Source organism: Podarcis vaucheri (assembly GCF_965113315.1).
Source record: "Podarcis vaucheri genome assembly, chromosome: 5".
In the NCBI taxonomy this organism is placed as follows: Eukaryota; Metazoa; Chordata; class Lepidosauria; order Squamata; family Lacertidae; genus Podarcis; species Podarcis vaucheri.
The window spans coordinates 19,061,368-19,202,774 of NC_138763.1; the positions used below are offsets into that span (position 1 = coordinate 19,061,368).

General features: G+C 44.7%; 1 protein-coding gene and 1 long non-coding RNA gene across 6 annotated transcripts; one reads left to right on the top strand and one right to left on the bottom strand.

Moving 5' to 3' along the window:
• Positions 1–12,625: 12,625 nt before the first annotated feature.
• On the bottom strand, positions 12,626–76,124 carry LOC309533351. 3 transcript variants are annotated; one of them, XR_014220156.1, is made up of 4 exons: positions 76,006–76,124; positions 58,475–58,614; positions 17,641–17,868; positions 12,626–12,727 (listed from the first exon to the last, which is right to left on the bottom strand). It is a non-coding gene; the product is annotated as an uncharacterized lncRNA (long non-coding RNA). The 3 variants fall into 3 exon arrangements; XR_014220157.1 differs by lacking the exons at positions 12,626–12,727; positions 17,641–17,868 and adding an exon at positions 52,068–52,430; XR_014220158.1 differs by lacking the exons at positions 12,626–12,727; positions 17,641–17,868 and adding an exon at positions 53,960–54,077.
• Positions 76,125–76,492: 368 nt separating this feature from the next.
• SLITRK3 (SLIT and NTRK like family member 3) lies at positions 76,493–117,092 on the top strand. 3 transcript variants are annotated; one of them, XM_082224011.1, is made up of 4 exons: positions 76,494–76,716; positions 81,437–84,256; positions 113,973–114,086; positions 115,398–117,092. In XM_082224011.1, exons 2-4 carry the CDS (start codon positions 81,457–81,459, stop codon positions 115,451–115,453), a joined length of 2,970 nt encoding a protein of 989 aa, XP_082080137.1. In that variant the 5' UTR covers positions 76,494–76,716; positions 81,437–81,456; the 3' UTR covers positions 115,454–117,092. The 3 variants fall into 3 exon arrangements, with proteins under 3 accessions (XP_082080139.1, XP_082080137.1, XP_082080138.1); XM_082224012.1 differs by lacking the exon at positions 76,494–76,716 and adding an exon at positions 77,969–79,510; XM_082224013.1 differs by lacking the exons at positions 113,973–114,086; positions 115,398–117,092 and having other exon boundaries at positions 76,493–76,716; positions 81,437–85,806.
• Positions 117,093–141,407: the final 24,315 nt, after the last annotated feature.

A 141,407-nucleotide genomic window follows, 5' to 3' on the forward strand; every position in this document is an offset into this window, starting at 1 on the left:
CACATACATAAACAATCTCCAGTTTCCCTCTCTTAGGTAATAACGTTTCTCCATCATCCCTTGAAGGGAGGTGAATGTTTTTTCTCTCTCCCCTGCTCTTTCTCACCTTAAAAAAGAGGTTGCCAAATACTATTTATTCTTACCTGTAATCTCCCCTTCTTAAAGAAAACATTATTTGTAGCCTCACACCAGCCTTTCCTCTCCAGGGTATTTTTGTGTCTTCTGAAGAGGCCTCCAGAAGGCCTTACATTGCGAAGTTGTCTAAAATGCTGCCTTCAGAGTTCTCAAGAGCTTTGTGGGCCTTTTGTTGTTGTTAAAAGAAAGCAATGCAGGATTTCGGAAAATAATAATACCAATTTAAAGCTTAAAAAAAAAATCTTCCACAGATATGTTTTAACAGCAACAACCCAGAGTTCTTCCAGTTTTTGAACAGCATCATTTCTTGCAAAACCTTTGACTTACAGAAAAATGGAGACGTAGGAGATGACAGAGTTGTATCTGAAGAGAAAAGCACAGCAACAACAGATGGACAGAGCAGCACAAGGCTTTCTGGTGTGCTAATCTGAGGTGAGGGGTATTGATATGACACTTTGAGTCTGTAGGGGCGAAAGTCCTCACACCAATTATTTGGCCCCCACACAGAGTCAGTATTTATTACATTCATGTAATTGAAAGGTTTCTCCAGAGGAGCTCATTGCAGTGCATAAGGCCCAGACCCCTATTTTATCTCCTCACAGCTTCACATTCCACATTATGTAATAATTACATGCCTCATTGGCTCATTGTTTGCACAACTTGTCAGGGGCTAGCTTGCCTGCTCACCAGCACACATACATCTTTCTTTTGCTCCCTTGTGGTACATCTCTTCCTGTTCTCTGGGCCTCATCCTTGAAGAGATTTCGCTCACCATGAGCTTCTGGGATACATTCACCTGATGGATGAGTGGTTGGGGAGCATCACGGGAATAAATAACGTATTCTTTTCCACCACGCATCAGCAGTTTGGAGGTTATGGGTTTCCTCTTCCTTTCCCATCTGCTAGCGATATGAGGATTCTCCTATCATGAGGGCAGCCAGATATGAATAGCCTAGGGATTACTTCTGTGGTTAAAGAGGGCAAGCTCAAAGCTTTTCTTGCTCTGCTAAATTCCTTGCAAACACAGCAACTTAATCGTTCTGACAATTTGCAAACAAAATGTGTCCCTAAACTGTTAACCTCCAGAAGTATCTGGCAACGTAATAACATCTCAGCTATCTGTCATCACAGGGAATAAAGGTGTTTGAAAACGGAATCCATTAACATCCTTGCTTTTTTCCTTCCTCACATGCCTAGAAACATTTTAGTGTTTTCCCTTAAGACTAGCTGGGGTGGAAAGGATGTAATAATCCTTTATGCATTGGTTAGGATTCTTTCAGTGTGTGTGAGAGAGAGAGGTGGGGGAGAGTTGGGGGCAATTTATTAAAACCAAATCATCATTTTTTAATGTAAAAATGTTGTTCCTCACACCAAGGACCCGCGAATCAGGTCACTGTATAACCCTGCTTTACTGAAATGAAACTGATCCTGAGAGATTGTGATTTGTCCAACAGTGAGTCTCTAGCTTAGAGTGGATCCATACTTTGTTCAGTAAACATGGCTTTATTCTGTGGGGCTTACTTTGCACTTGATCCAATAGCTGCAGCTATCACCGAATAATTGATGCTTTTGAATTATGGTGCTGGAGGAGACTCTTGAGAGTCCCATAGACTACAAGAAGATCAAACCTATCCATTCTTAAGGAAATCAGCCCTGAGTGCTCACTAGAAGGACAGATACTGAAGCTGAGGCTCCAATACTTTGGCCACCTTATGAGAAGAGAAGCCTCCCTGGAAAAGACCCTGATGTTGGGAAAGATTGAGGGCACAAGGAGAAGGGGATGACAGAGGATGAGATGGTTGGACAGTGTTCTCGAAGCTATGAACACCAGTTTGACCAAACAGCGGGAAGTAGTGGAAGACAGGAGTGCCTGGCATGCTCTGGTCCATGGGGACATGAAGAGTCGGAGACGACTAAATGACTAATCAACAATAATGAAGGCTTATCCATACTTCCTATTGGCACACTGTTTTCTGCAGGGGAATCTCACTCTTTAATGCAATTCAGGTTTCCGGAAGGTGGCCATTGGTTCTGATTTATTGCTAAAGATTGTGTTTTCCCTGGAAAAGGAACAGGGCAAAGGGAATACTGCTCTGAGCCATGCTTCTGAGGCAAGGAACAAGCAGAAGTGTGGATGAGCCTTTGTAGCATAATACTGCTGCAAGTTTGCTGACAGGAGTGAGACCCTGTCAGCATACAGCACCTCTACTCAGACACCTGTTTGCCAATTTGCTGTTGAGCCAAGTTCAAGGGGTCACAATTAGTATATAAAGCCCTTAACATCTTGGGACCAGTTTACTTGTGAAATCGCCTTGCCCCATATGCCTCTTTGACAACTTTGATCTGTGGAACGGGCACTGTTACAGGTACCCCATAATACCTATTCTGGTTTTTCAAGAAAATGGTTGTGTGGCTGCACCCACACATTGGAACTCCCTGCCTTTTGACATCAGGCAGGTGCATTTATTGTGCCCTCGCTAAAAACATTTCTGCTTAGGCATGCCTATCCAGACATGTAGGAATTGCTGGACTAGATAAACTAATCATCTGACCTGACAGGCACCCACGTTCCATTGGCATGCAAAGCACATGCATTTAGGGTGGAGTGATTGTCTATCCACACCTGAGGACTGGATTGTTCTGTGATGGAAAATGTGATGCCGTGATGCACATTCAGTTTAACAACAGGGTTCACACGTAGCACAACTTGCAGGAGAAAACTGTTACGATATAGAAGCAATGCAGCTGCGAGCTGCTGGTAGATTGAAAACATCACATGATGGAATGTTGGGACTGTTCCATGGGAAACAGAGGGACAGTCAATTCACAGTGCAGAGGGCACCAGAATTAGTTCAGAGTGTAATATGAGCTGTACAGGAAGTGTTTGTCTCTCTTGACTGCTGGAGTTTGAAGAGAGCAGTCATGTTTTTTTGTAACGCTGCAAAGACAGAAATAAAGGCATGTAAATACGTTTCTGTCTATCTCTTTCCCCTGCCCGGGGGGGCAGGAAAGGGGGGGTGTTCTTCTCACGCTGAGAAGGATCGCCTATTGTGACCTCTGCCTGGATCCTGCTGGGGAATGCAGATAGGGAGGTCAACAGGAGATCAAGCCGGGTGCCTGGGAGAGTTGCCAGTTTCTCCTGAAATGGGCTTGATTCCCGACAAAAAGCTCAGTGGTGCCTTTTAGTTTCACATGTGAAAACCTTCCCAGAGTGAAGTGGAGACATAAAGCAGTCACATCAAGGCACAAACCTGCCCTCAATGGGCTTCAGTGACAGTAAGCAAAGCAATAGTCATTAAATTAACGATACAACCTTCAGAAACAGGAAGCAAAATAAACAAACAAGTTTGCCATTATTTCTCTGTTCTGAGGGCGATATACCTGCGAAATGCATCACATTTAACTTCAGTATATAGTATAGTAATATAAATAATCATACAGATAGAGTACATGTTACCCCCTTGCTGACTGGTACTCTGTGCTCCCATCGCCTTTGAAGGACATTGGATTTCTCTAGAGAATGTCATGCTTATTTTGTGCATGTTGTGAGTATATATTGAGGCAGCCCAGGGAAAGCTTTGGGGATTCCTTCCAATTGTGTGCAAATCACTTTCCTGGTTAGTATTCTACAGCCGCATTCTGTTTAGCAGACATCTCCTCCTCTCCAAAGTTTCAATAGGCACCATTTATCGGCACAGAGCAGCAATCAGCAAGTATTTACCAGTGCATTTGTATCACTCAAGTTCTTTCTGTATCCAGATGCATGGATTCTGCATGATTCACTTTTCTTGCTTTCTTGACTCTCAGAGGGCCATTGCATAGCATGTGTGTACAGAAAGAGAGAGGCAGGTTGTGATTGTGCAGAACATTGTTTTGGGTTTTTGTGAGGTTCAGCTGCTGCTGTGAAAACTCATGCCTCAGGGATGAACGTATGAAAGCGGTCATCTAAAAATGCAAACAAACTTCAAATCCAATGCCTCTCCATATGGGTTGTGCCTGTCCACTGCCATGGGCTGGATTGGACGAAACCTCTCTCCTGATGTCATCCATGCCTGTGGAAGGAATACAGCGCACACCTGAGCTCCCACCCACCTGGCATGACCAGTCCACCTCAAACGTCTCAATCCATACATGTATGACTGCAATGTTCTTCTAATGTAACACACACACACACACACACACACACACACACACACTCCAATGTATAGGCCAATTTTGCACCATTAGTTTGGTAATTGGTCATAACATCTGAGCTATGTGCATTGGATTTTATGTGTTTAGGCTGCATTTTAATATTAATATCCAATGTATTTTCGTAGTTATCTGGGTATGTTGTATTTGGGAAGATTCACCAGGTGGACAATCACTGCCCCATGTGTATGGGCCAGATCAATGGATCCTCCTGTCCAATGTTTTCCATTCACTGTGGTTTGGGCACGTTGCTTTTTTCTCTCAAAAACATCCTCTAGTATGTGATCCCAGGCAATCATGACTTTGTGATATCCCTCCACTTCCTGTGAGCCATGTGAACTTGCATGTAGTTAAGTATCCTCCCCCATGTGGGCTAGGAGATCCCAAATTTGAAAAAGCACAACCAAGCCCCAGAAATGAATCTGCATGGGTATGTCCATTCTTAACATGTTGATATATCTTCAATGCATTGTGTCAAATATCTGTTGACTGTGTGCATCTCCACAAAGCAGTAGATTTTGTGCCAACGATGTTCTGAATCTGTGCCAAACCACAACAACCGACAAATCTATTTCTTTGGTTTAAAATAAACATGCAAATGAAAAGCACAGAATGACTTTTGCATGATTTATTCTGATTCTATGATTCAACTTTCTAGAGTTATGGCCATTTTCAGCACTTATGTGAATGGAAAGCAAGATAAATTGCTGCCCACGTGCTTCGCTTCTACAGTGTACTAGTTATACTATTTCTCCCAGAACTTTCCAAACGTTGCTATCTATACTGATAACAGGGGATTTAGTACTAAGCTATATGTAGCAACAGTGGATCTGTGTCTCTAAATGTTAGTCTCTCCCAATCACATGTAAAGTGGTGGGGTAGCATAGGAGCCAACTCCTAAGGGCCAAGGTCCCTTTGGCCCCCACAATAAAATACTTGAGCTCCCTCCCAAGTTGGAAATCGTCATTCAAATGGTCTACATGCCCCACATCTTGTGATCACATATGTGGGGTAGGGCTTACCTGTGCCCCTCCAATATTGTATTCAAGCTGGCACCCCTGTAGGGTAGAGAGGTTGTAGGTTGGGAGTGTTGAATCCTCCACTTTCTGCAGGGCAACCCAAGGCATTTTGTTGCCTGTCTGTAACAAAAAGATGAAACACCTTCCATTTGATGGATAGGATCTGACTGAAAGGCATCATTCACTGTGTCTGAGGGCAGCTGCCTAGCTTAGAACATAGGAAGACCCCTGGAGGATTGGACCAAAGTCCCATCTGGTCCAGACTCCATTTTTCCAGTGGACAATCAGATGTCCATGGGGAGCCCACAAGCAAAACGTGAGGATAGCATCACTCTACCCACCTGTGATTCCCAGCAACTGGTAGTATACCTTTGTCAGTGGAGGTAAAAAGAAGAAGAAAGTAAAGGATCCCTGGACGGTTAAGTCTAGTCAAAGGTGACTATGGGGTTGTGGTGCTCATCTCGCTTTCAGGCCAAGGGAGCTGGCATTTGTCCACAGACAGCTTTCTGGGTCATGTGGCCAGCATGACTAAACCGCTTCTGGTACAACGGAACACTGTGACGGAAATCAGAGTGCACAGAAATGCCGTTTACTTTCCTGCCACAGCAGCACCTATTTATTGACTTGCACTGGTGTGCTTTAGAGCTGCTATGTTGACAAGAGCTGGGCCAGAGCAACGGGAGCTCACCCCGTCATGGGGATTTGAACCGCTGACCTTCTGATCAGCAAGTCCAAGAGCCTCAGTGGTTTCGACCACAGCACCACCTGCATCCCATGTCAGTGGAAGTAGGATATAGCCATCATAAATAATATAATAAGCAAATAATCATGACTTGTAGCTATTGATAGTCTTACCCCACATCATTCTGTCTGTAAGTGTCCAGAGATTTGTCCTAAAACACCTCAGTGCCATTCTCTACCCCCCCCCCAGCATTTGCCACCTGAGACAGAGCCCTCCCTTTGCCTAATGGTAGGACCACTCTACACTATCACAAAAATCAATTCCCTGTTGACACACACACACACACACACACACACACACACACACACACACACCACAAGCTGAGTTCTGATACAAGAAGTGGGCCCAGCTGGGAGAAAAACATTGGGATGGGAAAGTGGCAGGCTTTGTTTAATTATATAAATGAGTAGCTGCTCTGAGAGCTTGATTACATTCTACAGGCAATTTCCCCCATCCCTAACTCTCCAGGGAAGGGATATTAGAGCAAGTAAATGGTAGGGATGTTGAATGGTGTTATGAGGTGAACTGAGGTCTCTTGTCATCTCATACGTAGGTTTTTTTGTGCCAAGGAAGCTCACAAATATGTTTTCCTTCCACTGTTTCAAGTACCTCATACACCAATTCTCAGAAGTCCAACATGAGACTTGGACTCCATAAAATCCTCCCGTGAGATTTAATTTCCCCAACTATAAGTCTTTCCCTAAAGGCAATCTAAAACATAACCTCATTCAAAGGAGATTTGTCAGATGGAAAATTCAAATGAGTTTTCCCTCAAATCTGCCCTCAATGAATCATCCCAATTCCCATGATGTCAAGTACATGATACTAGAGAAAACCCTTCTGCAAAAGTAAGTGCTGGAGGGTTGTTTTGAAACCATCTGAGACCCAATTCCCATGTAATAACAAACCTATTCCCATCCCTTGCATGCTCCCGTTCTATGAACTACTTCCTCTTTAGTGCAACTCTTTGCTAATTTTGCTGTTACAGCTGAGCCTATTTCACACTATGGTTTGCAATCTTAGTTTGGAGGGCAAGGGCAAACCTCAGTTTGCTGGTTTGGATGTAACAGCAAACCATGGTTGGCACTGAAGTGGAAATAATAGAATTAGAGTGGGAGAGGCGGAAAGGGAATAGGAGAAGGGAGTGCACAAACCAAAGGCTTGTATACACAGTGGCTTGGAGTTACATCAGAACAGAGGGATGTGGAACCTGTGGCTCTCTAGATGTTGTTGGACTTCAACTCTTATCAGCCCCATCCTGCATGCCCAATAGAGGAGGATGATGCAAGTTCTAGTCCAACAATATCTGGAGGGCCTCTATTTCCCCTAACCTGACCCCCATTAGTATCTACACTTTAAAATAAGCAAATAAGGTGTTGCCAGGAACAGCAGCCTCAGGTTAAATCCTTCTTTTATCCCGTATATATCCCATATGTCTTACTTTGCCTCCTAACATATAATATGGGCTTTTCCTCTCCCTGGTCCACATTTTTGGGTGTCACCGGTGATGGTGGCAAACAGCATGATAATGTGAAAATGTGGTAAATTGTTCTGCACATTGAAAAGTGGGGGGACTCAGCACAGGGTTACTATATTGGGTGGCAGGCCCCCCCCCACGCGCGCTTCTTATAATGCATAGTTGCTCACACAAAAAAATCTACAGTCGTGCCCCACAAGACAGAAAACTCGCTAGACGAAAGAGTTTTCCGTTTTGGAGGTGCTTCGCAAAACGAATTTCCTATGGGCTTGCTTCGCAAGACGACAATGTCTTGCGAGTTCCTGCTGGGTTTTTCCCCCCCCCCTTTTTCTAAGCCGCTAAGCCGCTTATCAGCTGATCCGATCAGCAGATAAGCTGCTAAAAGCCTCTAATAGCGCTAATAGCGCTAATAGTGCTAATCCGCTAATCCTTCAATGGGCTTGCTTCGCAAGACGAAAAAACCGCTAGACGAAGAGAATCACAGAACGGATTCTTTTCGTCTTGCGAGGCACCACTGTATATAGCTTTTTGTGAATTACACCATGTCTAATGTGCAGAAATATGTTTGTATACCAAATAACATGAAAGAAGGCGTGTTTACAGTTGCAAAAGGCCTAAGCCTTCCCATGACTTTTAAAAAAATATCATGGGTTATTTTGTGCAGAACCCTACAGTTTGCAAGATCATGCTTTTGGCTGGGTTCCTGTCCAATTAGGTACACCACCACAAATGCAGATTTATTGTGATTTTCTAGTGACCTGCACTTCACTTCAAGCACACAATATCCTAATTAAACCATAGCCCAAGCCAACAACATTTTGGAAGAAAGTGCATTTAGAGTAGACGGATGTCTTCTGTGTGACTCATCCATAAATCTAATGGCAAACCTCCCCTTGACTCCCAAGAGAGCAGGCTTACTTTTAGAAGGTTGCAGCAGCATTGGTGTAGAGACTCAAAGGCAGAGAGACTCCTTCCTGAGTCTTCCAGATATGAATTGATATTCTGAACTGTCACAATCATATGATTAATTCCTTGATCAGGAAAAGCCTGTTTGTATAGGGCAAAAGGTCTGTCTGATAGTTGGGGGTGGTGGAGGAATTTGGGGTTTCAGTTCTGCTTTTCAGTTGAGTATTTATGGAAAACCCAGCTGCGAGTTTGAAATTTGGCAGGCTTGGGTTGCACATCAGTCAGATTCATTCAATAGGAGCAAACAACAAAATGATCATCATTATGATGGGTTGTATGTCTAAAGCGTGGGAGGGGGGCTGTACACAACATCCTTATGCTGCCTTATACTGAGTCAGACCACTGATCCATCTCTCTCAGTATTTTCCACACTGGCTGGCAGTGGCTTTCCAGGGTTTCAGGCAGAAGTCCTTCCAAACCCTAGCTAGAGATGCTGGGGATGGAATTTAGGACCTTCTGAATGCAAGGCAGATGTGCTACCACTAATTTATGACCCTTCACCATGAAACTAAAGATAAGTCTCCTTGCATACCAGCGCTGGCTCCTTGCATTTCTTACTTCCTTCATTGTAATGTTGTCCTCAAGTCCACCACTTCAGCATTCCTTTCATGAGTTGATGCTGTGATGTACAGAAGCCCCACACGAAGCACTCAGGAGTCAAGCAGTATTTCATAGAATCATAGAATCATAGAATCATAGAGTTGGAAGAGACCACAAGGGCCATCGAGTCCAACCCCCTGCCAAGCAGGAAACACCATCAGAGCACTCCTGACATATGGTTGTCAAGCCTCTGCTTAAAGACCTCCAAAGTAGGAGACTCCACCACACTCCTTGGCAGCAAATTCCACTGTCGAACAGCTCTTACTGTCAGGAAGTTCTTCCGAATGTTTAGGTGGAATCTTCTTTCTTGTAGTTTGGATCCATTGCTCCGTGTCCGCTTCTCTGGAGCAGCAGAAAACAACCTTTCTCCCTCCTCTATGTGACATCCTTTTATATATTTGAACATGGCTATCATATCACCCCTTAACCTCCTCTTCTCCAGGCTAAACATGCCCAGCTCCCTTAGCCGTTCCTCATAAGGCATCGTTTCCAGGCCTTTGACCATTTTGGTTGCCCTCCTCTGGACACGTTCCAGTTTGTCAGTGTCCTTCTTGAATTGTGGTGCCCAGAACTGGACACAGTACTCCAGGTGTGGTCTGACCAGAGCAGAATACAGTGGCACTATTACTTCCCTTGATCTAGATGCTATACTCCTATTGATGCAGCCCAGAATTGCATTGGCTTTTTTAGCTGCCGCGTCACACTGTTGGCTCATGTCAAGTTTGTGGTCAACCAAGACTCCTAGATCCTTTTCACATGTACTGCTCTCAAGCCAGGTGTCACCCATCTTGTATTTGTGCCTCTCATTTTTTTTGCCCAAGTGCAATACTTTACATTTCTCCCTGTTAAAATTCATCTTGTTTGTTTTGGCCCAGTTCTCTAATCTGTCAAGGTCGTTTTGAAGTGTGATCCTGTCCTCTGGGGTGTTAGCCACCCCTCCCAGTTTGGTGTCATTTCAAGGAGGGCTTTGTTCCAACTGCAGTCTTGCATCATCATAAAACAGTCTTCTTACATCCAGGAATCAGCATACGCTGGTGGGATTACATACAGTGGAGATGCCAACATCCACCATGCCTCTTTATACTAGCTAGCTATATTAGGCAACGCCCCATGTCTCGTATGCTGAACTCCTTGATACTCACAACACTCCAACAGTTAAGGGCACCGATTCTTTTATGTGGCAGAAACTACTGGAGTGCTCTCAGAAAACACCTGTTAGAATTGGGCTGATATACAATAGCTTCAAGGGGCCGCGGGTGGCGCTGTGGGTTAAACCACAGTGCCTAGGACTTGCTGATTGAAAGGTCGGCGGTTCGAATCCCCGCGCGACGGGGTGAGCTCCCGTCGTTCAGTCCCAGCACCAGCTAACCTAGCAGTTTGAAAGCACCCCTAAGTGCAAGTAGATAAATAGGGACCGCTTTCTAGCGGGAAGGTAAACGGCGTTTCCGTGTGCTGCGCTGGTGCAGGCTCACCAGATGCAGCTTCGTCATGCTGGCCATGTGACCCGGAAGTGTCCCCGGACAGCGCTGGCTCCCGGCCTCTTGAGCGAGATGAGCGCGCAACCCTAGAGTTGGACACGACTGGCCCTGACCTTTACCATTATAATAGCTTCAGTCTGCTGAGTGGTATTCAGCCTATTTATCTGCAGAAATGAGTGCAATACTCCCAGATTTCCTAGAATTATATTTTCTGCCATAGCTCTTCATAAAGGGATTCTATCAGTCAAGAGCAGCTCATGAGAATGGGCAGCACAACACACCTGACCTCCCGTCAGCAGCCTCAATAATGCTTCCCAGGAAGGAGAAAGGGAATGGTGAGGTGGCAGGGTGTTTATGTAGGCATACCAATAGGGACGGTCTGGCACTCCAGACCTCCTTACCGCTTTGTCCCTTCCTGTCAAGTATTTGAGATGTTGCTGATGGGAGACCAGGTGTGTAGTGCCTCCGCTCCCGGCCAGCTGCTGCTGCTATCAATTTTAGGGTTGTTTTTCTCCTTCCTATTTTTATATAGGTAGCATATATCTTAACTCTCCTTTTTTTGTTAGAAATCATACATTTTTGTTGTTTCATTTTGTTTTCAATGGGTCTGTTGACTGCATAATAAAATTTTATTGATCGATCGATCTTTTCAAACACTTGCTTCTTCTCCCGGGCCTCTTAACATAATTTTGAGATTTTAAACTTTATTTAACATAATTTAAGTACAGATGTTGACAGCGACGTCTCTGATTTGCATGTGTGCGCCCTTATAGCGTTGATTTTAGTTCTGTGACTGTCATTTGTTTCCTCTTCGTACTGGTGCTGGGCTGTGTTTTATTGGATTCTGTTGTGCATTTAGATTGCGTTATGCTGATTGAACTTGTTTTAAATTGCTTAATAACCTAGGTTATTGAGCAGCTAACCAACACAGTGCACAAAATAAAATGTCCAGAAGTACGGCGTTCCAGTCATTTTCTGTTTAACAAACACATTTATTTATTCCCTTTATCCCAGCAAATCAATGCCACTAGACATATGCACAAGTAAGCACACAGGGATACTTAAGGAACAACTACCAGGGAGAAAAAGCAGGGCACTCATTCAAATCTGTATCTCCTTTGATGCAGAAGGGCAAATTACATTTCACATGGAGTACCCTACTTGGGAGTAGATCTGCTTGTAAGTATCCTGTGGGAAAACCTAGTTGATTTCTTGAAATATGGGTTTTTGTAGACAATCTCCTCTTTCCTCAAAGGCAGTGATGTTTTTCTAGGAGTGTGCAATGATTCTGTGCTGCAGCAGAATAACAAGGCAAATTGGGGTGATTTGGAGTCATTTTACCCTTCCTTGAATCAAATTGTGATGTTGGCAAAGTACCCCCAGACGAATCAGGGCTCTGTGGTGCAGAGAGCCATAACTCATAATCTGGTGAACCGGGTTTGCTTCCTCCTCCTCCTCCTCCTCCTTAGGGTAGTGATAAAGCAGGATATCAAATCCAAACTCACAAGGCCTGCTGCTCTGATTTTCTGTACTCTCTACTTTTCTGGGCACTATATCTATATGCTTTTACATCTCTGTTTCTATACTCTAGATCCACAGGATTTGCAAGAAGCGAGGTGGTTGGAATGCTGCCTGCAGAGCGCTGAAGAACTCTGAATTAAAACAACAACAGAGCACAGCTTTTCTTTTTCCTTAAAAAAAAAATCATTTGGAGCTCATCTGCACTCTGCAGGCAGTATTAAGGACAGCCTGACCTTGCAATTTCTGTTGGAGGATATCCCTTCCCAATACTTGCGAGTGCCAGGAAAGCTATGTTGGCTGACGTGAAGCTGTTAAAAAAAAAAAAAGGACAAGCAAGTATACAGATGATTAGTGACTTCTTAATTATTTTAAGGTAAAGAAAAGTAAGACAAATCCCTGCTCCTATCCAGAAAACATGAAAATCATACAGATCTTAGAGTTTTGGTTGGCCTAAAAATTGCCCTAATATGATTTGTGGAGAAAAGAGAACCACTTTCACTTCCCCCATGAAAGCCTTTGCATCTGCAATCTGGAAGGTTCAATCCTCCCTAGTGGGGTGGGTATGGGTGTGTCCCGTGTCTACAAAGTTCATCTGCTTCTGCCAAAAGGATATATATATATATATATATATTTGCTTTCGTAGATTTTCACGGGTACAGGAATGCAGGTTTTGGTGTCTTCGGGTGTCTTCCCGTGTAAGAGTCGGGGTGTCTGTGCGACGTTTCGACGAGGTCTCACTCGTCATCTTCAGGCTGGTGCTTTCGGCTTCTTGTTACTGGAACAGAGCAGAATCTGGTGTTTGAGTTCCTATAAATACTGTTGAGGGGTGTGGTGTATAGCCTCCAACGTTCTGGGCAGAGAGGAAGTTCCTAGATTAGTGTGCCTCTTCTTCTTTTGTTCCTTAATTACTTGAGGGATATCTTGAGTGATTTCATGAGTGATATTCTGAATACCACTGGGTGGGTCATTAAGTGTAGATTAGTTGCTAAAGCTTTTGTGTCTTGACCTCTTGAGCTTGTGAAGAGTTTTTCTGAGAAGATGGCTGTGCTGCATTTAGTTGTGCTCTGGCTTGGCTTCGTGTATAGGGGCGAGCTGTGGTTTTGTGCCTTGTGCCAGCCAGATCTGTGTAGGGATTGCAGGGGGGTGCAGCATCCGGAGGTGCCACTATAGTTTGGCTACTGGATGGAGTCTGTAATATGTCTGTGGAGAGGGTCTGGGTTTGGGTCTGGTGTGGTTGATTGGTGACGGCGTTCTGTGTGCCTCTGGTTCTGGTGTCGGTTTTTGTGGGGAGGGCTAATTTCCAGATGTCTGGCAGGCGGGACGTGTCGTCACGCTTGTTCATGTTGTGAGGGTGTTTCTCTATCTCGATGGCTTCCATGATTATTCTCTTGTGGTGATGTTCCATGTTAAAGAGCAATTTGGAATCAGCAAAATTAATTTCGTGTCCTGTTTCTTTCATGTGTTGGAAAAGAGAGGAAGTTTTTTCTTCTTTTTTGACGGCATTCTTGTGTTCTGCGATACGTGCATTTATTCGTCTGTTTGTTTGTCCAATGTACGTGGCTGGGCAGACTTTGCAGGGTATTTCAAATATATATATATATATATATATATTTGCTTTCGTAGATTTTCACGGGTACAGGAATGCAGGTTTTGGTGTCTTCGGGTGTCTTCCCGTGTAAGAGTCGGGGTGTCTGTGCGACGTTTCGACGAGGTCTCACTCGTCATCTTCAGGCTGGTGCTTTCGGCTTCTTGTTACTGGAAGCCGAAAGCACCAGCCTGAAGATGACGAGTGAGACCTCGTCGAAACGTCGCACAGACACCCCGACTCTTACACGGGAAGACACCCGAAGACACCAAAACCTGCATATATATATATATATATATATATAGTCATTGTTAGATTCCCCATGCAAGTGAATGGCAAACATATGGTTTCATTTTACACTCAGCAGCTCAGAAGGTGAATCACAAATCAAACTGGACAGAGCACAGAGTGATTCAGAAACAGAATGTTGTTTTTTTAACTGCAAGCACAAGGCAAATATTGGGGTCCATGTAGACCCTTAGAAAATACTCTTCCTGAAACAATTTCATATAGTAATGCATTTGGAAGCTAGCCCACTGGGCCATTTAACCCAAAGTTTGCTTTAGAGCATGATATGCTATACCTAAAATCCTCTTCCTACTCATATTCTTGGAAATAATCCCTAGTTATCACTTATGCACTTACATCCAATTCCATGTGCTTGTTTGCTTATTCATTGACCAATGACATCCTGCCCTCCCTGTGTGCACGGAGATAAACAAAGCTTAGGTTCATTGCCCTAGACATCCCTTGTGAATCACCAAAGATGGAGGTTCTTTCACAGGCAGCTCCGCAGCTGGGAAACTTCTGTTAGGTGCCACATTCCTTCTGTATCTGCCTAGATGCAGGAGAAGTCAACAGGACTTAAATGTGCATAAGCACAGAATGGGAGCCATAAGGTTGGTGTGTACAGGACTTCATGGACCAGCCTTACCCAGCAGCCTTCCTGGTGACTTCGGTAGTGATGGGTTCTGACAGCTACTACAGCCAAACATGGAGAACCACCTCCCAGCCTTTTCTGTGTCACTTTGACTTGCATCTTGCTCTTTCATGCTACAAGAAGATGGGAAATGCTGCCCAAGGCAGCTGACAGCACTGAAGGAGGGCTGGGAGAAGGCTCTTTGCACGAGAATGTGGCAGCTATTGGAACCACCAGCTCCTTCCTTCACCTCTTGACTTCATGGCAGCACATTCGCAGACTTCTGTTTAAACAGACCCATAGGTTAAACATTTAATCTATGTCTACCTTGCATAGTCTAAACCTACTATTTCTTGCAGTATTAACAGTGGATAGAGTGAATAATCCTGTTCAGTCTCCAATTTCAAATGCTTTTATTGAACAATGGAAACTGTTTCATTGTTGACCAAAGAAGAATGGCAAATCAAGTTGATGGACTATGTCGAAATGGCAAAGTTAACTGGGAAGCTCAGGAACCAAGAAGACTAGAAATTTAAAAAAGAATGGGAAATGTTTATAATGTATATACAAAATCATTGCAAACAGGTCAAAACATTAGCAGGATTCTAAATACACTTGCAGTGTAAAAGTACAGATAATTTAGGATGATGAAAAATTGGAGAAGTATTGATAGGCACTTGAAAATATAATTAAGAGAATGCATGGGTGGGATGGGGGGAAGTCAGGAGATTCAGAGAAATCTCGATATGTGGAATTTGCATGATATTTTGATGTAACTTTCTTCTTCTTCTCTTTTGTTCTTTTTCTTTCTTTTCTTTTGAGTGTGTGTGTGTGTGTGTGTGTGTGTGTGTGTGTGAGAGAGAGAGAGAGAGAGAGAGAGAGAGAGAGAGAGAGAGAGACTGTGTCACCCTGGAATATTGGTTAAGAATCTGTTCCCATCTCAATTTCTCCAACCCCAGCCAGAATATTAACAGCCATTCCTTGTATGAACACTCCACCCCATATATTGTTAGAGGTTTGTGGCTGCCAGACATCTCTAATCCATGAATCCACCAAGTCTTAGAATTTAATCAAGCCAGGCTAGCTTCCTGAATCCCTGGATCCAGCAAGTTTTAAAATATAAGCCAGGCTAATTTCTTGATGAGGTGATCACCTGGGTGATGGGCTATTAAGGGGCTATTAAGGGGCTCAGTGCAAGACGGCAAATGGGTGGTGCCTACTCCCTCAACAGAAAAAAAAACAGAGTTTAGAGTAGAGAGCTTAGGAAGGAGAGGTGTGACTTAGAAGAAAAGCAGCAAGGAGGGAGAGAACACCATGCCTGATCTCTGCTTGAATCCAAGGCTGTGGCTATGGGAGAAGTAAGACTCTTTTGGAATGTTAATGCTGTCAACCCCTCCATTGTAGGCTCAGGTTGTATATATGGGTAAATAAACCATATATCATAAAGACACCACAGTCTCCGCTGTGCCTCATTTCCCCAAGGAAACACAAACCCTGGTTAAGCGCCTGGAATCTCAAACCACTCAGAGACTGGGATGGCATGCAACAATATTTTATCTCATTTCTATCTCTCCTTTAGGCCACTGTCTTGTTTTCAATATAATTCTTTGGCAAAGGGTCATAGCTCGGTCATAGAACATCTGTCTTGCAAGCAGAAGGTCCCTGGCATCTTCAGGTAGGGCTGGGAACATACCCTAACTTAAACCCTGGAGAGCCACTGCCAGTTAGTATAGACCAGGGTTTCCCAAACTTGGGTCTCCAGCTGTTTTTTTGGACTACAACTCCCATCATCCCTAGCTAGCAGACCAGTGGTCAGGGATGATGGGAATTGTAGTCCAAAAACAGCTGGGTACCCAAGTTTGGGAAACCCTGGTTAACTGCGTTAAATAAACCAATCGGTCTCACTCAGTATAAGGCAGGTTCCTATGTTTATGTAGACCTGGAAATTGTCCCCTGGTGACCCTCTGACAATCTGTAGAGGCAATCCTGAGCTAGCTGAACCAATGGTCTGTTTGATTCTGTGTAAGACAGATTTCTATGTTCACATAGGCATGGGGATGCACCCTGCCTGAAACCCTGCAAAGTTGTCAGTGTAAACAATATTGACCAAGAGGTCCTACTCAGAATAAGGTAGCTTCCTATGTTACAGTTGTTGTTCTGCAGCACACAATGAATGCAGCTCCACACTACTGGCATTCATAAAGTCTGGATAAGATACTAGGCAAAAGGAGATTACCAATCTGCTGAGAAGATGCTGCGAAAGGCTATGTACAAAGGCAAGTAAACAAACATGGCTTCATTACACAGTTCACTACACCTTGCAAGCAATAGGCAGTCCTTTGTCCCTCGCCACATACAGTATTTCATCTGCACCGCAACCCAGGAAAGCCAATAAAACATGAATGAGCGTTGCCAAGGCAAAGTTTTAAGACTTACGATTTTGAATTTTCTATTAGGGATAAGGTTAAATTTATGGATGATATACTGATTTAGAAATGTGTTTAGACAGGAACGTGGCATTTCCTATCCCACCCCTACCCCCTTCCCCTTCAGGCTGGAATCAGAAAGCTTGGTGAAAAGAAGATTGTTAAAGGTTCGGCAGTACATAAAATAAATTCAGCTTATACTTTCAGAGAGCCCTCTGGCTGTATAAAAAGATGATGACAGTGACAGTGGGGGAAAAATTGCTTATATCTACAATTCTCCATTATTTTCTCATTAACCTGAGTTTTAAAGGGAATCATATTAGTGCCTCCAGAGGACGAACTATATAAACAAGAACTACAGATTTATCTGTGCATTAAAAGAAATGCTATGGTAACAGGTTTGATTGCCTCCACTGCAGTTTAGAATCCTAAAGGATGAATTATCCTGAGATAATCTCACCTCTGTACCCTTTTCTATATTATATTTCATACCTTTAATCCTCCAAGGCTATGGCTATCTAATAATACCCCTTTTGCTTTTCTTCCTGCTTTCCATGCAGCAACTAAAAGTATTTCCTTACCATTTAACTAAAACACATCAGTTAAGTTGATTTTCCTTTGATTGCCGGGAATGCAATGAGTTACTGTGTGAATTTTACATCTGGAAGATTTATGGAGATTAATTTGCAGTGTTAGATGGGGAAATGCTGTTCTGCTGATGCCCTTAGTTGAAAGTATTCTTTAAAGTAGGCTGTTGCACTGTGGGTCTTTGCTGTGAGGAATGATCATTCTATTCGTTATAAGTGTTTCTGAAACAAAAGAAGAAAGAATAGTGATATGATGTACAGAAGCTGATGGCTAATAGAGGAAGTTCTAAACAAATTCATGGGGTTTCAGATATTGAGGACCTCTTGTTTTAAGGGTCAATAAAATTGGAAGGTTTAAATTAGTTGTTAGCGTGAAGTGGGAAACAGAAGGAAATAATGTGTAATTTGAACGTCCACATGCCACTAGCTATTTAGGCAAAGCAGATAAGGCAACAATCACTTCATGACCTAACCCTTTAAGCGACTTACTTTGGATCAAGCTACTCATTCCTCGTAGGAGAAACCAAAATGCAGCAGAAAATGTGTTAAATTTAAAACAACAACAATCAGCTCACATTAATATGTTTGGCTCTGGCAAGGGAGAGGATGGGGACAAAAGTTACAAGTTTAGAGATAAGAATCCTTATAAAAACCAAAAAAAGCATCTGCAGTGGAACCTTGGTTATCAAACGGCTTAACTGACAAACAAATGGGCTCCTGAACGCTGAAAACATGTTCCGTTTTTTGGAAGCTGAGCATCTGATGTGGCTATCAGCTATTGTTTCCGGGGTACCTGTGCCAATCGGAAGCCGTGCCTTGGTTTTTGCATGTTTCAGGAGTCAAACAGACTTCCAGAATGGATTAAGTTCGAGAACCAATGTACCACTGTATTTTGTCTTCCTGTGTCAGGACCTAACCCTACATTTAAAGCACTCTTATGCTACTTTCTCAGTGATAGCTTCTCCCAAAGAATCCCGGGATCAGTTGTTTGTTAAGAGTGCTGATAACTGTTAGGGGACACTTCACAGCACTACAGTTCCTAACACCTTAAAGAAACCACGGTTCCCATAATTTTTTTTTTTTGGGGGGGGGGAGTAATGACTGTTGAATAGGAGTGCTTCAAATGTCTGATTTGAATGTGACCTTGGTTTCCTTTCTGGAACCACAAGGAGATAGACTGTTTCTTTCTTTTTTTATTTGCATCCCAACTGTTCTTCAAGAAATTTATCTTACCCCTCCATTGTATTGCCACAACAGCCCTGTAAGGCAGATTAAGAGATAGGAACTGACTGAAAGTTACTCAGCCAACTTCATGACTGAATGGGGATCTGAACCTATGTCTCTCCAGTCTTAGTTCAGCAGTTTAACCTTTATGCTACTGTGGCTTGCCACAAAAAAGAGCATAGGCACCTGGCCCCAGGAAATCTGCTTAAAAGGTATCATGTCTAGTAGAAGTGGAAGGAATTCTCTCCAAGATAGGGGGTATGTTTCAACCTTGTCCTTTTGATTCTTGGATCTTCCGGTTGCTAGCCAGTGTGACGTAATTGTTAAAGTTCTAGAAGAAGACCTAGGAGAGTAATGTTCTGTTTGCCACTCAACCAAGAATCTCAGTGGGTGACCTGGCCCTAGTCACAGTCTCTCAGCCTAACCTAACTCACAGGGTTGTTATGTGGATAAAATGGACTGGGGAGAACTACATGTATACCACCTGGAACTCCTTGGAGGAAAGGTGGGATAGGAGAAGAAGAGGAGGAGGAGGAGGAGGTGTAGTTTGGACCTGGTATCCCGCCTTTTACTCCCCTTAAGGGCGGCTAACAATCTCCTTTCCCTTCCTCCCCCACAACAAACACTCTGTGAGGGGAGTGAGGCTGAGAGACTTCAGAGAAGTGTGACTGGCCCAAGGTCACCCAGCAGTTGCATGTGGGGGAGCGGGGAAGTGAACCCAGTTCACCAGATTACGAGTCCACCGCTCTTAACCACTACACCACATACTTGTTCATATTTGCAAAAGCACTATCCTAAAAGGTGTGACCCAGATCACATGACTGTACATAAATCTTTCCTTTTTGATGCGGACTCAAAACCCATCACCACCTACTCAGAGCTCATGGATCAATTATTCCCCTTTGGGCTTCTTTTCTCCATATTCCCCCTTGGGCTTCTTTTCTCCATAGTGTTCGAGAGAGAGGTTGCCAGTTCTTTCATCTAGGCAATGCTTTGCCACTTCCTGAGCCTAAACAATTAATTGGAAGGATTTGGACTAATGACCTAGGCAAGTTTGCTTCCCATTAACCTTGCTTGCTTGTTCATGGTACATGGCTGCACAGTGGGAGAGAAGTTGAAGCAGTGTGAGTAGACTTTGACCAGCAGTGAATGACTGCAGCAATTGATTAACCCATCTGCAAATCCCTCTTCAATATAAGCCCTCCTGGATACAATGCCATTGATGCCATTAGCAATGGTGTGACCAGCACTTTAAAAATCAATTGCAGCTGGTAGAGGGCTGTAGCATAGTGGCTGTGTGCAAAAGGTCCCAGGTTCAATTCATAAGCATCTCCTGGAAAAGATTCCTGTCTGAATCCCTGGAGATTTGCTGCCAGTCAGTACAGGCAACACTAAGCTAAATAAGTCATTGGTAAGGGACCCAATGGGTGGCGCTGTGGGTTAAACCACAGAGCCTAGGACTTGCTGATCAGAAGGTCAGCAGTTCAAATCCCCGCGACGGGGTGAGCTCCCGTTGCTCGGTCCCTGCTCCTGCTAACCTAGCAGTTCGAAAGCAGTCAAAGTGCAAGTAGATAAATAGGTACTGGCAGGAAGGTAAACGGCATTTCCGTGCGCTGCTCTGGTTCGCCAGAAGTGGCTTAGTCAGGGTGGCCACATGACCCAGAAGCTGTACGCCGGCTCCCTCAGCCAGTAAAGCGAGATGGCAGGAAGGTAAACGGGGTTTCCGTGCGCTGCTCTGGTTTCACCAGAAGCTGCTTAGTCATGCTGGCCACATGACCAGCTCCCTTGGCCAAGCTTATGCCGGCTCCCTTGGCCAATAAAGCGAGATGAACGCCACAACCCCAGAGTCGGTCACGACTGGACCTAATGGTCAAGAGTCCTTTACCTTTATGGGACCCAACATGTTGGAGGGTATGCCACGATACACCATTCCATTCCTCCCCACATTCCTCAGTTTTACCTGCCAACTAGTCAGCCAGCATTCTGTGCCCACTGAACGTTATTTGGTTTTCAGGGTTCTCCCACCCTGGTTATTTAAAAATACAGTGGTACCTCAGGTTACAGACGCTTCAGGTTACAGATGCTTCAGGTTTACAGACTCTGTTAACCCAGAAATAGCATCTTGGGTTAAGAACTTTGCTTCAGGATGAGAACAGAAATCGCGAGGTGGCGGCACGGTGGCAATGGGAGGCCCCATTAGCTAAAGTGGTGTCTCAGTTTAAGAACAGTTTCAGGTTAAGAACGGACCTCCAGAATGAATTAAGTTCTTAACCCGAGGTGCCACTGTATGTATATTTTTTGGACTTCCTGAGGCTCCCCACAAACCTGCTGACATTCCCCTTTTGTGTGCCTTTTTGCTACATAAGTATAGGAACTTTGAAAAATTAGTTTTCTAACCTATAGGATATAGGTTACAATATACCATTCAATTCATGGGAGAAGTTGTGGAAAGGAGATTTAAAATTTACAGCTTGTGGTGCTTTAAAAGAAAATTACAGTATATGAAAATGACGTATCAATGGTATTTATCTCCAGTAAAGTTAGCTAAAATGTATAAGAATTTATCTAATGTGTGCTAGAAGTGTAAAGATAAAATAGGTACATTCTATCATACATGGTGGTCATGTAAAGAGGCAGTAGGCTTCTGGGAAATGATTTATAAAAAATTGGGGAAATGTTTAAGATAACTTTTGTTTAAAAACCAGATGCCTTTTTATTAGGAATAACAGGTGAAGACGTACCAAGACATGTTAAAAGACTATTTATGTATGCAACCACAGCAGCAAGGATGCTATTTGCCCAAAGATGGAAAAGAAAGTTCCAATGAAGGAAGAATGGATAACAAAGACTATGCTAAAATGGCAAAGATAACTGGGAAGATCCGTGACCAAGGTAGTTTGTACAAGACTGGAAAACTTTTTTATAGAATACCTTAAAGTTCATTGTAAAGAGTTAAAAACATTAGCAGGATTGATATAGCATCTATGAAGTCCCATGCCTTAAGGTTATTAACGGATTTGGGATTGAATGGAAAAGATAAGATGTGTAAGGAAACAAAGGGGAGATATGTGAAACCAGGGTGGGTGGGGGTAAGTTCAGAAGGGATAGATAATTAATTAGTTTTAATTTGTGTTATGTTGAAAATTTAGAAATAAAAAAAATTTTAAAAGAAAGAAAGAAAAATTAGTTTTCTATTAGTAAGTGTAGCAATATTCTTCAGCAATTGAAATGTTCGGCATTTCCCCCCGCCCCCAGAAATCCGAGTGTTTTTACTATAGAAATGACAAGATTCAGAAATAAAAGAGTAACGGAATGGATTATACACTGAGGCAGAGAAGCCATATTAAGGGGCAATAGCCTCTGTGTGGTTCAGACAAATCCTAGTGCAGTATAAGCCTCATCAAGGCCTGCCACATTCGGGAAAGGGTCTATTTTTGTCTGTTTCTCCGGGTCTAAATTGGCTCTGTGCACACCCCTACCTGTCAGTAATGAGCAGCTATTTCCAGGTGTCACAAACTCCCATCTCTGGAGGCCAGCCCTGAATGGATCGCTGTAATTATCTCCACAACCAACACAGAATATAACAATTGTAACTTATCAACGACAATGGGAAGCAATTGTAGGTAGGCGAAGGGATTTCCAGCTGGTGCATATGCACAAATGACCATTTTCATATTGAAAATGGCAGGTTCCAGACAGGCACAAACAGACACAGACACACACACATGATTATTACAGGGATGGGAACGAGAATCTTTTTGAAACTCCATTTCCAAGCGTCTCTGAAAATGCAGCACAGTGGAATTCTAGGCTTGTTTCATATAAATCGTCTGCAGTTGAACCTGGAATTTAAGGGCAGAGCCACAGCTCATGGATTGTAGCTACTCAGGAGTGTTAGTCCTACTCAGACTACACCCATTGAAATTAACAGGCATGGCTAACTAAGGCCTACTGATTTTGATGCATTGCTTTTAATGAAAACAGTATCCTTCATCAATCTGTAACTGCGCACTGCTGTACATCCTGACAGCATTACACTGCATCATCAACATTATCAACATCATCATCATACAGTTGTACCTTGATTCTCAAACTTAATCCATTCCGGAAGTCTGTTCCAAAACCAAAGCATTCCAAAACCAAGGCACGCTTTCCCATAGAAAGTAATGCAAAACTGAATAAACCATTCCAGACGTTTAAAAACAAACCCCAAAACTAGGGTTACCAGATGTCCCTGGTTCCCGGGTGATAGTCCCCGGATTTGCAAATCTTTCCCCAAACAAATTCCATCCCCAGAATGTCCCCAGATTTGCAAATCTGTCCCCGGGAAACATGGCGGCAGCAGCAGCCTCAGCAGCCCGGAGCCAGCCTGGTAGTGCAGATGGCTCTGGCTGACTTCAGGAGCTGCTCGCTGCCGTGGCGCCTGCCATTTTTCCTTGCCAGAACTTCCGGCAAGGAAAAATGGCAGGCGCTACAGCAGCGAGCGGCTCCTGAAGCCAGCAAGACCCAACTGTGCTACTAGGTTGGCTCCAGGCTGCTGACTGCCGCCGCCACTGCCAAAGGGGTACCGGGGACTGTTGTCTTTTTGCAGTATAGTAACGCTGCAGAGAGCTTGCTGGGGAGATCATGCATTAAAAAGAAAGGACTCAAAAATAACTTAAAGAAGGTTTTAATAAGAAAAACAAAAACTCCATTTACACTAAATCCATTAACAAACCAAACCAGACCCAACCACCAACCCATCCCCCAGGGTAATGGGAGAGCTAGGTGCTGCTCCTTATATACTCTACCCAAATGCTGACACGCCTTAATCAAATACAACTCAGCAGCACCTGCTATGTTTCACAGCTGTAAAGCTGGGTCTCGTTATCTTGCACTGGCCGTTGCTCTGGCCCCTTAAAGACATACACATGGAGTGGAACAATGATGAACCTTTACCTTTAAAGAAACCATTCAACATTTCCCCTGCGGTTCATCATTGTGGAACAAAAACATAAAGCATACTTTGTACATGTTTTTCATGTGTAACCTTTGGAAGTGCTTTTGTAAAAATGTCTGCAATTTGATTGTCACCTGGAACATATTTAAATACAACCATTTCATCAGCAATTAGTTTCTTTACAAATTCTAAACGTAACCTTAAGACTCTGGTGCGCTGCGTATTGGTCTCTGAACACAGGATAGCAAGTCCACTCTGGGAATCAAGGTAAACTTTTACTGGTAGTGTTACTTGCATGTGTAGGTCTGCAAATACTTGCAGATACCATTCTACATCACGAGTGGCCTGAACGCATGCACATAATTCACTCTCTGTTGTGGAGAGACAAATAATGGTTTGTGTCTGGGACTTCCATTCAAAAGGACAACCGTTATAACAAAACACCATACCAGACACACCCCTGCAATTATTTTGTTCCACTGCATGAGATGCATCGCAGAAAATTTCAAAACCTTTGTCAATACTGGATGTAAACTGCAACCTATAATGTTTGGTATGTTTAAGGTACATTACCACTCTCTTAAGAGCAGAGAAACATTGCGTAGTGGGCTTTTCCACAAATTGATGCATCTTTTAACAAAAGCTTAACTGTTTCATATTTTACACTTAGTGAATAACACAAAACATAATCTTCACCTGGAATTTGTTGAAAACCCCTAGCAACTATTTTTGCCTTGTACCTTACAACTTCATTTTTGTCATTCATTTTAACTCTATAAACCCATTTTGAATCAATAACTCTCATATCTGGGGTTTGTGGTACAAGAGACCAAGTGTTATGCTCTTTTAAAGAAGCTATCTCAGACTTCATAGCTTTATACCAATTTGCAGCTTGGTGCTTAGGTAAATTCTGAACATCATTGTAGCTTTTTGGCTCAAAAACCGCCTTATTGGCATACACAGTATTAAAATGTTCATCTGTGAAACGTTGTGGCTTCTGCCTCTTTCTATCTGAACGTCTCAGTCCGGAAGGAGAGTCAGACTCCTCAGACTTAATGGGACTAAGTGAACTACTAGTTTCAGGTTGTAAATCATCATTGTCAGACTGAAGAGGTGCCTGTAGGCTAAGCTCACGGTCAGAAAACTCAAGAGAATCTAACCTCCCCTCAGGTGCCTGTGACTTTAAATCATCAAACAAATTATCAGATTCAACAGGCTTTTTGTCTTCTTCTATTAATTCAGAAGCACCATTTCCTGCTGCTTCTGCTTCTTCCTCAGTATTATCTATACCATTAGTATCTTGGAAAACAGCAACTCCATTCCAATTTACAGTTTGTATCATGCTTCTGGTAATATGAAATTTGCCAGTTGCTGGTATGTAAATTCTGTAGGCCCCCTGCTGGTAGCCCATTAATTTTCCCTGAACACTACGTTCACCCAATTTCTGCTTAGCGGGATAATGCATAATTACATCTGAACCCCAAATACATAGGTATTTCAGATTAGGGCGTTTTTTAAACAGCTTCTCATAGGGGGTGACATCTAAACCAGAATGATAACTGCGATTTCTAACATAACAAAAGGCATTGAGTGCTTCAGCCCAAAATGCTTTGGGCAGATTAGCATCGTGCAGATAAGTTTTAACTCCTGCCTGCAAGTCACGCTGCACAACTTCAACAAGCCCATTTTGCCAGGGACTTCGGGGGCAAGATAACTCATGAGTAGTCCCCTGCGCTTCCAGGAATTTCTCAAAATCCTCAGAAACAAATTCCCCACCCCGGTCAGAAAACAGGTTCTTAATAGGTTTGTTAAAGTGCGTTTTTACCCAGTTGCAAAAAACCTTGTACTTCTCAAATGCTTGGGACTTCTCAGCTATTGAATAAGTCCAACAGTATCTACTATACTGGTCTATGAGGGTAAGCCAGTACTTAGAACCTCCTAATGATGGTGGGAGTGGCCCAACTAAATCACAATGTACACGCTCAAATGGCTCAGTTACTTTCCTATCTGAGCACCTACCCTTGCGTGCAACCTTAATCTTATTCTTGCAACAGGATAGACACTGCATAAAGAATTTGCATGGTTTTAAGTTGAGGCCATTGACAATATTCTGTGTCTTAATTACATCAGCAAAATTCAGGTGTCCCAGAATTCTGTGCGCCATGTGGACACACCCAGAATGTGGCCTTACATTCCTCAACCCCTGGCTTGACTGTGCTGCTCTGCAATTTATAGGCGATTGGGAGTAGGTGCGAAAATACAGTCTATATAAACCATCAGATTCCCGGGCATACAATAGACGTTTGTTCCCCTCAAAAAACTCACACATTGACTTTAAGAAACGCACAGTTATCCCTTGATGAGCAAAGCACCTTACTGATAATAAATTGTCCACTGACGGGCAGTAAATGCAGTTCGCTATTGTAATGTTTAAAGAGTCAAGTTTAACAGTACCCCTGCCAAGCGACTGCAGGACTTGTGAATTGGCTAAATGTACATTACCAATTTCCTCTTCGAAAGAAATAAACAAGCTTCGATCATTGCAGATGTGCTGCGATGCTCCTGAGTCGACAATAAAAGAATTCCACTTGGCACCTTTAATTCTTTTACGATCTTTAGTCCGAGCGTGAAAAGCTCGCGGCTCGTTTCTGTCTTTACTATACGATGCCGGCTGCTGGGCTGACGACCGTGACTGACGAACAGAAACAGGCTTGGGAGTACTTTGCTTTCTTTTGGATCTGCAGTCCCTTGCAAAATGTCCTTGCTTATTGCAGAACCAACAACGCTTTGCAGCTTTAAATGCAGTTGTATCACCACAGGTTTGCATATGGCGTTCCTCATTCTTTCTGGAAACAGGAGTGCTTATGGCACAAGCCTCCCTTCTATCCAACTCGCCCATTAATCTTGCCGTTACCCCTTCCACAGTTAATTGTGCTGGTGGAACAGCAGATATCTGGCTAGCTATACCATCAAAGTCCTCATTAAGGGAACATAGGATGATAAAAACATACTGAATATCAGGTACCTCCATGTCCCTTCGAATTAGTTCACCGCGTATTGCCTCCAGACGTCTCAAGTGTGCTGCCAAATCACCACCAGGCTGCAACTTCGTCCGGTACAACTGCTTGAAAAACGTCAATGCAGACGCTGACTCTTTTCTAACATGCACGGCTGCAAGACTGTCCCACATTTCTTTGGCAGTTTTCTTATTTCTTATGTAGACTACTTGCTGGTCGCTGACTGCCAAATTAATTATCGCCCTGGCTTTTGCATCTCCTTTTGACCAAGCATTAGTCACAGGGTTAGGAGGGTCATCAGTTACATAGGTCCATACTTCTCTAGAGGTCAAAAGCGCCTCCACCCGAAAAGACCATAAACTATAGTTCTCATCTGTCAGCTGTGGGAAGACCAGAGCCTTCTCAGCTTCAGGAACCCGGTCAACCATTCTGGAACTCTTCCAGACCCACAAAAATTACGCTAACAGGAGGAGGAGTTTTCAAACCTTTCTCAGAGTCCAAAAATATGCAGTCATCCACTCAGCAGCTGGGCCCATAACCAAAGATGTTGGCTTTTTGCAGTATAGTAACGCTGCAGAGAGCTTGCTGGGGAGATCATGCATTAAAAAGAAAGGACTCAAAAAGTACTTAAAGGTTTTAATAAGAAAAACAAAAACTCCATTTACACTAAATACATCAACAAACCAACATGACCCAACCACCAACCCATCCCCCAGGGTAATGGGAGAGCTAGGTGCTGCTCCTTATATACTCTACCCAAATGCTGACACGCCTTAATCAAATACAACTCAGCAGCACCTGCTATGTTTCACAGCTGTAAAGCTGGGTCTCGTTATCTTGCACTGGCCGTTGCTCTGGCCCCTTAAAGACATACACATGGAGTGGAACAATGATGAACCTTTACATTTAAAGAAACCATTCAACAGGGACGTCCGGCGGTACAGATCTCCTGCCCCCTTCCCCCTTTGTTTTGACTGATGGGGCTTTTGGATGGGGGGCTTTTATCCATTTCCACAGTCACACAACCAATCAATCAGTAGCTGACTGAGTTCCACACGGTCACAAAAACAAATTAACCGAAAAAACCTCAAAAACAAAAACACAAAATAGCAAAAACAAAAGTGCCAAACTTTGGTGCAGGCGCCCCGGAAACAATAGCTGACAGCCGCATTGGATGTTCGGCTTCCAAAAAATGTTCAAAAACTGGAACACTTGCTTCTGGGTTTTTGGCATTTGGGAACCAAGGCGTTTGAATACCAAGGTATAAGTATAATAATAATAATAATAATAATAATAATAATAATAATAATACCTCAGCAACTCTGGGTGGATTCCAACATATATAAAAACATAATTAAGCACTAAAAAACTTCCCTATACAGGGCTGACTTCAGATGGTTCGGGGGTTGGATAACTCCATACTGTCCAACAGTTCTCTGATGAAAACAGGAACATCCTAAGGAAAAGCGGGACATTCCAGGATCAAATCAGAAGCCAGGGTGGCTTCTGTAAATCCAGGACTGTCACTGGAAAATAGGGACACTTGGAGGGACTGAATTAGATACAGTATATGTATCTATGATTAAGAGTAAGAATCATGCTTGCTTGCTTGCTTGCTTTTTATTAAGGTAAAGGTAAAGGTACCCCTGCCCGTACGGAACAGTCTTGACAGACTCTAGGGTTGTGGCTCATCTCACTCTATAGGCGCTGTCCACAGACACTTCCGGGTCACGTGGCCAGCGTGACAAAGCTGCTCTGGCGAGCCAGAGCAGCACACGGAAACATCGTTTACCTTCCCGCTAGTAAGCGGTCCCTATTTATCTACTTGCACCCGAGGGTGCTTTCGAACTGCTAGGTTGGCAGGCGCTGGGACCGATTCGAACCGCCGACCATATGATCGGCAAGTCCTAGGCGCTGAGGGTTTACCCACAGCGCCACCCGCGTCCCTAACTTTTTATTAAAAAGTGCTTTTTATTAACAACTATTAAAGAGGGTGCTTACATAAAGTATTAATGCCATGCTATGGATAGAAGTATTCCTGCATAAAACTAACATGGTATCACAGTTCCTATAGCAACTAAATGTTTCAGAGTGGACACCACAGTAAATGCCAATCTAGAATATGTTGCAGTACATTTGTGGCCTCATTATTATTTTTTAAATCTTTTGTCATCAGTTCGACTTTAAAGTCCTGTTGTTGAATTATTCAAATTATTCAATTTGAATCATATTGGGAAAAAGGTGAAATTATGTCCATTTGAAATCTAAACAGGACTTAAATAATAATTTGCCTTTCTGTGGGAGTAAAATCTCTAGAATAGCTTGCCATCTGCTCCCACTATTTCTGTTTATCCAAGATTTTCCCAGCATCTATCTCTGGTGCATATCTGTCCCTGTTTTGCCTTTCAGAGATGCCTTCTTCAAATTACGTTAATGTGATCTGCTAGCATTTTCATTGCTATGGGTTCAGCTACCTTCCCTGGGCCTTAGGGGTGAGAGCCTTTACTCTGTTGTTGCTGTTGCTGTTGTTGCTTCTGCTGCTGCTACTTCTACCCATCCTTCACCGATAAGTCCCAGGGAGAGTTTCAAAAGTTACAAAATCCAGAATTAAAAACAGATAAAGCAGGCTATAGGGACGCAGGTGGCGCTGTGGGTAAAACCTCAGTGCCTAGGACTTGCCGATCGTATGGTCGGTGGTACGAATCCCTGCGGCGGGGTGAGCTCCCGTCTTTCGGTCCCAGCTCCTGCCCACCTAGCAGTTCGAAAGCAGCCCCGGGTGCAAGTAGATAAATAGGTACCGCTTTATAGCGGGAAGGTAAACGGCGTTTCCGTGTGCTGCGCTGGTGCTGGCTCGCCACTGCAGCTTCATTACGCTGGCCACGTGACCTGGAAGTGTCTCCGGACAGCGCTGGCTCCCAGCCTCTTAAGTGAGATGAGCGCACAACCCTAGAGTCAGACACGACTGGCCCGTACGGCCAGGGGTACCTTTACCTTTACCTTAAAGCAGGTTATAGTAAGAGGAACAGAGTAGGTCCTGAAAACACACATCTCAGGTGTCAAAGACTAAGATAAAGAGGTACATCTTCAGAATTTGTCTAAAGTTGCATAATGAAGGTGCCCAACACATTTCTGTAGGAAGGGAGTTGCACAATTCAGAGACTATCACAGATAATTTCCTCTCCAGGGCACCACCACTTGGACTTCTGAGGGAGATGGAACAACCAAGAGGGCTGCCTCTGTTGATCTTAATACCTGGGCCTAAGCCCTTTAGGGCTTTAAATTGTGGCATGAATGCCTTAGATTTGGCTCAGAAACTAATTGGAAACTAATGCAGCTGTTTCTGTGACTGAGTGTTGGTAATATACTTTGGGAAAGATCTGACATTACTTTACCCAGATGCAGTTTGTATGAGTTCATGGGTGTAAAAACATGACGTCCTTACCAAATGTGACATGCATGTACAAAATCCAATGTGTGTCTGCAAAAAGCACACAGTTAGAAATCAAACATGCTCCATTTTACACTTATTAGATTCCATATTTCTCTTCAAACCTAATACTTCCAAGTTGATGCCCAGGAATTTCTGAGGCAGGTCTGGTGCACTCCTTGGGCAGGGAGGGCGAGGGTATATATACAACCTTCCATGCACCTGGAACATATCAGATGTTGGACTGACACCTCTAGCCCAAAGATTTGCCAATGGGGTTTCTTACAGATTATCAAATTTCTTCCATTTTCAAAGACTAGTGAGAGTTACGTTGCAAGAGAGGAACTTATTCTAATATAGTTTGTACAAAACAGTTGGGGGGGGAATAAACATGATAGTGTTCTTAACTACCAGACTTACATTCCTTCTCTACCTCATTCATAGACTAAGGCTGTAATACTAACCCCGGTTACCTGGGAGTCAGCCCCACTGAATGCACTATGGCTTATTTCTGAACAGACGTGGTTAGGATTGCAGTGTAACTTCTATTCCTGACTTGAAGTGGTTCTTTTGCTGTTCACATAGCAGATCAGCATTAAATGCTACCATTAAAGCATTATGAATGTTACCTTAATTAGAGGCTTCACAACAAATCAATGACTCTTTAAGCACTCAAAACAAGCTACACTTACATCATTATCATATCATTGTTGTTTCCAGGAATTGTAATGTGCATCTACAAGGCAAGTAGATGCAGAGACAGAAAAGCATGCTGGAGACTATTTGCATATGATACTGATACGGAAAGTGATCTGCCCATTCACTCTCCCTTCATGTTACAGGGGGCAAAGAGGGCATAACCAGTGATACCAGAGGTACAATTTAGCTCACCCATAATGGTTGCTGATTAATATCTCTTGTTTTTTTCTGGTACAGAGAGCATCTGTTTAGGGGAACTTGTGTACACTGCCATTTAAGAAATGTGCCATGAGAGTTTATCTTGCTGTCAGTACCCAGATTACAAATGTCATCTACAAAACAGATGACTTTTGGGGGTGGGTATCCTTTCTTTCCTTTTTCCTTTTTGCTGTCTGCACATTACACCATACCTTTCCCTTCTTAACTCAGACTGCAACAGGAACTGCAAGGTTTTAATCTGGAACTTTATAGCTCTGTGCATAGTGCCCTGTTTGATGGGCCACCAGGACTTCATGCTGAAGCATCTCTCTAGCCAGGTCAGTAAAGCAGTAGTAGCCAGCAGGGATGCAGGTGGCACTGTGGTCTAAACCACTGAGCCTCTTGGGCTTTCCGATCAGAAGGTCGACATTTCGAATCCCTGCAAGGGCATGAGCTCCCATTGCTCTGTCCCAGCTCCTGCCAACCTAGCAGTTCAAAAGCACACCAGTGCAAGTAGATTAATAGGTGCCCCTGCGGTGGGAAGGTAAACGGTGTTTCCATGTGCTCTGGTTTCCATCACAATATTCCGTTGCACCAGAAGAGGTTTAGCCATGCTGGTCACATGACCTAGAAAGCTTTCTGTGGACAAATGCAGGCTCCCTCAGCCTGAAGCGAAATGAGTGATGCACCCCACAGTCACCTTTGACTGGACCTAACCATCCAGGAGTAGCCGTCCAGGCTATCTTTTTACCTTAGTAGTCAACAATGTGCTCTACAGATGATTTGGATTTCAACTCTAACCCCGCTCCTGCCAAACTCAAACCAATATATTTTTCATCCCCACTCCAGAGATTCTACGTATCTGAATAACTCTTGAGTTCTCATTCATTTGCATTTGCATTGCTCCTTCCTCTCTCTCACTTCTTTTCTCTTTGCAACGTTTCTTCATTTGCATGCTCTCCTCCACCTGCCCCAATTTCCCACATGACCAGAATGGCAGTTTTCCCCACACCGTGCCTCCACCTTATTACTTTCCCCATCTTCTTCTCTGTCTCTCATGCGCATGCACACAAACATAAAAATGACTTCATTTGTATTCTGGCGATTGGCAACCCAATTTATCCTGCCTTGCCAGTTCGTTTAAAGTCTCTACATATGAAGTCATATAAGACAGCTGACTCCCTTAAAAGAGCATATTTAAATGCAGCCTGGCAAACATTCCTGCAGACCGACAGCATCTACAAGTTCCTAAGTGACCTTTCCCTGTGTGTCCTATGCAGCCGTACCAGAAGCAAAAATCTTTGTTTTTCCCCACCAGATGTCTTAATTAAAAGGACACCGTAAGAGCTATCTCCCAGAAATGAATGGAAGGCATCATTTAAATGCTGCGCATTCATTTTTCAACTGCTTGGCCAACAAGAAAATATATAACAAGCAAGCAGCAATTGTGGAAGTTGCTACAACAGTTTCACTGTCTACCAGTTAATTTCCAGACACAATTCAAAGTGTTGGTTTGTTGCCTATAAATCCCTATTCAGCTTAGGTACAAGATATCTGAAATACCATATTCCCTCATATGGACTTGCCCAGGTTCTGAGATCTTTGAAGAAGGCCCTTCTCTCAGTCCAACAACCTGTCTCACAGCCACACTTGGTAGGGATGCAGCGAAGGGCCTTCTCGATGGTTACTCCTCCCAGGATGGATCTACACTAATGGTTTTTAACGTTAAGGAAGGGTTAAGGAATGGTTTTGATAACATAGATCAGGGTTCAGCAAACTTTTTCAGCAGGGGGCTGGTCCACTGTCCCTCAGACCTTGTGGGGGACTGGACTATATTTTGAAGGGGGGAAAATGAATGAATTCCTATGCCCCACAAATAACCCAGAGATGCATTTTAAATAAAAGGACACATTCTACTCATGTAAAAACACGCTGATTCCCAGACCGTCCGCGGACCAGATTGAGAAGGCGATTGGGCCAGATCAGGCCCCTGGCCTCAGTTTGCCTACCCATGATATAGATGGACACATGACGCCCTACTTTTTACATTCACAATGTGTTATTACCTTGTCTTTTTATCACTTTTAAAAATCGTTCTATGCTGCTATATCAGTGAAACACAGCTCATATGTCCCTATGTAGCATTCCCCTCCCCCCCTTTTTACCACATTCAAACTCTGCCCCCCCCTTCCAGTGGTATTGGAGGGACAATGTTCAGTTCAAATAACAAAGGACACAGAGGGAGGGAGGGAGAAAGGACAAATTAAAATGTGACATCAGAGGATGGAGCAGAGAGACCAGCAGCAGCAGGGGGGAAAACAGCGTTTTGGGAAATGGTGTGGCCAGATATTACTTACATTTGACCCCCCAAAAACTTTTTGATTAACAAGTATGCCCTGTGATGTTTTGGAATGACATATCTAATATCGTTCTAATAGGGGGGAAAAACATTAAACAGGCCAGTGTAGATCCAGCCTCTGACATCTTTGGATTTTCCTGCCAAGAGAAATTAGACTTGGCTTCCTCCTTGCTATCCTTCTGACAGCAGGTGAAAACTTTCTTATTCCAGCAGGCCTCTAGGAAAAGGATGGTGCTACAACGTTTTTTATTGTTGCTATTATTTGTATTTTAAATATATCTTTATTACACATTGTTTTAATTCTGTTAGTGTTTAGTTACTTTTTAATGTTTATCTAATGTTTATCTATGCAGCCCTCAAGCTGAAAAATGGCCCAGTTTCCCCTGATATAAAAGTTTCTAGGAATGTGAAATGGATAGATATTTAGGTTATTTCATCTGCTTCTCGATAAGTGCTTGGAAGACCATTGGCAACAAAGTGTAGCCTTGTAAAAAGAAGCTCTCAGGTGAGATCTGGGCAAATTCATTCTTCTGTGTGTGAAATAAATATATAGAGAGCTTGGCATTATGACAATGTGTTATGGAATTAAAATTTGGCCACAACTTTATTAAACTTTCAAATGTAGGAGAACCTTGGCTTAGGCATTGGGCATGTATCCCTCCTGGAGCCGGGGGAACTGGGGCTCCTCATGGTAAATGGGATATGGGGGTGCTCTGCAAGACGTATGTATACGCAGGCAGCCCATCCCATATTCCCACACGCAGGGTAGTTCACTGACAACCTTTCAGTGTATGGCCCTTTAAGAGGGGACCCTGAAATCATCGCTGTGGGGAGGGGGGTGAGTCACTGCCTGGCTACTGCTGGCTCCTCCCCCTATTTATGCGACTGGCCCCACCTCCCAGCAGTGTAAATTGACTAACTGAGACTCCAAAGAGTAAACTGAGAGGCATGCCAGCCCATACAAACTGGTAAGTTCCCTGAGGTCCAAAGCACCGTTCGCAATCCCGCAAAGGGCCCCCAGAGTGTAAAGTGTGAGTGCTCATTCTAAATCTGTTTTAAAGGAGAGCTTCTTCCGTAGAGACCAATATATTTGAGCTCCGTAGTTAGCTGGCTGTAGCCTCTTTTCTATCTTGTTTCCCATGGTGTCATCTTATCTAATCACAGCTTAGTAAATGCTAACGCCATAAGAAGCCTTCAGCAGAAATGAGAGTTCATGCATCTGTCTCTTGCTGAAAATGCTTATGAATAATGGCATATGGCTGTTCTAGTCAGTTAGGAAGAGGTGAGCATCTCTTCCAGTCTCATTGGAATGGAGGGGGGCTGCAATGGCTGTAGACTTTTATAATGGTGGTGGAAAGATTGACCTTAAAAATTACTGAGACGACACAAGAACTGGAGCTTCTATTTTCTGCCCTGGTAGATGAAGACCATTCCCAACACATGATGCAGCTACCTTGCTGAATCCAAGAATGGGCAAACCAGTCTATTTCTAGTAACATTTTCACATGCATTCAGCCATGTGTCCATCCTGTTTCATCTCTCAACCATGTTCAGCTTGTGACAGGAGCAACATCACAGTCCTAGATCATGGAGACTGAAATATACTCAGAGTCGCAAAGTGATTTCATGCTCTTTATTCAGCTCATAGTGGTGAGGAGGAATGAATGAAAGTCCCCTCAAAGTATCTGCTTTATATACATTATTTACACAATGGGCTGCACATGATTGGCTAATTCCGGATTTCTACTGTAAGCCAATCAGGTTGTGGATTCACTTCTATCTGGAGCATGATTGGGTGGTTCCTGCCAACCAATCACATGGAGGAGAAAGTATGTAGAAAATTGTGTGTGAAATTGTGGAAATACTTCACAATTAACCTTTGCAGGAACCTTATGGAGAGAAGAGATTTTGACCTTATCAAAGGAGGAAGGGACTCACTCAATGGCATTGCATGAGGGGGGGTCACAGGGTTGGTTACCCCGGGCGCAAAATTCTTAGGGGCACAAAATTTCAACACCCAGTACTACCTCAGTGCTGTGGGCTTCCATTGCTGGGCTCCATTAAAAACAGCTTTTACATGTGAACCAGGAAGTGACTTCCCCAGACAATGGTAACCCATGATATGCCACTGGACTCACCAAGCTGCCTCTACAAAGCGTGTTCTCCCTCATAGAGAACGCGTGTTGTGGTGGGGTCTGCCAGGCCACCCCTCTGTTGCCAGGCAGGGTCAGGGGCGCCGACTTATAAAAAATATTGGGGGGGCCCATACCGGGGTCCTGCCGCTGGTTCGCTCGGGTAGCCGGGAGAACACAGTTCGAGGTGGCGGTGTTGGGGAGAGACCCTCGCTCAGGGCGGCACAAGACTTGGTGGCCGGTGGCCTATCTGGGGGGTTTTGGAGCGTATTTCGGCGGAGCGATTGGGGAGGAGGGGGCTTGTTGCCGGATTCTTCAGCTGGGCCGGAGATCCGCTGCTGGGGGGTCCCTGGGCCGAGTTGTGAGCACGGCCTGCTGAAGGGAGATCCAGCCGATTGCGCGACGGGGACGGCCGGGGCTCTCCGGCTAGGGCGCGCGGCTGGCTGGCTGGCTGGCTGGCTGGCGAGGGAGCAGGTGGGGAGGAGGCGGGGGTTACAGCTCCCTCGGGAGTGCATTTCCACAAGGGTGCGATGATGTCACAAGGACAAGAAAGGCACGCGATATGGACTATTGCGAGCAGGGCAATGCAAAGCTCCAGAGTTGCCTGCGCTTCAGCCCTCGGATCACAAACTGCAGTTCTTTTCCAGGTTGCTGTCTCGATTTTACATCTGACCGAGCGTCTCTGAATCGTGGCTTGTTTGTGCAAGTATTTCTAAATTTTGCTTTCTTTGTGCAAAAAATAAAATAAAATAAAAAAGGACGACCTGACGTTATTTCCTCCATTTCACGAGGAAAGCACCAACTCTCCAAAAGCGCGCGCAACCCAGCCCTAGACAGTGGCGTAGCGTGGGTTGTCAGCACCCGGGGCAAGGCAAGTAATTTGCACCCCCTAATCCGTGGATTTTAGCACTCAAGTGCGAGCGCGCCCTCGGATTTTTCCGGTAACACTTGACTTTATAGAATCATAGAATCGTAGAGTCGGAAGGAACCCGATGGTCATCTAGTCCAACCCCCTGTGGTGGTGGTGGTGATGATGATGACACATTTTATTTATACCCCGCCCTCCCCAGCCAGAGCCGGGCTCAGGGCGGCTAACACCGGTAAAATTACAATAGAAACATAATGGGGGGAGGGACCAATTTAAAATACAGGTTAAAATGCAATTTGAAAAGCAGCCTCATTTTAAAAGTAGCCCACAAATCAAAACTGTAAGGGGAGGGAAGACATAAGGGTCCCACTGAGTCCAAACCAAAGGCCAGGTGGAACAGCTCTGTCTTGCAGGCCCTGAGGAAAGATGCAGGACCACGCAGCTGTCCCGTGCGGGGATCGAACCTGCAACCTTGACATCCCTATTTCCATAGGGTTCGGGTTTCCGAGTGGCTAGGGAAACCAAGCTGGATGGGGAGGGGAAGCCACAAACATGAGTCTGACCAAACTGCGGGAAGCAGTGGAAGACAGGAGTGCCTAGCGTGCTCTGGTCCAGGGGGTCAAGAAGAGTCAGACACGACTAAATGACTAAACAACAACAACAACAACAACAACAACAACGTATGAAGTTACCTTGAAAGACCTACATTGGCTCCCTGTACGTTTCTGAGCACAATTCAAAGTGTTGGTGTTGACCTTTAAAGCCCTAAACGGCCTCGGCCCAGTAGACCTGAAGGAGCGTCTCCACCCCCATCATTCTGCCCGGACACTGAGGTCCAGCGCCGAGGGCCTTCTGGCGGTTCCCTGCCTGCAAGAAGTGAGGTTACAGGGAAGCAGGCAGAGGGCCTTCTCAGTAGTGGCACCTGCCCTGTGGAACGCCCTCCCACCAGATGTCAAAGAGAAGAACAACTACCAGACTTTTAGAAGACATCCGAAGGCAGCCCTGTTTAGGGAAGCTTTTAATGTTTGACGTATTAATATTTTTTTGGAAGCCGCCCAGAGTGGCTGGGGAAGCCCAGCCAGATGGGCAGGGTATAAATAATTTATTTTTATTTTTATTTGACACCCCCCAAGCCAAGGAGATAAGTAACTCTACAACTTCACAAGTCATCTGAAGGGAAGTTTTTTTAAATGTTTCATGTTTTATTATATTTTTATCCAAGGTGACTGGGGCAGCCCAGTCAGATGGGAAGGGTATAAATAATAAAATTATTACTATTATTATTATTATTATTATTATTATTATTATTATGGAATAGGGAGTCTCAATTTTCTTTGATGAAATGTTGCAAGGTGTTCCGATTAATGCTTTTTATAGGATATTGGACACGGTGCGAGTTTATGGCTGCCAAGTATTGGCCTGAAAGGAAGCGCAGCCGGCGTCAGGGAACTGCTGGAGGATGGAGCTTGCAAGTGTTAGAATGCAAAACGCGGACAGGTTCAGGCACGCAAGAAGGTGGGGGAAAGGGGAGCCCGGATGGCTCAGTTTAAGAGCACGGCGCTGATAAGGCCAAGGTTGCAGGTTCGATCCCTTGTAGGGGGGCAGCGGCGTATTACTGCATTGCAGCGGGTGGGACTAGATGACCCTCAGCTCCCTTCCAGCTCGACAGATTCTATGAAAGCGCATGGAGCGCGGAAGTTGCATTGCAAGTAGTACGCGGGGGGGGCGCAAGGGTTGCAGAGAGAGAGAGAGGGAGGGAGGGTGGAACTGGCCCTCCGCTGGACAACTGACCCGGCCGGGCTCTGTTTCCCAGGGAAGCAAGAAGTTGCAATCCAAAGTTGCAGAAGCGCCCTGCTCCTTCTTCCGCGGAGGGAAACGCTCCTGCGGAGGCGAGAGGCAGCGAGGAGGCGACGAGGTGAGGCTTTTGTGAGGTAGGGAGAGGAAAGACGGGGGAGGGAACCCAAGGAGGATTTGCACGAGAGGGAATGAAGGGGAAACGCGCCTCCCACGCGGAGCACTTTTCCCCGGGTAATGCACGGGGTGGGGTCGTGGCTGATCCGTGCTGCGCGCTCGCGTCGTGCGGCCCAAAGTGCTGCAGGATCGCCAATGCAAGACCCCCTTTTAAAACCTCCCCCTCCCCCAGCTCTGGAAAAAAGGGGGAAGGGGATGGCATCAGGGTGCGGCGGCTGCCCGTGCCCGGCCAGGCGTCGGTGGCGGCGTCAGCGCTGCTGTAGCGGCTGCTCCTCCTGCGAGCAGTGAGTGGAGCGCAGCCGCAGCGGCGGCGGGGGGCGCGCGCGCGCCAAGGCGCAAGGCTGGCGGTGGCGGCGGGGAGCCCGGCGGAGGAAGGAACTTGTCCCTTCCCTCTGGACTCGCGCCCCCCACAGATGTTGCGCCCGGTGCGGCTGGCACCCCTGGCACCCCCCACGCTACGCCACTGGCCCTAGAAAGTTTGCATCAGCCTCGTCCGTCCCCAGGGCGCTGCAATCCTGTTGCCTGTATCCCCCGATGGGAGTCGCAGCTGGAACGATCCTCTTCCCTCTTCCCCCTCTCTCGGTGCGCAAAGCCAGCCACGCTCCGCCTTCCCGATTGTGCCTTGGCATGTGAGCAGAGGATCCCATTTCAGCGCTGTGCTCTTGCCCTCGGGCTGATGCTCAGGTGGCTCTCGGTGACCTCTTCCCCCCGCCACTCCCCATGCGATCTGATCTCTCCCCTCCCCCCCAGAAACTCCTCCCCTCCCCTCTCAGGCTTCCTTGGCGGCGGCACTCTGCTGAAGGGGCGCCCGAGATTATTGGGGGGTGGAGCCCCCCCAAACGAATTTTTGAGGGGGCTCGGGCCCCCTCAGGCCCCATGGAGTCGGCGCCTATGGGCAGGGTTACAAAGGAGGCCTGGGGCAACGATTGGATGGCTGTGTTGCTGGGGTAAATTTTATGTTGCAATTTTGTTGGGAGGGATCGGATGTTTTAAATCCTGGGCATGCAGCTTGGAGCTTTCTCTTTCGCTGCGTGCAACGGATTGCCTGCACACCCACCCTAACTTAGGGGTTTTCCGTTGACCTTGCTATGCTTGTCAATGGGGTCGTCTCCTTTTGGGGCAGGGGCCTGGTAGGAATTTTGTCCATCTGGCTGAGTGGCTGGGCCATTTGGTTTTTGCCTACTGCGTAGCAAATCGTCACAACTTGTAGGGTTGCGGCTAGACATTGGTTATCAATTGACTGGAGGAGGGGGTAGGATTGGCTGGGCCTGCCCCTCCAATGCTGCTGTGGAAAGAGAATTCCATTAAAGGAATCTGGTGGTTTGCCATCTTTTCGTCCGAATCCCTGGAATGGGACTAGGGCTGGCAAGCCCCAGAGAGCATGCGGGGAGAGGTGAGGGCCTGTGGCTCAGCTCCATTTCTCCCCAATATTGTTTTCCCTTACTGGCTTCCGCTGGTATCCGGAAGTCAGTTCTGTCCCCAGACGGGGAGACACATAGTCTTAACCAATGCCTAAGCAACCACTCACATTTATGTATTTCAATAAAGTTGTGGCCAAAATTATGCCAAAAACCTTAAACAAAAATTATGTGTGTGTTGTGAGTTATTTGAGGGGTGGCTTGGGGACCTCCACATGTAAATGTGATTAGATGTGGGAGTCTGAAGGAATATACTGCTGCATCTTTCAAGGGCCGTCTTATTCTTATATTCAGGGGTGCCAACTTGAATAAAATATGGTGGTGCAGGTAAGCTCCGTTCCACATAATCAATCACACAACACAGTGCACAAACACTTTTTGAATGGCAATGCCCATCAACTTTGGGGAAGGCAGGCTCCCTCAAATATTTTATGGGGGGGGGCAAAAGACCCCGTCAGCCCCTAGAAGTTGGCTCCTGTGACTTGATTTATATCCTGCCTTTCCTCCCGAAGAGGCCCAGACAAAGAAACTACCACTGTTGCTTGGGTGGACCCAAGCCTCGAGAGATGCATAGGTGATACAGTCCAGGTATCAGTACCAAGGGGCCCTGTAAGAGCATTGGTCCCCCAAGGATATCTCGTGGTGTCATTGGCCCTATCTCAGTAAGATGTTACACCTTTTTGTTGTACCGGGGGGGGGGGGATGAGACCTGAGCTTAAGCATGGAAATGAGACTTTTGTTTCTTTTTCTCATGCTCATTCATCTTTAATACTTTTGTCCCCAATCATGTTTCCACTGAAGACCATATCACAGATTGACTTTTGTCTAAAGCAGAATTTCTGTCGCAATTAGAAGACTCCTTCATGAGTGAAACATCTGAAGGACTATAATGGCAGACAAGGGGGAGGTGTTTATTTTTCTGGGACATTGCACGTATCCCAACTGGGGACCCACAGAAAAAAGGATAAAAGTTGTTAGCCACTCCATGCCATCAGCTTCTCTCCAGCTCTGGATTCTGCAACTGTGCAAGATGCATCTAAGGGATTTCAAGGGGTGAATAAAGGAGCTGTTAGAGGAGATTTTAGAAGAGTCCCAAACATTCCTAATTAATCTGACTGCTTTAGGCTTTGGCATGGTTCATTATTTTTAAAAAAACCGGGAGAATATCTGTAATTCATTGATAAGATTTCAAGTTATTAAAATATTGTGCTAGATATTTAATTCCCAGCCAACCAAGTAAAATAAAAAACCCAACCTTCTCTTTTTTCCCCCAAAGTGACAATTCCTAGGACAGAATCAATAATTGATCATCTTTCTAACTTTTTTTAAAGTGTCGTTTTACCTGAAATTAAAGCCAAGCAATTTCACAAGTTCCACTGAATGATTTCTATCAATATCATATAAGAGTTAAAAATCCAACCCAGTAATTTAATACTGCACCTTGTCTACTGCCTATTTAAGTTATTTTGCCTCCTTATGTATTTTCACCTGCTTCACAGTCCTCTTCACAACTCTGCTTTTTTTACAATATGGTTATACACAAACAATCTTATAAATGGAAATGTTTCTTGATGCGAAGAAGTGTTTTTTCCCTTGTTTTCATAATTCATGCCCTGCTTCATTCATCATGCTCCACGCTAGGGGTGGGTGAACTACAAGCTTGCAAAATCTACTTTGTGTTTCTTTTTAATAGAACCCCAAGGTCAACCAGCTGGCGCCAAGTGCAAAATAATGACTTCTAAAGAGGACTGGCATATTCTCAGAATTAAGGAACAGGGCACCACTGAGTGCATCTTAGCCCAGGAATTTGTTTTTCCGTCTCAGAAGTGAGCTCATGGGCCTTCCACACAAAAACCCACTCTTGTTTTCTTTCAGTAAAGCAATTGCAAGTCACATCCTTGTTGATCTACTGCAAATCACCCACAAACCAGCAGATCCTGATCAAGCTTCTCTTCAGTGCTACTGTACACTGTTGATTGTGGGCAGCCTTCCCACATGTGGAATCTACTTCATTTTTTAAAGGGAGTCTCAAGATCCACCACTTGGAGCCAGGTGTAAAAGACACACACTTAAAGCATTAAAGAACTCTGACCCCAGTACTTTGTTTTCAGTACAAACTAGTCCATTTACCACCAAAGCTGTTTTCATTCTGCTATATAATTGCAGGGGTGCGGGGGCCTCATTTTGTTGTTGCTATTATTATGATTATTTTTTAAGAGAGTAAAAAATCTTTGCTGATATGCTGTGGAACATCCTTGTTTCAATCCCTGGAATCTGCAAATAGGATTGGGATATTTTGTACAGTGATTAAAACTTTATAATTAACCCTAACAGGAACCTTATGTTGAGAAGAGACAGTCTGAAATACTGGAGACCCAATGGTGGTCATTGTAGCTACTAGGAACAAGGATCTGGTTCAGTGTGTGTGTGTGTGTGTGTGTGTGTGTGTGTATATATATATATATATACACATACACACACACACACACACACACACACACAATGTGATTCCACCTTTGGTCAATTTCAGTACTTGTGAAAGCATTTGTTTCCATCAGTTTTGGCTGGGCACACAGTTGATTGCTATTAGTTCCTTTCAGTAATGCCATCATCACAAAGCTAATCATCATAGCTTGAAAATGGGAGAGAGAAGCCTTATGTTTGCAAAGGTTTGTTAGAGATTTGTTTGCACATGCTGAAGTGATGGACAAGTTACAGGAGTCAGAGCACACCTGGAATACTGTGTCCAATTCTGGGCCCCACAATTTAAGAAGGATGTTGACAAGCTGGAATGTGTGCAGAGGCGGGCAACCAAGAAGATCAAGGGTCTTATGAGGAACAGTTGAAGGAGCTCGGTATGTTTAGCCTGGAAAAGAGGAGACTGAGAGGAGATATCTTAAAGGGTGTTACATGGAGGAGGGAGAATGCTTGTTTTCTCCTGTTCTGGAAGGTAGGACTCAAACCAATGGCTTCAAGTTGCAAGAAAGGAGATTCCAACTAAATATTCAGAAAAAAAATTCTGACAGTAAGAGCTGTTCAGCAGTGGAACAGACTCCCACTAGAGGTGGTGGACTCTCCTTCCTTGGATGTTTTTAAACAGAGGTTGGGTGGCCATCTGTCAGGGATGCTTTAGCTGAGATTCCTTCACTGCAGGGTGTTGGACTAGATGACGCTTGTGGTCCATTCCAGCTCTAAGATTCTGTGATCTGAACCACACAAAGCCGGTTGAGAGAGGGGCAGAAGGGGGGTGCGAAGTTGTTCCGGCACAGCAGCCGAGCACATGAAACACCATTGCATGAACCTCATGCCAACGGTGCAATCCTGCTTCATTGACATGTTTCCCACAGAGAATGCATTAGTGAAGCAGCACACAGCTGGATTGAACCCTCTTGCTGGCTGCAGTTTAATCAGAAAGAAAGGATAGGAAGATGCACTATCTCCTTCCTCTGCCCCTATTTTGACTGTATATGCTTAAAAAAACCCCTATAAATAAACATTAGCTCCACTCACTCTGGGCTGGCCCCTGATCAGCTCATCCCTAGGTCAAGATGGGGTCCTGGGTCAAGATGGTAGTGGCTGTGCACACTCCTAATACTAACAAATTACACTATCCATTTAAAAATCTTAGGATTCCTTGTTTTTTTTGGATTCTTAAAATTCCTGGGCACCTTTCAGTTAGTCATGTATAAACTGGGCATCATTTTTGCTTAGCTCACAAAGTAAAAGCAGAAATTGACTCGTGTGTTCATGTTGCATCTCCTGTTGGTCTTTAGCCCAGCTACTGGAATCACTTTAAAAGGCGGGTTGCCATGACCATAAATTTTGTCTGCGTGGCTTAGAAGGCATCTCACAGAGAAGCATGAACAATGAAATGGAAACCCTAGCGATACCTGTGTGTGTGTAAGAAAGGACACCTTATGTTCAGCACAAAATGAAAGCAGCAAGACCTTCTAAACACCCTGCCCGAGGCAATTCATTACTTTAACAGGTTTGCTCTTGGAACGCCACTTTGAGGCTCATTTTCTTATCAGTTTGCAAATGTCATAATTATTGAATAGGCATTTAGCGAGTTGGAAGTGTGATGGAACCGAACCTCAAGTGCCACCTCATAAATTAGTGCCTATTGTGTGAAGCGATTTCAGAGCCATTCTTCCTCCTTGATGAACTTTGGGAGCTACGGCAAATGGTACTTTGCAGACAATAATGCATTTGCTGTGACAACAAATGTTTTCCCTTCTCAGTGTTGAAGAACACAAGAAGAGCCTCACTGGATCCGACCAAAGGCCTATGTAGACCAGTGTCCTGCTGTCACAGTGGCCAGTCAGATACCCATGGGAAGCTGCAAGCAGGGTAAGGGTGAGGTGTTGTTGTGTTTTTTTTTCAAGTTTGCATCTATTTGTGAGTGGAGTCGGAATTTTGTTTTGTAGTGAAGCTGATAGGTGATGCAATTAATAACAATACTTTTAAAAACTAGGAGAGACAAGAAATATGATTTAGTCGTCAGTCAGTGGGAGAAAACTGCAATGGGATAAAATAATTCCAGTTCTGGAAAGAAAAAAAGCATATTCTGATTCAGCCCTTGTAATGGCTGCCTTTAGCCTGCCCATACAAGTCCATACAATGTAGATGCTTATAATGGGGAAGGGTCAAAGAAAAGCAGATATTGAGCATGAGATGTGTTCACTTTTTATTTCTCTGTTGTGGTGCCTGCGTTTTTAATAGCTGCATAGAAACAGATGTTAGACAGATATCGTCTTTCTTGGTATAAAGATGTTATGACAGAGACATTCTTCTAGGTAAGTCCTCATCGGTTGTGCAGTGTTTAATCCAACTCTGGAAAACATGGAGTTACGTGCCATAGCCAGGAATAATTTGTATTTGGGATCTTAAACCGAGTATGCCCACCTAGTCATCCATCTTGGTGGATTGGAAAGGATTTGTGGATGAGGACACAATTGTTGGGTGCTGAAAATTGCATACCTGTGCCTGCACAATTTTCAAATGTGTTTGGATAATTACTTGAGTTTGGCACAAGCTGTATTGCACACATGGCTTACAACAAGCCATGAAACTAGATGATTACTATTTCTAAAACTCCTTGAAAATAGATACTTAGATTACGTACTTAGATGGTTAATGAGTGGGTTTGCCAGCTTCGACCATTACAAACGCTGCATTTAACATGCGCCCGAGATGGTTTAGAAGTGGTAGGTAAATGATGTAGCATTAAGTGGGGGGAAACAGAAATAACATGAAATGGAGAATAAAAATAGGGGAAGTGGGGAAGTGGTTGAGAGAAACCATCCTGAGAGTCAAAGTTTTGTGAAATTAATGGTCTCTCTAGATCTCATTTTAATGCTGTTCTGTAGATATGATTTATGCAGATCAGCCATGGTACTTGCAAGACCAGGCCAAATACTTCCCCATCCTCTGCTCAGATAAAATACCAGTAAAGACACAACACAGTTGAATGGGATCTACTGTAATCAGGCCAAAACTTTATTGACTACTGATGAGGAGGTTTGGCATAGGCAATGGGTAACAGTGGCATAGCGTGGGTTGTCAGCACCCGGGGCAAGGCAAGTAATTTGCGCCCCCTAACCCGTGGATTTGCGCCCCCTAAGCTGTGGATTTGTGCCCCCTAACCCTAACCCCAGATGTTGCGCCCAGTGCGGCCGCCCCCCCGCACCCCCATGCTATGCCACTGATGGGTAACCATTTATTTCTGGCCCACCTGCCTGAAATGATGTCAGTGGCAACCAGACAGAGGGGAATCCTATGACTTACATCAAATAGGGGGATCCCTGCTGGGATTGCTGCCTCTAGTAGATGTGAGGCCTAAGCCCCCATCTGGAAATATGGCCAGAAGCAATTCCTTTGTGGGTCCCTTTAATGGGATAACTTGTTTCTGGAGGGGAAAGTGAGGGTACAACCCCCCTTCCAGACAAGACTAAGGTTACCCAATGCTTAAACCACCAAAGTTGTGGTGATTGCTATGAGGCAGGCAAAAACCCCAAGTCACAGCCAATTTGCAAATTCCTACCCGACCCCCAAAACATAGCGAACACCGCAGCCACGGCAAGGCCAATGCAAAATTAAAGGAGTGGGTGGGTTGATCTGATGAAGAAGAGCTGGGTGCCGGAGGCTGACACAGGCTGTTTAAATTCCCCAGGAGTGGAGAGTGGACCTGAGGGGAGCCTGATTGTTCCCTCAAGCACACCCCCAACGAGTCCTGCCCCCCATGCCACCCTGCCATTGGCCAATTCGACAGGCTGGCGTGGAGCTAGATTTCAAGCTGGGAGTGCATGTTGAAGCTCATGCTCCAGCAAAACAGGCCCCCGGCATCCCAGCTCTGCATTGTCGGGATGCACTAGCTGTCCCACAAAGACACCACACTCCAAAAAGGGGTAAGCAGACTCAATGCCGGATTTATGCATAAGCTAAACAAGCTATAGCTTAGGGATCCACTCTCTTGGGGAGCCCCCAAAAAATTAAAGGGAAAAAAACCTGGATGTACATTTCCAAAATGTAAGATAAAAAAAACAAAATAAAACCTACATACAGCAACAGTGTTTTGTGTTGTGTAGGCTCCTATGATGTAAATAATGGGCCCCACCTCCTAGCCTGCTCCCTAAAATATCACTGGTTTGCTCATATAGGGTGCCTACATTCTGCATGTCCAAATGGCTTTAGATACCTATTAGGTCCATAAATTACCATATAGCATATATTCAACACAAAAATACAGCGACAATTTGTTGTTGAAAGTGAGATGAGCACCGTAACCCCAGAGTCGGTCATGACTGGACCTAATGCTCAGGGGTCCCTTTACCGTTACTATGGACAGTTGGGCTCCATGATCCATGATCTTGGGCTCCATGATCACCTCAGATGGTGACAGCAGTAACAAAATTAAAAGACGCCTGCTTCTTGGGAGTAAACCTAGACAGCATCTTAAAAAGCAGAGACATCACCTTGCTGACAAAGGTCCATATAGTTAAAGCTATGGTTTTGCCAGTAGTGATGTATGGAAGTGAGAGCTGAATCATAAAGAAGGCTGATTGCCAAAGAATGGATGCTTTTGAATTATGGTGCTGGAGGAGACTCTTGAGAGTCCCATGGACTGCAAGAAGATCAAACCTATCCATTCTGAAGGAAATCAGCCGCGAGTGCTCACTGGAAGGACAGATCCTGAAGCTGAGGCCCCAATACTTTGGCCACCTCATGAGAAGAGAAGACTTCCTGGAAAATACCCTGATGTTGGGAAAGATTGAGGGCATAAGGAGAAGGGGATGACAGAGGACGAGATGGTTGGACAGTGTTCTCGAAGCTACCAGCATGAGTCTGACCAAACTGCGGAAGGCAGTGGAAAACAGGAGTGCCTGGTGAGCTCTGGTCCATGGGGTCACAAAGAGTCGGACACGACTAAATGACTAAACAACAACAACATGGACGGCTGGACATATAAAGGGCCCCACTACCTTCAGTAGCTTAGGGCCTCATCAAACCTAAATCCAGCCCTGAGAGGACTTTTCCCAGGTAATATAATCCAATAAATATAACATTTCTACCAATTCTTATTGTTAAGTTCATTCAAGGCATGGAGCACTGCTCTTTCTAGATGGGCTTTTGGTCTGATCAATCTGTTCTCCCCCCCCCCCCCTCTCTCTCTCTCACACACACACATGACTTGAAACCTGAATAAAGGTTTTATTCAGAAGCATTATCTGAGGAAGAAAAAGCATGTGAGGAAATCAAATGACTGATGGAGATGCCTATATTAAAATGTTGACATTTATTCTTGTCTGAAGACAGCAGATTTTAATAGGATAAACATGTCAAACAATTGACGCTAACTATACTGGCAAGCAGTTAGTATGGCTAACTGACCAGGGAAAGCAGACATAGGTTTTTTTTACATTTAATTGTAAAATGGCCAGGAGAGAGCAGAAGCCATTCCTCACCTCCACCTAATAAACGAAAACCTCTAAAAGGGTTACATAAAACAAAAGAAAATATCCATTAAAAAAATACTGATAAAAACCAGCCATTAAAAACAAGTTGGCATAACATATGTCAAAATGTAAATAAAATCAGCAGTTTTAAAGCAAATGTGCACAGTACAAATGCACGTAAAAAAAGAGCCAAAGTTGTTTTGTACATTGACAGGCCAACATAAAGAAAAGGTTGTTGACTCAGTGGTGCTCATCAAATCTCAGGTGCTGACTTTTCTTGGTGAATCATTGATCCCCTTTCCTCTTGTCTCTATCATCCTTCCCTCAGAGCCCTCTAGCCTTTTCCAGAATAATACACGCTACATGGAATTGAGTCTGAAGGCACGCAGTGCCTGGTATGTTCAGTTTACAAAACCACCAGGGCCTAGATGTTTATATTGGTGCAACCACCTCCCTAGCTGGTTTACTGCTTCTATTTTTTTATTTATTTTATTTTAATATTGCTCGTCTTAGTCTTTTTGCATGCTTGCTTGCTTTGCATGTGTGGTCTCCTCATCTGGAAATTATTTCTGAAGGAAGCCTTCTTGCCTCTAGTTTCCTTGAGTCTGCATGTTAACCATGTCAGCATCCTCTTGGCCTTGGTTTCCCTTCCCTGATCTGCTGCATACATTCTGGCTGAGCGTCTATTATCACAAGCATTCTGGAGAGTTTTGACCATGTTCTCTTTCCCCTCACTCCCCCCCCCACCACCAAAAAACAACCCCCTCAGTGAAGTCTTGTCACAAACAATCCAGGCATCAGATCAGGAGAAGGGCTATGGCTCAGTGGCAGAGCATCTCCTTTGAATGGAGAAGGTCCCAGGTTCGATCCCAGGTCAGGCTGGGTATTTGCTCTGCCTGAAACCATAGAGAGCTTGTCAATGTAGGCAACGGATCAATTATAGTGTTGGGAATAAGGCAGCTTCCTATGTTCCAGTTTGTGGGGCGAGAGACAGAGATGGGTGTAGAAAAATGGGAGAAAGATGGGACAGATGTAGGAAGACATTAATGCCAGCTCAGGTATTGTTCACTCCTTTGTGTATTAACAGGAGACGATAGAGTGGAGTCATGCCAAGTAGCCTTGCCTCCATTCTCCTGGGCAATTCTGAAATATCCTAAAAGGGCAATGCAACCAGGTGTGCAATGTCTCCTCCCTCCCTACAGATGTTTGCACTGTACACATGGTCATCAGAGGCTGAGCTGCACAATGTGACCCTGCTCCTTGCTCCTGTGTTGCTGTTTAAGGTACCCAAGAATGCCCAGAGCCCAAAGTTCAGGTAGATATATCTACAGCATGTGTCAGAGGCTTCAGGGGCAATGGAGAGAAAGAGAGATTCTTCCACAAGCCACTGATTAAATAGCTACGGCCTGAGAAGGAAAGGGCTGTGTGCATGAGAATTTGCCAGCCGAAACCTTGTCTGCAGGCTCAAGTCTGTGTTTTAGCACATTAGCAATGGCCAAATAATCCTGAGGTGCTGAATGAAGTGCCTCCACGAATCAATTATTTGCACCACTAAAGACGTGGAAGTAGTTTGAAAATGCTTTCCTATCAGGTGGTATTATGTTTATATTGCATATGCCACCCTGAATGTACAAGGTTGCATTGAATGTAGTGCCAAGGACTACATTTCTGCTTGCCTGATGGAACGATCGGGCCCTGCCACCCCCACTGGGTTTTTTGTGGGGAGGGTTTTCCCTGACCCTCAGGAACAGATTTAGGGAGGTCACAGGAGTGCAGAAGGGGAGGAGAGGGGGGAAGTCCCATTGTAGTAGTGGGCACCACTGCACTGGTTTCTGCTAGTGCAACAGGTTTAATCGAGTTACAGATAGGTAGCCGTGTTGGTCTGTCATAGTCAAAATAAAAAAATTCCTTCCAGTAGCACCTTAAAGACCAACTAAGTTAGTTCTTGGTATGAGCTTTCGTGTGCATGCACACTTCTTCAGATACACTGAAACAGAAGTTGCCAGACCCTTCTATATAGTGAGAAGGTGAGGTTTAATCGAATACACCTGATGATGATGATGATGATGATGATGATTTATACCCCACCCATCTGGCTGGGTTTCTGGGCGGTTCCAGCAAAATATTAAAATATTAAAATACAATAATTCATCAAATATTAAAAGCTTCCCTAAACAGGGCTGCCTTCAGGTGTCTTCTAAACATCAATTAGTTGTTAATTTCTTTGACATGTGGTGGGAGGACATTCCACACAGCGGGTGCCACTACCGAGAAGGCCCTCTGCCTGGTTCCCTGTAACTTGGCTTCTCACAGTGAGGGAACTGCCAGAAGGCCCTCGGGACTAGACCTTAGTGTCTGGGCAGAACGATGGGGGTGGAGTTTCTCCTTCAGGTATACTGGGCCGAGGCCGTTTAGGGCTTTAAAGGTCAGCACCAACACTTTGAGTTGTGCTCAGCAACATGCTGGGAGCCAATGTAGGTCTTTCAAGACAGTTGTTATGTGGTCTCAGTGGCCCCTTCCAGTCACCAGTCTAGCTGCCGCATTTTGGATTAGTTGTACTTTCTGGGTCACGTTCAAAGGTAGCCCCATGTAGAGCGCATTTACACAGCAGTAAATATAAATTGTGTGAGAGTTTCACATGTACTGGAAGCTTGAAAACAGGGGGCAAAGTATTGTCTGAGCTGATTTTAACAGCTCCCAGGAACCTGGTGAGATCTGAACGGTTGAAAGAGACTCCATAGGTCACCTTGTCCAAACTTTATTGAAAGTATGATCAAACTAGAAGATGAGGGAACCTTATCCCTGACTTTTCCTTGGAGATTTACACCAGGGGTATGGAAGTTCAAGAAGGTGTTGGACTGCTACTGCCATCAGGGCTCACCCACACTTTGCTTTTCCCGCACCTGCAGACCCTCCAAATGTCCCTATTTTCCAGGGACAGTCCTGGATTTACAGAAGCCAACCCAGTTTCTGATTTGATCCCGGAATGTCCAGAGTAGCTGGGGTAACCCAGTCAGATGGGTGGGGTATAAATAGATTAATAATAATAATAATAATAATAATAATAATAATAATAATAATAATTTATTTATTCATTTACTACTACTAGATAGGAGGCCCTAATCTTTATTAAAGAGCTGTAGGAGGGTATGCACCTAGGAAGAATGGGTCTGAACAATTTTCTAGGCATGGGTCTGAGTGGTTTTTTCCATTTTCCACACTACTTTCCCCAGGAAAACCTGCTCTTTACTGCTGAATCAGAGCAAACATCAAAATCCACAGGAAACCTGATTGACGTTTGCTCTGATTCAGCAGTAAAGAGTAGGTTTATTCAGGGGGAAGCGGTGGGAGAAGCAGAAGTGTGGACAAGGTACAACAGGAGCAGCACTTCAGCAGAATCTTGAGGGTCACAGGTCTCCCCTCCACTCCTGATTTATGCAACCCTTAATAATCTGTTCTATTGAAAAACTAACTAGGCAATGACAGTGCTATTTCTTAATGCAGTTCCTAAAGATGGAAGGGCATTTGGGGAGGCTTTGCTCCACTAGAAATGTTTCCTGAAACACAGTTTTTCTTCCCTTTCACCTGTTGTATAGCTATAAAACTGCTAGCACATTTGCATAGGGTTTCAAACTGGAAGGGGAGCCATATGTTGAGATTCCTGCATTGCAGGGGGTTGGACTAGATGGCTCACGAGATCCCTCCCAAGTCTACAGTTCTACGATTCTATGCTTCATACTGTATATCACATAACTCCTCTCCTGCCTGTACAGTGGTACCTCGGGTTAAGTACTTAATTAGTTCCGGAGGTCCGTTCTTAACCTGAAACTGTTCTTAACCTGAAGCACCACTTTAGCTAATGGGGCCTCCTGCTGCCGCCGCGCCGCCAGAGCACGATTTCTGTTCTCATCCTGAAGCAAAGTTCTTAACCTGAAGCACTATTTCTGCATTAGCGGAGTCTGTAACCTGAAGCGTATGAATGAATGAATTTATTAATACGGTCACAGACCAGCCGCAACACACACAATATCGCAGATCATAAAAAAATATATCAGAAATACAAAGGACAATATGACTATAACAAGGATTTAAATATAAAAATTAAAATTTATTATTAGCGTGCTCCCTGTAGTTAACATTTAGGGGTTTGGTCATTATGGGATACCACTTGCTTCCTGCGATTAATTGCAGACACACAGAAAGCGTATGTAACCCGAGGTACCACCGTACTAGCAAAATGTTCTTGCAGAGGTGGGGGGACAATATTATGTAAGGCTAGGGAAAGTTCCTGGAATCAGATGCAGATGAGCAGAAGAAAACAGCAATAACCTTCTCTCGTTGGGGTGCAGGCCAATCCTCTAGCTGTTTCATTGGCTGCAATCCTCTTTTCAAAAGTGAGAAAAAAATGTGAGGCATTCTGAGCGGCTGCTGTCACTGCCGCTTTGGTGGGAACAGCCTTCTTTGATCCTCAAAAGCATGAATTCCTCTGCTAGCTGTAACCTTTTCCTGGTTGCCGGCCAATCTATGCACTGAGAGAATAGGACATGAAAGCGCCATCTGGGGGAACCTGCAGGCCTCTGCAGAAAATGAAACCAAGGCCAGTTATTATGACAGAATATGAGATTCATCAGCTTCTTCAGTGGGTGGGAAGCTTGAGTTCTCAGTTTAGATTAAAAATCAACCCATGAAAAGCAGATTCTGTAGCGTGCATGGTGTAACTGAGTGCATTCAGAAGCTATGTACCTCATCACAGATCTCTGCTGGAGGCCCTCACAAAGATGTTTAATTGGTAAATATTTGGGAAACAAAGATTTTTGCATCAAGGAGCAAATTTCAGCTGAGCTAAATTAGTGTGTCTTGAATGTTATGAAATCACACTTCTTTCTTCCCTATGTTCTGATATTCTCTGTGGGGGTCTGCACACAAATGTAAGCGTTACCACTGTTACCACTGTTACCAGTCTCAGCATCTTAAAAAAAAAAAATATCATCGTGAAAATTGATTGATATTTTAGCATGGGTTTCCCAAATATTCATTTTTTTTTTGTTTGTTTAGAAAGGCAACCTTCCCTAATACTAGTATGCAGTTTTCCTATGCTGGTTTCACAAAAAAATATGCATTTCATGCATAATTACTTTGTATATGCATTTTTATAAACATTACTTGACTTGAGAAATGCTTTACATTTTGGAGAAGTGTGATTTTTTTAAAGGAAGTTTGTGTTTCAGTTTGTGCATTGTATTGAAAAGAGTGAATTTGGTAGTTTTGCCTTTAAATGTGACCTGAATAATAATAATAATAAAACTTCTCCCTTCCCCAATGGTGGCTGCCATTTTGTTTTTCCCGTTTTTGTTTTTTTGTTTTTTGCGTGTGAAGTACAGCATTACTCTGGGACTTTATTTTGATGGAAGAACTGGTGGCCACCTCAAATATCATGCTCACCTGTGGGGTGCAATATTTCATTCCTTTCCCCAAATGCCCTGGAATGACAGTACATTGGGGCATTCTGGGGGGAAATAAATGTTGGCGGCCAGGAGTGACTGCCAGTGTCTGCTCTACCAGTTTCCTTCTGTATCCAATGGTTCTTTCTTAATCATAAATTAGAGGGGAATGAACCAAATGGGCCCCACTTCATTCTGCTATTAATTGCAAATTAAATGTACATCCCTATATCTCTACTTACAGGAAGCTTTACCTTAAATGCATATAACAAACACACCCTGGGACATTGTTCATCCAACTGCATGTTCATAATTGCCTGCTGAAATCATGGAAGTATTTATACCACAAATGTTCTGGAGTGGTATGGTGCTTTACATTTCTTGTGCTATTGGGCAAAAGTGCCGCTCCAGAGAGAGTGACATTGCCGAACAACTAATGCAGCAGAATGATGGGTGCATGGTTCAGTATGAACCCACAACTAATGCGCGTTGGCGCTGTGGTCTAAACCACTGAGCCTCTTGAGCTTCCTGATCAGAAGGTTGGCAGTTTGAATCCACTCAATGGGGTGAGCTCCTGTTGCTCTGTCACAGCTCCTGCCAACCTAGCAGTTCAAAAGCACACCAGTGCAAGTAGATAAATAGGTACCACTGTGGCGAGAAGGTAAACAACGTTTCAATGTGCTCTGGTTTCCATCAAGGTGTTCCGTTGTGCTAGAAGCGGTTTAGTTATGCTGGCCACATGACCCAGAAAGCTGTCTGTAGACAAACGCCAGCTCCCTCTGCCTGAAAATGAGATGAGTGCAGCGATCCCATAGTCGCCTTTCACTGGCGTCAACCGTCTGGGGTTCTTTACCTTTTTTACCTTTTACCCGTGCCAATGACATGTTGCAGAATACACTTGCAAAAAAAACCAAACCCATCAGTTTGGAAGGATGCTCTCAAATATGAAGTAACAGTGCTGGCTGTGCTATATAAAGAAGCCTGAACAGTGTAAACTCTATCTATATGTTCTATCTATAAGCCCTATCAGTTTAATCAGAGTTAAATTCATGAGCTGTATCTGTCTACATGGGCACGTAACTGTAGGATGAGAGGATTTCCTTGTCAAACACAACCAATCAATTTTTAGAGAGAAGTACAGAACAGATATGTTCAAGGTTGCTGTGTTCTAAGGCAGCCTTCCCCCAACATGGTGCCCTTGAAAACTACATGTCCCACCAGCTTGCACAGGGTGTCAGGCAATATGGGAGTTGTAGTCCAAAATAATCGGGAGAGCACCACATTGAGGAAAGCTGTTCTAGGGCAATGGGATTCTGGTCAAGGTGATCAATCAAAGAGGATTTAAGATAAGAGCAGAAAGGTTGATAGGTCCTTTGGAGGTCATGCAGGCCTAAAAGAAGATCATTAATTTTTGCTTTCCTCCCAGTTGGCCCTTGGTATTATCTCAATCTAGAGTTTAACATGAGTTTTAAGATTGTATTAATCCATGATAAATGTTTATCTGAATGAACCCTTAGGAAAAGAAGGACTGCTGGCAATGAATCTATAGTTCTCTCCCCTCCCCAATTGTTTTAGAAACCCTCAGCTTTGAGACGACAGGGAGAAGGCAGATAATTTGCCAACAGTTCTGTTTCTGTGACGGCAAATCCATCATTCCAACTCAACTTAGTATGTTTGAGATACTTGAAGTTTGCGGTTGTATTGTTACAAATCTGCTTCGATTAGGTTTACCATGATATGACTTTGTGGTTTTTTTCTGTATTTCAATGAAAAGTCTCCTGGATTAATGTGCCCTCAAAGCTCTGTAAGCTGCTTTCCCTAAATGTGCTTTATAGGGATAATTCGTAAAACTGCATGAGATAAAACATTAATTATTGCTATGAAAACGGGACTGCATTGTTTTGCACCAATCTGTTTTGATGCGCTCCTCCACTTCTTTACATGCATCCAAACAATCTGGGTGAAACTGAAAAGAAACTCAAAACATCACAAGCCTGTTTTTAACTGCAAATGAAAACCAGGAAATAAAACATCCTTTGTTCGTTTTATCAAGCACACTCCAGCGTGCTTCATTCTGCACTGCCTTCCAACTTGCTTAAAACATGTACAAAATGGGTGCTCCAATTTCAATCGGATAATACTTTAAATCTCCTTTGTGTGAAACTCATGGAACAGGCTCAGAAAGAGTTTGTCAGTTCATCGCCTAATACACTTTGGGCAAGCCAGCATATACTGATGGTTCAATGGTAAAGGTTGAATATTCGGTTTTGTGCCACGGAAGGCCTCAGACCCTTTTTCGGAATGAGGGCCACACTTCCTCGCGGGCCACTTTCCAGGGGCCACGTTGCAAATGGTGGGTGGGGCCAGGCAAAAATGGGCAGAACAAGGGATGTGACTCTTACAGCAATCGATATTCCAGAAGTTGGAGGTTTCTACACGCACACTTCTCCACCCTAGCAAACACAAAACATTGCAGCCAGGTAAAAGCATTCAAGGAGGGCATGGGCAAAGGATACGGGATGGCCTGTGGAGAGGTTCGAGGGCTGGACAAAGACACTTGGAGGACCAAATTCAGTCCTTAGGTGCTACACAATGTGCACATCCACATATAAAAGGGGGGGGACAATTTCTCCACTCCAACTGTTTTCAAACAAACTGCACACTTTAAGTCAGGGATGGGGCAGCTGCAGGTCTCTAGAATTTGTTGAACTACAACTCCTATCATCCTTTTCTACTGGCCATGCTGGCTGGCTGTGATGGGAGATGGGGTCCAACTGCATCTGAAGGGTCACAGGTTCTTCCATCTGTCCTTTGGGTGCATATACAATTGATGCTGCATGTTCTGCCCTGGGGCAGACCATCAGCTTGTGCCAAGGGGCACATATTATTTTACTATTTCACTCATTATTTCATTTATGTCCCACACCCTAGCAACCATGAAGCACTAGCTAAGATAATACACTTTGAAAAAAGGAATGGGACACCTTATCTTAGCTCAGTCTTTTTTCCTGTTTCAGAACTGAGCTCACCGTCCTTTCACACGAAAATACATTCAGGGTTCCCACCCACCCAGCTTTCTTTCAGCAGCAGATAATAATAATAATAATAATTTATTATTTATACCCCGCCCATCTGGCTGGGCCTCCCCAGCCACTCTGGGCGGCTTCCATAGAAACCAAAAATACAATAAAATATCACACGTTAAAAACTTCCCTGAACAGGGCTGCCTTAAGATGTCTTCTGAATGTCAGGTAGTTGTTTATCGCTTTGACATCTGCTGGAAGGGCGTTCCACAGGGCAGGCGCCACTACCGAGAAGGCCCTCTGCCTGGTTCCCTGTAGCTTTGCATCTCACAATGAGGGAACCGCCAGAAGGCCCTCGGCGCTGGACCTCAGCGTCCGGGCAGAACGATGGGGGTGGAGACGCTCCTTCAGGTATACTGGACCGAGGCCGTTTAGGGCTTTAAAGGTCAGCACCAACACTTTGAATTGTGCTTGGAAACGTACTGGGAGCCAATGTAGGTCTTTCAAGACCGGTCACCAGTCTAGCTGCCGCATTCTGGATTAGTTGTAGTTTCCGAGTCACCTTCAAAGGTAGCCCCACGTAGAGCGCAATGCAGTAGTCCAAGCGGGAGATAACCAGAGCATGCACCACTCTGGCGAGACAGTCCGCAGGCAGATACCAATCTACTGCCTACCCACCAAGACCCAAAGCCGCCCATCTCCTTCATTACATGTTGCGGTGTAGGGGTGTTAAACTAGGACCTGGGAGACCAGGGTTCCAATCCCCACTCAGCCATGAAGCTCTTTGGGTGATCTCAGGCAGTCACTGTCTCTCAGCCAGACCTCCCTCACAGAGTTGTTGTAAGTATAAAAGTTGAGTTCTTGGGAGAAAGTGGGATATAAGTCACAAATGAATGAAAGTTGTGGTTTTCAGACTCAAAACCAGGAGGAGAGAGCAAGTCACTCACTCACGTCGCTTCTCCGTCTGCACACTGCCTTAGTTTCTGATCATAAAATCAACACGATTCTTTTAGAAGTTCTAATATTTAATACATCACAAGTGTTTGCGAAATGTGGAGATTATTAAAAATTTTATAATACAATATGCCGCTGTGTTTATATATTAATACATTGGAACTCGTTAGCAACGACCGTTGTTAAGTAAGCTGTTAAGATGTCTAATGTTGTGGTGTGAAGAGGTATGCTTGGACTGGTTCCAGTTTCTTTTATGGATCATTATTATTTGAATGACATGAGCGTGTTTACTGAAAGACTGATTAACGACTAGCTTTGACTGACCTCTGTGGAAATGCTCGCTTTGTAAAGAGAAATTAGAGGAGTGTGTTTATTTCAATCCCTAATGCAGAGAGAATAATTGTTGAGGGTGAATAAACACAGGGCCTAATTGATTACTTAGACAGCAAGAAACCCAATTAGGGGAAATGAAAAGAAGAAGGGATTCAGGACAGTTTGATTAATTTATTGGGTATCAATCTCTCTTAAAAGCTAAATATTGCTTTGCAATGATCAACACTCTTCGGCACATGGAAAGGTATACATAGGTGGTCCTGACACAAAGTGGGCTGCTTCGGGTGATAGTTTCTGGGGAACAATATATTTTTCATTTGTTTGTATCTTTAAAAAAAACCACAAGTTACTGAAAGAAAGTTGTGAGGAAGCTACATATATTTGATAGCATGGTGTGAGTATCTCTTCCTTATCCCCTGAGGAGTGGGGGCAGGGACTAGTCTAGTAGTGGACTGTGGGGTCTCAGATTTCACCACCGCCCTATGTGTTGCCAAAATTCAGCACCCCCTTGACTCTCGCACTTCTTCTTAAATCATAGTTGTGGCATCTCCACAGCATCCTCAGGCTCCACACCCAGTGTGAACAAAGCAGTTGGACTCCCCTAAATCTGCCTCTGACTAGTCCAAGATTCCTTGGGCATTGTTGGAGTTATAATGCTCTTTTTGTTTTCTGTCTAAAAATACATTTTGTACTTCTGCAGCTCTTTGCACCCCCCCCCCCAAAAAAAGACCTGATGATACTTCCCTCTTGTGTGTGAATGGGACCTGCTATGATTGTGTAGGATTAAGTACTGGAAGTGAGGGCTGCTGAATTTGACCTGAATCCTGAGCAAACATCCAGGTTGCTCTTTGGATGAAGTTTAGAACTTACCTTATCCAAATCCCCTATTCTTTGAATTGTTCACTTTTGCTAAGTTTCTGTTTGAGGTCCGCCAGGCAATTAACTTTCACGGTTGGGTATGGGAAGATTTCCAGCAGTAACTCAAGTGAAGGGACAGCCAAACTCTGTTCCTGGGAAAGGAAATATGAGTGTGTGTTTGTGTGTGTTTTCTAAACCAGCTCCAACAATACAGGTAGTTTTGTATGTGGTTGTATTTTTTTCATGATCTGTTTTGGGGTTTTTTGGTGACTTTTCCAGAGATCATTTTCTCACCCAGCAAATTGTGAAATTTGTGCCTTTAGTTCTTGCGGAAAAGGATGCCCACTTCACACAGAGGCCTGCACGACGGGTGTGTGGGAGGGTGTGTGTGGGAGGGTGTGTGTGTGTGCTAGTGGTGGGCGATTCACTGCCCTTCAGCTACCTTGATGGCTGGGAGTACAACAGTATTACATCAAAATGATATGTGTGCTTCCAATCAATCATAAAATCATTAAAGGGCATTAAAAGGAATAACTCATTTGGCTGCAGAGAGCTCATGTGTGTGCCCTTGAATTCAAGAAGAGGGCACAGCCATGAGCCCACTGAGGCCAAACTCGTTACCTCTTTTAACACCCTTTAATGAAAGCAGTTAGAGTATGGATTTTAGTCACACTGAAACAATAGAGACGGGGGGGGGGCAAAGGGGAAAGGGTTTAGCTAGAGGAAAAGCGCCTTTCAGTTCTTGAACTGGGCTCAGGAGCTTCCCATGCTATATGGGGGGAAAGACTCCTTAAAGGCATTAAAAAGAGATTGTGTCTTTGAGGCCGATGCTGAACACTGCAAGCCAGCTTCAGTAATGTCTGTGAAGGATAACAGCAACGGGAGACTAAATTTGTGCCCTGTAACAGAGGAAGTTGATAATTTCTGCAGCTCTGATGGGAAGATGCCTGATCATTCCCTGAGGGAATTATTTCTACATTTGATCCACACACAAAACTCATTTTCCCATCAAAAGGAGTTGCGCCTGTATAGCCATGGCAATGTATCACCCTAATAAAGGTCAATGAGATGTTCACACAAGGACCAAATGCAGGATATACCTGAACCGTATGAATAAGGAACTGTGATTGCCCAGGGTGGACAGAAGTGTTATAATCTGGTACTTAAGTTGTCCCAATAGAAAAGAATGAAAATGTAGGCTGGTTGCAAAGTAGTTATACATCAAACCACATTCAGTGCCCAAGGCTGGCTTGACTTTCTTTGCTTATGTCTTCATCTTCCTTATCCTCACTTCCTTTCATGATGGAAATCATGGGATTTCCAGGCAGGCTCCAATCCACACAATGACCAGACCTAGACCTGCTTAGCTTCAACATGGTTGTTCCAATAATTTTGGAGGTGGGAGCCTGGTGGCTTAAGGATGGTACTCGGCAGTTTCAGCTAGGAGCCTGCCAGGATAAGGGTAGAAGACTATCAGAAGGTTGGTGAGGACCAAGGATGGCAACAAGCAGGCCAGTGAAGAAGCTACTTTCCCTGCATTATAAACACTTATATGGGCCTATGAACTAAGCATGAATGCCAATGTCAGTTTCCTTTTCTTCCAAAAATCACAGGGGCAAGAAGAGATCCTGTGGTGATAACATTTCTTTTGAAATTGTGGCATTTTAAAATAGAGCAACCACAGTAAAAAAAAAAATCTAAAACACACTGTGTTTATCTTACAGTTTTGGAAATCTCCTATACCAGTACTTTGAGGTTGGCTGAGTCTTGTTCCCTCCACTCCACCCTCCAAAACTTGTATCCACACATTTGCTTTAGCTGTTGTTTTTTATGCCCAAGAAGCTTTGCTGCCTGAGGCAGAATAGCAAATGGAGGTCCCTCTCCCCCAAAACAAGGTGTTTTGTACACAAAGATACTTACTTCGCCAAAGCTTTATTAGGCATTACGAATATAAGCCATCATAAAACATCCATATATAAAACTTTAAAATATATACAAAAACAGCCATGTAAAATATGTAATAATGAGAATTTTCATTGGAGTTTCTTCCCGCTAAATAGTGCCATTCACTAAGAGATACTATTGAAAAAAACTCAGCCACCCTTGCAGTTACTTCCGGGTTAATGTCAGACAGATAGAATTTGATACTTTCCTTGTGCCATGATGCTAGATTACCCCAAAAATGGGATAGCACATGTTTGCATAGCTATCTTTGTACACAAAGATGTCTGAGTTGTTTTGGCACCTTAGAAAGAAAATCCCACAAGTGCTACCTTATCAGGACACCCAAAATCAGCTCTCTCCTTCTGCCTAATGATAGGGCCCTTCCTCCTGGTATCACCACAGGGGCCAGGTATCTGTTCCTTGCTTTGCTTGAAAGCTCCCCCCTTTTCTCCATAGGCCCAAATGTTGCCAACTTACTTTTGTGCGTATTGAACTGGTGGCAATGAAGCCATCTTTGCTGCTTTCTGAGCTGGGTCTGTTTCAGCTGGAACACAGTGAGTCAGATTCTGAGAGAATGTTACTCGTCGGAGCATTTTGGATAAATTTAAAACCTGGTCCATGTGATAAATGAGCTAATGGAAGAAAAAGAAGTGGGGGGGGGGGACGGGACACCCAACCAACAGATTTATGTTTGTAACAGATTTTTTTCCTCAGGACTGAGAGACAATATGTAGAACAATGGAAGTGGGTCTCCTTGAAGCAAACGGGCACAGATGTATCCAAGTAAGTAATGATAGGGCTAGTGTCGGAGGGGAAATTTCAATCCATAAACATAACATGACAGAAGAGACACTCAGGGTCAAATTAATCCTTATGGCAAGCATAACATAAGCCATAATACCAGACATAAGATACTGGTCACTGTGTTTGCCGTTGGCAAGTCAGAAATCGTTTTTTGAAGCAGGCAAATGTCAATACTGTTGCCATCTGAGAAGCCAGTTCAAACATTCCTTGAGTCAGCTGTTCAGAAATAACTGATTCATGTGAGTAGACTCATTGCGTGACAGAGAAGACATTATAAGAATGGAACAGCAGCTTCTTCCATGAAAATCAACACTGAGTTCCCAATACACCCTTCTCACAGAAGAATTAGCTCCTTGAGAGTTTCTCCTTCAGCATTCTTCATCTGCACTTACTGACTGACCCAAATAACACGCCCTATGTTTTGTGTGTGTGTGTGGTTCTTGCGTTGAGGAAAACTCAACTAGAGTTCCCATCTGGACAACTTCTGGCAGCCACATCTGGGCAAAGCCAGAGGCAAAAAGTGGGCAAAGCAATGAATGTCAATTTTGTATACAAAACTAGTTTCCACACGCACTCACACATGCCTCTCTATCCTCTGTCCAGGCAACCAAGAGGTATTACCAGAGTTCAAGAACGCATTTCAGTCTGGGGAAAAGCAGTGTGCAAAGCTGGGCTGGTGAAGGGTATGGCGTGAGGGGTGTGGCTAAGGAGCGCCTGGGGCCTGAGTACAGTCCAAGGAGCCAGATAGAGGGACCTGGGGGCTACATTTGGGGCCCATGCCTGAGACCCCCTCTCTTTGACTTTTTTCTTTATATATTTCAAAAATAGGCAAATCAGTATCTGTGTAAGCAATTGTTTAGAACAGTGGTTCCCAACTGGTGGTCAGCAGACCCCAGGGAGTCTGTGTAACCCACCCAGTGGGTCCATGGCACCATTCACATAACAAAACCAGCAAAACCAAACTTTTGTTTACCTTAGCATAGTATGGGAGTAAAAAAGATCAGGGAGAAGCAAAGCAGCTGTGAGCTTTTCTCTGAGAAGCCAGACTTTCATGCATTCCCAGTAAGATGTAGCGTGACTGGGGTAATTTAGTAATTTTAGAAGGTGAACATTACTTTTTGCAAATTTATTCAGTGAAGGGTCTTAAAAATATGTTTTGGGGTATAAGGAATTCAAATCTGCTATTATTATTTTAGTGACTGAACAGCAATTAGGTTGGTAGGTCTATGTTTGATTAAAAAGCACATAAACTGCTCTTGGAAAACCAAAGAATTTTAATTTACCTTCTGAATATGTCAGATGATTCTCAATAATAATAGTAAGTATTTGGCAATCATTTTAACATGATTTCTATGCAATTTTACACATGTTCTACTTACCGAGCAAAACTTAATTATATTAATTTAACCAATATATATTTTGAATTCCCAAGTCACATTACAACTTTTTTAGCACCCGTCATTTTTGGAATTTGGAAGTTTTAATATTCAACATGCCCCATATGCAGTACGGAGCGGGGGAAGCCTGGTTGTCTGAATGCATCCTGAGAACACAAGACAGAATGCAAAAGGCCTGGTGAAGGGGTAGTGACTCATCATGTGCTCAGTTCTGTGCTACATCATGCCATGTGGCATCACTGTTTCCTCTGAGCACTCTTGATTCTGACCAGGAGTGGAAGGAACTGGAGGAGGAGGAGGAGGAAGGAGGAGGAGGAGGAGGAGGAGGAGGAGGAAGAGGAGGAGGAGGAGGAGGAAGGAAGGAAGGATGGATGGATGGATATTACGGAACCAAGCCCTTTTGGTGAAGCCCCATCCCTTCAGTTTCCCAAGCAGGAAACCCTGAGGATGCTTCTTCTCCCAGAGGAGGATCCAGACAGCAAAGAGGATCCAGTGCCGTCTTCCAGGGAGAGGTGGCACATCAAGAGATTCAATCCGCTAGACATAGCATCCACCTGCAGGCCAGGAATTCCCACTGGGACAGGGGTTCTTGAAAATAACGGGAAATTCTCCACCTCTGCTTAAAGGTTGGGTGGGTAAGCATGGAAACTTGTTGGAACAACATCACAGCTCCTGAGCAGTCTTGGAACTCTACTAATCTCACACCCCTGAACCTTGTTCCTTACTCCTGGGCCAGACTTCTTTGTTTTGTAAGACCTCCAGGACTGAACTAGTACCATTAGATTGCCCCCCCCCCCGCTTTTTTTTAAACTTTGAGTAAAAATGGCACATATCAGTGGTTTGGATCAGGAGGCAAGATACCGGTACATTGCTTCTTGGCTGACCCACAGTGTCAAGGCAACCACCACAGACCGTGACATTGCACTGTGGCAAGCCAAAATGCTCTAGGCCTCACCGACATTGGGCTTTCTTTTGAGAATCAGATTGACATTTACAGAACCTCTGATCTTTGCATATGCGACAGCTCACAATGGACATCACTGATGGACATAATATTGGTTATCCTATACCTGCAGTCCAAGATGCTGCATTAACCTAGGATTCTACTAGGATGTGTGCTGTATCTTGCTTAAGGCTCCTTCTCTCAGACTGGAAGCAGGAGACCCAGCCGTGCAGATTCACCCTGATGTGCCAGCATTGCAGCTTGAAGGATCAGGCCATGAGAGAATGACCTGGACAAAAAAGAAATGCCTTCAGGATAATGTCTAGGTGAGCATTTGTGGAGCATTAAGAGATGATCACCTGTCAGGCAAAGGGATTGACCCAGATCGGGGGAAGAGTGTGGAAGAGAATTTTAATGAATTCCTGCGGCGGTAAGACTATGCGGAGCAGAAAAAGAGCTTTGAGTTATGCATGGTGGCACAATAAAGCACACTGCAGGGAAGTCCAGCGCAAGGCCTCAGTGAGGTGAAGCTTGATGAAAAGATAGAGGGAAATGAGGATAAAGCTGGCAGAAACAGCCCCTCTTCAGAACCGTGACGTTCAAGGCAATGGTTTCACATGTGATGCTAAGAGCACAATTTTCAAGCAATGTGTAAGTTGGCCAACTGCATTCCCTGTGGGCACATAAGGAACTAGGCCAGTTCACACCTTACTGCTGGACCAGAGCTGCTATTGAAAAGCTGCTTCCGTTTGGCCAGGAGGTACCCTGGATCAGTATTCTTCAACTTTGATGACCTTTCCAGATGATGTTGACCTACATCTTCCATCATCCCTGGGGAGGATGGGAGCTATAGCACAACAACGTTTGAGGCCCTAAGGTTTAAAAAAACCACTGGCCTGGATTGTTCGATTAGGTCCTACACCAGCATCCCCAATGGAGGTTCAGTACCAGTTTGAAAACTCAGTGTACCACCTGGGTACTCCACAATAGGATAGATGCTCTTGGGCAGACCCAACACCTCCTACCAAGTGGATGAAGATCCTGGCAATGGGGTAAGGTAAGGTTACCAGACGTCCCTGTTTCCCTGGAACAGTCTCCGGTTTTACAAATCAGTCCCCTGACAAAATCCATCCATTTAATAGGAAGTTGAAAAGTGTCCCCGGATTCATTGAAAAAAATCTGGTAACCTTGGGGTAAGGGGGAGGTTGGTCCATGGCAAGGAATAGGAGCAAGTCGGGAAAACATGGGAAGAGAGGGAGCATGATCTGGAATTTTATAGGCGTGCATTGTGCAATTTCTTATTAACTGATCAAGACACTTCTCTGCTGTTCTGGCTGGTTATCCTGTAGCTCCATCCTTTTACTAGAGTTGATGGCAGGTGGTAGGCTGGATCCCAGTCTGATATCTCTGGGGTGCTGGATTCATGATCTACTAAGAGTTAACATTCTGACCCTTGTATGCATTACTCCAGTGGAATGGAAGGTGTCATTCCTGCTCTCCCTTCAGAAACAACCAGTAGCGACATACGAATTAAACGCAAGTGACAAAAAGCTGTGTTGTATGAACCAATACCTTTTACCTTGGGAAGTCCCTGTAGGCAATCGATGGGAGACCTGCAGCTTGCCAGATCTTGTTGCACTCAGGAGTAGATGTTGTGGTGGAGCACAGGTGCTCACCTAACCTTCTAACAGCTGAGCTACTGCTGCTTATTGGGAAGGAGAGGGGGGCAGCAGGCAGGTCGGTGTGGTGCAAACACTCCAGCAGGGGCATCAGATTGGCTCTGCCAGTCTATTTGCACTGTGCCAGCCATTTGCACCACCTCACCCTTCCCCTTCCTCTTCCCAGTAAGCAACAGCGACTCGGTTGTTGGGAGGAGAGTGCCAACCCCACTACTGCACCGTCTGTTACTGGTTGGACTGCAGTTCCCATTGGCCATGTTGCCTGGGGCTGATGGGAGTCGGAGTCCAACTATAACTTGAAGGACAGAGGTTCACTGCCCCTCCTGCAAACAGTTTTTCACACAAAGACTTGAACCTGTCTTATGCTAGAATCGTTTGGGTGTTACTAGTGGATAAAGGATGGGCAAGCAGTATTGCACCCACTGGCTCTGCTGTGGTTTTGCACATCCAGCTCAACATGGGCACCAAGGCTCTGTCTGCATGATTTCATGTAATAATAATAATAATAATAATAATAATAATAATAATAATAATAATTTATTATTTATACCCCGCCCATCTGGCTGAGTTTCCCAAGCCACTCTGGACAGCTTCCAACTGAATATTAAAAACAATACAGCATTAGACATTAAGAACTTCCCTAAAGAGGGCTGCCTTCAGTTGTCTTTTAAAAGTAAAATAGTTGTTTATTGCCTTGACATCTGCTGGGAGGGCGTTCCACAGGGCAGGCGCCACTACCGAGAAGGCCCTCTGCCTGGTTCCCTGTAACTTTGCTTCTCGCAGTGAGGGAACCGCCAGAAGGCCCTCGGCGCTGGATCTCAGTGTCCAGGCTGAACGATAAGGGTGGAGACGCTCCTTCAAGTATAGAGGACCGAGGCCATTTAGGGCTTTAAAGGTCAGCACCAACACTTTGAATTGTGCTCGGAAACGTACTGGGAGCCAATGCAGATCTCTCAGAACCAGTGTTATGTGGTCCCGGCGGCCACTCCCAGTCACTAGTCTAGCTGCCGCATTCTGGATTAATTGCAGTTTCCAGCTCACCTTCAAAGGTAGCCCCACGTAGAGCGCATTGCAGTAGTCCAAGCGGGAGATAACCAGAGCATGCACCACTCTGGTGAGACAGTCCACGGGCAGGTAGGGTCTTAGCCTGCGTACCAGGTGGAGCTGGTAGACAGCTGCCCTGGACACAGAATTAACCTGTGCCTCCATGGACAACTGTGAGTCCAAAATGACTCCCAGGCTGCACACCTGGTCCTTCAGGGGCACAGTTACCCCATTCAGGACCAGGGAATCCCCCACACCCGCCCACCCCCTGTCCCCCAAAAGCAGTACTTCTGTCTTGTCGGGATTCAACCTCAATCTGTTAGCCGCCATCCATCCTCCAACCGCCTCCAGGCACTCACACAGGACCTTCACCGCCTTCACTGGTTCTGATTTAAAGGAGAGGTAGAGCTGGGTGTCATCTGCATACTGATGAACACCCAGCCCAAACCCCCTGATGATCTCTCCCAGCGGCTTCATATAGATATTAAAAAGCATGGGGGAGAGGACGGAACCCTGAGGCACCCCACAAGTGAGAGCCCAGGGGTCTGAACACTCATCCCCCAACACCACTTTCAGGAGAAAGGAGCGGAACCACAGTATAACAGTGCCCCCAGCTCCCAGCCCCTCAAGACAATCCAGAAGGATGTTATGGTCGATGGTGTCGAAGGCCGCTGAGAGATCCAGCAGAACTAGGAAACAGCTCTCACCTTTGTCCCTAGCCCGCCAGAGATCATCAACCAGCGCGATGTAGACACTGCAATGTGGAAAAGCATGGAGCCAGTGAGCATATTCCATTTTTCTCCTGATTCAGTGCTCAATCTGCACTGGAGCAACGTGATCTGCAGAGTCCATGTAAGCCAAATAGATCTGCAGTGGCTGTCCATAGGCAGGGTTCTTTCCTGTCTTTGTTGTCTACTGTCCTTTCCCTTGAGATTCATCCTGGGACCTTGGTTCTAACTGCAAAGGGTTGCCATACATCCGGGAATTCCCAGACAACGTCCTCTTTTGGTGTCCTACATGCCCATCTGGGGAGTATTTTAAAGCAAATGTCCTGGATTTTGGATATATATATATATATATATATAAAGTGCACAGGTAGCTCTGGCTTGGACTCTGGCTCTGGCATGGGCAACCTGGGCTCTGGTGATGGTGATGGCAGCCCAAACTCTAGCATGGGTGAACTGGGCTCTGGTTCAGGCTCTGGCTGTGGTGTTGGCATCCCAGGCTCTGGTTCAGGCATGGGCATGGGTGATCCAGACTCTGGGTGTGGTGTGGGCAGTGGGCTATTGGGCAATTGCCCTAAATTGTGTCCAGATTTTGACCTCTTGAAATATGGCAACCCCAGTAGCACCAGCTATGTTCTACAACTGAGCTATGGGGACAGAGGTTGACTGACTTCCATTGTTGGGACAGGGACAGAATTACCTTCCAGATCTGATTGGCTGTTTACCCATATTCTATTTATGCTGTGGTTCCTTTCTGGGCATTGTGAACCAAAGAGCTGGCAGTATGGGGGCAGATGGACTTTGGGGTCCCTTACCAATCCTTGTGATCCTCACAAACCATGGCTAATAGCATCTTTGAAACCATTGCTTCCCTAAAGTAAGAATGAGAAATAGATTGAAAGACACACTACCCTGGTTTTAAATATATTTATCAAATAAAGTAGCAATAATGAAGATGGTGATGATGAGTGGTATATTCTATAGAAAATATGAATGGCTCAGTGGACTGGTAATTAGATTTGAAGCCTTTCACCTCTTACTCAGTAGTCTGAAGCTAGCTCAGGTCACTACTGACTCCAAGGCATTGTCACATGATTAATGCCCTATGAAAACCGCTGGAGGTTTTCATCTAGTGACTGCTTCTGTCCCCATTTAACTCCCGGAGAGCTTTGCCATTATGTGGTACTACCTCTAAGTTATGCCTTTAACTGACAATCTGCTTCCCTCTGCACAGTGAACTTTCTTCTGCCGTGCTCTCTAAGCATATATTCAACTGCCTGTGAACCTTAGAAGTGGGCCTCACTCATTCATCCTTCTCTTATTCTTCTGATTATTCAAAATGCACATTTCTGAAATACAGTGGTACCTCGGGTTACATACGCTTCAGGTTACAGACTCTGCTAACCCACAAATAGCACCTCGGGTTAAGAACTTTGCTTCAGGATGAGAACAGAAATCGTGCGGCAGCAGCGTGGCAGCAGTGGGAGGCCCCATTAGCTAAAGTGGTGACTCAGGTTAATAACAGTTTCAGGTTAAGAACGGACCTCCGGAACGAATTAAGTATGTAACCAGAGGTACCACTGTACAAAGCCTGAGAACTCTGCTGTTCTGATAGTTTTGCTGCCGCATGCATTATTCGAAAGTTGGAATGTCAATGTTCCCTCAACGTTTGCATTGGTAATCCTGTATGCTGGATATTATTATTGTTATAATCATCGTCATTATCATTACTGTTAGATTAGAAGCTAAGAAGAGCCCTGTTGGGTGAGAACCTGAATAGCGGTTACACACTGATACAGGATGACTCAACACCCCAAAATTCCCCCCAAAGCCAACTTGTGACAAGATTTTCATTTGAACAATGGGTTGTATGGATTGCTTTCAGAGGAACAAAGCCTCAGGTTGAGGATGCAGTCACTTTTTTCAAACAGCTGAATGAAAATCTGGAATAAACCTGGAATCTGCAAACCACCTTGGAAATGACGCTTTCCACACCACATAAGGGAATTTGTGTGACCTCCATACCTGTTGGGTCAACAGAGCCCTCAAAGCCCCAGGGAGCAAGTTGCCTCTGGCAGCTCCCCCAAATTCCTTGTACTTCGCCAAATGAATCAGCTTCACGATTCTCTCATCTTTCATCCTCCCACTTGGAACTGCCACATGCTCCCCTGCTCGGATGAATCTCATCTCACCACTGAACGGAACCCACTCTGTTCTCTCCACACAGAACGTGCCTGCGAAGCTACATACTCATGCTTGTGCTGTGGATATTATTAGAAATGCAAATAGACCTTGAAATGCTGCATTGGGTGCATGAAGCTTGCCTCTTCCCAAACAGAGACTTTTCTGGCTCTTTCTGAGCTCACCTTTTGACACAATGAAATGATCTGACAACACAGTTGTACAGTGGTGCCTCGCAAGACGAAAAGAATCCATTCTGTGATTCTCTTTGTCTAGCGGTTTTTTCGTCTTGCGAAGCAAGCCCATTGACGGATTAGCGGCTTTTAGCGGCTTATCTGATGATCGGATCAGCTGATAAGTGGCTTAGCGGCTTAGAAAAAGGGGGGGAGGGGGAAAAACCAGCAGGAACTCGCAAGACATTGTCGTCTTGCAAAGCAAGCCCATAGGAAATTCATTTTGCGAAGCACCTCCAAAATGGAAAACTCTTTCGTCTAGCGAGTTTTCCGTCTTGCGAGGCATTCGTCTTGCGGGGCACCACTGTACCTCACTATGTTTTCTCTTTGCTTTTAATGAGAGATAGTGCTGGAATGGGTAAGAGGGTCTGCCGTGGAATCATTTTTGAATGCAAAGATCTCCTCTCTAACATCTGCATTAATACGACGATGACTAGAGAGTGTCTGGCCATGTGCAGAGTACCAGTTCCTCTCTAATAAAGAACTACAAGCTGCCTCTATATATCTGGTGTCAGAGGACAGGGCATCTAGGTCAGAGGCCTACTGTGTTCTTGCAAATTAGAGAGTCAGGACCAAATTAGCTGAGTTGGTGAATGGGTGATGGCCTCTGTGGCTGTATCAAGTTTTGCACTCCTATTTCTTAAACATCTAGAAGAACTTGCCTCATGTCATGCCATCACGATAGTCCACCATTTCCCAATGGTGTAGAGCAGCCTTTCTCAACCTGTGGCTCCCCAGCTGTTGTTGAACTACAACTCCCATCACCCCTAGCTAGCAAGGCCAGAGCTCAGGGATGATGGGAGTTGTAGTCCAACAACATCTGGGGACCCACAGGTTGAGAACCGCTGGTGCACAGCATTTTTCCTCAACCTGGGGTCCCCAGACATTGGTAGAATACAACTCCCATCATTCCTTGCTACTGGCTAAGCTGGCTGGTGATGAGGGGATTCTAATTCAACAATATCCAGGAGGCCCAGGGTTAAAGAAGTCTTAAAGAAGGAGAAAATCAAGATAAAGAAATATTGTGGAGGAGAACAGGGCTGTTAATTGCTACTAGACAAACTGGATGCATGAAAACTCAGCATGAGAGGTAGTATACCTTTGAATATCAATTGCTGGAAATCACAACAAGGAAAGTACTATTGTACTCATGGTCTGCTTGTAGTCTTCTCTGTCAGGCCACCATGGGAGACGAAATGCTGGACTAGACTGGCCTTTGACCTAGTTCAATAGAACTTTTCTTATATTCTTTAACTTTCCTGCTAGACATGCTATGGGAACCTGTGATAAATATTGTTGAGAAACATTGGTTTGTCTGAATTCACTGTCACCGTTGGCACCTGGTTGGCTGCTGTGATATATGGGATGCTAGAATACACTAGTGGCCAAAATTGTGGAAACCTTTTGGGGAAAGTGTATTTCTGAGGTTTGGTGGTTCATAGCACCTGATGCGCTCTCTAAACACTCATGCTCATTGGCTACGTTCAAATGAAGGAAAGCTACAGTATATCAACCTAAGCAAGTTGTGCTTCCCTTTTCTGGTTATTTTACTATAACTTTTTATAGAATTCAGATAATTGAACAAACTTTGTTGCATTACATTCTTCATTAAATTATCTTTCCATTGATATATAACTTTATGGTATTACTATAAAAAGTGGTGTTATGAGCCATCAAACCTCAGAAATACACTTTCCCCGAAAGGTTTCCACAGTTTTGGCCACCATTGCAGATGGCCTTGAACCCACAGGACTCTTCTTAAGTTTTCAGGATCCATGGTTGAATGACATAAACCAGCACTGATTCATCTAAACATTTGCCCTGTAAGAGCCATGAGAATGCTGGTTTGGGAGAGGCAGTTGGACCCAGGGGCTAGGCTGGTAGAGAAAGCCATTATAATTCAATACCTTTTAAAGGAGGATTAGACAACTTCATGAAGGAAGGATCTATCAATGACTACCAGTCATTAACCACCAAGTTCATTGGCAGTATCCCACTCAGCACCAGTTGTAGAGGATTAACAGTAGGAGAAGCCTATTGCTTTCATGCCCCGTGGGCTTCCTGGAGGCCTCAGGTTGACTGGTGGGAAGAAGGATGCTAAACTCAATAAACCTTTGATCTGATCCAGCAGCATGGTGCAGTGGCTAGAGTGCTGGACAAGGACCTAAAGATCACAATTACAATCTTTACCCAGCCATGAAGCTCACCGGGTGACCTTGGTCAGCTACTGCCTCTCAGCCTCATGTACCTCACAAGAAGGGGGTTAAATGAGAACCATGGACACCACACCTTGAGAACCTTGGAGAAAGAGGTGGGGCATAAATGCAAATAAATAGGAACATTAAGAAGTGGGACATGCACCTTGTGAACTATATTGCGTTGCCACTGGGCTTCTTGTGGAGCCTGCCTGCATTAATAGCAACAGCACCGGTGAGGCAGTCTTCTGCCAGCAGATCTTTGGGTGCTTGCAAATGCCCCGACCTTGTCACTCCCTAGATTCATCCCTGGCATAGTTCCTTCCTCCCTTCAGCTGCTTTATCTTCTCCACTGCTTGGTGGTGAGCTTCCCACTCCTCTCTCCCTCTCTCCTGGCGATCTTCCCCAAAGAAGTGTCAGGGGAGGACCTGTTAGGAAAGGCAACGAGTTGCTTTTACAGAGCAGATTGAATGGAGCATTAAACGACTGCATTAAGGAGGACTGCAGTGAGGCTAATGGTGGCCTCCGGTGGAAATGCAATGCTCTAATAATGCTCTCAGAAAAGGGGCACTTCCCAGGCAAGATCCCTTATCTGGTTCGTGCAAAAGGGTGCCCAAAGGTGATCCTTTTAGAAGGCTGGGCAGGGTCACCTGAACACCATAATTAAGAGGGGAGCTTGCCAAAAGAGGGTTACTATTTCCAGCTGCAACTCAGGGAGATCTGCTGATAATTATGGTTCCCTGCTAATCTAATTTTTACCATGTCAGTATTCTTTTATTTCCTGGAAAGACAAGGCATTTATTCAGATTCATAACCTGCCCTCTCTCTGCTGAGGCTCATGGCAACTGATAGCAATATAAAAATAGTGGCCATAAAGCAATCGATAGTTTTTAAACATCAGCAACAGATAGATGGATGAATGGGCTGGAAAGGCAGCACAGCATAGATTAGTTTTAAAAAGAAGCAGAGGCAGTCATGATTCTATGTTAGCAGCACCATCATCAATAATAATAAATATACTGTATATTTCAAGGTCAGTAGGACCCTAAAGGGCATACATGCTAGAGTTGTGGGTTTTGTTTCCTAATATCACAAAGAACCCCACACCATTTTATTTCATATAGTCAATGATCAATTGTTTTATCATGAATATTTTTGATGAGATTATATAAGGAACAAAATACTCTCAGAGGGATGGGGTGACGATTAGTAATGCAGTACACCAGGGGAAGATTCAGTTCTATGTTTACCTCTGTCAGGGATTTCCTTCTTGCGAGTGTAGCATGTAGGTTCAAGGAATAGACAGCAGCTCTATATGTTTGGGACAGTCAAGTGATGGTCTCAGGATCTACCTGGCTCCCAAACTTCTTGCTGGGCTCTGAGCATAGTCCCTCAATGCAAAGACCTCCATCCTTGCTATGCATCTGAGCTGGTTTCTTCCAATCCACACAGGTCCTTCTCTTCACCATCCCTCAGGATGAGCCACAAGAGATTCACTCAGAGATCTCCCCTCACGACCTCAGGTGATAATGAAGGCAAATGGCAATCAGTGTGCCACAGTGGTCAGAGTGTCATATCGGGACCTGGCAGACCAGGGGTCCAGTTCTCACTTGACCATGAAGCTCACTAAGTGACCTTGGGCCAATCGCTCTCTCAGCCTCACAGGTATGTTGTGAGGATAAAACAGGGAGGGCAGTGTTTACTACCTGGAGCTCCTCACAGGTAAGGTAGGTTATAAATGTCATAATAAATTGATATATATAGAGAGAGAGATTTAAAATGCAATGTATATAGAAACTCTTCTCTTACACAAGAGAGTTTGCTTGCTTATTTATTTCCACATTCCTCCAAGGAGCTCAGTATAGCATACATGATTCTTTCTTCATCACCCACCTTGTCCTTGACAGCTCAGTTGGTTAGAGCATAGTGCTGATAATGCCAAAGTTGCAGGTTCAATCCCTGTATGTGACAACTGCATATTCCTGCATTGCAGGGGGTTCAATTAGATGATCCTCAGGGTCCCTTCCAACTCTACAATTCTATCTACCTATCATCTATCTGTCATCTATCATCTCTCAATAAAATTCAAGGTAGGCCAAGCTAAGCAACAGCAACTTGTCCAAGGTCAATCCATTGAGCTTCAGGGCTGAGTAGGGATTTGAACCCAAGTCTCCACAATCCTAGCCCACAACAATGACCATGGCACTACAAACAGCCCATGCTGTTCTAAGCTAGTGAGTATGACCAATATCTTCAGACCTAGCTCAATTCAAAAGATGGCTCCTGTTAAAACAAAACAACAACAACAACAATCATGTTACTAATCAGGACCAAATATCTATCCCGCACTAAACATTCTGGAATAACAACCTCTGTGTTAGCTTCAGACTGTGCCATTTTGTGATTGCATAACAAATGGGAATTCCATTGCCTCCAAAGGAATATGATTCAAAGGGTGGGGAAAAACACACTGTTCTGGTGCTTCCAGAGATAAACCTGTTTCTTTCTTTCAGGTATTACGTATCAGGTGTGCTGGAACAGCAGAACAGGGATCAGAACTGGTGGCATAGTTGCAAAAGAGGACCACACACACACAATCATTTCCAGCTTCACCTCAGTACTATCTCAGCAAGCTGATATCTGGACACTGCCCAAGGTAGAGTACAGCCCAAAAATGTGAATACTGTTCAGCCAAGAACTGAATGCACATGAACTTGAACTTGGATCAAGGTGAAAGATTCTGCTGAATGTTATGTTATTGTTACTATTATCACCACCCCACCCCCACCACTGATTTAGATTCACCACCCATGAATTCACCACCATGAATTCTCAAGATAGGTTGCAACATTTCTAAAGTAAAAAATAGTTAAATTATGGGGTGGGTTCTAAAATGATGGGGGAAGCCAAGAATTCATTCTATGCTTTTGAAGGGAGGAATCAGGGCCAGTTCATTCTGCCAACAAGGATGGGTTGCACCTGAGATGGAGAGCACATGCCTTGCATGCCAAGGATGGACAGCAGATGCCTAGCATGCAGAATGTCCCAGGCTCAATCCCTGGCATCTCCAAGTCTGGCTGGGAAAGGGCCCTGTCTCAAACCCTGAGGAGCTGCACACTGTAATTTAGATGGACTGATGAGAACATCTCCTGATGTTCACTAAGGATGTCCTACAGCATCAGGAGAAAAAGAAGAAATGTTTCAAGTAGAGGTGTTCCAGGAGCTATGAAAGCCTGTTCAGTAGGGGATCACAGATGAGGAACCTAGGACTTTCTAAATTTTATTGCACTCCCAACTCTCACTAGCCCTGGGCCACCCTCAGAGATGATTGGCGCTGGAGTCCATCAACATGCAGAGGACCTCCAGTTTCCCTGAAGTTGAGGTGGGTGGCAAGGAAATCCAAGTTGCTAAACCTTGTTTAGGGAAGCTTTTAATGTTTAATAGACTATTGTATTTAATGTATTTAAATTATGTATTGTATTTAATGTTTAATAGACTATTGTAGTTTAACATTCTGTAGGAAGCCGCCTAGAGTGGCTGGGGAAACCCAGCCAGATGGGTGGGATATAAATAATAAATCATCATCATCATCATCATCATCATCATCATCATCCTGCAGGAGGAAGTCACATCTCTCTGCCTTAAGCTACCTCACTGGGTCCCCCCCCCAAAAAAAATTGGGCCCTGCAGAAGATGCCAGGTTCAATCTCTGGTTTATCTCAGCAGGGGGGAGGAGGGAAAAGCTTTGCTTGAAAAGTGGAGAGCTGCTGGTGGTCAGCATAGACAACAGAGAGCAAGAACAGAGTGAGTTGGTGCAAGGCACACCCTATGCAACACAGATAAATGAAGGTTCCCATTTTCTCATCGTCACCAGGGTGTGCATTTTTCATTCCTGATCATCATCAAGTGGCACTTGTGGTGTGCTGCAGGTGACTCCTTTTGGACGCCTCTGAGCTTCACCCTCCCATTCCTGGAAGCCCTCTCCGTCCTCCCATTCCCAGACCAACATAGCCCTGAACCTGCAAAACAGTCCACCTCCCCAACTCTGGTTCCTGAGGAACTCTGACTTCTCCATAGAACTGAACTGCAGCAGATCTCCAAAAACTGCGGGCTTCCTTTGGTTTCCCCACCCCGCCCCGGTCCCCTCTCCAAATCCAGCTGTTTAAAAGAGATGCGCTCTCTCCCTCTCCCCCTTCCTCCTTAAAGCCATGTTGTTTTCTGCCTGAGGCTGGGACGAGGAGCTGACCTGCTCTGTCCTGTGCGCCTCGCACAAGAGATCCACCCACTAGTACCGTCTCTCTCTCTCTCTCTCTCTCTCTCTCTCTCTCTCTCCCCCCATCAGACAAGAAGAGAAGGATACAAGCGAGCAAAGCAAGGAGCTGAAGGCTGATGTCCCACCTCCAGAGGACTCCAGGAGGCTCCGGGCAGAGTTTCCCCTCCTCGCCGACAGATGAGAGAGGTGGAGGAAGCCAGGCGCCCAGATGCGTGATCCAGAGATCCGGTACCCGGGATCCGGCTCGCCCAACCCTCCTTTCCCGCGTCTCGGAGGGAACCGCGCGATTGCTCTGGGAAGCTTAAGGCAGCGGCGGCGGCAGCAGCAGCGCCCTACTGGAGCAAGGCGGTGCGCTTTCGCCTCGGAGGCGCCATGCCCAGCTTGGGCGCCGCACACCCGGCGCTCCTTCCTCTGATGCGCCTTCGCTTTTCCTGGCTCTCTCCTCGCCGTCGATCCCCGACGCTTCTCTCCTCCTGGGCAAAACTTGAGTGGGGGAGAGAAAACCGCCTCGACGGAAAAGGATTACGCCGGCGAAGCAGACAGCCGCGTTGGGCTGGGGAGGGGCGCGTGAGGGTGTCTCCGTGCGCGCTCGAGGGCGCGCGCGCGCCTGGGTGCGCGCCTCGCCGCTGAAATGCAGGCGGCGGGTCGGCGAGGCTGACATGGACCCGGGGCACGCTCCGCGGCCCGCCATGGGGGTCAGCGAGCCGCAGCCGCTCCGGAAAGGAGAGGAAGAAGCCCGGCAAGAGTTCCTCCTCCGTCGGCCCGCAAAGCCACGCCGCCCGTGGAGACCCGGGGTGCTCCGCCTCGCAGCCAGCCCGGCGCTCGGATCTCCTTAGGTATTCGCTGCCCTTCCTGGGTTTTTGCGCCTTCGCCTCTTGATCTGGCGGAGGGATGAGGCGCGATTGCGGGGTTTGGCCACTGTGTGTGTGTGTGTGTGTGTGTGTGTGAGAGAGAGAGAGAGAGAGAGAGAGATATGCGATGTTTTTGTTGCCATTGTTGCTCGCTTGTATTTGCAAGACGCACCCCCCCCCCGAAGGATCTGGAAGGAAGACCCTTAAAATAATAACCAAGCCAATGTTCTTCCAATGTATACATTGTCACCGGCCTCTTTTCTGTTATTATTTTAGTGTCTTCCTTTCATCTCCTCCCCCGCCCGCCAACAACTCCATAAACATTTCACGGATCCTTATCCCCCCACCACCACCACCCCACCACCCCGCAACACACACGCGTTTTGAAACGCAGGATTCTCGCGCTTTGTAATGATAATAGCAGCTATGCAGCTTTGTAATCGACAGCGATCGCTACTTCTACGTTGCAACAGGACTTGGTTCTGAAAAGGAGCAGCGCTGGCGAGGAGAGCGATTTGAAGGTGGCGGTGGGGAGCAGAGATTTGGCTGCTCCCTTGTTGGATCCTAAGAGAACCCGCGTCGGGGCAAAGAGGCATGGAAAGGGGTGGGTGGGTGTGCTTGCTGTCCCATCGGATTCCTAGCTTGCCAGCTCTCCACTCTTTGTAGCAGAGTCCCCGAAGAGATGGTGGTCTGCAAGGGCGGTGGGGACAGAGGCATCCTCCCAGGCGCAAGCGGAGCCTCTTCTGTCTCCGAGGGACGTCTCTAGCTGCCACCTGCCAGCCCCACCTCCCCTCCTTTCCTCAAGGGGGAGATCAGGAGGCGGCCACCCAAACCCAGCTCTTCCGGGCGGGGAGGAATCCTGCCCTGCCTCTCCCTGCCCTAAGCGAAATAGATTTGCAAGAGGCATTATTAAAAATAAATCTGGGGGTATTCCGTTCCAAAGTACCTGGCTTCTGACAAGCGAGGGGCGTGTGGGAGAGAGTGGGTCTATGAAAGCAATAGGATGATGGGCCCAAACAACGCACCACTTTCAAGGGAACTTGAGCAAATGGTTGCCAACTTAATCTAGGTGAAGCTGACTAAGCATGGGAGCTTATTGTGTTAGGGAATCTTTCCTGCACTCTAGTAACCAGGCATCTTTGTTCTCTATGTTTCCTCCGGCTCCAGATATGCTCCTTTTGGTTGCCTTCTTGCTTTCTACGGAAAGAGAGAGCTGTTCAATTTACCTTTGGAGATTGGCGGCGGCGGGGGGGGGCTCCCCTACCTTGGATCTAGGCAGAAATCGAGGCATATGTTTTCCTTCTCTGGGGTCAGATAGCAAGTCCAAGCCAACACAATTAGGGGAGAGGGAGAGAGAGAAATGAAAAGGATGGAAAGGAGGCGAGGCAGGTAAAATAAGGAGAGGGAGGCAGCAACGGAGCGGTTAAATCCTCCGCCGCCGCCCCCCTCTTCCCTCTGGAAGGAAAAGATGCAAAATGGTCCATTGTCACCCAAGTGGCTTCAACACTTGGCTAGGAGCTTTGGAAAAGGAGGAAGGAGGGGAGGGGAAATATCTGGGAAGAAATAAGAGCCTGTTGGATGTTGTGGGGTGGACTTTTCAGCTGCAGGGGGGTGGGGAGTAGGAAGAGGAGCGGGGAGGACGAGGAAAGCAAGAAGGAAGAGAGGGGAAGGTCTCTCCTCCAAGTTCCCCCGGCGCTGCCCTTTCCTTTACCTCTGCTGGGACAGGTTTAGGTTTGATGGAGAACTGCAGGCGAGGGCGGGAGAGAGAGAGCGAGAGAACGCGCGAGCGAGCTCAACTGAGCCTACTACTTTGGAAGCAAGCGGAGAGAGTTCTTGGCTATGTGGAGAGGGGCGGGTATCTCCTCTCCCCTTAATGGCTGCAGCTCTCAAGGATTTGCTGGAATATGCACACTTGGTGGCCCAGGGGACATTCCCCTATTATGATCCTTTTTTTCCATCCCAGGCTTTTCCCCCCTTCCAGAGGGGGGCGGACGTAGGAGACCATCACCCAGCCACCACCGGGATTGTTCCTCTGCTCCTGGCTGCTTCTTCTTTCTCCATCATCTCGGGTTCCCCCGCTCCTGATCCCCCAAATAACTCTTCCTCCTCCTCCTCCTCCTCCTGGCGGGGAATGGCGGGTGGGGGTAGAAAGCAAGCCCAGTACAGTCAGGGCTTCCCAGACGTGCCCCCCCACCTGGTGCCAAGTGCGTCCTCCTACATTTGTTCCCCTTTTCTTCAAGCTCAAATTCATGACGTGGTGGTGGGGGAAGCCTGATTCAGGGGCAACAATGCGCTCTCTCTCACACACACACACAAAAGGGAAGGAGTGGAAGAAGGAGCGAAAGGATGAGAAGCCCCAGCCTGAACCTCCTGCCATAGACCTTCCCTCCCTCGTTTCACAAAGATGAGCTGGTGGTACCCAGAGAAGGCAACGGCGGCGGCAGCGGCAGATCTAGGAGGCTGCAGCAGCCCCCTTTGCCTCCCTCCTCCATTGACTGTGCCAAGCAGCATCTCTGCATCCTAAGGAACCTCATTGCATTCCTAGCACGTCTCATCTTTGCTTGCTTCCCCCCCCCCTTCCTTTTGCTTCAGCCCTCAGCAGGAGTATAGAACCAGAACAGAGAGAAAGAGAGAAACCAGCAATCCTTATTTTATTTTATTTTTAAAAGCCGTACGTAGATATCTATTTTTCCAAGTGGGTTTGGCTATTTTTTCCCTACCCTCTCTCCTTTCCTGGCTCTCTCCAAATGTGCTAAAAAAATTTATCTCCTTCGGACCGGTAAGTACAAGCTCTTTCTGGATCTCTCGATCTCTCTTTCTCCCTCCCTTCCCCCTCCCCGCTTTTCTGCTGGGATAGAGCATCTCTTTCTACCCCCTTTTTTAATGCAGAAGAGGAAAAGAACTTAAGTAGCTTATCTCTCTGTCCGTCCATCTCTCTCTCTATTTATCTATCCATCTTCTACTGAGACAAAGAGCAAAAAATCAGACCTCTCCCCTTCTTCTTTCCTCATTCAGATCGTGCCTGGTAATTTTCCTTCCACCGGGTCCCCCAGTTCCCTTCATTTGCAAATAGATTCTCTGCTTCGATTTATTTCATTTTTCTGTAATGAAATGCTCTTATTCCACCCTGCCCCCACCTGCGCCTCCCCTTTCTTTCCCTAACTAGGTCCTTTTGCTATTAAGGGCTTTCTTTTTTCATAACGGGGAGGGAGGAATTCCCTTCGCCTGCCTGGGTGTGTTGGGGTGTGGGGGTGGAGTGGAGAGTGCACGATAATCCATATCTGTAAAGCTCCTTTGCTATGAAGAGAACAGAAATAAATAGCAGGACTCTGGCAAACCCGTTTGAAATGGGCAGCAGCAGCAGCAGCAAGTAGGGGCTGTGAAGCCATCCTTGTCAGGAGTCATAGTCTTTAACAGTGATTTATTCTTCTGTGTTGGAATGATCTGGGCAAAAGGAGTCAAGGAGAAAAAGAGATGCCCTCCCTCTGCCGCCCCAAGCAGAGGAGGCTGTAGGTCACGGGGTCCAGTTGTCCCCTCCAAGAGGAATCTTTTGTGAGCTTTTGCTGTAAAGCAAGGGTTATTTCTCCTGGGCTTTGTGTAAAGGTATTTTTTCCCCTCTTACTTTTCCTCCCCCTTCTCCTCTTTTGTCTTGCTGGATCATCCCTGGATGGTTCTACAGGCACAAAAGACCCACGTCCAGAGTCTCCCCCCACCCATCCCTATTGCCCCCTTTCATTCCACCATCTCTTTCCGTCCGTAGCCCTGCAACTGCCGCTTTCCCCCTTGGGTATGTGGATGGCAGAGGCATGTGCCTCCCGAAGATTAATCATCTCTAAATGATTTAATCAGCTGAAATGACTAATATGGAGTGTGCATTTATCTGATACTATACCAGTTGCGTTAATCCATTTTGTGTGCTTGGGAGAGAAGGGTCTCTCTCTCTCTCTCTCTCTCTCTCTCTCTCTCTCTCTCTCTCTCTCTCTCTCCTTCTCCCTCTCCCCCAACCCCCGGTATTGAAGCAAGCGTTGCTACTAAACCTTGTATACTGATAAAATCCCAGTTACGGATATTCCTACAGGGATGGGGGCTCTGGGAACTTGTCTGTCCCCATTTCCTTAAATAATGGCTGTATCATAGCATTAGATGGGCATTCCCTGAATAATAAATAACACAACAACTTCCAAGTTAAGTGTTTGGGTGTTCATGAGAATGCAATATATAGACTGCATGGGTGTGTGTGTGTGTGTGTGTACCAGATAAAAATCTCTTCCTGCACCTCATCTCTCCTTACTCTTGTGATTGATGCAGGTGTCGAGGTAAGACTGAGATGATCTCCCATATGCTTCCTCCTAAACACTCCTTGTCTTTGTGTTGGCGGGGGAAATGTTTCACAACATAGGCCCTATAGGTTCATTTGCTGTTTTTCATGAGGGTGTCATTCACCAAGTAGCCTGGGAGAGGGGTGAGCAGGATGGGGAAACAAGAAGGCTGTTGCATGATGAGATGTTTCAGTATCACTTAAGTCAAAACCAGGGGAGGTTCTAAGAGCAATGCTAGAGTTTTCTTTTCTTTTCTTTTTTGTAATGAACTTCCAAGTAACCTCACAAAACCCCGTTAGATGCTCTAGATGCATGGTTCAATATAAAAATAGCCCGATAAAACGCTGATCGACCGTAATCCATTTGTGTTTTCATTTCTGTTTCAGTTTTGTAATCCGTCGCAACCATGAAGTCTCCGACAGCCGACCCTCCCCGTAAGAGAAGGATGTTGTGGATTATTCTTCTAAGCACAATTGCTGTAGCGTGGACTACCCCCATCCCCTTGATAGAGGACTCGGAGGAGATTGAGGAGTCTTGCTTCGATCCTTGTTACTGTGAAGTCAAAGAAAGCCTTTTTCACATACACTGCGACAACAAGGGATTTATAAATATTAGCCAGATAACGGAGTCCTGGTCGAGACCTTTCAAACTTTACCTGCAGAGGAACTCCATGAGGAGATTATATACGAACAGTTTTCTCCACCTGAACAACGCCGTTTCGATCAACCTGGGGAACAACGCACTACAAGACATTCAGACGGGAGCCTTTAACGGCCTCAGAATCCTGAAGAGGTTGTACCTGCATGAGAACAAATTGGACATCTTCAGAAACGACACTTTCCTGGGCTTGGAGAGTCTGGAATATCTGCAGGCAGATTACAATGTCATTAAGCGGATCGAGAGCGGGGCATTTCGAAACCTGAGCAAGCTCCGGGTCCTGATCTTGAACGACAACCTTATCCCCATCCTCCCCACCAATTTGTTTAAGTCGGTGTCCTTAACTCACTTGGACTTGCGTGGAAACAGGTTGAAAGTGCTCTCCTACCGAGGGATGCTGGATCACATTGGCAGGAGCCTGATGGAGATCCAGCTGGAGGAGAACCCGTGGAACTGTACCTGTGATATTGTCCAGCTGAAGAGCTGGCTGGAGCGCATCCCTTACACTGCCCTTGTGGGAGACATAACCTGTGAGACCCCTTTCCACTTCCACGGGAAGGACCTGAGGGAAATTAAGAGGAATAAACTCTGCCCAATGCTGTCTGACTCAGAGCTGGTCAGCATCGGGGCCCCTCAGTTGCCCTCGAGCAAGGAGAACGCGTGGCCTACTAAGCCTTCTTCCATGCTGTCCTCTTTCCATTTCACTGCTTCCTCTGTCGAATACAAAACTTCCATTAAGCAGCCCAGGCCCACCAAACAGCCCAGGGCACACAAGCCACCACCGACACCTCGAGGCCTATACCCTGCACCCAACCAGCCCCCAATAGCTGGTTACCAGACAAGGCCACCCATCCCCATCATCTGCCCTACTGGCTGCTCATGCAGTTTGCACATCAATGACTTGGGCCTGACAGTCAACTGCAAGGAAAGAGGGTTCCACAATATTTCCGAGCTCCTGCCCAGGCCCGTCAACGCCAAGAAGCTGGTCCTGAGTGGTAATTTGATACAGAAAATTTACCGTTCCGATTTCTGGAATTTTTCTTCCCTGGATCTCCTGCATTTAGGGAACAACCGGATCTCCTATGTCCAGGACGGGGCCTTTGTCAACCTGCCCAACCTGAAGAGCCTGTACCTGAACGGCAATGACATTGAGAAGCTGACCCCAGGCATGTTCAGGGGTCTGCAGAGCCTGCACTATCTGTATTTTGAGTACAACCAGATCAGGGAGATCCAGCCCGCTGCCTTCAGTCTCATGCCCAACCTGAAGCTTCTCTTCCTCAACGACAACCTCCTGAGGAACCTGCCTACAGATGCCTTTGCAGGCACCTCTCTGACCAGGCTCAACCTGAGGAACAACAAATTCCTGTACTTGCCCGTGGCTGGTGTGCTGGAGCACCTCAACGCCATTGTGCAGATTGACCTGAAGCTCAACCCGTGGGATTGCACGTGTGACCTGGTGCCTCTCAAGCAGTGGATCGAGGCCATCAGCTCCGTCATCATGGTGGGGGATGTCCTTTGCGCCAGCCCAGACAACCTTACCCACAGAGACATCCGCTCTGTGGAGCTGGAGGTACTCTGCCCAGAGATGTTGCATGCTGCTGCTGCCTCGCCAGCCCCTCCAGCGTGGGGCCACCCTAGCCCCACCAGCCCGTCACCCTATGAGCTCCCCCCGGCTGGGGGAGGCCCGGTGCCCCTCTCCGTGCTCATCCTCAGCCTCCTTGTACTGTTCTTCTCGGCGGTCTTCATTGCTGCGGGCCTTTTCGCCTTCGTCCTGCGCAGGCGTCACAAGAAGCTACCCTTCCGGAACAAGCAGCGGCAGGAGACCCTCGACTTGACGGGCATCCAGATGCAGTGCCACCACCTCTTCGAGGAGGGAGGCGGCGGAGGCGGCGGGGGACTCAGCGCCTCCCCGGAAAAGGCACCCCCAGTGGGGCACGTCTACGACTACATCCCGCATCCAGTGACCCAGATGTGCAACAACCCCATCTACAAGCCCCGCGAGGAGGACGAAGTGGTGGCGGGGGAGCCGGGGCAACCTGGGGACATGCTTTTGGGAGGTGGTGGTGGTGCTGGTAGTGGTGGTGGTGGAGGAGGAGGAGTTGGCTGTGCAGGGGAACAGTTTGCCGACCCCACAAAGGACGGTGGGAGCAGCAGCTGCTACAGGACCTTGCTGGAGAAGGAGAAGGAGTGGAGCTTGGCCGTGTCCAGCTCGCAGCTCAACACCATAGTGACCACCAACCATCACCCACACCCGCACCCGCCCGGCGGGGGGATTGGAGGGGGGCTGCCTCTCCTGGGGGAGCTAGCGCTGGTGCCGCCTGTCTTCCACCACGAAAAGAACGGTGGGGTGGTGCTCTTCCCCCCTAGTGGTGCCATTCTAGACAGCAGGGACAGGCCGCCTTTGGCGCCACCGTGCACGGTGGGCTTTGTGGACTGCCTCTACGGCACGGTGCCCAAATTAAAGGAACTTCACGTGCACCCCCCTGGCATGCAATATCCAGACCTGCAGCAGGACGCCAGGCTGAAAGAGACCCTCCTCTTCTCGGCTGGTAAGGGCTTCCCAGACCACCACCAACCCCCCCAAAGCGAATACCTCGAGTTAAGGGCCAAACTCCAAACCAAGCCGGATTACCTCGAAGTCCTGGAGAAGACCACTTATAGGTTTTGAAACAAAACAAAAGTCTAGCTTTTACAGCCAAATCCCAGACCCGCCCCACAGCCCCCCGAGTCCCCACTCCTCGGCTCCCCGCCCTTCCTGCCCCCAAACCACCGCATGCTGATACTAGAGGATACTGCTCTGTGCTTTCCCCCTGCCAGATGATGGTTTGGAGGAAAGGCCCTTCTCAGATGATCATGAATCGATAAAGTGCCTTTTGCAGACTTTTGCCAGCAGATGTTAATCAATCATTATTTTTTTATACTGGAAAAAAAATGGAGACTTTGACTGTGCCATGTTGTCTAAGGTATACAAATATTATTATAATTAGTATCATGGGGGGGGGGGTTATTTGCCTCGGTCCTGATGACAGTAAATTCTATGTGTGTTACACTACTCTCTCTATCTCCTCTCTCTCTCTTGCAGGCTTTTGTTTTTTTCTGTTGTAGTTTTTTTTAAACAAACAAACAAAACAAAACAGAAACCTTTCCGTTCTATCTTTTTTTTTTTAATGCTCTGGGGAGGGAGGTGGATTTTTTCCCCCAAAAAAAGACAACATCGGTTGTGGCTTTGGTTATTCTTTCCCTCATCATGGCACAGAACCTGTACTTTACTTTGAAGGGGTGGTGGGTGTCTGGGGTGAGGAAGAGAACCACAAGAACAGCAACAAAAAAACTGCAGTTTTCTGCATGTCTGGGAACTGCAGGCAGTGGCGGGGAGGGGGGTCATTTTCTTCCCCAAATGTTCTCACTCTCTTGGCTTCTCCTCCTCCTCCTCCTCCTCTCTCTCTCTCTCTCTCTCTTTTTCTCTCTCTCACACATACAAACACAGGTCCAAACGCTTATTCTGTTCCACTCTGTATCCTAAACCCCTCCAATCAGCCTCCTAGCCATCCCAATTTGCTTGCACCCTGTTCTATTTCTGCATCTCTCCCCCCACTGCAAGGATGGGGTACCACAATGTATTCCAGAGGGGAGGTCACTGGCTTGCTTCTCCAGCAAAGGAGCTGTCTATTTATTCCCTTCTGTGGCTGCCCTACAGGGAAGGAAAGGTCATTGCCATTTGATTGAGTTCCTTTCTGGAGGACAGCTGCACCTCTAATTAAAAAGAGAACCGGACGTCACAAATGCATTGGAAAGGGGATGTTTGCTTGGTAAGCTGCCACCGGTGTCTCTGTAAAAGAAGCCCTTTTAGGTTGCAGTCCTGTACCCCCTCACCTGGGAGTAAGTCCCATGGAAATCAGTGGGGCTTCCTTCTGAGTAGAGGTGCTAAAGTTCTCCCCCCCCCTCACTCACAAATGCAGACAACACACAAACACACACAAATACAATTGTGCATATATTTATTCTGTACTTTCAAGTGAATATAAATTGTAAAGGTAATGTTTAATCATTGTACAGTGATGCGTCTGGTATAGCTTTCCTAATAAAACGTTTTGAAAAATATATATAGATATAGGTATATAGATATATATTAGAAGTTAAAAGAAAAAGCTTGAATCTTAAAACTTCAACTATACCCTTTTCACACCAATGCTTCCCTCCCCCCCCCCTTTTAAGGCCACATGTTATTTTATTAACAACAATCCACTGTGATGTTAGCAAGGTATAGGACAACAAACTACTCTCGGTGCAATTTTTCTATATATAAAAAAGATGGTTCTGGACTTTAGAATTCAGATTTCCAGTCTCTTCCTCTCTCTCTCTCTCTCTCTCTCTCTCTGTTTCTCTCTTTCCCCTCCCTCCATTTCAATTTCTTATGCATCTCTCTTGGTGAGTTTCCCCCCACACCTCCTAGATGAAAATATGCAATAGATTTATTTTAATTCCTTTTAATTGCTAGGATTATTATGTTCCGCTGCAAGGATATGAGGAAAAGAAATGATAATATGAGATACAATTTGCAGTTGAGATTGGATAAAATATTTAAAAGTACATGGAAGGAAATGCATTTATAGAGGAGTGTGTGTGTGTGTGTGTGTGTGTGTGTGTGCAGGATGGCAAGCATACATTGCTGCATTTTGGGCAACAGCAGTTGTTGGGCATGTTTGCATTTCTCCCCCCTTTTTTGATAAAAACTAAAACAATCGAGAAAATTAGGCCTAATAGCATGAGTTCAAGTCTCTGCCTCTCTGATCTCACACTCGTTTTCACTGAAACTGTAGCTGGAGATGTGAGACAATGTAGTGCTGTGTGTGGAATTTTCTTATTTAAGATATTTCTTCTTTTAACTTTTCAGTCGCTATGACATTGCCAAATTGATTTGTGTGGAGCATGTTATTCTTTAAGCCCTTTAGGTTAGAATAAAACCAAAGAGGGGAAGAGAGAGGGGGGGGGAGGGGGAGAAAGTGGAAAAGATGCTTTGTTTATTTCGTTTCTTTCCAAGGTATCTAGCTGGTATCTTGTTTCTTGTAGAACTGGGTTGACACATGAATAAAACCGAAGGAAAAAGCTTTGCTTGGTGGAGGAAAAACAAAACAAAAAACCTCACACCTTCCAGTATGGCCAGTAGATGGCGACAGAGCTCCAGCAATTGCCTCACAGAGAACCAAGGTTACTTTTGAATTGTGCACAGCCCATCAACGGTGCTTTCCACTTGGACTCTTGAATCTGCCCTTAATAGAAAAATCATCGCATTGAATGTAATTCAGCAGACGTCACTAATGCCTTACATCGAGATAGAGATATAATTAAAGGGAAAGTGTGGATATTAGCTCCTTTGGTGTGTACGGATGTGAAACGGGGAAATCCTCTATTTTGAAGATTTTTATACACGCACACACAGACACACACCCTGGTGCGCACGCACACACACACATGCACACACACACATTGCACACCGATGCAGAAAAAGAGGGAAATGTATTTAGAAATGAAATATTACAAAATATATATTTTATTTGTCTTAATGAAAAAAAATGTTATCCAGGGAAAATGAAATGTTTCTGCTGCAAATGAGAAAAACACTTAAAAGCTGCTTCCAATGCTCATTGCTGTTTCTAACAAATCTTGTTAAGGAATCGTAGCATAAATCATAGCAATTTAGGCCAGGGTCAGACTTTTTTTACCCATGCTACAATGTCATATACGTGCTCATTTTATTTTAAAGAAAAGTCTGCTCTTTTGAAAATACTGTTTTAAAAAAGAAAACTGGTATATATAATATTATGTACATGTGGTAGAGCCGCCCAATGAACAACCATGTACAAATCAGTTTTTAAAAACGAGAGCTTTAGAATGTAAAATGGTTTAAACCTGCTGGGCCTTTTATTTTTTAGTCTATAGCCAAAGAACCCAGCATCACTCATTGGGGGATTGTGGCAGAATTTAGGCTTCAGTATGCCAGACTATGGATTGAGACAGGCCCATGTGTACAGTTTAGGCTCTCTTGCCTTTGGGCTTTTTTATATTATGTATTGATTAAAAGGCCTACAGGTAGCAAATGTGCAGTTGGAGGTTTTGTGCCTGCTGCATATAATCTTGCTGCCCCAAAATAAGCTTGTGCAAAAGGCTGACACCTTCTCTGCAAAAACAACAACAACAACAACAGTGTGCTTGGTGGGTTATGGCTGTGACCAGGGCTGGATTAACCCTTACATTAAGTCTGCTACGAGATAGGGAGGCTGTCACGTTGGATGCTTAGCTTCTGGGAATTCCTCAGCGCAGGGGATGGGCCTAGATGGGGGAAGAGGAAGCTGTCGGGTCACATCTCGCTGCATATTTTATCTTCTGACCCACAGCGATTCTGCAGGCTGCCTGAAAGCCATGCATGGAAGACATGCAAGGGGGTTGAGCCTTGGAGCTTTCTGTGTGCAAAGGATGGGCTCCGATACTTATGACCCCTTCCCTAAAAGGATTTAAAAAACACCTGGATTTGAATTTAGGGACCTTTCAGCTGTGGGGTGATTGTGAAAACCTTTACACTACAGAAAGCATCCTTACGCTGCCAATGGGGTTAGATTGATCACGTTAACTTTCTGCGTACTGTATCTGAAAACATGGCTGTGATCCTTTTCCCCCATAGCAGGGAATCGGCATCCCAAAGCCCCACATGGAGGAAGAGAGCTGAATCCAGGGAGGCTGGCTAGCAGGAAACTCAGAATATGTTTCTATTGGGGCACAGATGGAATGAGCATTATGGCCACCTAGAAGCAGAGGTTCTCGGTGTGTCTTGAAGTCATAGGTCAAGGAGATGCAAAAGGCCCACCTATAGGTTCATTGGAAGCTCTTCAAAAAAGTCTATGATATCAAATTGTTGTGTCTCTTTTGCTCAATTTACTTCCCGTGTCTCTCCCTCTGGAGCCCTCATGCACCCCCAAAATCTACTGTGGAAGTTTGGGGAGTCCCCTGAGACAGCCAGGGGGGCTGCAGAAGAAAGGGGAGAATGGGAATCCCATTTGTTGAGGGATGTTGGATCCGACCCATCTTTCAGTCTTTCCCACCTTATTGAGTTATTACATACAGCTGTCTTTACAATATAGATTTTCTTGCTATTGCATTAAGCACTTTTTTCTCTGTCTCTCTCAAAAAAAGTTGTTGGTACAGATAAGCTTGCATGCGTTAAACAAAATTATAAAACAGGAAAAGCAGATCCAGATACTCTGAAAGGCAGTCATTATGCAGCTATTGATAACAACACACGCATGAACACCATTCAGTATTGTACAGAGCAGGTTAAACTGCAGATCTTACCATGACAAGGTGCTGAACACATTTTAAATACAGTATTGCACACATCAAAGTATAGCGGGAATAAATGGTTATAAATAATGTTTATATTTTATTTATACTCGCATCTCAACTCCAATATAGGGTGCAATTTTCACCTGAAAATGGTGAAGCGATCTTATTTATTCAGTGGAAATAAATTTATGAGAATGAAATTTTGTATTAAAAGAGATACTTTTTTGGCTAAAATCGAGTTATATTTTTTGTTCCCTTGTGCAGGCAATTTCTCTCGTGTGTTAAAAATTACACTAATACCCACTGTGCATAAGGGGTACGAATATATAGCTATAACATTTCTCCATATAATAGTTGGATTTTATTGGTTCATAATGCTTTTGGGATTGAGTTGCTAATGAACAAATCTGTTGTTTCGGGTTTCTCAGAAGTGGGTCATTGTATCAGTGGCTATTTTCATTCATTAATCTGAGTGATGGGTAATTAGCGTAGATGATTTATCACTTTCAGCATCATTATTAGAATATTGGAAGGAATGGGATAAAATGAGATTATCTGCATCTACAGGAGAGAAGCTTTCTTCCTTTCCCCCCTGAGAAAATGCTTCAATACATCTAATTAGTATAATTTTTTTAGAGTGCTTCTGAAACAAATGGATGCGATGTTTGGTCAGGGCTTGTGCTAAACCACATTGTAGAGCTCAGTTTCTCCAAACAATATTTTGAATATTTTGAATCCTGACCCTCTCTGGGATGTGTGATGTGTAAGCAAGTGAGGAGGATGAGGTGTAGTCTGGTGAACAGATGGGGGCGGTGGAGAAATGTCGGTTGCCTAGCAACCCTGGAACTCCTGCATCACTTCAGCATAGGCGCAGAAGAGATGAGCACAGACATCACAGGGATAGAAAGCAGAGGACCTCAGTAAATCTCATCCTTCTTAGGACTATTAGCCTAGAAAAGATGAGACTGGGAGGAGATATGATAACCATCTTCAAATCTCTAAAGGGCTGTCACGTAGAAGGCAGAGGAAGCTTGTTTTCTCCTCAACCAATGGATTCAAGTTACAAGAAAGGAGATGTTGATTAGACAACAGGAATAACTCGGATGGTCAGAGCTGTTGAGATACTTGAAGATGGCAATCATTTCTCCTCTTAGTCTCCTGTTTTCATGGTTAAACAGTCATAGCAAAGCAGTTGAATGATTGGTATCATTTACTAATTAACCTTCTACTAAAGGAATGGAACAAAAGGTTTTAAAGTTTCCAAGGTGTCAAAGACATATAAGAATAATATTACTTCCCCTGCACCTATGTTATAAAAGTATTATTAATGAAAACTGCAATGCTGTGAGCAGGATGAAGGGTTTTCACAACCGGTGATAGAATGGTGTCTTTTGTGGAGATTCAGATTGCAGCTGATGTAATATGGAAAGTGAAATGCTAAATGGTTACCTACTGAGTATTGACGGAAGTTCAGTTTTATGTATTATGCTGAATACAAGAACTCTTTGCATTGAATGGGAAAAGCTAGTCGTTGGGCAGGAGAGAGGGTGAGAGTATGGCAGATTCTCCAGCATTGGGGGGGGGGGGGGTTGTGCAAAGCAGTTGATAAGAGGCTACCAAGTTTGCGTGTGTGTTTATTGAGCTATTTTTTTTAGATTTATATATCACAGTTCTGTGCTTGAAGCAGTTCAGTTTAAAGCAGTAGCTTAAGATGCAATGGGCACAAAACAAAAGGAAAAGAGGGCGGGGAGGGGGGAGAGCAAAAGAAAGAAAGAAAGGCAAACACAGGTATCGTGACAACAGCACGAGAAAATTACGGGAGAGAAAAGAGGCAAATGGCAATTGGTCAGAGCCCAGCTGAATGAGGGGGCCTTGCTGTGCTTCCTCTCTCTTAGTTTATTTACAGTGCTTAGTTGCTTAGTTTATTTACAGTGGTACCTTGGGTTAAGAACTTAATTCGATCCAGAGGTCCGTTCTTCACCTGAAACTGTTCTCAACCTGAGACACCACTTTAGCTAATGTGGCTTCCCACTACCACCACACAATTTCTGTTCTCATCCTGAAGCAAAGTTCTTAACCCGAGGTACTATTTCTGGGTTAGCAGTGTCTGTAACCTGAAGCATCTGTAACCTGAAGCGTCTGTAACCCGAGGTACCGCTGTACAGTGGTGCCCCGCAAGACGAATGCCTCGCAAGACGGAAAACTCGCTAGACGAAAGAGTTTTCCGTTTTGGAGGTGCTTCGCAAAACGAATTTCCTATGGGCTTGCTTTGCAAGACGACAGTGTCTTGCGAGTTCCTGCTGGGTTTTTTTTCCTTCCCCCCTTTTTCTAAGCCGCTAAGCCGCTTATCAGCTGATCCGATCAGCAGATAAGCCGCTAAAAGCCTCTAAAAGCCGCTAATAGCGCTAATCTGCTAATCCTTCAATGGGCTTGCTTCGCAAGACGAAAAAACCGCTAGACGAAGAGAATCACAGAACGGATTCTTTTCGTCTTGCGAGGCACCACTGTATTTGTTTTGAAATGTCTGCTCAGTTGCAGATGGTGTGCTGGGGCTGTGCCACTCACCTGACCTGGCTGAGTCACTCCTGCATGCCAGGATGGAGAGGGTGAGGGATGGGGCATAAGTGAGGTTAGCCTGGTGCAAATGCACATGCAGAGCCAATATGGTGTGCCTGTTGGCACGTTTACACCACGCTGCCCCTGCTGCCGCCACCCCACCCCTCATCCTCTTCATGCCACCACATGGTCCACTGCTGTTTATGCCTCATACCTGCAACATGTTTGTGTTACTCAGAGCCCACAACAGTTGAAATACCACCATCCGTAATGATCAAAAAACCTAAGCAATGTAAAACTGAGCTCAGTAGATTAAAAAAGAAGTGCAAAGCATGGGGAAAGCCGGCTGGAACAGGAGCACTTCCCCTAACTGACACAAACAGCAAGGCAGGGCATTGAACAAGGCAGGGCATAATACCAGAGTGTCTAGAATAAGCAGCTGGGCAATTGGGCTGTCTAAGTCTCTGTCCAACCAATTAAAATAATCCTATATTAGCCAGAATCTTCAAAGCATACTAAAGCACGCTAAAAAAAGGACAGGTACAAAAATATTTCCGATAGCATTGAAAGTGAGATCTCAAAGCCGAGCGAATGTTGTCACAAATTGCCTGAAATCCCCCAAGAGCTAAGGCAGGAGTTAGCTCTGTGCTATCTATTTAAGGCAGTATTATATATTGTTTTGACTTCCTCCAAAGAATGCTGAGAGCCGTAGTTTGTTAAGGGTGTCTAGTGTAGCAGGCCTTTCAAACTTTACAATTCTATGATTCTGTTAGTTCTTAGGAGACCTCCCTCCCCATTCCCCTTACAGAACTGGTTTAATAATCTCTCTTCCCAGGGAATTCTGGGAATTGTAGTTCTGTGAGGGGAAGAGGGGCCTGTTATCAATTCTTAGCATCCTTAACAAAGGACTGTTCTCAGGAGTCTTTCTTTTCTTTTTTTGGAAGGGGCGGGGAGCCATGACTGCTTAAAGTGATATGATATGATTCACAGTACAAAGAGGACCTAAGATCATTCAAATCCCCCATTGCCACCCCGCAAAATAAAATCTCCTGAAATAACCCTGCATGTTGCCTGAAAATGTATGACTTTCTGAGGATATAGGTTATGGCTGTATTTTATGACTCAGGGATTTTATAAATCAATATGTTTGATGTAAAACCAACTGATCACCGTAGGCGAGATGGCCAGCAAAAATCTCAGGTGTACAAAGTGTGCTGAGAATCTGAAGTAGTTACTGTGATTATCAGTTTCAAGGTCAAAGTTCAACCACTTGGCAAGCTTGTGAAACCTTGGATGATCCTAATTACTGTTTGCACCAGCAGAGTTCTGTTAATTGTCAACTTTCTCTCATTATGTAGAGAAAGCAAGGTTTTTGTTGGGGGTAGTTACGTTAAAATATGATTTTGCCCATTTCTTCTGTATTCAAGTTTTTATGGGAAGGATCTGGGCTTAGTTAGTCATAAACAAATGTGACTAATTTTTATTTATTTTAATGGATCCACCACTATCCTTTTAGAAGAAAATGGCATTTCCCCCCATTCCTATAAGTATGGATTTACTTGATCTAACATTCATTTTATTCACTCTTTTATTTATGCTGGAAAACAATTCTTTATATTAAGATAGCACTAGGCCCATCAGCTCTTTTCCTGAAAATCTGAAGCTGAAAGGAAAATATTTCTAGTTTCAAAATAATAATAATAAATAAATAAAAATATTGCAACCCTATTCACAATCACCTGGAATTAAGTCTACAGTTTAGCTGTAGACATGCACAGCATTGCACTGATAATGATCCACATGATTTCTCTTTTTCTTGAAATTATTCACTAATTGCTCACCTAGAAAGCCTTGCAGAGATCTGGCATTGTCAGTTGGCATAAAAAATGGCAAAGAAACAGAGGGGGGGGGGAATCACTGTGGAAATCTGTGAATTGGCTGTAGCCTAGGTGATTATATGAATTTTTGCCTAACAGGTCATTACAGTATATATATAGATTTAGTACTCAGCTGAATCACAACAGAACATATTGAAAGGAGAGACCATTGCTTGGTGTGGTAGATCATATGTTCTGTCTCCAAATATAGGTTTAATTCCAACTTTGTCAAAGGTGCTCAGTCTGGAACATATTTTGTCAGAGATCTTAGAAAGCCAATGACAGCCCTAGCATATTTGCTAAAGCTAATCAGGGTCCAGTATGGTTCAAAATTGGATGGGAGACCATGTGATGAGATTCCTGCATTGTAGGGAGTTGAAATAGATGACCCTGCGTGGTTCCATGATTCTATGACTATGATAATATTAAGCAAAATAATGGAGAAGCAACCATGCAGAGGCCATACCACTTCAAAACACAGGTCTTGCTTACCCCCTTCTCAAAAACTCCCTGATAACTTGACTGGGGTAAAGATGTGTCTTCTTTTTTATTAAGTTGCTAATTTTTTGTGTATAGGGATTAATTTTCTCTCTTTCATTTCATTTTTATTGGGGCGTGTTTGGAAGTCTGAACATAAGCTCCACCTGCAGTCTGAAGTGGTAGAGTCCCCAAAAGGGTGTGAACAGAATGATATTTCTGAATGCGTGTGGTTCGGCTCTCAGCAATATACAGCTATGATGCAGAAACTCAGTATAAGCTCACAGTTCAAATGTTCCTATGCGCCTGAATGAAACCAATGGGATTTTTGTGTTTGTGTGTGTGTTTACAGCCTGCGAAGAAATGAGCAGAAACTTACTCTCTTTGGAGATGAGTAGAAGAATCTCTCTTTAGAGGCTTCTACCATGGAATCAAAATGTATTAATGGATTATGAATACATCATACAATTCCCCCCACACAATGGGGGGGAAACTTGGTTTGGTAGGCCTTTTAATGTGGGCCTATGTAATGGGAACTTGCTGAAACGATGCTGAACCAAAACACAGATATCCTCCAAAATTCACACTTCTCCAAATGTTGTGATGGAATTCTTCAGTTGGGGGAGATGTATACAAACACGTAGGGGTATTTTTTTGTTGTTGCATAAAATGCCTATTTTCATAGAAATTAGAAACCAAGTGAATTATATTAGGGGAATCTGCTTGTAAAATGTATCTATAAAGCAATGCTGAAAATTGTGTACTGAGAGAAATGCACACAAAAAGACCCATGAATTTTCACGAGGACTTCTTTTAAAAATTGCAAACTGATGAGGAAATGTGGTGAAATGAACTGAAAGCTAAAAAAAGTGAGAAAGTGAAAGTGGTTTGCCCGTCCCTAGGCCAAGGCAAATGTGTTTGCACCATGAAGTTCAAATATGCTGTTTGAATCCATACAAGGTTCTATGGTATTCATTTGTTTCTTATTTTCAAAACTATTTTTCTGGACAGATGCAAAGTGTGATTGGCATTGTAGATGCCGAATGTATATGTTATTTTAAATGAGCTAAATTGTATTTCTGTGGCATGCTCTTCAAGGCAAAACATTCACTTGGAATTTAATTTTATGTGGTCCATATGCTTCCTCAGACAAGTTCAGGAGGCAACCAATATCCAGCCGGCATAGTAGCTCCCAGTTCATCTTTCGTTGTTCATTAGCTGTCCAATGTGAGAAAAGATGGTTGTATGTGATCATAGAACTTGGCTGTAGCAACCTCTCACTATCAGGCTATAGAGAGAAAACAGGACCTGTGTGTGCAGGAGGAAGGAAGAAGGGGATGCCTGGACGCATGGTGGGGACTGGGCAGTACAGTAGAAACTCAAGGCCCCCTCAGCAGATTGGGCAGGTGGAGTCCAAACACAGCAGGGCTGGCTTAGATTTTATTATTATGCCTTAACTGCACCACTGAAGCTGGGGACATGTGGAGAAGACATCACAATACAAGGTTTAAGGATTTCCTAACCACACCCAGAAGGGACGCGGGTGGCGCTGTGGGTTAAACCACAGAGCCTAGGACTTGCCGATCAGAAGGTTGGCGGTTCGAATCCCCATGACGGGCTGAGCTCCCATTGCTCAGTCCCTGCTCCTGCCAACCTAGCAGTTCAAAAGCACGTCAAAGTGCAAGTAGATAAATAGGTACCACTCTGGCAGGAAGGTAAACAGCGTTTCCTTGCGCTGCTCTGGTTCGCCAGAAGCGGCTTAGTCATGCTGGCCACATGACCTGGAAGCTGTACGCCCGCTCCCTTGGCCAATAAAGCAAGATGAGCGCCGCAACCCCAGAGTCGGTCACGACTGGACCTAATGGTCAGGGGTCCCTTTACCTTTACCTTTAACCACACCCAGTGCACTAGTATAATCTAGTATAATCTTCCATGGGAAGCAGAAAGGTGCCTTATATGCAGCCTTTTTGGTCAATCTGGCTCAGTATTGGCTAGATTCATTCATTTATTTTACTGCATTTATGTACCACCTTTATCTTACAAGGATCTCAAGGTGGTGTCCATGGTTCTCCTCCTCCCCATTTCATCCCCCAAACAACCCTGTGAAGGTCTATTAGGCTGAGAGTGACCAAGATTGGCCCAGGGACACACAGCAAGCTTCATGGCTGAGTGGGGATTCAAACCCTGCTCTCCCAGCTCCCAGTCCAGCACTCTAACCATTATGCCACAATGGCAGGGTTTCAGGCAAGGGTCTTTCCCAGCCCTACCAGGAGATGGCAGGGATGGAATCTGGGACCTTCTGCATGCAAAGCAGATGTTCTTCTGCTCAGCTACAATCTTTCTCCGATGTATCCAGTCTGTGTCTTTCCTTTGTCCCAGTTGTGGGGAACCTTTGACCTCCCAGATGCTGCTGACTACAACTCTCATCTTGCCTGGCCACTGGCAATGCTTGCTGGGGCTGATGGGGACTATAGTCCAGTGACATCTGAAGGGCCAAAGCTTCCCCACACCTGCTCTATCCAGTGGTGCTCTCTGGAAGCCACATATCTCCTCAATGCATCACATTAGCCTCCTCCACTTTTCCTGTTGAAATAATATAATGCCAGATGGTAGTTTCCATAGCAATTGCAGCTTCAATACCGATGCCAAGAAAATCTTCATTGTCTAAGTGAAGCTCCCTATGACTAAGAAACCACAAATAAAAGGCTAGGAATACTCATCTACACCTCGAAGGCTTGGTGTTGCCTGCAGATCTTATGCCTGTGTACTGTGTTGCCAGTGGCCCAAATCTCTTCGTAGCAGGGCTTTCCTTTTTTTGAGCAGGAACTCGCTGGAACTCAGTTCTGGCATCTCTCAGGTGGGTGCCATTGCCATTCTAAGAGAACAAGGGAGGTGTTCATGGTCAGTTCCGGCACCTCTTTTTTTCTAGAAGAATAGCACTTTTCAGTTTGGCTGATCATGCCATTGTGCTGTGTTGCCTAGATCAGGGATGGCTAACTTCTTGCCCTGTAGCCAAGTCTGCCAGAGCAATCCCCACACATGGGCAGCAGCAACCACGGCAGAATTAAGTAGATACAGCACCACCAAGCTCAGTGCCCTGATGGGGATGGATACAGGAATAGGGGAAATAAATTTGGTTCACCTTTCCATGTGAGCCTACATAATGCAAACTTTACCATACAATATGCATCCCTCAAAAGTCATGCTTCCCTTAATGTTTACAAAAGTGCATATATTGTGCACATGCTGGGGAAATAACAAAAAGAAATGCACTATATTAGGGAAAATTGCTTTGCAAAAGATGTGTCCATTAGGCAAAATATACTGGGGAAACATGATAAACAAAGAAAAACCAAAGCTTTGCCTTGGGTGCAAATTGCCCCCTCCCCAGTTATCAGATAATTTGATGGGTAGCATGCTAATCTGCATGGATATCTCGTGTGTGTGTGTGTGCATTTGTATGCATGAGAGAGAATGTGTGCAAGGGTGTGGGATGACCATGCCCACTTTTGACCACATTTACTCCTGCCATGTGTCTCGCTGTGCAAACTGTAGCCAGATCTCATGTCTTAGCCTCACCTACCTCCAGTGGCGTAGCGTGGGGGGTGCCAGGGGTGCCGGCCGCACCGGGCGCAACATTGGGGGGGGCGTGTTTGGCCGGCCCTTTGCAAGACAAAAGTCCATAGGGAAATCTCCGGGACAGCGGGGAAGCGCAGCGCGTCTTCCCCACTGTCCTCGGACCTCCTCCGAAGCCTGGCGGTGGGGCAGAGAGACCTCCTCCCGCCGCCAGGCTTCGGAAGGATGCTCCAGGCTTCGGAAGGATGCTCCGAAGGCTGGCGGCGAGAGGAGGGCTCTCGGCCCCACCGCCAGCCTTCAGAAGGCTGCTCCAAAGCCTGGCGGCGGGAGGAGGGCTCTCCGCCCCACCGCCAGCCTTCGGAAGGCTGCTCCGAAGCCTGGCGGCGGGAGGAGGTCTCTCCGCCCCACCACCAGCCTTCGGAAGGCTCCTCCGAAGCCTGGCGGTGGGGCGGAGAAACCTCCTCCCGCCGCCAGGCTTCGGAAGGCTCGAGTGCTAAAATCCACAGGTTAGGGGGCGCAAATTACTTGCCTTGCCCCGGGTGCTGAGAACCCACGCTACGCCACTGCCTACCTCACAGTTTAGAATGCACACGGCTAACCATATGGGTCACCTTGAGATCACTGAGTGAAGGGCCTGATAAAAACACTGGATAAATCAATAAACTGCCTCCCCTCCCCCAGTTTATAATTTGACCTAAATAATCTCAAATGTTTCAAGGCCAAAACCTTTGGTGCGCTGACTGTACAAAGATGGAGAATGCAGTTAAAAAGCAACCAAATGTTCATTCATTTTCACAATTCTTGGATTCCTCCAACGTTTTGTGCTTAAAAGGCAGCTGCAGTGTTCTGATAATCTACTCGTAGTTGTGGATTTTATACATTTATCTCCCATCTGATAAAGGGGTGTAGAGCTGATGCCAGTTCCGGGGAATTGCAAGTGAGAAGAGTGATGTTGTCCTTCCTATAGGCATCTGATTTGGCAGTGTGAGAAAAAGGGTGCAGGATGAGATCCTTTGGTCTGTGTATAAGGAGCTTTTAGGGCGTGTTGTGATAAGGAAGGGTATATAAGCATTATAGTTTGAAGTGAGGACATGATTATGTAGCTGTGGAGACTATTAGTGAAAAGTCTGAAAGTCTGGAGAGCTACTGCCCATCAGCGCAAACAATATCAAACTAGGTGGAACAATAGTCTGACTTGGTAAATGAATTGTTCCTATGATTCTAGGATGTGATGACAATGATGATGATTGTGCTATTAGTGTACATGGTGCTGTACAAGAAAATGGGACCAAACTATGTAGGAGAGCATTTCCCAGGTTGGAAAGTAACACTAGGCATGTTCACATGTTACGCTGAACGCAGGTGCAAGCTGTCTTGATGACCATACAAGTGCTTGCATGATTTGTTTTGCTCAACTATTACATACATAATGTTGTGTACACACATAGGTGGAGTCCATACTTGCTGTGTGCTATTAGGCACACAGATTGTACAGTTGTTGAGCGTAATGTGTAAACGGACAAGGAACATGTATAAGGAAAGATGAAGAGTCTTGAGCATACCGAGTCTGATGACCAAAATGCAAATAGTTCTTTGGAGGGAGGGTGACAGTTCTTTGGGAACTACATTCCTTGGTATTGGAGGAAGGAGACAGTTCAAGGGTAGAGAGGAAGAGGTGTGTGTCATCTGTGTATAAGTGGTACTGAAGCCATGGTGTATGATAAGGTCACTGAAAGACAGTGTATATACAGAGAAGAGGGCCAATAACAGATCCAGGAGGAACTACCACAGAGAGGGAGAAACATGAGAGGATGAGCTCTCTCACAGACATAAAGAGGGCTAAGCAAGAGATAACAGCATATATGATTGAAAGTAGAGACTTCTTGGGATATGGGTGGCACTGTGGGTTAAACCACAGAGCCTAGGGCTTGCCAATCAGAAGGTTGGCGGTTCGAATCCCTGCAATGGGGTGAGCTCCTGTTGCTTGGTCCCTGCTCCTGCCAACCTAGCAGTTCGAAAGCACGTCAAAGTGCAAGTAGATAAATAGGTACCGCTCCGGCATTTCTGTGCACTGCTCTCCAGAAGTGGCTTAGTCATGCTGGCCACATGACCCGGAAGCTGTACGTCAGCTCCTCGATCAATAAAGATAGGTGAGCGCCACAACCCCAGAGTCGTCTGCGACTGGACCTAATGGTCAGGGGTCCCTTTACCCTTTACCTAGAGACATCTTATAAACAATGACAGCGTCTTCAACAGAATTGACTTTTTATGTTGACTTGTTAATGTCATCCATGTTTTGGTTATAGAATACAAAGGATACTAGGTTCTAAGTACTTCCACTTTGTTGATCAGTTCCTTCCTGTTGCTGAAGACCAGGGCCATGATAGATGATCCCATTTTTGCTTATTCCACCTTCTGGGAAATGAAATTGTCAGTGAGGCAAGTGAGGAATTGGTTGGACCTTATATTCTTGGCAGAGTTTGAGTTCCAACAGATGTTGGGGTATTTGAAGTCTCCCATGACTGCTATATCTCTCCTTTTTGAATGTTTGGTAATCTAAATTCTCTTTGACCATGCAGTAAACAGTATAATGTCACAATGCTATGTAGCCAATAAGTCTTGGATATGTGATAATGTCACTAAGGGCTAATGAGGACACTATGTAAATCAGGGATGGCTACCTGTGGACCTCCAGATGTTTTTTGACACCAGTTCCTACCAGGTCCAGGCAGCAAGTCTAACACTTAGGCATTATCAGGGGGATCACTCAGTAACAGCTGGAGGACCAAAGGTCAGTGTAAATGAATAAGTCAACTAGAGTTGAAATGTCCACCAGAAATCATGAATCCATTTCGCTTAGCTCAGTTTGTCATGTTTATAAAGGTACAACACAAGTAATATAACTGGCTGGTGTTGATTTTCATGCCTATGTATTGGAAGTGGATTGCATAGCAAAACTCCATAGCTTACCAATTCTTCTCATCAAAAAGAAATGCCTATGTAGGTCAAGTCATATATTTCATCCTCACCACCTCCAATTCTGATCACTGGTAGCAGCCTGGAAGGACCTCTGCCCAAGACATAGGTGGGGAATTTTTTTCATCCTGGGGGCCATCTTCCCTGCTGGTCAGATTTCCAGGGTCCATATACCAGTAGTGGACAGAACCAGAGGCAAAAGTGAACCTAATCATAGGCAAAGGTGGGCAGGGCAATGAATGCAAATGTTACCTTTGCACTTTAGGCTAGTTTCTACACACACTTGCACACCCTACTCCAGGCAAGCAGGAAGCATGATCATACTTCAAGGCACATTCCAGCCAAGGAAGAAGCGGAGGGATGAGGCAAAGCAAGGATAGAAAGGGGTGTGGCCTTAGGATGGGTGTGTGATGGGGAGGTGACGTGCCCTAAAGGCCAGACAGAGAGGTCTGGAGGGCCACAATTATGATTAGGGTCTGAGGTTCCCCATCTCTGGCTTCAGACCTTGGAGAAGTACTGCCAGCCAAAATTAACAGCTGTGCAACGACATGGTATACTGCAAACTCATACTGGACATAGGCAAGCCCTCCGGGAGTGTTCTCAGAGTGGCTCAATTGTTTTCTGGAGGAAAATTCCAGATCCAGTCCTAGTGCTCAGGAAGGAATGGAGAAGTCAGTGAGGACAGACAGAGGCTGGTAGATCAAGAATTCTTTCCCTGTTCACATTCTGATCCAAGTGGAGCAAGTAGTTTGTAATTTTGAAAGCCCACATTTCCAATAGTCAGATTCCAATTCTGGACTTTGATGACTTTACCAATAGAGTATCTCTAATTCCTATGTAAGGGAGCAGCTCTCATTTAAGCCGACCTGCCTCATTCAACATAGCAAGCATGCTAGCATATTTAAGGACTTCTTATGATTTGTAGCAAACAGCAAAAAAGTGTGTGGGGGGGAATCATCACCACAGGAAGCTACATTGCCCCACACTTGTGTTAACAGCAATCAGGATGGAGGTATTGAGGGACATGCATACATCCTGGCCAACCCCCAAATTCTATTTGCAACCAGCGAAAACTAGGGCAAGTTCACCTTAGTTCAGGAGAGAGAGGCGGGGAGGGTATTTTGTCAGAAAACCAGCGTTCTGTAATGCTTTCCAAATGTCAAATGCAGGGAGCCTTGATGTAATCTGGATGTTGCTCACACCAGAGCTGTGCGTAAACAGCCTCTCAAAATTCTCCACCCTGTTTGTGGGCAGAGAAATTGGAGGGACCGGTTCACTTCATTTCTCCAGGGAGAGAGGATGAGTGGAAATGATGAGACGTTACATCTTGCATCATAGAAAGATACATGGCCCCGTGGAGGGGTATGATCCAACTTCAAATGTCTAGTTCAGATGGAGCTTGGATGGTAAATGGTCCCAGGTTGCATTTCTGGAATTATCACACTGGGCTGCAAAAGATTCTTGGCCAAAACCAGTCAGAGTAGAGCAGCTATCTCCAACCCAGACTGTAACTCCCACCGTCCTTTACCATTGTCCATGCTGGCTGTCTTTGATGGGCATTGGATTCCAAACACCTGGTAGGCACCAGGTCGGAGGAGACTACAATAAATAATACTGGGATAGATGGACGAATAGTTTCAACACCTTTAAGGCAGCTTCCTTTAATCCATGACCAGGTAATGTAGAAATTCCAGTGAGAAATTTAGATGGGTATTTTGCTTTTGACTTAAATGGCAGGCAATAGTTGAACGTAAATGCCTACTACGTATGGGTTGTGGTGAAACAGCTCCTAAACACTGTCATATCTTAATCATGCAATGAATCTGGGGCAGCTGTGCCTCTCCAGATGTTTTTGGACTACAACACCCATCATATCTGATGGCTAATGGTCAGGGCGGATAGAAGTTGTAGTCCAACAACATCTGGGATAGAGCTAGCCAACATGGTGCCTCCCCTTTGTTGCTGTACTACAACTCCATGATGTCAGGAGTTGTGGTCCAAAAACATCTGGCAGGCATAAAATTGGCTCTGGTCTGGAGGGTCACAATTCAGCCACCCCTGGAATGACTGAAAAGAAAGCATTGAAGGTGTTTAAAGCAAAGGTATGTCACTGGTATTTTTTTTTAAAAAAAAAAACCCCACAAAATACTATGGATCCAATGAGCCCTATGGGACAGCTCAGAGGAAGGAACGGGGATTTTAGAATAAGCAACGGTTCAAAGGAAACGGCTGCAGACTTGTATCTTCTGTAAGCGGCTCCCTAAGCTGCATACTTGAAATTATTCCTGCTCGCTAAATTTCCACATGCTTTGTGTCAGATTAAAAGTAGGTCATTGCAATGTGGATCAGGTACCTAAGCTCGTCTCTCCCTGAACTGAGAATCAGTGTCATAATCTGACCACATGCTGTAGCATGAAAACGTTTTCTCTAGGCAGGTGCCACAAGGACAAAATAAGCTCTTCCACGATTCTTTCAAAAATAAAGTAAAGCAGGCCTTCATTTCATGGTTGCCAGAGCATCATGAAACTGTCATGCTGGAGCCAATCTATCATCATTTGCAAACTCTAATGTTATTAAGGAGAGACAGGGAGGGAAATCACAGAGGGGGAAGAGGATTATATTCTCCCCCAAACTTTTTCAGGCTTCCAGATGAAACACAAATAATCAATTGGAATGAATCAGTGAGATGAGAAATATTTACACAGGATTAAAAATAAAAGGTTATTAAACCATCACTTTCTTTCTTGATTTTGCACTGCTACCTTGCCTTATAAGAAAAAGCACATCACAATTTATTTCTGAGCCTAACGAGGCTGAACCCTTCGTTTTTGCATTGCGCTTGCCGAAATATCATTTGTATTAAGAGTTTAAGGACATGACACTTCTTTCCGGGATTTGGACCATTCGATCAATTGGCAGTTGAACTCCCCGCCCCCTGAAAAAGAAGCAATACAGCACCAAGAGGAAAAGGGGCATTGTTTGCATAAAATTGACATTTCTATATAGATGCGCAAATTTAAAATAGTGACTACATTTATTTCAAAAAATGTACATACCACTTGATTGTTTAAAAAGGCACTCTCAAAGCGGTTTACAAAACTGCTCACTACTGGTGGTTGTATCAAACTAAGTCCTACTCAGAGTAGACCCATTGTATTGATGGGCCTAAGTTACCGGTAATCACATCACTTCACTGATTAGGACTAATATTGGATACCTTATATATTTTGGAAAGTTGCTTGATCAGTATGCATTTCTACATCTCTTAAGATATTGTCACCACATTTTCCTTGATGGCTCCTGAGACCAAGGAGTATGTTTGGATACTAATGGATGCTATTTTGAATCAAGAACCTTTCAAAACTGTGAGGCTTTCAACCACTAGTATCTCAAAACTGCACTGGTGTGGTGGTTTTGTTTTTTGGCATTTCTGAGCAATGCTGGGTACAAAGCTGGCCGTGATTTAAATAGAATATGTATTTAAATAGAATACATATCACCATAGTGGGAAATAGAGTTACTAGCTCATTCTGTTTACCTGCTCAGTCTGCTGTCCAGGTACAAATTGCTGATGGGCAACTTCACAGATCCTGCTTCATTTTGTGAGATATATCATCTTTCTCATGGTTTTATTTTGAAACTAGACTTGGACGAGACACCCCTTAGCCTTCAAATAGAGGGCTGTCTTTCCTAAAGTAGGACTCATGGCCACTCTAAACCATTCCCATCTCTACATCCCTGGGGCCTTCAAGCATGTACAGGACCTGCATGGCTCATACAGGTAACAAATGTTGACTTGGCTCAAGCATCTTGGTCCATCAGCTCCAGTTAATTAGGTCTACACATCAGATTCTGCTGCATCGGGATAAGAAAGCATATCCACACCAAAGCTCTATGATTCCACACACAGCATTCACTCTTTTTAACAGACTTTTTAATAGATGGGAGCCTGCCATCTATTGCTGTGGTTAGGACAGGGGCAATTTGCTAGAGTGAGGCAGCCACCTCAAGGCATCAGATGCTGAGTGGCAAATAGTGGGCAGAGCTCTCTGTGCCCTGCTTCCTCTAAGCTAGCCTGCTGCCCTTAAGTATAGCCAAGGATGCTGTTCCATCACAAACTATGAAGTTGGAGTGACATGTTTGGCTTGTGTACATGGAATGGGCAAGTCGATCTCTTGCCCTTCACCCAAGGCAGCAAAATGTACTGGGCCATCCCTTTTAAGGGAGCCCACCCTGACCAGCTTTTTTCACCCTTCCTGAAGAAGAAGAAGAAGAAGAAGAAGAAGAAGAAGAGTAATTTTATTATTTATATGCCACCCATCTTGACTGGGTTGCCCCAGCCACCCTGGGTAGCTTCCAGAAAAATGTTACCAGCTGTATATAGGGACCATCACTCATTCATATAATCAGAAATATCCTGACCATCTTTATCCGTGCCCTGGCGAGCTCCAGATTGGCTTACTGCACTATCCTGCATGTGGACCGCTTTTGAAAATTGTTCTAACATTGCTACCATCTTTGCCCCCATTCAAAATTCTTGTGAAAGATGATACCTCATCATGTATCCTTCCTCACGAGGACATTCTCAGTCCCATTTCAGAGCTCCCCTAAGTAGTGAAATCTTGTTTTAAAAGTGTAAGTTCTCATGAAGCCCTTTGGACCATCTCAGAGAAGAATCCACCAAGAAGGTATATTTCGGGCAGCACACATTATTTCAGGTGCTGCAGAACAAGCACATTCGCTCCAGAATGTGGGCTCCACCCCTATCCCAGATCTTCCTTTGGGTGCCCTCAGCAGATGTAGTGAAGAAGGTGGAGACAGCAGAAAAGGTCTTCTCAGTTTTGACACTCTGCCTACAGAATGCTCTTCCTAGGGAGACTTGTCTATGCCTACTTCAATATCTTTCTGCAAACAGGCCTTTTTTATTCTCCCAGCATATTAATGTTTAGTGCATTATTTCATGCTGCTTTGGAGTTTTATTATTGATGTGTGTTGTGTTTTTATTTTCAAGCCAATACTGTACAGAAAGATGCATGCTGAAAAAAGGTGGACTTTTCTGTTTCAGTCATAAGTCTGCTCCATCTCATTTTGGATGGGATTTTTTTCTCCAAAGAACAGATGGGAAATCTGCCTTTAAACCATATGCATTTTGCATGCTCTTCTTTATAAAAAATAGGCACTTTCTGACGTTTTTCAGTTCATTACATCCATAAAACATGCATTTTGTATGCATCTCTTACATCAAACGAGTATTTTGCATGTACCAAAAACAGCATTTAAAAATCTTCAGAAGTGCTCAGTCCAACTGGGAGCTGTGTTCTGACCTGCAAGCAAGTTCAGGAGTGTTGGATCAGCTTGGTCTGCTGTGAAAAGTGGACAAAATAAAGAAATAAATCCTCCCATATCCCTAGCTGAAGCAGCAGCATATAATTCTTAAATCAAATATCCTGAGTGGGGAAAGACAGGAGAGTTCTGCAGCTGAAGGTGTAGTGGTTAGGAGCAGTGGACTCGTAATCTGATGAACCGGGTTCACATCCCCGCTCCTCCACATGCAGCTGCTGGGTGACCTTGGGCTAGTCACACTTCTCTGAAGTCTCTCAGCCTCACTCACCTCACAGAGTGCTTGTTGTGGGGGAGGAAGGGAAAAGAGATTGTTAGCCACTTTGAGACTCCTTAGGGTAGTGATAAAGCAGGATATCAAATCCAAACTCTTCATGTTCTGCTGAGGACTCGGACTACAAACCTCCTCTCTGTGTACCAGTGGCCCTTATGATGGTCTCCATCCTTCTCCTAGGCTCCAACATGGCTCCTATGACAGTGGCAGACATTGGGCTCCTAAATTTCAGTGGCGCCCTGTGTGATGCTTAAATTGGATGCCCAACCACACATTCTACAGCATTGCTTTGGTGCCCCCTGCAGAACGGCACCCAGTGCAGCTGCACTAAAACCGCCCTAAAACTGACTCTGGTTCCTTCTAATCTATCCTGGCTAAAAATGGTCACAGTTAAGAGATCAAGTGGAGCATTATCAGGCTTCTCCAAACTATTCATTCATGGGATTTAGCTCTCCAGCTTCCTAGCTGAAGCTGCAAATGTCTTTCTTCAAAATTCCTTAAAAAATTTTTTTTCCCCTATTGCCAGAGCACTCATATCAGCCTTCCCAAACTGGGTACTGTTTTGGACTACAACTCCCATCATCCTTGACAATTGGCTATGCTGCCTGGAGTTGATCAGCATAGATTCTCTTGAGCTGTCTTGATACAGACCAGCATCCTTGGTTTTACAGGAGCGGCTACAGTGGTCCATTTCCATTTTTAACCAAATGTACTCTTTGCATGGGTCTTTTTTGCGGCATCCAAAAATGACCTTTTAGGGATATATGAAGCTACCTTATCCTGAATTGATCCAGTTAACTCAGTCTTGTCTACACTGACTAGCAGTGACTCTCCAAGATTTCAAACTGGAAACATTCCCAGTCTTACCTGGAGATGCCCAGAGTTGAAACAGAGACCTTCTGTATGCAAAGCATGTGCTGTACTACCAGGCTGCAGTCCATTGGATGGCCATTTGCCATGGATGCTTTAGTTGAGATTCCTGCATTGCAGGGGTTGGACTAGATGACCCCTGGGCCCCTTCCAACTTTACATTTCTGTGATTCTATGATTTGTTGAACAAGAGACGAGCAACAAATCCCATTCTGTGACATTTTCTCGGGGCAGTATCTTAAGCTTCAGATTCACTTAGATAAACTGAATCCCCCCTCCCCTTCTCTCCTTGTAAATTATAAATGGCAAGTGTAAAGCAAGTATCAAACTGTGAAAGGGGTTGAGGGTTGAATGAGCAAAAAAGACTTCGGTGTTAACAGAAGCACCTAAGGTCTCTTCCGATTTCTCTGTTCGCAAACAGCTGCCTTTTGCTTTGTGCTTAAATGTGATATTTAGCACATGTGGTATTTTCAAGAAAAATATAGGCCATTTTCCTATAAATGTCAGACTTCTTATGTGGAGAATATGCTGAAAGCAGATAGCGTACACAGTGCCAAGCAAACCTTTCACTGAGTTTTGGGTTTATTTTTTATAACACGCCCACGCATACACACATGCTCACAAACACAATTAATCGGGGAAATGTTGTATTTATCCAGTATCTCATATTTTCAGTACATTATTAAGGTATTTTATTATCAGATGCATCATGATTATGTAAGGTGAGTAGATAAAGCTCAGCGAGGGACGGAAAACATTTTCAGCGTGTGTGTTTTTTATTTAAAAAATGAAATGAAAATGAAAACAGCCAAATTAAAATGCCACCATAACTTCCTTTTTAAAATAGGTTAAAGCAGAGGTGTACCTTCCAGGGTGATCTCTCTGAGCACAAATTTTTTGAGGGGCACACCTCTGCAGCTGCCACTCCAACCAGGGGTGCTCTCCATCCCGCACCTGAGCAACATGCCAAACAGGAGCAGGGAGAGGATGGGCTCCTGTATCTCTCAGCAGCACAGCATCCCTTGATGGCAGAGGAGGTGGGCAGATGGCGAGATTCACGGCAGTGGTGGTAGTGGCGCCCTAACCTGAGGAGGCACACATATATGTCCTGCCGGTGCTCTGCAGCTCCGTCTGGCGGCAGCAGCAACGCCACATGGAGGTGCTGGTTAGGGTGCGCAACACGTGCCTTAATAGGTGCAACACTTATGTTGCCCTGGGCACTGGCAACCCACGCTATGCCACTTACCTCTTCAGACTGAATCCATGTTCCAGTAGGAACACATGAAGCTGCTTTTTACAGAGTAAAACCATTGGTCCCTCTAGCTGAATATTGTCGATACCAGAGGTGGATATTTCAGGCCTCCAATCTCCACCAGCCCTAGCTAGCATAGCATAGTCAATTATCAGTGGTGATGGGAACTGTAGTCTAGTACCCTGCCTACATTCAATAACAGTGCCTTTCTGGAATTTGAGTGAAGGCCTCCCCCTCAACCTGGAGATACCATGGACTGAACCTGGGATCTCTTGGGTACATAGCTACTGAGCCATAGCCCTTCCCCAAAAGGTGGTGGGGTGGGGAGGAGGTTATGAAGCTAACTGTCATCCAGTTTTGTTTTCTCCAGAATATGCTATTCAAAAATATACTGCTCAGTTCATTTATCGTGGCCAGAAATAGACCTGTCTGCAATTAATTTGTCCATTCCTTTTTAAAGAAGCCATTTAGGCTAATGGCCATCACTAGAGAATTCTGAGCATTAATATTCCCTTGTGAAAAGAAGGATTTTATATTGTCAGAAAAGGAAAGAAATTAACTGCCAGCTTGACAACCGTTACAATTAGAGGCCAGAGTCTAGCAGGTTATTCACCCAACCAACTCTGTTTTTCATACTGTGTGTGAACACATTTCTATGCCCAATTTTTATAGATAATAAATTTAAAATTGAATGGAACTTATGATTTTGAAATGCAATGCTTTTGTGGACATCTTTTTAGGCTGCAATTCTATGTATGCATACCTGGGAATAAGGCTAAATACAAACCATGCCTTTAAATCACATTTAAAGCACACACACACACACACACACAGGCTCCTGGGAAATGGAGTTTCTTAAGGGTTCTGTAGCTATGAAGGAGGTAAACTGCAGTTCCCACAATTCTTTGGGGGTGATTTAAAGTTACGATGTCCTATTGAATTCAATAGGACTTACTTCTGAGAGGACGTCCATAGGAATGACTGTTAATCTTGAATATATCCATTAAGAGGTATTGGGACCTGCTACCTTCTCAGCTATTAAGAAACCAACTACTAAAGAGGGCTTAAGAACTGAATACACACAACCGAATGGCTTGATTTACTTACATGCTCATTGGATGAAGGAAATTGTAGCCATTGTGTAAGCAATAAATTTGTCCATCCACAGCTGGGCAATGTCTTGAACAGGATCAAACAATATGTTGCAAAAGTTTTGGATGTCCACATCCAGCACAACCACATGATCTATCATGCCAGCTTCCATTATGTTTCCATTGTGTTGCAGATAAATTGCCTCTACCTCACTGGGTCCCTGTGACCAGATGAACAATTGCCCCATCTCTCCCTTTGGAGAATTTACTCCTGTGTGCAGATCAATAACCCTCCAGCCTCACTGACTCATTAAACCATTAAAAAAACAAAGGAAAACAAAACCCTACAAAAATATTGCATGCCTTTGCAAAACTATAGCATTACAAAATGGACACTTCCCTTGTTTTGCATGTAGGACTGTCTGCCTACACAAAATGCATAGCAGAACATTTATGAAAAAAGAATGGATGTTTGTAGTAGATAGAAATGGGCAATTTGCTGGGCTAATGTCACGTGGCCCTTGGCCCAATTTGAAAAGCCAGTTCTGAGCTCTGGCGAAAGTGATTTGTTCCTCTCCTAGCAGCCCAGTGGGAGAGGAGAAAGAGCAGAAAGAGAGGTCTTAGAAAGAAGGAGTTAAATGTGGTAGCCCCACCCACTTTTGTATCTGGCCCCACCTATTACTAGCATGTGGCCCCTGACAGATTACTTCCAAGGGAATGAAGGCCTTAACAGGGGGAGGGGAGGGATTGCCTGCACCTGGTCTAAGAAAAAAGGAGCACATCTTTTGCTTAAATTATTAAGACCACTCCACAAACATTCCCAGTGCCAATAGACCTATTGCTTTATATGCATGCTGGTAACATTTAAACATAACATTTAATATTTAAGAGCTTCTTAGAAGCCATTTCTACAAATCCTTTTCCACTGCTGGCCACGTTTCTTTTAATTTGTTCTCTCCTCGATGCATCACTCGACTTGGAGGGGGATTGAAATTCATGTACCTAATGAGCTCAAGTTGTAGTTTATCTTGAGAATAATCCAATAGAGGAGCAAATTCAATAGTGGTGTTGACATTATTCCAGTTGGATTATTCACTCAGAAACCATCTGCTGATTATTCTTAAACCTGTTGGCAACAAGGGAGCAAATCGTATTCTTCACCTTCCTCACTTTTGGGTGGGGAATCTTGCCAAAGAAGAAAGGAAGGAAGAAAAGCAGTTTTTTTAAGGGCGCTGTCACACAGCCAGAAACAATCCATATCGACATGGCCTATGTTATTCTATGATACGAGGACACCATAACTGCATGTTGATGCACAGGTCTCTATTTTATGATGTCACAGCACTAACTCTGAGCTGGCTGACCTGCATTTTGAAAAGTGAATCATGGGGGATGAGCAGACTGAAGGACAACCGGTATGAACCCAATAGATACATAGATAGATGTAATGTGGAAACCACCTCCACAGTGTAAGACTGCTGGTTGTTTAGAAGCACTGCCATCAATCCCATTATCAACACATTTCTGTGCTGTGGGCTGCAATTTCTCAGAAGATAACTTTCTGAAGACATTTCTTTAAAAGCTCTTTCTTGTCCCCCCACACTTACAAAACCAAATATTAAAAGCAAGTGTAAAAACAAGAGTAAATAACATCTGAAACCACTCACTGAAAATATGGATAAAAGACAGGTCCACAGCACTGGCGGAGGAAGAGGAGTGCGGGAGGAGCACACCGCCCCCAGCAGTGTGATCCCAGTGGGGTGCCATCGTGGCTGCCTCCCCGCCCACGCTCCTGCAGGCAGTGTGCCCGGCCCCCAGGCCACAGACCACGCCCCTGTGGGCAGCATATCATGCCCCCAGGATGGGTCCCCACCTGCTCTCCGCCCCCTGGTGCCTGAGCATGAAGCTCCACCACTGGTCCACAGCCCACTAAAATCCCACCCCACTAAAAGATAACAAGAAAATTAAGGTCCAAAGGCCTGCTGAAGAAAAATGATTTTGATTGTTGCCTAAAAACAAATAGTGATAGGGCCAGGTATGCTGCCGCCTCCCTCCACCCACCCCCTGAGGAGAAACATGGAGAATGACCCAGGTTGGTTCATGTAGGGTAAGGCAGTCCTTGAGGCATTGAATATTCACTGAATATTCTCCATCATTGTTTGTGGCGGCTGACACTGCTACTTGCCCCACCATTCATAAAATGGCTGAGAATTGGTGTAGGTCTTGGGCATGGCCTGGGGTATCAAAGAAAGAAGGAAAGAAATAAGGAAGTTAATGATAAGGCCAGGCATACCTCTGCTAATGATGAGATCCACCCCTGAGAAACTGCTGGAGAATTTCTCTCTTGTCCTCTACACTGGAGAAACTCAGTGGAAAAGCTATTTACAATTTCTTTGCCCACAAACGGGGGGGGGGATTTTGAGAGGCCATTTCTGCACACCTGTATTAGGGCCATCAAAAGGGCAAGAAGCAAAAAGGCAGTGTGTGTTTGTTGCATGATGTGCAATTTTGGTTTCTGTTGTATGGAAATAACTTTACACTAAAATCCCACACTGCAATCTACTCAGAAGCAAGTTAAGTAAGCATAGGATTGTCAGTTTTAAGTTCTATCAGTTTCTCAATCTTAAGCTTGCTTTGTCGCATTTTCACATAGCATTTTTTTCTTTAAAAACAGCATGAAATATTGCACACATTCTTCCTAACATATGCAATTTTGTTTGCAACATGGCCTACTATACACCTTTTTTGCAAATAATTTTCTCTGATATAATGTTTTATATGCTATTTTCACTCATATATGCATTTTGGTGCACACTTCTGGGTTAGAGAACTGCATCACAAAATTTGGAGCAGTGCGAATTTTTCAGGAGAGCTGTGTTTTGGTTGGCTTATTGGTTCAGGAATTGCAAATCAGGGAAGATCACATTCCAATGCCAAGCGAACCAATTTCTTCCCTGTCTCCACCCTCCAGAATTCTAAAGAACCCTGAGAAAGAGGCAGAAAAATGGAAACTTCTTTCCTAGGAGACAAATACTTCCAAAAAGTTGGAGGACAGATGTTGGTACAACACTGGGATTTATAGTCTTCTTGTGGAGAACAGTCAATGGCCAGCCTGGGAGAGACAATTCACCACAGTATCTAAAGATCTTTTACTGCCAAGGGCAGGGGTCACCAAGCTTTTTTGAGCCAGTGGGCACATGTGGAACTTTCTCAGAATGCCATGATTGCCAGCCACAGCATGCCTGCTGTGGGGGCATGGCACAACATCAAATGGTTACCAAGGAGGGTTGGCATGTCAGAAAATAGCTACTGTGATATAATGTGTGTGGCATCATGGCTGATGCAAATTAAAGAGAAGAAATAGATATAATAGCACAAAATGGTTTGGGAATGCCCTCTCCCCATAAGCCATCTCACAAATATGGGGAAAACAGACCTACATAAACCATCCCTATACTCACTTACAGAGATACCCTCTTGGTATCTCTCTTCTGTTCAGAACAGATGGGAAGGTGGGTGTCCATTCCTGGCATCCAGTGATATGTGCCATGTTGTCATGGAATGGCTGGATGCAGAAGAACGGTGGAGGAACCAAGGGAAGAATCCTCAGAGCCTGGGGAGTGGTGGTGGGGCAATGATGAATGGTCAGAGGGAGAAGAGGAGACCAGGAAGAGGAGGTGTCAGAAGCTGAAGAAGTAACAGGGTGAGCTGGGAAAGCTGGTGGCAGAGAGAAGTCTAGAATCAGAGGCTGAAGCTGAAGCAGGAGAGTGGGATGAGGGAGCCCAAGAGGCAGAGATAAGTCAGGCTGGTGAAGAGTCACAGGTGTTTCCCTCTTCTGCTGCAACAAGCTCCCCTCCAGGCACAGTCTCTGACTGCTTGGAAAAAGCCCTGGAGAGGAGGGAACTTAGATGGCTGTGAGGACGTGGAGGTTTTCAGTCTCAGAAACTGATTTTCATAGAGTAAGACCACCAGGAGTGAGCTCATTAGGCCTGGCGCTCAACCAAGTCTGTGCAGATTGTGTTTTTGCTAATACAGTTCCGGAGCTCCGTTCGCATCCTGAATAGAACTTAAGACGTGTTTTGCCACTTCCGCACATGCGCATGACGTCATTTTGAGCATCTGTGCATGCACAAGCAGCAAAACTCAGAAGTAACGCGCTCCATTACTTCCGGGTTGCCACGAAGCACAACCCAAAAGCACTCAACCTGAAGCACATTCAACCCGAGGTATGACTGTGGAGTCAACTAACTCCAATTTTGGACTATGTGATTATTGATCAGCATGCTCCTGTGATATGCATTCAGTGTAAGAGATGCTGAGCTGGTGCAAATTAGAAGAGTAAGCAGTTCCTCATCTATTGTATGATTTTGAGGGAATATTTCCTGAGACCTTTTGCAAACACATTAGGAGTCACTGACAGGTAGGTCCCATGCCAGTGATCCCTGGTCTAGGGATCTGCTCCAACATTTTGCCTTCTTGGCTCAGCACCTGAGGCATAGCCATGAATTCCTGATTTCAGCCCCAGCAGTTGCATTACATCTATGCATAGTTGGCAATGAACTTTGGGAGCGGGATGCACCCACAGGGAAAATGTTGCCTATCACTGCTGTAAAGCAATAATAATTCCTGTTTTTACAGATAACGCACCTGAGGTTGAGAGACAGCAACTTGTCCAAGGATACCCCATGACCTTTTGGCTGAAGACGGATTTGAATCTGACGCAAGCTTTCTATGCACTGGACCAGACTGCCTGTCAGTTCAAGAATTAATATGTACTCATTCACATGTAATATTTTGTGTGTGGCTTTTCTACAAAATGTAATCAAAGCAACTTTCAGCTAAAAATGATGACGTTGTTAAATTTGCATACACCAACATCCCAGCAATGGCATCAATTGTTTAAGAAAGGGCACCAAAATGAATCTTGCAGACCATAATAATAATAATAATAATAATAATAATAATAATAATAATTTATTATTTATACCCCGCCCATCTGGCTGGGTTTCCCCAGCCACTCTGGGCGGCTTCCTGGGCGGCGACCACAGAATTAATGCTTCATTTCATTGCCATGAATCAAAACAACTCAGAACAGAGTCAGAAGTGGGAAAAGTCTGAAGGATGGTACTCAGATGGTGAAAAGAAACAGCATCCTAACTGACCTTATGTGGAGATTAAGGGCCTATCCATACCTCAGCTTAATATGGGTTGTGAACCCCTTCTGTCTCCTTAAATTCCCCTCATTCATGTATTCTTCTCTTCCAGTTATCGCTGTTCCACAATTTCTCCTCCCTAAATCCAGAGGTTTGCATGCTTTGAAAATACAAATTGGAGAGCTGTATCAATAGCACAGGGAATCTCTTAATTTAGAAGGAGAAAGTGTGGGACAGCAGTAGTTGGAGAAACCCATGCGGACAAAAAGGCACAAGGATTCACCATCCACATTAAGCCAAAGTGTGGAGAGGCACTAGGGAAGACAGATACCTTGAGAACTGAAGATAGCTTGATTCAAGGTTATTTTCTAAATTTAGTGGATGTATTCAAGGTCTCGGGACACAGGTGGCGCTGTGGGTTAAACCACAGAGCCTAGGACTTGCTGATCAGAAGGTCGGCGGTTCGAATCCCCATGATGGGGTGAGCTCCCATTGCTCGGTCCCTGCTCCTGCCAACCTAGCAGTTCGAAAGCACGTCAAAGTGCAAGTAGATGAATAGGTACCGCTCTGGCGGAAAGGTAAACCGCGTTTCCGTGCGCTGCTCTGGTTTGCCAGAAGCGGCTTAGTCATGCTGGCCACATGACCCGGAAGCTGTACGCCGGCTCCCTTGGCCGGTAAAGCGAGATGAGCGCCGCAACCCCAGAGTTGGTCACGACTGGACGTAATGGTCAAGGGTTCCTTTACCTTTTTATTCAAGGTCTCAGTATGAGTGGATGCAATCACTGCATCATTTGGAAGCACTAAGGCCTGGGAGGGGTGCTGACTTCTAGAACTGTAATTTCATCCTTAAAAAAACAAAAAGTTTGGTTATTTATTATTATTCATTTAAATATTTCCTCTCTCTCTTCAGCCAGAAAAAGCTGCCCAAAGCAGTTTACAGATCAATCAAGGCAAGGGAGAAGATAAGGAATGAATCAATGAGATAATTCTGGGACCTACCATTTCATCATGAAGATGGGAATCTTCATTTCAGAGGTGGATGCACTATCCTGCAGCGAAATACCTGCTCCCATCAGTGGAGCAACAACACCAAGAAGAATTCTGGCTCTACAATGATTCCCGATGGTGAATCAACCCAACAGGGAAGCAACCCAACAGAACTGTTGCAGAAGTTCCAGGGCAATGAATGGCAGCTGCAGAAACTCATGGTTTGCTCAGGTTATGCTCCCTGTGGACTGTGCCTATTATTATATTATTTTATTTAAGCTTCAAAAGCACAGGGGATTTGTCTTATGAAGATCTTGATTTTTGTTTCCAGGTTGCAGCTACTACCAGGACCATTATCAACATGGCACATTTAATTTCCAGATTTTTTTTTTTAAAAAAAGATTGCTGTTGCATTCTCCTGAGTAACAGCTGGATTTTGTATTTTCATATATGGGGCCTAAACCACTGTATTTTCATGAGAAGCTGCCCTCTCCTGAGTCAGACCATTGGCCCAGCTAACTCAGTATGTTCTACTCTGTTGGGCAGTAGCTCTTCAGGACTTCCCCAGAGCTCCTGGGGATTGAACCTGGGACCTTCTGCATGAAAAGCAGATGCTCTACCACGGAGCGATGGCTCTCAGAAGCAGTTTTGTCTTCCTAGCAGCTCTGGGTGCAACCCAAAACCTGCAGAGCACCTAAAGAACCCCATTTCCATGTCTGCTACCTCCTCCCTCATTCCATCTTAAAGGTGTGACCAGATGCACATTTCACTGTTTCACTTTTTTGTGTGCCCCCCTCTCCATTGCCAGCCTTGCCCCATTTATCATGTAGCCTGATGAAGAGTTTTGCAGAACTCAAAAGTTTGCACACATTTTTGGTTGGCCTAATAAAGGTCTTACAATAATATGGATTTTGGTGTTTTCCTTATAAGCCACCATGGCTTCCTTTACTCTTTGCATTCTTCTAACCATTATCCAATAGCCATAAGGCTGCTCGACTGAGCAAAAGAGACAAATCCGGTAACTGATTAAAATTGAGAATGGTATTAGAACTGAAATGGCACCAAATGCAGAGATTAAGGAAAACAAACTTCCCAATAGATGGTTTCTTACCTGAGTTGAAGAGTTCTAGGTCTGTGCATGAGTGGATGGAATCACTTCAATGTTTTCAAGCACAAAAGGGGTTTCAGTGCAACCTAGTTTTAATTTCACCATATTTTCAAGTTCTTTTCCGAGCACAGTTCAAAGGGTTGGTTGTGACCTTTAAAGCCCTAAACAGCCTCAGCCCAGTATACCTAAAGGAGAGTCTCCACCCCCATCATTCAGCCCAGACACTGAGGTCCACCTTTGAGGGTCTTCTGGTGGATCCCTCACTGTAAGAAGTGAAGTTACAGGGAACAGGAACAGGGCCTTCTTGGCAGTGGCGCCCACCCTGTGAACCACCCTCCCATCAGTTGCCAAGGAGATAAAAAACTACACAATTTTTAGAAGACACCTGGAGGCAGTTTTTAAGGTATGACAGTTTATTATGTTTTTATATGTGCTGGAGGCTGCCCAAAGTGGCTAGGGAGACCCAGCCAGATGGGCGGGGTATAAATAATAAAATTATTATTATCACTATTATTTTGTGAGAACGTATAAACATTGGATAGGATGCGGGTGGCGCTGTGGTCTTAACCACAGAACCTAGGGCTTGCCAATCAGAAGGTCAGCGGTTTGAATCCCCACAATGAGGTGAGCTCCCGTTGCACTGTCCCAGCTGCTGCCCACCTAGCAGTTTGAAAGCACATCAAAGTACAAGTAGATAAATAGGTACCGCTCCAGCGGGAAGGTAAACGGTGTTTCCGTGCGCTGCTCTGGTTTATCAGAAGTAGCTTAGTTATGCTGGCTACATGACCTGGAAACTGTCTGTGGACAAACGCCGGCTTCCTCGGCCAGTAAAGCGAGATGAGCGCTGCAACGCCAGAGTGGTCCATGACTAGACTTAACAGTCAGGGGTCCCTTTACCTTTATAAGCATTGGATAAACTCTGAAACCACAGCCACTTGGTTGTACCGAACAAAGTTATTGCTGGCTGAGCATAGCTGAGCCAAGAATCAGTCAGCTGAGCCAAAGATCAGCTGTATCCTAAGGTGCTCATCCCATCAGATCTTGCCTTAGGAGAGTCCCCTAATTCTATTAGATCCCATTCTTCCATTATTACCTTAAAAAAGTATGCCTCACCAGAAAGTGATGCCACATATTCAGGATCATGGATATGTACATGTCGTAAGGTTAAGATTTTCTAAATTATTAATCTGCTAGCTCCATGTAACCATCCCATTTAGTACTTAGCATAGATTCCATTTAAAGCCACATGGAACATTTGCATAAATCCATTTTAAGTAATGCACATCATAATTCTCCTTACTACTGCTGACCAATTTACTAATCCACACAGTGCCAAGCAACTACTCATCATAGTGTCACTTGCAATTGCCGATAAACTGCAATAAACTACTAGAATGCACACAATGAGGTAGAAATTGGTCTAATCCTTCTGAGGGGTGCTGCTATGCTGCTCGCCTGTACTGACACTTGTCTTCAGATGCTTACGGGATAGAGAGGAGGAGAAGAATATGTAAAGCAGACTTCAGCAAGCACTACTTTGATTATTTCCTGTGAATTATTCAACATAAATAGAACAAAAATAATCCTAAATAATTTGCTTAAATGGGGACTAAATTGATGAACCCCTGTTGGTCTCTTAACGCTATCGCTGGCATAATAGGCTGAACAACTTTACCAATGAGGCAATATTTATTTTTTCTTCCGCAAGTTTTGTGGCCTGAATGACACTATAATTACAGCAAAATGCACAAGTCATTTAAATTACCATAGCAATTAAAGCAGGCTAAGGCACTGCAATTAGTTTCTTGCAAGATACACAATAAGTGTTTCAGAATCCCTTATTCTTTGCCGAAACAAAAGCTTTGCTTTGTTGAATCAGGGTTTCAGACTCAGAGCAGAACAATCACAGTACACAGTAGATGGTATTCAATTTAGTTTTACTGAGAGTAGATCAACTGAAATTAATGAACATCTCTATTTAGTTGAATGCCATCCAGTTTGTCTGCACCTTGGTACATGCATGCAAGTGTCCATACACTACAAAATGATTGTCAATATATGTTACCCGGAAGAGGACAGGGATATCTACCCAAACACCTGATCCAAAGAGGATCAAGCAAGGCCAGAGAGATATAGCAATTAGTGCCAGCTGGACAATGAGTCATTGAGATAGCTGGTCACAATGACAGGGCTGTTACAGTTGTCCAGCTGGCACTAATTGTTATATTTCTATAGGTAAACATTAGAATTCCAAGGCATTCTGCAGCACCCTTGTGCAGTATTCCCCCCCCCCCCAGTTCTCCAATACAGTCATACCTCTGGTTGCGAATGTGATTTGTACAGGAGGCACGTTTGCAACCCGCAGCATTCGCAGCCTGAAGCGCCACATCTGCGTACGCGTGTCACGCTATTCGGCGCTTCTGTGCATGTGTGTGACGTCATTTTGTGTTTCTGCACATGCATGAGCGCCGAAACCTGGAAGTAACCAGTTCCAGTGCTTCCAGGTTCGGCGCAGTCTGCAACCCAAAAACATGCAACCTGCAGTGTTCGTAACCCGAGATATGACTGTACTGTTCCGCAGAATTACACAACCTTAAATCTGGGGCTGTATTATTTTTTCATTAAATTATTATGTTTTCAATAGATCTTCCACACCTTCTCGAATGTCAAAAAACACATGTTCAAAACGGTAATAACGATCTTAGCAATTTCCTCCCTACAGAAGAAGTCTCTCTTTTGAAATCAAGAGAAGTATTTCAGTCGTTTTTGTTTTACCGTTCTTTCTCGGCATCAAAGAGAACATTATCCGCAGCACTAAATTATTGTATGCTGACAATACCCAGATCATACTTTGATTTGGTTGTCAGGAGGAGAATGTGAAATTCTTTCTTGTCCCGTCAGCAGATTTGAGAGTGTCTTGAGTGACAGCGTAAGGCTGGATCACTGCCAGATGTAACATTTACGGCAGGCATAAGCAAACTCCGGCTCTCCAGATGTTTGGGACTACAATTCACATCATCCCTGACCACTGGTCCTGTTAGCTAGGGATGATGGGAATTGTAGTCCCAAACATCTGGCGGGCCAGAGTTTGCCTATGCCTGATTTACAGTGATAAATATAACAAAATGAGTAGTCTTGGTATATTTCTCTCTGCATGGTATTACCAAACTTACCAAGGGCTTTAAGGTCATTACAACCCATGGGTGGGGTGAATAGCTACTCTTTGCTTGTCCATTGGATTGGAAAGGGGAAAGCCTATCCACAGGCTATCTAAAAGAGGTTATAATTCAATAATGAATTAGCATGTGTCAGAGCTGCTTCCAGATCCCAGCTCACAGAGGATCACGCTAGCCAGCTTTCACTTTATAAAAGACTTTATTGAGTTACAGTTTCCATTTCCAAGCCGCAGCGTGCAGCTCTACGTCTTAGAAGCTAGACCGGCGAAGCTCCGTCTGAGTCCCCGCCTCCTGTACACCAACTTATTACTCTAGCCTTACTCCACCTCTTCCGCCTTTCCTTCCTTCCCTGGGTCCCTCTGCCCCCCGTGGTCTCTTCCTTCCTGGACTCTTCCGACGCCGACCCCCCGGACCCTTCTCCCTCTTTGCGGCGGGCTTTAGGACCTGGCTCCCTTTCCGGGCTGCTTACTGTGCCGCCTTCCTGCGCATTTGAACTTGGCGCGCGCGCCCAACTTTTCACCTTCCTCTTGACCGTTTCCTCACTCCCCGATGGAGGTGTGGCCAATCCTGACTCAAGCCCTCCCGCCTGTGGCGAGTCGCCGGATCCCGATATCTGGCCCCCTTCCTCCCTACTGCGCCCTGTTGGGGAAGCTGGCCCCGATTTCCAACTGCTGCTCTCTGAGCCCCCTCTGGTCCCTTCTTCCTGGGGTGTCTCCCTCAGCCACCCCCCTTGCTCTGACCACTGGCGCTCCTTTCTGTGAATCTTCCGACTCACTGGAAAGACTCGGAGATCTCGGGCCGCCGTCATCGCTCATGCTTCCTTCGTATTCCTCCCCCTCGCTCTCTGTTTCCTCCCTTTCCTGTGCCTCAGCTCCTGAACCCCTGATAGCATGTAATCAAGTTGGCTTGGAGCTGAGGGGCAATGGTTAAAGGAGAAGTCTTGTCCATTTTCTTTATGTAACATGCATCCTCTTGTTCCTCTTTAACATTTACCTTTTTTGAAATGAAGGGCTAAGCTTATTAATTTAAGAGCGGGTATACAGAACACTTAATTTGAAACAATCATTCTACATATCCTGTGTGGAATCCTGGCCAAACAAGGCATGCTTTTTAAAATTAAAATAGTCCATCATAAACCAAACATGGAGCAAAGGGTAATTTCCCTTTAATTTCCTTGAGGTCATTACAGTCTCAATAGCCTATCAAAAAGCTGAAAACTGCTGCCGGTCATCAATGTATGGCAGAGCATTCTCCAATGAACAGTAGCATGTTTGGCAACTGAGAGAACTCACCCAAGTTGGCTATGGGAGACGTCTCATCACAAAGGAGTCTCAACATGAGTTCAAGACAGCATTTAGCAGAATGTAATTAAACATCAGTATTAAAATATATTAAAACCACCAACCTGCCCAGCAATTAACTCTGACACAATATAAAATCAAACAGACGAGGTCATTAGAATATGTGTACGCACACAAAAAGTGCTCCCAGGCAGGTGAGGAATTAACTGTTCAACTATATGCTACAATATAAAAGGCTGCATGTTTCTTTTACCTGCTTATGTTTTTCTTAACTGAAAAGGAAACTCAGAGGCTGTTATCAGGAGCTGAACAATGATGGGACTGTGAATGAGTTGTTTAATCGCTTCTCTTTCTTCTATTTGTTCAAAATCACTTGTCCAAAACTGCTTTCCCACACTTGGGGGAGAGATGCAGGGCCCCCCTGTTTCTATGCATGTGGGTGGAACATCCAGCAAGCATCATGGCTCAGTACAGATTTGAATGTTCCATTTTGCTGTAATCCATCCACTAAGCTACATTTACTTAATAATAATAATAATAATAATAATAATAATAATAATAATAATAATAATAAATTTATTATTTATACCACGCCCATCTGACTGGGTTTCTCCAGCCACTGTGGGTGGCTTCCAACAGAATATTAAAATACAATAACCTATTAAACAATAAAAGCTTCCTTAAACAGGGCTGCCTTCAGATGTCTTCTAAAAGTCTGGAAGCTGTTTTTCTCTTTATCTTATACTTCATCTCCTTTTCTCTGCCATTGCACCATATTTATATCTCAACTTTCTTTAAAACCCTCAACCCAAGGTGGATTACCAAATTAGGTACTAAAGCATTTTGAACTTAGAATCATAGAATTGTAGATTTAGAAGGGACCTCCTACTCATCTAGTCCAACCCGCTGCATTGTATGAATCTCAAATAGATCATCCATGACATGTGGCCATCCAAACTCTGCTTAAAATCTGGAAGGAAGGAGAGTCCAAATTCATTTCCTTCCTATCAATATGCCAGCCATCGCTCAGATATTACCAGTTGGTATCACAGAATGAACACATTGACAAATTTTGAACACTTGCTTCACATTTGAAATTCCTGTTCAAAAGCGGTGGTCTTGCATATCGTAACACAGCGTGAGTGAGGTCCTTACTGTGGAATGTTGACCTCTACAGATCTTGACTCACCAAAGCCTGTCCTGTTTGCTCTTAGTTATCTCCTGTCTCTCAGGTACTTGCTAGCTTGTTAATACTCACCAGGCATGGTAACCAAAAAAGTTTTGATTCAGTGGAGACAAAACAGAATGTAAAAAGATCAGATAAGGCTAATTCTAAAAGGAAAGAAGCTTGGGCCTCTTGCATAATACAGTGATCATCAAATGCTATAGCTGCTAAGATGTCTTGTGGTCCTTGCTTTTGCTGAGGATGCCATAATGACAATTATATGATCAGACAACACAAGCGAACTATACTGGTATAGGACCTATGTCGTTAGATACCTCTGTATTAGTTGTTGGCTCATATTTACTGAGCCAATAAGGGTTCCCTTTCTTCCCTGGGAACTGTGTCATCAGATCCTTAATTGCTTGGAAAAACAGGATGCCACAACACATTCTATTTTTTCCACCTTTTGATCCTGCAGCTATTTAGCTTCTGGAATGGATCCATAACCTTGGATTGAAAGGCAGTGATCTTGGAGTTTATACATAGTGTAGCCACTTGAAGCAGTTTTAAGGTCAAAGCAGCTGTGACACTAAACTAAGCTTGAAGTGTCATGGTTGGGTAAAGACATGTGGGCCATTGAATGGGAGCCCCTGTGCCAGAAGAGGGTGTCTTTGTGTATTTTGCTATACTGTTTGTTCTGTCTTTGTATGTGTGACAAACTTTGGAGATTTATCCTGTGTTTTGCTAGGGCTTGGAAATGAATTATTTGGAGACAAAATCTGAGACCATCATATATTGAGTTATACTCACTTTAAAGATTTAATTAATGAGCTAAAACTAAGAGGAAAATCCCTCAAGGAAGCAATACCCATAAGAGATTTTTCACTTGAAAATTGTACCCAAGTTTTGCAGTCCATCTCCCACAAGGATTCTCTGTACTCTGTTTCCCCAAATCTGTACACACACAGCCTGAGCATCCGCCTTCCTCTTCAAATAAAATGAAAAGCACACTTTTTAAAAAATATATATCCAGACACACAGTATTTCATTCCCACCACCATTGCCCCCATTGAAATGACTCCTTCTCTGAGAGTATAATAGCAATTTAAATTCCACCATCAGGGATAATCCAAGTGAATTTAAACAACCCACACTCAGAAACTAGGTGATACAGGCAATAATCCCTCAGGAGGGAAGCCTGATTCAACCCCCACTCCCTGATTCTCAATTAAATTTCAAGAATGAACTTGATGCATTGCTAGGAATCGATCAAATTTGAAGTGCAAATGAGTTCCTATAGAAGCACATGAGGAGATTCCCCACAGGGGATTCAAATGGCCTCCCTGGAATATCAGGCCTCTGTGACAGTCAGTGAATTTCTGAAAAGACTCACTTTTTTATAATAGAGGATGCTGCTTCAACACATGACAAGAAGAAGCAGAGGCTGGTCCATATCTATGTCAGCTTGCACTGTGTATTCATTTAGCAAAGCATAACAGAAAGGCCTGCATTCCAAATCTGACTGTACAAGCACCTAGGAGTCTGTATTTTGGTGGTAAACAAACAAACAAAGGGGGGGAAAGCTGGGATGGTTCCCAGCCATTCCTCCTGAACCTACCAACCTCTCCATTCTGTTAGAAGACAGAGTACTGCATGCCACACAGCACTACCATGATCCTGAATGAGGCAACTGCCTTAGGTAGCAAATTCTGGGAGGCAGCAGTGGCACCCTCTTCTGCCTTTTCTCCTTAGCCACCCTTGAATAGCAGAGTTATGTGGGTCATGCCCTCCACCCTGAAGTAGCCTATTGCCCTCAGGTGCGCTGGAGGAAACCATCATATTGCTGGTGTCAAACAAAGAGTCAACAGTCCAATCACCTTCTACATATAGAATGCGGTGGGTGTGGACGCCATCTTGCCCTTTCCCTCAGACAGCAAAATGCCTTGAGCTGGCCAGCCACATGGTATGCCCTGAACCTCATAAACTAACTTGCTTTCCTTGGGCATAGTGGGGAACTCTGTCAGTGTTGAAGTAAAGTCGGAGCTTCTGTACATGGATTTGGGGTGGGGCGGGGCTGGAAGGAGTATCCAAAGCTGCGTTTTGGTTCATGTATTGTACTGTGAAGTGCAAATTAGGTAGGTTCCCATTAAAATAAGAACTGAACCAAATGTGCTCCTACCCACAAGTTCAGTCTGCTTTTGATGGCAGGTGACTGGTAAGCGAGGTTTTCCTTGCTGCAATGGGATGCAAGAAGGTAAACTAATGGGGGAAAACGGCTGACAGCATGTGATACCTTGACTAAAGCATCTGCACTGGCTGCCAACAGATTACTGGATCAGGTTCAAGGTTCTCCTGCTGATATACAAAGTCTCGAACTACTTGGGAACAAGACACCTTAAATCCTTATATCCTAGATGTATTTCTGAACTCATCCATCTCCAAGACGGAGGCAATATATTTCCCTTGCAATTGCATATTGATGAGAGAAGTTTTAATGCTCTACAGACTGTTTCTCCTTATCTGCTTGTTATCTGAGCCCCAGACAACATTGTGTGCCTTGACCGATGGAGAGTATTCAGTCCTTGTGATACGGAAATGAGATCTGATTTTCCAGGGACTAAGTAACAACTTGAATAAACATAGTCTTCCACAAGGCAGCCTTCTCTTGATATGGTTACTTATAATGCTTACAAAGGACAATGATTGTTCTTTATCACATTTTGCTCTGATAATGACTGTTGTCTGCTGATTTATTTGGGAGCCTATCAACAGTTTGGAAATGCTTGGATTTCAGTGGTGTGGTAGATAAGAGCTGCCTAGTTCATCTCTAGGAGCTGGGAAGGCTTTGAAAGTTTCCTTGCAGGACCAAACTAGACATGACATCTGTCACGAAGGTTGCCCTTGCATAGTTGACATTTCTTTAACCAGTAAAGAAGAGTGGGAGGTAGCTTACCTGCATCATGGAGGGCCAAAGGGAAACCTGAATCATAGTTCCATGATTCCAATCAAAATCGCCTCCACACTTGCGGTTTGCAATGGGGGGGGGGTGTTTACTTGCATAGCCAAGCAAAATATGCTTCTGAGTAATTAAAAGAAATTGGGTTTGATAGCTATAGCTGCAACCTGCAGGAGCCAGGAAGATGTTGTCCCCTAAGAAGCAGGGATCTGGGATTCACAAGAATGGAGGAACTTGATAGACCACAGATAAACAAACTTCCAACACAGGACAAAATCTACCTCATTTCTCCTGGTTTGCTATGAAGGCAATTTGGAGCTGTGTCTGTTGAAGCTTTTCAAAGCTCTATTTCTAACACACCTTTGAGATCTACTATGGCCAAGATTGTCAGTGAAGGCATTAAATGCAAAGTAATCATTAAAGCATGTTAATGCAATATTGGGATAGGAATGCACAACTTTAAGTGCCACATAGGCAAAATGTGATAAAAAATAAAGTTAATTACAACATTAACCTTGCTGGCTGATCTCCTCCATTTGCATCTCAGGCCTCAGTCTTTTCTTTGTAAGGCAGTAGTAGGGAATCTGTTGCCCTCCAAACACTGTTGGACCACAACTCCCATCATCCTTGATCATTGGCGATGCTGGCTGGAACTCATAGGAGGTATAGTCCAGCAACATCAGGAGAGCCTCAGATTCCCCAAGGGGGGAAGAGTCTAAAGGGGTGGAAACCATAGCTGTCAACTTTTCCCTCTTCTTGCGAGGAATCCTGTTCAGAATAAGGGAACGTTGACAGCTATGGTGGAAGCAAAGTTCTCTCTTCATATGTGAGAAGCATGGAGAGTGTTACTTCTGTGACATCAGATACAAAGTTTCCAGAAGCAAAAATTACTTGGTATCTGAAGACAAACTGAAAGCAAAGCAACAGTGTGTAGGGCCAGTGTGGTGTAGTGGTTAAGAGCGGTAGTCTTGTAATCTGGGGAACCGGGTTCGAGTCTCCGCTCCTCCACATGCAGCTGCTGGGTGACCTTGGGCCAGTCACACTTCTCTGAAGTCTCTCAGCCCCACTCACCTCACAGAGTGTTTGTTGTGGGGGAGGAAGGGAAAGGAGAATGTTAGCTGCTTTGAGACTCCTGAAGGGGAGTGAAAGGCGGGATATCAAATCCAAACTCTTCTTCTTCTTCTTCTTCTTCTTCTTCTAGGGCATGGACCAGTTAAAACACCCAGAATAATATAAATTGGGCATTTATATTTGCAACCTTTACAAGCCTTCAGAGATTGGATTACAATTCCCATCATCCTTTACCTTTGGCCAAGCTAGTTGTGGCTGATAGGAATGGGAGTCCACCAACATCTGGAGGACCATGGCAGGTTTCCCTCTGCTTATATAAATGAACCGTAGAAAAAGAGGGATTGAAACCATGGACTCAAAATTGAGGTTGCCCTCCTCAGTCAATTAACTGCCCAGGCTCTGCATGCACTGAGCACAGCACCGCTCTGAAAAAGAGGAAAATAAATGTATAGTGTAGGCTGAATAATTTGCAATTTACTCTGACATATTAATATCCTGAGCTTCCATGAGGAAGTCACTGCACTTGTGACATTTCACACCCACTCTCATGCTTTCAGACTTCAAAATTTCAAAACAACACGGTGTTGTCGAGAAGGGAAGTTTAATAAATTGTATGTCTGTCAAAGGCATATGGGCTTGTTTGCTTGGAGGACCCTACAAGCATTCAGCTTAATGTGCATCAGCTGTCTCTTCCACCAAATGCATGGACAGTCGATCCAATTGGACGGCAATACTGCAGGTATGGTCAATGGAGAGTGCTCTGCACTTCTCTCTGTGAATTCATACATGCCTGAAGAGGAATTGTGGAAGGGGCTAATGCATTCTTAGATATAATAATGATGATGATGATGATGATGATGATGAAGAAGATAATAATAATAATAATAATAATAATAATAATAATAATAATTCATTTGTACCCCGCCCATCTGGCTGAGTTTCCCCAGGCACTCTGGGCGGCTTCCATAGAAACCAAAAATACACTAAAATATCACACATTAAAAACTTCCCTGAACAGGGCTGTCTTAAGATGTCTTCTAAATGTCAGGTAGTTGTTTACCGCTTTGACATCTGATGGGAGGGCGTTCCACAGGGCGGGCGCAACTACCCAGAAGGCCCTCTGCCTGGTTTCCTGTAACTTGGCTTCTCGCAGTGAGGGAACCGCCAGAAGGCCCTCGGAGCTGGACCTCAGCGTCCAGGCAGAACGATGGGGGTAGAGACGGTCCTTCAGGTATACTGGGCCGAGGCCGTTTAGGGCTTTAAAGGTCAATGCCAGCACTTTGAATTGTGCTTGGAAACGTACTGGGAGCCAATGTAGGTCTTTCAAGACCGGTGTTATGTGGTCTCGGTGGCCGCCCCCAGTCACCAGTCTAGCTGCTGCATTCTGGATTAGTTGTAGTTTCCGAGTTACCTTCAAAGGTAGCCCCACATAGAGCGCATTGCAGTAGTCCAAGCAGGAGATAACTAGATACAGTACAGTACAGTATATGGATACAGTACAGAAAAATGACTGGCCCAAATTAACATTTGTAAGATAAACAGGAATCATCTCTCCTGGAGGCTTCCCAGCTGTTCCATTTGTAACAGGATTCTTGACCTTTGGTCCCATTCATCATAATGTCAGCTGATAGATGTAATGAAACAAACAGTTCGACTAAAAGAGATGTTTTATTAAGGGCACTATATGTGGTGATGGTTTTTTGGGGGGCGGGGATTATTAAGTAATGAGTTCTTGAGTATATCTGATATGATAAAAGTGTGGCATAACTAGCCTCATAGAACCAACATGCTTAAGTTACTTCCCTTACCTTGAGTGGGTTGCCATAAAAACCAGGTCCTCCCGAAAGTTGTTGAGCTTTTCAGTGTTGGACAGTGTTCTCGAAACTACCAACATGAATTTGACGAAACTTCGGGAGGCAGTGGAAGACAGGAGTGCCTGGCGTGCTCTGGTCCATGGGGTCATGAAGAGTTGGACATGACTAAATGACTAAACAACAACAACAAAACAAATATGTGTGTCTGTGTTGAAAGATCTGCCCATTCTTTCACTTGTAAGTAAAACAGAGATAAATTGATGACAAGTTTGTAAGAAGAAGAAAAACACAACAATTGAATTGTTCCAGAAATCTTAAAGTTCAAAGATTTCTGGAACAATTTAATTGCTGTAGTTTTAATAATCATACTTATAATCATAATCATAATTTATTTATACCCTGCCCATCTGGCTGGGTTTCCCCAGCCACTCTGGATGGCTCCCAACAGAAGAAGGAGGAGGAGGAGGAGGAGGAGGAGGAGGAGGAGGAGGAGAAGAAGAAGAAGAAGAAGAAGAAGAAGAAGAAGAAGAAACATCAAACATTAAAAACTTCCCTAAGCAGATTGAATGTTGCTTCCTTACGTACAGCAGGCAATAAGAATCTTTCAAAATTCCAAGTTTAAAGGTAAATGCTAAAGATTGGCTTTGGGGTGGTCATTGGCACAATTCTAACCCTAGATCCAATTGGATGAGCAAGTTAGGATGTGGTGGATCTGTAGTTCAGCTGGATGGTTTGCAACTCAACTCTTTGGCACTATCATAAGTCCCTAACTCCAGCTCAGCTGGAGATAACGCCAGTGTAGCTCCCCCCATCCTGGCTCAACTGGGGCTGAGCCAAGCCTGGAGGAACTTACACTGGCATAAGCCCAGAAAAAAAGTGTTCCAAAATAGTGGTGGGGCTCAGACCAAGAAGTGGGAGCCTACGCTAGATCCTACCTCTGTTCAGCTCAGTCACTGTTTGGCAACCTGGAGGAATTTAGTGCAAGCAAAGGAGGGAGGTCTAACTCAAACACTGTTTTAAAGGCTTGTTTTCCCTCTGCCAGGCTTAGGCCAGCTCAGTTGGCAGGAGTCCTGCTCCTGAACAGAGTTTGGATCTGGTGTTTTTTGCACCAGCTTAAGTTAAACCAGTGTAACGTAAGCTTCCTATATTTACAATCGCTCCCTAAGAGAGCAAAAGAAAATCTTGAAAAACAGGAAGAAAATTTACTAGTCCTAAGCTACAAGCACTTCAGACTGTGAACATTTTAAGAGAATATTTTTGGAAAACAATAACATTTTATGGGGGTTTTTCCCCCCTTCAAAATTAGCACAATAAAACACTGGCTATTTTAGTTTTTGAAAAAGGATCAAGCCTGTTCACATTGTGGCATGTGCAGCCACTGCTCAAGGCATCCAATATTTATTGCCGCAATTATCAGCCAAATCATTGCTCTTTTGCTCCCCCACCCCCGAAGAAAGTCTAGGCTTTTATGAGATTTAAATGACTATAGATGGCCTAAAAGGTTATGTACAACACAATGCTGGTCTTTTTTGATGGAAAAAGAGGAACTGCATTTCAGAGGCAAGATGAGTAACTGTTATTATGCAAAGCTTAAAAAACTATTACCAAACAGCTGGCAAAAGAAGACGTTTGTGATAGCGCCATTCAGACTTCTACAAGTATATCCTTCAGGAAGAATTTCCATGGCCTGGTTGGGATCCACTTCTGGAAAGAAATGTGAGAGTTGCAGGCATTTTAAGTAAGTTCATTGATTGGTAGCCTTTGCTGAGCAGTAACTGAAAAAGAAAGGAATTTGGTAACTAAGGAGCAGCAGAAGTCCAATGTGGGCGCATCTACCATGCACCTAAGGGCCAGACAATTTGGGAAAGCTGTGGCTAAATGGTAGAGCATCTGCTTGGCATGGAGAATGTATCAGGTTCAATCCCCATCATCTCCAGGTAAGGGATGGAGAACTGCTGCCAGCCAGTGTAAACAATACTGAGCTGGATGGACTACAGATGTGACTGAGTATAAGGCAGCATCCTATGGCTACCATCAGAAATTATTAATCCATGCTCGGCTTCATGATTCCACCACCATTTTCTCAATATAAGTCTTCTAAGCAGCAATCACACCACCCCTGATTATTGGGCAAAACAATCTCCCATTGTTAAGTTGTGGGTGAACATATCAGACGACACAGCGATTCTTCAAACAGCTCTTGTTTATTCACAGGCCAGAACAGAACTGAACTGAAGGGTTCAGTCAGCCTGCTTATATAGAGCTCCAGTACAACGTAACTGTAACAATTTTCTAAAACTATCCAATCACTGAACATCACTTTCAATCCCTTATTTGCATATGTGGACCTGAGTGAAAACTATCTACAGTATCCCCCTGCTGGCCCAGGGTGAGAACTTCAGTACATAACACCCATAGATGTCAATTTGCAGCTGGGTAGATACAGGGGTAATGCCAGTGTTAGAGGAGGCCTCCCAGGCACCTGGGGCAGTGTACCCAGGAGCAGGGTGAACCGCCCATAGGGGTGGAGCACACCGTGCAGAGCCCATAGGGGCTAGGGGCGGGCCGTGGCATGTGGCGCCCATAGGGACAGGCAGAGGCGGAGCTAGTGGTTTTGGTGGGCATTCCGGGGGTGCAGCTTGGGTGCACATCCCAGGGGAGGTGCTACCCACGGCGATGTTACCCTCCCCTCAGGGATGGCACCCACCTTGCTCCGCCTCTGGGCGGTGCATCCCATTTTGCTGCTTGAGGTGGAAGAGGAAGTGCTGTTTTGCTGTGCCACTTCCACCACTGCTGCCATCATCTACCTGCTCCACTGCTCCGCTGCCCCTGCACACCCTGCCCCATCTGTTGCTAGCAGAGAAGCAGCATCACCATCAATTGTGTGGGATATTTACAATGCAGTCAAACCAGCAACTCCAGGTTTCCTAGATAGGCATCTGATTGGCGCTGAAGCTTACAGAGTTTTCCTGTAGGTTTGTTAGAGAGAACTATGTGAGAGACACTCCCCGTGTGCCCAAACAGGGGGAGGACATATATTCTCCTACCTGCCTGGGCATATCCTCTATCTTCTCTTCATCTCACCACCAAGCCAGAGATGTGAAGAACATCTGCTGTGTCTCAGCTCCAATGCCCAGACGCCATTTTAAACTAGACCAAAGTATGTCCTTGTAACTGAATTATCATTTTAAGCCTGCCTGAACAAAGCTGCTGTATCTGTTACCAGTTCCAGATTTACGTATAAGCTAAAAAACTATAGCTTAGGACCCCACTCTCTTGGTGCTCCCCCCAAAAAATTAAAGGAGAAACAAACTGGATGTACATTTCCAAAATACAGTCATACCTCGGGTTACAGACGCTTCAGGTTGCTCTTTGTTGAGTTGCGGACCGCCAAAACCTGGAAGTACCAGAATGGGTTACTTCCGGGTTTTGGCGGTCGCACATGCGCAGAAGTGTTAAATCGCGCTTTGCACATGCACAGGCACACTGTATTGCAAGCCGTGCGTGCGCAGACGCCACTGCTGTGGGTTGTGGATGCTGCAGGTTGTGGACGCTGCAGGTTGTGGACGTGCATCCCACACGGATCACGTTCGCAACCCTGTATACGATAAAAACCAAATAAAATAATACCTACATACAGCAACAGTGTTTTGTGTTGTGTAGGCTCCTATGATGTACCGGTAAGTCATGGGCTCCACCTGCTAGCCTGCTCCCTAAAATATCACTGGTTTGCTCATTTCTATATATAGGGTGCTTACATTCTGCATGGACTGGTTGCATGGCATGTATTTCACTATTAATATACTTCTTCTTAATTGTATTTCAGTTCAGCACTTTGATAAAATACACATTTTGGCTTTAAGATACATATTAGGTCCATAAATTACCGTATAGCATATATTCAACACAAAAAACAGTGACAATTTCTTGATGACAAAGGACAGCTGGACATATAAAAGGGCCCCATTACCTTCAGTAGCTTAGGGCCTCATCAAACCTAAATCCGGCCCCGTCTCTTGCTCTTCAACAAGTATTCTGAATGAGTAAATGTTAATTTTACCTTTTACTAGGCTGTTTGTGTGATTATTGTTTTAATGGAGAGAAAAAAGGGAAATGACTAGAGAATCCTGTTTGCCTTAAATCGTCCTGGATTGCTTAGACTAAAAGGCTAAAACTAGTCTAAGCTTCCTTTTTAAGCTACAAAGGGATGGCACTCTGCTGAACTCACAAACATGAGCAAGGAAAGATTAATATAATCTCTCTGAGCATCTGCTCACATCCCTACAGATTTCGGCAGATCTTGGTGTTGATTTTGGGCGAGATGGCAGCGGCATTTCTCTGTCGCTGGCAGTGGCATCAGGGCAGGTGAGGCACCCATGGGCATGTCTCCTGAGGGGCTTGTCCTGATTGAGGCAGAAGCAGCACCTTGCCTAACGCTGGGCCAGCTCTGGGTACTTGACTTCCTTCAATAAATGGCCAAATGAGAGGAGGAGAAATGGCAGGTGCCAAGTTTGTGTAAAGCAACTGTAGACACAGTGACACCATCTCCAGATTAATTGACAGGGGCCAGGTACCTGCTGAACTTTTCTATTGTACTCAGCACTGTAGAACTCCCTTCCCTCTGCCATACGTGAACCGTCATCCGTCAGTCGCTTCAGATGTCATGTAACGGGATTCTGATTTGCTCAGGCTTTTCCTAACTACTAGATTTTGGTGTTGTTGTTTTTAAATCTCTGCTTTTATGATACTGTTTATTCTTGTTGTACATCACTTAGAGATTTTAAATGGTAAGCAGTGTAGAAATGCTTTCAGACAAACAAATAACCAATCAATAAATGGCACTAATAGCCCAGAGTACAGTGGTGCCCCGCAAGACAAATGCCTCGCAAGACGGAAAACTCGCTAGACGAAAGAGTTTTCTGTTTTGGAGGTGCTTCGCAAAACGAATTTCCTATGGGCTTGCTTCGCAAGACGACAATGTCTTGCAAGTTCCTGCTGGGTTTTTTCCCCTCCCCCCCTTTTCTAAGCTGCTAAGCCGCTTATCAGCTGATCCGATCAGCAGATAAGCCGCTAAAAGCCGCTAATCCGCTAATCCGTCAGTGGGCTTGCTTTGCAAGACGAAAAAACCGGTAGACGAAGAGAATCACAGAACGGATTCTTTTCGTCTTGCGAGGCACCACTGTACTTATAATTTAACAGGCCCTTCCCCCATTCTTTTGAGGCAGGAGTAAAGTAAAGATTAAATCAGGGTTGGGAACATGTGGCTCTCCCAATATTTCTGGACTCCCCTCATCCCTGACCATTGGCCATGCTGACAGGGGCTGGTGGGAGTTTGAGTGCGACAATATCTTGAGGGCCAGTGGTTTCTCCCCCCTGTTTTAAGTCCCTGTTGTTAATCATTATGTGTAAGAAATGCTAAAGTAGTGATGTGATTGTTGTTTCAGATTCATTATTGCTGAATAAAAATGGGGGGGGGGTGTCGTTTTCTGTCTGTGACCTAACCTATTCCAGGGCTTGATGCAGTAAATTCCTTTGAAATTCTGCTCCGATGTTCTGTATCCCAAGGATGCAAATAGTCAGAGGGTCTAAAAATGAAGACTTTTTCTGGAGTCCCTAAGAAGCACCAAGAGCTGTAACTTCTACAATTTTGAAGCCATGCTCAATTCTGTTAGATTAGTCTCTCTCTCTCTCTGAAATGACCTTATAGAACTACATATAAATGCAAGGTCAGATCACCCTGAAGACCCGTTCTTCTTAGAATACATTAGCTTTAATGGAAAGACATTACAAACAAAACCTCTTAAATTTCTTTATAGAAGGTCCTAAAGCTGTTGAAACATACCATAAAAGTTACCACACAAAATACTTTAAATCTGTTTGTTGTCATTTCTCTCCCTCCTTTAACAAAAGTTAAATCTTTGAACAAACTACGAAAGGATGCCAGGCTGAAATAAATATTCAAAGAGTGTAGATTTCACTGGGTAATTATGAATATTTCAAATTGTTAAAAGTTTTCCTCTCTCAGTTGCAATTGCCATGAAATGGTGATGCGACTTTCGTTAGAGTAGTAAGTCTGTTGATTTCAGAGAGTCTACCCTGAGCATAACTAATATTGAATATCACCCATATCTCCATGTGTGAGACAGAGATGAATGACAGAAGGATCCACCAATGTTTTTCTTAAATAACTAGAGGGTCTGATTACGTTTCAGCTGTCCCATGGGTATCCTCCCCTCATTTGCCTATAATATTTGTACTAGCCTTCCCCAAACTGGTAACCTCAAGTCATTCTGAATCATCAAGGTTGAAGGGAATTGGATTTCAAAACATTTGGTAGGCCATGTTGGAGAATGGCCATAGATCAGTGGCATAACATCTGTCATCTATGCGGAAGGCGCCGGGATTAATCTTCAGCATTGCCAGGCTCCTAGAAAGATAGGCTGCCATATCTTGAAATCCCAAAAAGAGGATGGGGAGGGAGTCCTGGCGGGGAGGGGGGAAGTCTAATGGAGCCCCCACCCTGTCCCTGGCAAGGCTGGGGAGGTGCAGGCTCCATCACACTTCTCCATTGAGGGGTGCTTGGCTGCACGTCCCTCAACGGAGAAGTTTAAAGGAACCTTCACCACACCTCTGGCAGACTCCATTAGCCTCCCCGCAAGGCAGCAGTGACTGGGGCAGGCCAGCACACTTGCCTCATCCAAGACCAGCCGGATATTTGCTTAGAATTGTAAGAATCCCCCCAGATGGGCATTTAGGCCTCCCCAAAAAAAGGACATGTCTGGGATTCCCCGGGTGTATGGCAACCCTACTGGAAATCCACTGCTAATCAGTGTAAGCAATACTGAGCGAGATGAGCCAATGAAGGGTGGTATGTAAATACAAACAAATAAGTGGGTTTCCTTAATATGTCAAGCCACTGCTTTTAAGCGAACTGGTTGGGTGGTTCATCAAATGGCGTAGTGGTTAAGAGCGGTAGACTCAGAATCTGGTGAACCAGGTTCGTGTCTCTGCTCCTCCATGTGCAGCTGCTGGGTGACCTTGGGCCAGTCACACTTCTCTGAAGTCTCTCAGCCTCACTCACCTCACAGAGTGTTTGTTGTGAGGGAGGAAGGGAAAAGGAGATTGTTTTGTTTTTGTTTTGTTTTTCGATTTTTAAAATTAATTTTCCAAATTTATAACAAACATAAAAACCCCACAAACAAACATGCCTAACTGTAAAAATTCCATTTTTGTTAACATTGATGGGTGACTTCCTCGAACCCCCCGGGGCTGAGTTTCCATATACATCATTGTAGCGGTTTTCCAAAACTGATTTCCCAAAAATTTACTTAGTCCATTAACATCTTTCTTTTCATTATAGCTTTTAACCTTAGTGTTCTATAACATCACATATTTAAATCCTAGGCCTATCTGATATTCACAAGTAATTCTATTTAAGTTATCTTAACATATTTGACTAAATAGTCTTTAAATTTCTACCATTCCTCTTGGTACTTCTCCTCCTTCTGGTCGCAGACCCTTCCGGTCAGGTCAGTGCGCTCCGACAATTTCATCATCTTCACCTGCCATTCCTCCACTGTTGGTACTTCTTGTGATTTCCAGTTTTTGGCCAACAATGGGAAAAGGAGATTGTTAGCCTCTTTGAGACTCCTTAGGATGGTGATAAAGTGGGATATCAAATCCAAACTACTACTACTACTACTACTACTACTACTACTACTACTACTACTCTTCTTCTTCTTCTTCTTCTTCTTCTTCTTCTTCTTCTTCTTCTTCTTCTTCTTCTTCTTCATAAAAGAAGCTCCCCAACCCATTAATAGAATGGATATCTTTCTGATTCTGTTGTGCTCAGAATAACTGGTGATATATTACTTTGCCCCTCTATAACTGAAAGGTATGTGTAAGTCGCACAGAAGTACACTCTGACCCAGTTTGATTCTCTTATCATGCTTCAAACTTTTGTCTAATATAAGATTCCTCACTTCAGGGTATCCTGCAGCATTAGATTGTTCCAGGTTTGCTGTTCATTTTCCGGTGTGTGTGTGTGTGTGTGTGTATGTGTGTGTGTGTTTCAGCACAGATGAGAAGGGAAGTTGAGCCAGTTCAGATGCAGTAGTAAAACAATGCCTCTAAAAACCACAGCGACTAGCTTCCTGAGAGTCTGCCACTCTGATGCTTTTGAATTGGGTTTAAGAGCCAGCTGCACACCATGTTATTTTTGCCACGGTACCTGCAGAGCAATTTGAGACTTTCCGTTCCCATTTCCTTCACTACTGAAGGGAACGTTCTAACACAGAAGTGTCAAAATAAAATGTCATCTCACAGTTCCACTAGTATTTCTATGGCAGATTTTACTGTTGGGTCAGCTGTGGGGGATCTCAGGCCTAAGGGTCAAATGAGACCCTCCAAGTCTCTCTATCTGGTACTTGGGACTCTCTCCACAGCCCCCCTTATCCCCTCTCCAACTACACCCATCTCTGGCCCTGCACCCCACCTTCCTTGTGTGTCTTTGCCTGGCTGCTATTTGTCCTTGAATTCCTACAATGTCCCTTGCTTGCTTGGATGGAAGTCAGAGACCAATGTACTGAGAAATTAACCTACCATAAAAGGGGGACATTTACATCAGCTGCTGCACCCACATTTGCCTCTGGCACGGCCCACAACAGTCCCCAGAAGGGACTGTGGCCCTTGAGCTGAACATTGTCCCCAGCCCCTACATTGCAGGGGGTGGACTGGATGATCCTTTGGGTCCCTTCCAGCTCTACGCTTCTATTATTAGAGCATGGGGTTTATTAGAACCAGTGTGGTGTAGTGGTTAAGAGCGGTAGACTCATAATCTGGGGAACCGGGTTCTCGTCTCTGCTCCTCCACATGCAGCTGCTGGGTGACCTTGGGCTAGTCACATTTCTCTGAAGTCTCTCAGCCTCACTCACCTCACAGAGTGTTTGTTGTGGGGGAGGAAGGGAAAGGAGAATGTTAGCCGCTTTGAGACACCTTTGGATAAAGCGGGATATCAAATCCAAACTCTTCTTCCTCTTCTTCTTCTTCTTGACGCAAGAGAAAGGGCCAGTCGTAGATAATTGTGGCAGAAATGGGTCTCAGAACATGGGGCTGCTGCAATCTGAGGATGGACTTTCATGTGCAAATGGGGTGGGAAATTTCTGAAGCCAGGGGTGGTTATAGGGTAGCATGACTAGTTCGGCTGCAGGGGGCACCACCACAAAGCTGCAGAATGGAGAGCGAGAGGTGAGGGGTGCAAAGTTTTAGTATCACACAGGGCATCACTGGAATTTGAGAACCCAAAGTCTGCCACAGCTGAAGCTCTCGCACGACACCACCACCATTCCTGCACCATTCTGGCTCTCCACCATACTGGCTTGTATCAAGTTAAAAGACAAGGGTCTGCTACTATATTGTAGTTTCGCCCTGATAACCATGTCGATGGTTGTTTATCTGCTTGTTTCAATAGATTGCAGTCAGCAATAGGACTTTGCAATAAAGCTATCTGTGCTGAACTTTTGCCATACCACCAAACACACGCAAGCACAGAAAAGGAAGATAGATGGCTGGTGTTGTATTGATTGCTTTGCTGCAATGGTTGGCTTTGGAACTCAAAGGCCCCCATTAGCATTGTCCCTCCCAAGAATTTCTGAGTATTCAATAAGTGAACTGAAAAAGAATCCACCCATTAGCTTGTAACATGTAGATAAACTGAATGCTGCTATTTTCATATCAGAGTGAGGAAACATGATAAGGTATGAATCTAGCTGCTGTTGCTCAACATGCAAAATAAACTAGGATCTACTCGTTGAGGTTAAACACTCTGCTTTTCAACAAATCTGATTGCCACAGAACCCCTTTTTTTCTAGCGCACACCCACCCATTTCAACATAGAGTAATTCTCTTCATGTTAGCAGCACAACCACCAAGGGAGACAATCCTACTCGACCCTTTCAGAGATTTGCAGTAGCTTTGTTTTTAAAGAAACTTTATGGGGTTAGGATAACCTGATAGCTTAGTTGGTTAGAGCATGGTACTGAGAATGCCAAGCTTGCAGGTTTGTTCCCCATATGAGACAGCTGCATATTCCTGCATTGCAGGGGGTTGGGACCAGATGTTCCAGATTTCTTCCAGCTCTGCTATGATTCTATTATCATGGCCTAAGAATGGAGCATTTAGTCGTAACTGCTTCAGAGTCATTCCTGACGAACCTGGAACCAGTCCTGTTCCATACCCAGGTTATGTAAAGGTAAAGGGACCCCTGACCATTAGGTCCGGTCATGGCCGACTCTGGGGTTGCGGCGCTCATCTCGCTTTATTGGCTGAGGGAGCTGGTGTACAGCTTCCGGGTCATGTGGCCAGCATGACTAAGTGGCTTCTGGCGAAGCAGCGCAGCGCAGCGCACAGAAACATCGTTTACCTTCCCGCTGGAGTGGTACCTATTTATCTACTTGCGCTTTGACGTGCTTTCGAACTGCTAGGTTGGCAGGAGCAGGGACCGAGCAACGGGAGCTCACCCCGTTGCAGGGATTTGAACCACCGACCTTCTGATCGGCAAGTCCTAGGCTCTGTGGTTTAACCCACAGCACCACCCGCATCCCACCCAGGTTATGTAGGATAGTACATATCTACAGGAAAGTACCTATCGAAAGGTGAATGCAGCTATGCGACTATACTGTAATTCTGCAGAATCAGAGAATGTGCTTTTGGGTGTTTTAGGTTTCATTTCTGAAAAGGGGAAGTCCTTAGCTCTTATGGCAGATTTTGTGTGACAATGCCATGCAGTCACATGGCAGTTTGTTCCATTTCCCCAACATTTCTCTAATTGTTGATTTCTGCATATTTGACCTTTCAGGTGATATGAATGCCACTTCTGGAAACCAAATGGAAGTTCAGCTCCCACTTCTATGTTATTTGATTCCAGAAAAAAAAATTTGTTTGCCACATTGACCCAGAAAAAACATGGGAATAAAGTGGTGAAATTTGGGGTGGTATACCAACATATAGTTCTTTCCTGGCATTTTCATGGGGGAACAGAAGCACCCATGCAATTAAAGAGTGGCTGTATAGCTGTGTGGTCCAGTAACGTTGTGCCACACCATGCCCACTGGTATGAATAGAATTTAATACTACATGCTGGTATATTGGTCAAAAAGCCACAGTTCCTTAACATGACAGGTACTGCAGTGTGAAAGCAACACTGGAAAATGGGGCAGAAGTATTATAATCAGCAAAACTAATGCAGTACAGTCGCACCTTGGATCCCGAACGCCTTGGTACTCGGAAGTTTTGGCTCCCGACACCACAAACCCAGAAGTGAGTGTTTCAGTTTGCGAACATTCTTTGGAACCTGAATGTCCGACAGGGCTTCCGTGGCTTCCGATTGGCTGTAGGAATCAGAAGCCGTTTTGGAAGTCAAATAGACTTTCAGAACAGATTCCATTCGACTTCCAAGGTACGACTGTACTCCCCATGTGTGCGTGTACCCAATGTTGGAGCAATGCTTGCTGAAATCTCAGAAGCAAAAGTGGTGTGAGAATAAGATTTTGCTGTGGCTGAGATAGTAATTATGCATGACTCCTTGCTAGAGGAGCCAAAGTGCCTATTCAAAACAGTAAAAACTGCAGAATCAATTATGCAAAATAATAAGGAATGGGGTCATGGCCAATGGCCAAATAAAACCAAATGTGAATCCTGAAATGAGGGAGGAATTTGCTTGAATTCATATGATTTAAACCAGTTGTAGAGTTCAGCTTTTATATCAGAAGTCAAGATTCCAGGACAGAATTTGGATTGCCCGTTTGCAAAATGTCAGTTTCACCTCTCCCCTTCCTTTAGTTCTCATAGCCTTGCTGCAGTTCTCACCATATAAATACAAATTACCACTACGAAGAATTGCTTTGAACTAATGAACTGCTGGCAACACTGTAAGACAGTATTGCTGCAAATTATTACTTAAGAAGGCATTCAAATTCCATCTTAGTTCTGCTTACAAGCAGTATCTGTTTAATGATAAAAGAAAATCAATAAGATTGCTAGAATTTAATTAAAGCACTGCAACATCAGTTTGAGAAAAGGTAGCTTATGCTATGGGAAATGATGTCACATTTTGCTGTAAGAGTCTGTTCACTATGAGAAGCCCTGGCACTGTGGGTTAAGTATATTTAAGCCACAAAGCCCTCATTTATGTATTTTACTTCTTTTTATTATTATTATTTATATATTTTTTAGTATTTTTTATTTTTTTTAGTATTTTACTTCTTAAGGGTACAATCCTCTGAATATACACCACCACTTTTTGTAAAAACTTCCATTCCATGCCCCATCCTCACTTCAACCAAATTCCAGAACAACACTAGATCCTGGGTACTATGGGAATGTAAAATGGTGGCCTTCTTGTGGATTTATAGTTTTAGATTTATTTATTTAACTTTATTAATTTATAAACAGCTTGGTGTTTTAAAAATCTCTAAGTGGTCTACGATTAAAAAAATGTAGTTTAAATAAATATATGACATCAAAACAACATGATAGAAGTATAAAGGCATATAAAAACAAAACAGTATAAAAACAAATAAAACAGTGTGATAAACAAAATCTGCCCTCATTCCCTTATGGGGGACACAAGAGCCCTTATAGAGTTATTTGTAGGTTCTCCATTGGTAGGAGAAAATAACAGAGGCCAACCAGAAAATATTGAGAAGCAAAGCAGCTAGTAAGCCTGATCTTTATTGAACTGTTGCAACAGGGTGCTCCCCTCACACGCAGGAGGATGGAGGAGGACCCAGAACAAAGGTGTGCCTGCCCTTATATAGACATTTTAAATTCCCTGCCCTGGAACTCAAGACCACCCCTCCATACATCATACATACATCACAGAAGGGGTGTAACCCACGACCCCCCTACCTACATCACAGAAAAGGTGGTCTACAACAGAAATTTGAATGTTGTTGTTTTTCCTGTTTGCCAGGTTATCTGATAATGCCTTATCTGATTGCCTTTCCTGGTAGTCTGGCCATTTCTTTGAGATGGTGATTACCCAATTCCTGAGACAATGGGAAGGTTCCCTCACCCCCTCCCTCCTTGCAGAGAAAACATTTGGTCAGTTTGGGAGTCAAAATGGCTTCACGACGGTCTTCCTGTGCTGCTCCAGACATGTGGTCCACATATCTATGTACGTGCTTGGCTGGTACATTTATGAACATTTATTATATATATATAAGACCTTAATTTTTTTATTTCAAAGTATAAAGGCATATAAAAACAAAACAGTATAAAAACAAATAAAACAGAAATTCACAAGTTTCTGTGGAAACAGGGTCCACTCCAATTTATGGGTCAG

Bases quoted from the DNA above. Each gene is read 5' to 3' on its own strand.
- SLITRK3 (XM_082224011.1), top strand. From the start codon at position 81,457: ATGAAGTCTCCGACAGCCGACCCTCCCCGTAAGAGAAGGATGTTGTGG. The intron at 84,257-113,972 runs GTAAGGGCTTCC...CTGTTTTTACAG, and splicing joins GACCCTCCTCTTCTCGGCTG to ATAACGCACCTGAGGTTGAG. The intron at 114,087-115,397 runs GTCAGTTCAAGA...CTCTCTCTTCAG, and splicing joins TGCACTGGACCAGACTGCCT to CCAGAAAAAGCTGCCCAAAG.